This window comes from Mytilus californianus, unplaced genomic scaffold (genome assembly GCF_021869535.1).
Source record: "Mytilus californianus isolate M0D057914Y unplaced genomic scaffold, xbMytCali1.0.p SCAF_11, whole genome shotgun sequence".
Classification (NCBI taxonomy): domain Eukaryota; kingdom Metazoa; phylum Mollusca; class Bivalvia; order Mytilida; family Mytilidae; genus Mytilus; species Mytilus californianus.
This window is the reverse complement of record NW_026262593.1, coordinates 1079223-1181670: the sequence shown is the minus strand read 5'-3', so window position 1 is coordinate 1181670 and position 102448 is coordinate 1079223. Positions and strand designations below refer to the sequence as shown.

The 102448-nt window shown below is 31.9% G+C and overlaps 2 protein-coding genes and 1 long non-coding RNA gene across 9 annotated transcripts; 2 read left to right on the top strand and 1 right to left on the bottom strand.

The window, feature by feature from the left end:
• Positions 1–10709: 10709 nt before the first annotated feature.
• On the top strand, positions 10710–31814 carry LOC127719341 (uncharacterized). Its single transcript, XR_007990230.1, has 2 exons — positions 10710–12509; positions 31653–31814. It is a non-coding gene; the product is annotated as an uncharacterized LOC127719341 (long non-coding RNA).
• Positions 13027–78569, bottom strand: LOC127719335 (centrosomal protein of 104 kDa-like). 7 transcript variants are annotated; one of them, XM_052225398.1, is made up of 26 exons: positions 78473–78569; positions 67570–67716; positions 65040–65131; positions 64452–64533; positions 63273–63411; positions 61624–61689; positions 60639–60703; positions 60001–60110; positions 57814–58025; positions 57376–57533; positions 55624–55698; positions 55004–55050; positions 54362–54447; positions 53458–53625; positions 52881–52942; positions 47001–47073; positions 46102–46167; positions 45032–45156; positions 42932–43166; positions 41551–41646; positions 41313–41363; positions 37629–37670; positions 36877–36962; positions 34794–35041; positions 33546–33692; positions 13027–13258 (listed from the first exon to the last, which is right to left on the bottom strand). In XM_052225398.1, exons 2-26 carry the CDS (start codon positions 67680–67682, stop codon positions 13200–13202), a joined length of 2703 nt encoding a protein of 900 aa, XP_052081358.1. In that variant the 5' UTR covers positions 67683–67716; positions 78473–78569; the 3' UTR covers positions 13027–13199. The 7 variants fall into 7 exon arrangements, with proteins under 7 accessions (XP_052081358.1, XP_052081356.1, XP_052081355.1 ...); XM_052225396.1 differs by lacking the exon at positions 33546–33692 and adding an exon at positions 14397–14543; XM_052225395.1 differs by lacking the exons at positions 33546–33692; positions 34794–35041 and adding exons at positions 14397–14543; positions 15649–15896.
• Positions 78570–80344: 1775 nt separating this feature from the next.
• Positions 80345–92065, top strand: LOC127719339 (DNA fragmentation factor subunit beta-like). The gene is made up of 6 exons (XM_052225407.1): positions 80345–80567; positions 82416–82545; positions 88073–88267; positions 89482–89561; positions 90577–90845; positions 91616–92065. Exons 1-6 carry the CDS (start codon positions 80424–80426, stop codon positions 91809–91811), a joined length of 1014 nt encoding a protein of 337 aa, XP_052081367.1. The 5' UTR covers positions 80345–80423; the 3' UTR covers positions 91812–92065.
• The last annotated feature ends 10383 nt before the right edge of the window (positions 92066–102448 follow it).

The window sequence follows — 102448 nt, the reverse complement described above, 5'->3', positions numbered from 1 at the left end:
GAATCTATACTTAAAGACCATCGTGTATTATTTGTGAAGTTGATACGGAATATTTATCAACAAGGTCTTGGTTCCTTCCGACGAACTTTTTTCGAAAAAGAACGAGACGTTCTTTGAAATACCCCTGGTTCATCAACTTTCTGCTCAGACACTGGTAACGTTTTACAAAGTCTGAGTAGAAACTGCATGCAAGCTCTTGAATACCGAATAAGTTGGGAAATGTATATCCCATATGCATGTGAAGTTGGTATATTGCTATTGCAAACCATTACCTTTTTTTGTACTTTTCTAAGGACTCATCTTCGTTCTGAAAAAATATGAAGATATCTAGTGTTTCAAAAAACACGGGTAGATTCAAATTCAGGTGAATGAAATGAAGCTATTAATATATTAATGCTGCCCTGTGTCAAATTAAGATAGTTACACATTAAATGAAAATACGGATCTCTTTTTTTTAAATCATTTTATATTTCATGACAATTGTTTGACACTTTTGACTCTCAATGATCAAACAATTGTTTTTTCTTTCCTATAAAAAGCAATAGTAGGGTCATATTTTGTCAAGTTCAGAATCAAATATAATCAATATATCCCAATCATGTTTTCTATTAAACAGTCATGACAGTGTTATGAAGCATAGGACCATTCTTACAACTTTTTCGTATTTGTTGTTTACCTCCCAGATAATTTCATAGATGTTAAAATCTTACTTCAACTTTCCCATGTTTACAGAGATTGATGTAAATAAAAAAAAACTCTATTATAACTTCGTTTTGATCTGTTACAAAAACTCATCAAACATATAAAAAATAAACCAAGTACGAAAGAGGCTCATCTCGTCTACACAATACAGTGTTTATAAATCGTGTATTGGTCCGTCGTGTTCTGAATTCGTAACTTTATGTAAGTTTCAATAAAATTGATAATAATGAACAGGAACAGCAATAGTGACACACTGTGCAATATAATATTGTTAATGTCTCTGTGTGGTACGCTTGGCGATAAACAAAGTAATCCTAAATAACAGACTGTTTTACATTTATCTCAGTCACACTACAATAACATGATTAAGTCACCGCAGTTTCGAGGCTACTGAATACAAAACTCAAAGGGAAAATTAATTGTTTATCCTTAAATAATAACATGAAATTTTCCAGCAGCGCCTGCATACGGAGAATATATCTCCAAATTGATACGATGTTCTCGGGCTTGTATTTCCTATCATGATTTCCTTGATAGAAGGTTGCTGCTCACAAGGAATCTTGTTCGTGTTGCTTAGTCTTTAGTTTTCTATGTTGTGTCATCTGTACTATTATTTGTCTGTTTGTCTTTTTATTTTTGGCCATGGCGTTGTCAGTTTATTTTCGATCTATGAGTTTGACTGTCCCTCTGGTATCTTTCGTCCCTCTTTAATAAACCAATAGTTCCAAATGGTGAAATTGAAATCATCCTTTCGTAAATTTTACGGACGCCATCAAGAGTTAGTTGACCGTTATGGAATAACCGTTTCACAAATGATATCGGATATGTTCCTTATGTCGTAACTACAATACCCTTCCCTTTTCACGAATGTGACTTACCGATTAGACTATTTACCGGGTTTGTAATAACATGAGCAACACGACGGATGCCACATATGGAGCAGGATCTGCTTACCCTTCCGGAGCACCTGAGATCACCCCAGTTTTTAGTGAGGTTCGTGTTGCTTAGTCTCTAGTTTTCTATGTTGTGTCTTGTGTACTACTTGTCTGTTTGTCTTTTTCTTTTTTAGCCATGGCGTTGTCAGTTTATTTGGGATCTATGAGTTTGACTGCCCCTCTTTTAGTTCATTTCAAATTTTTTTTTAAGATAAGTGTTTTAGATATATGCCTTCTGTTGCTAGAGGACCATCCTCGTTATGAAATATGAAGATACCGGTTTCTATAAATTGTAGTAGATTGGATTTAAATTTTTTGTATAATGAATCTATTAATATCTTGCCGATTCTCTAATTTTATACACGGGAGGTACATTTAATAATCAAAATGTCATTGTGAGTAACCGTGACTGTATCTTTAACTGAGATAAAAATATGGTATAACTTGACCCGGACGAATTCCTTTCATATCAAAATTGTAATGTATAGAATGATAACAATGTACATGAAACATCACTACCTGCAATAAGATAATTTCAATGTATGTGTGCTTTACGCTCGGCGATTAACATAACAATCATAAATATACTTAGTCACACTACAATAAGTCAGCGCAGTATCGATACATCTAAATACAAATCTCAATATGAAAATACATTGTTTATCCTTAATGTTGATAAACTGTATACTGCAATCTTGGTTTTTAAAATATCAGTTCAAAATAGGTCTAGTCTAGTATAATTCTGCAAATTGTGGGACAGATTGCGATTAAATGGTTAGACTGTTTATTACAATAAAGAAAAAATAAGTGATTCATCGCATTATTTAGACTGATTTATCAAATGCATGTAAATGAGATGTGCCAATGCTTATATAACTGCATACCAAATACAATTGATTTATTATAAGTTATTCCAACTAATCGAACCTAAACCCAAACATTAAACTATGTAAAAGTTTCAGAGTCAATGAACCATGATGAGATGGCTATATGTAAAGGATACTTGCAAATGCATTATTGAATTAACATTAGCAGTTCATCTTAAACTTATCTAATCACAAACTAAAACGTGTAAACTAAGCAAAATTTTAAGTCAATAGACCATGACTTAGTTGACGGAACCAAATATCTCCATGGAAATGAGATATGCCAATACTTATACAACTGCATACCAAATATAATTGACCTACCACCAGTGGTTCCCCATAAACTGACCTAATTACAAACTAATACATGTAAACTAAACAAAAGTTTCAAAGTCAATAGACCATGACTAAGGGGGCAGGACCAAATAATCTCTATGGAAATGAGATGAGCCAATGCTTATACAACTGCATACCAAATATCATTGACCTACCACTTGTGGTTCACCATCAACTAGACCTAATCACAAACTAATACATTGTTGACGCCGGAAACAGCATACCTATGTCTCGCTTTTTGACTCCGTCATGGTGAGACAAAACCTATCAGTTGAAAAAGGCTTAACTCATCAGGTGGATATAATACAAATACTACAAATACAAGTGGACGTGGCCGGGTACTTGTACATCCCAACAACAAAAAGACACTAAGCACAGATCTGAGAGAACTCGCAGTTACTGACAGCTAGTTCAAAGCCACTAACAACTAATAAAAAAATCATGCATCTAAGACTAAATGCATATTTTAAAACAAATTTCTCAAATTCTATCTCATAGATGCAGTTTATGTCCCAAACAGTTTGTTCATGGATAAGCTATGCGAATTTCAGCAGTTTTACACGACTTATAGCTTGAACTAGAGGCTCTCAAGAGCCTGTGTCGCTCGCCTGTATTTACTGATGCTTTGAAAATCATGTAAAATAAGGTTAAAATCACAATTAATAGTATTAGATATTAGATATTATAATGATATCTAAGATAATAACAAATAACTGCAAAATTACCGTAAAATTACTAACTCAGGAGCAGCAACCCAACAACGGGTTGTCGGATTCGTCTGAAAATTTCAGGGCAGATAAATCTAAATCTGATGAACATTTTCCCCACCTGTCAGATTTGCTCTAAATGCTTAAGTTTCAGAAATATAAACCAAAAACTGCATTTTACCCCTATGTTCTATTTTTAACCATGTCGGCCATGATGGTTGGAAGGCGGGGTCATCGGACATATTTTTAAACTAGATACCCTAATAATGATTATGGTCAAGTATGGTTAAATTTGTCTCAGTAGTTTCAGAGAAGAAAATTTTTGTAAAAGATTACAAAAATTTACAAAAAAATGTTAAAAATTGACTATAAAGGGCAATAACTCCTAAAGGGGTCGACTGACAATTTTGCTCATTCGACTTATTTGTAGATCCTACTTTGCTGAACATTATTGCTGTTTACAGTTTATCTCTATCTATAATAATATTAAAGATAATAACCAAAAACTGCAAAATTTCTTTAAAATTACCAGTTCAGGGGCAGCAACCCAACAATTTTACGGGTGGATAGATCTTAACCTGATGAACATTTTTACCCCATGTCAGATTTTCTCTAAATGCTTTAGTTTCAGAGATATAAGCCAAAAACTGCATTTTTTTTAGCCATGTCGGCCATGTTGGTTGGCAGGCGGGGTCATCGGACACATTTTTTTAAACTAGATACCCTAGTGATGATTGTGGTTAAATTTAGGCCATTAGTTTCAGAGAACAAGATTTTTGAAGAAGTTAACAGATGAGAACGACGACGACGACGACGGACGACGACGGACGACGGACGACGACGGACGACGGACGCCAAGTGATGAGAACAGCTCACTTGACCTTTCAGGTCAGGTGAGCTAAAAATAACACGCTGTTAATTGCTTTAGGGTGGATTTAAATTTAGATGATTGTAATGTTCTTTGTTGTTTACTTCCGTGAATTTGTTATTTCAAATTTACAGAAAATGATAGTAAAAACACCAAATAATATACGTACTCTGTTTTGACTTCGTTTTGGATCTGTTACAAAAACTTATCAACTTGTACGAAAGAGGATCTTCTCGTCTGTGGTAATAACTCTACGTATATTGTTCCGTCGTATTTTGAATTCATTTCTATGTAAATTGCCATTGAAATAATAATAATGTACAAAGTTATTAACACAAAATGAATACCTATTTGCACACTATCCCTACGATAGAATAATGTTAAGATGTGTTTATAGCACTCCTGGTGATTAAATCAACAACCTTTAAATAATTGACTATTTATCTACTCTGTCACACTATAAGTCCGCGCAGTTTCGTAGGCAACTAACTACAAATCCTCATGTGAAATCGTAATTCCTTTTAAACATGAAATTAATTCTTTTTACATTTTTAACATGAAGTGATAAGATATACACACCTATATGCCTTCTGTTTCTAAGGAAGCATCCTCGTTATGAAAGATGGAAATACCTGTTTCTATAAATTGTATACGGGTGGATTTAAATTTAGAAGAATGTAATGAATCTATTTATATCTTACTTATTTCCTGTGTCAAATTTAGATTGCAATATATTCGGTTGATAACCCGGGTGTAAATAACACCCCACTCTTGTTAATCTGCAATAGTAGTACTAGTATACCGCTGTTCAAAAGTCATAAATCGATTGAGAGAAAACAAATCCGGTTTATAAACTAAAATCGAGGGAAACACATCAACTACAAGAGGAAAACAAAGGACAAACAGGAACACTGAAGTGCAACAAAAACAAACGCCAACATACATAGAAACGAACTATTTAATAACGACTGCCATATTCCTGACTTGGTACAGGACAATTGAAGATAAAATGGTTGGTTGCACCTGGTTTTATGGCTAGCCAAACATCTCTCTTATAAAGCAATGTTACAAATATCGCTTAATGACAACACTTAACTCCACAGAAATACGGAACAAACACATGCAAGAAAACTCATCACAGAGAAACGCACTAACAAATAATACAACCGTTGACACAACAAGCAAACCGCAGAACAACAACAAACATCTGCCATCAACGATTAACAGCATAGAACAGCACAATCAGTGACGTACTCATGCCACGAATATGTAATTAATCTTAAACTCGATTTTTATTTTCACATACCATTCCAAACAATTATCATGACAATGACGGCATTGAAAGCAATGCAAATTTACACTCGGGAAACAGTCATAATCAAGAATAGGTCACGTTTGGTCCTTAGCAGACAGACGACGTAGATGTAAAACCACAATCTAGGACATGATAAAATGTCATTCGTTAGTTTAGACACAGACTCATCGTATACTAGTAGAGCAACCAATTCGTGATGGTGTCCATAAAATGTACTGAGTGCCATTTTTTTATCTTTCCTCCTAATAACTCTGTTGGAGCAGTTTCTGCGTAAGGGACACACTCCTGTATATGAAGTATGTATAGTGTGAACAAATACCGGCGTTAAATTCTGTACACCCCTGATTACAATAAGATAACTATTGTACATATTAAATGTTTATATCTTAAATCATTGTCTTAGTATAGATCAGTATAGATCTTATTAAATAAAACTTTTTTAAACGTATATTTATGCATAAAAGCAAATCAAATGAAACATGCTTGTAGTTATAAATAGCAGGTATATATAAAAATGAATATCTGGTCAATCAATTTGTATAAAAAAGGTCCCCGTAAATATGCCATACATGACACTTTTATTGTTTATTTATATGTGCTGTATATATGTTGAATACAATTTTTTCTTCAAAACTTAAATTTAAGGTAAAACTCCATATGGAGGTTCTCCTAATTAAACATGTTAAAGGAGGCTTATACTAAAAAGAAAAGTTCGCCATGCCTAGCTTTCATATCAAAATTGTAATGTATAGAACTTTTAGTACAAAACTTTACAAGAGAGGGGCGAAAGATACCAGAGGAACATTCACACTGATAGATTGGAAATAAACTGACAACGCCATGGCTAAACAAGAAAAGGACAGAGAGACAAATAATATGACATAAGAAACGACATAGAAAACTAAAGACTAAGCAACACGAACCCCACCAAAAACTGGGGGTGATCTTGTGTCATTCACTCTACTAATATATATAGCTACCTATATAAACTACCTTGTTGATCTTTATGTATTTAAACTTTTCCATAACTATATGATGTGCCACAATCTAACTGGGGTATTCTTGCCTAGGAATGGAAAGTTAAAACACTTTGTGAACAGTAAATATACATACTAAAACCGAAATGATTTTCACGTCAGCTTCTTTTGCAAATTTTCTGGTAATATTCTCGGCAACAAAATGTTCACCAGCTTTTGAATCGACCCAGTGGTTATAAAAGTCTTCATAAGTGAATTAGTTTTTTGTATCAAAAATCAGTCATCGCCTGAATATTGAATATCTATCTCATAGTTTATACGTTATTCGAGAGTTTCCTATCATGGTATACGTGATAGAGGTTGCAACTAGTAATAAATTAGTTCAGTCGAAAATATCTTCTTATTTTAAAGATCGGTCTATACCAATAATTTCTTATACCTATACCAAACCAATTGCAACTAAAATTTTCAATTACAAACACGTTTTGCAGGATCTCAACATTGACGACTTCAAGTCTAAACCTCCTGATTGCATCTGTGCTAGTTCCCAAATCACATATAATCCGGCTGGCCATGTTATTACCGGAGACCTCAACATTGTCAATAACACTTCCCTGTGAAATTTTTTATCCAAAGGTCAGAAGTATCGTGAGCCTAAACTTCAAAATACTGATGGATTCAGTCGAGGATTATGCCAGGTAATGGGCTAAACGGTCTATCCATACCCACGCTACGTCAATTTTTAAAGACCCAAATGTTGCAAAACACTTGTCCTACCTCCATGACAAATATGTTGTTGTCCCCGCAGATAAAGCCCCAAACAACATCGTTTTTGTATGTAAATATCATTACATAAACTGCTTGATAAATGAATTAGGTATTGACAATTCATTTGGAAACTCAACATATACCCTCACGACACTTACCAAAGAGGAAATCCTGGATAATCATAGGTCTGTTCTATGTTCCTTTGGAATTTCAACCAAAGATGAAGAACTGGATCTTCCATCACTGTATTGGATACCTTAACTACATAAATGTCCTTACAAACAACGGTATATTGCTGGGTTTTCCAAGTGCTCCACGAAACCTCTTTCTAAATTATTAACATCTATTTTATCAGCAATCAAAGCCGGGCTCCAAAACTGTTGTGAAACTGCCTATTCTAGAGGTGGCGTGAATCAGATGTGGATACTAAAAAATTCCAAAGATCTTTCAGAGTACATACAATCTAAGACTCTCTGATCTTGCAATAGTATTAAAACATTTGACTTTTCTACACTTTACACAAGTATTCCCCATTCTAAACTAAAACAAATTGAAAGAGTTGGTATTACTTCATTAAAAAGAATGGCGAACGTAGATACAAATATCTTGTCTTGAGGAGGGATAAATCCTACTTTGTAAAGAATCACTCTGATTCAAACCAAAAATTCTCTGAAACTGACATTATCAAGATGCTTGATTTCTTGATTGACAACATATTTGTTACGTTTGGAGGACGTGTTTTTCAACAGACTGTCGGAATTCCAATGGGAACCAATTGTGCCCCTCTTCTTGCCGACTTGTTTCTTTATTATTATGAGGCTTACTTCATACAGGAACTTCTTAGGAAGAAAGATAAGAAGTTAGCAATATCCTTTAACTTTACGTTGCGTTATATAGATGATGTTCTCTCACTAAATAATACAAAATTTGGTGACTATGTTGAACGAATCTATCCCATCGAACTAGAGATAAAGGATACTACATATACAGTTAAGTCTGCCTCATATCTCGACTTACATCTAGAAATTGACAATGAGGGTCGGTTGAAAACAAAACTTTACGACAAAAGAGATGATTTCAGCTTCCCAATTGTGAACTTTCCATTTCTATGTAGCAACATTCCAGCAGCGCCTGCATACGGAGTATATATCTCCAAATTGATACGATATTCCCGGGCTTGTATTTGCTATCATGATTTCCTTGATAGAGGATTGCTGCTCACAAGGAAGCTATTAAACCAAGAGTTCCAAATGATGAAGTTGAAATCATCCCTTCGTAAATTTTACGGACGCCATCACGAGTTGGTTTTTACCGTTATGGAATAACCGTTTCACAGATGATATCGGATATGTTCCTTATGTCGTAACTACAATACCCTTCCCTTTTCACGAATGTGACCTACCGAATTAGACTATTTACCGGATTTGTAATAACATAAGCAACACGACGGGTGCCACATGTGGAGCAGGATCTGCTTACCCTTCCAGAGCACCTGAGATCACCCCATTTTTTGGTGGGGTTCGTGTTGCTTATTCTTTAGTTTTGTATGTTGTGTCATCTGTACTATTATTTGTCTGTTTGTCTTTTTATTTTTGGCCATGGCGTTCTCAGTTTGTTTTCGATCTGTGAGTTTGACTGTCCTTCTGGTATCTTTCGTCCCTTTTCTAGTACATGGAAGCTTTTGAACCAATGGTTTTTAAATGTTAAAAATGAATTAATTCTTAGGAAATTGTCTGGACCTATCATGAATCGGTTACCGTTATGGAATATCTGAGTCACAAATAACCAGGAATATGTTCCAAAGTCGAAACAAAATCCCGTTTTTTTTTTTCGATTATGACATCCTCGAACTGGTACTGACCATGATCAACACGATGTGTACAACATGTGAAGCAGAATCTGCTAACCCTTCCAAGAGCACCTAAGATTACTCCCAGTTTTTTGTTGCTGTCTTGAGTTTTCTATAGCTATGTAGGAATATAGAATGAAACTTTATGTCTTTTTCGGTAAATATGAGGTTTAATTGAGCTTCGAAAACACAAATTTGCTTTGGCCATTGGCATCAGTGAATGTCAGTTTTTTAAAAGTCAATAAAACCACATAGAGAGTAATTTATAATATTCATAAAGAGAAATGAATGCGTATGGTCACAGTATGAAATCAATATCATAAGTTTCATTTTTGGATACTGTACTGACCAACATACAGTCACAACACTCACAATGACAACATTTAAAATGAAAAAGGATGCAACTTGATCGTAATAAGTAGTCCTTATCACTGGATACATCAAAGTTTACCCTGTATGTGGTAAAAGTAAAATAACAAAAATACTGAACTCCGAGGAAAATTCAAAATGGAAAGTCCCTAATCAAAAGGCAAAATCAAAAGCTCAAACACATCAAACAAATTGATAACAACTGTCATATTCCTTACTTAGAACAGGCATTTTCTTATGTAGAAAATGGTGGATTGAACCTGGTTTTATAGCATCAAATTCCATTATATTGACAACAATGCGTGAACAAAACAAACAGACATAATGGGTAAAAATGTCAAAATTAGGGGTACATCAGTCAGGAGTAACATTTCAATGTTTTGGAAAAGTTACATAACTGTGTCACACGTATAATATGATCAGTAGATTTTGATATTTCTTATGATAATCTTCTATGAAGTGATCTCTATATTCATAGTAATGGTTTACTTTATTGGTAAATCAGTTGCATCACAGAATAAACGTTTTAATAATTGATACCATAGGAATGATGCAACAACATTTCAGTATAACTTTAGAATGAAGAACAGAAATACAGCAAAAAAGTGTAAATCTTTTTCCTTTGTCAAGCGTGTGTAGGGATTGTGTGTCATACATTAAAACATCATATGATTTATTTTCCTTTGGTTATGTTCATATTGATCCATTCATTTCAGAAAAGAATATTTTTTTTCTAACTGAACTCTGAATGACATCATATTGTTTCATCAGGCTCATGCATCATATTTCTGAATAATGACAATTTTTATACAGCCATTTTATGAGAAGTGTCTGAATGATGGCAAACTTGTATACAGCCAATCTTGCAATATTTTAAATAATCGTAGTTTTTCATAAGGTCCATAAGTTCATGATGCCTGAATGATTATAATTTTCCATAATACCCATCTATACAATATGACCATAGTTCATAAGGACCAAGTATGCAAGAGGTGAAACTAAGAGTCATTATTTGATATGAAGAGATTCTTTATTCTATAATATGTTACTCAATAGTTATACATAAATAAATCTTAACAATACATCTATTGGCACCAGATGAATTCATCTTGGAGGGCAAGTTTTCTTTTTAAAACTCATATAAGCTATTGTATAATATTCCAGATATAAATATGGAGTGTATCGAAACATCACCTACTGCATTAAAAATTAAAACTTCATAGTTCATTGCAACATCTGTAATTTTACAAACTTTTTTTGTGTGAGTCTTCAAAAATGAATTAAATTCAAGAAGAACATCATTATTCCATAAAAATACATAACCTGTTACCTTGTAAAATCTTGTTTACAAAAAATCTAGCATATCAACTCAATTTAATGTTGGACAGAAATTAAAATTAAAAAAATTACTTAGTAATTTGTTATTGGATGAAATAAGAATTTCCTATGATTCAGCTAGGTTAGGATTTCATATTCAAATTGATATTTTCATATCTCGACTCTTGTGTAGTTGTAAAATAATTCAATCTGTATTTAACTTTAAAAAATATTATAACTGTTACATAAGTAATGTTTTAATAATAAAATCAGATTTTCTTTTACATTTTATCTTTTATATTGAGTCATTGAACATTTGACCATTCCTTTATCTTTATAAAAATCAGCCCCCCTCCCAACCAAAGAAAACTTAACTATGAATGAACTTTAAAAAAACATACTAATATGTTAAGAAGGGCAGAATAGGGAACTGTATACCTGGATAACAGTCTGATGAAAAATACATTAATGTAACTTACTTCCTTATAAACATAAATAAAATGTAAATTGAAGAATTAAAACAGAGGACAGTTCACCTCCCTACTCCAGTTAAATCTTATTTGACACATCTAATATTTTTTAAAAACAATAAGAACAACTTTGGTTGCTGAAGAAAACGAATTTAATGTCTTTTATATTAATAACTGTTGGTCCCATGATGTTAACAACTCCCTTTTATTACAGCATTTTACATTACAGTCTTTATAATTAACTTTAAGTCCCCATGGCCAAGGCCATTAAAAATATTGTTGGGATAACATTTTCCTAAAAAGATGCTTTTCAAGCAATACAATTTTCTTTTTAAATATAAGTAGAAATTGATGACACATAATACTTATAAATATTATGAAATCCATATTATAGCTATTTTGTGTATTTTTCCTTTGATATGTTTTTGTGATAATTTTTCATATCATGCTACTTGCTTGAAATAAAAAATTATTGATAGAAACCAAGGAAATTGTGCCACTGTCAACGACATCATAGACCAAATAACGATAAACATATTATCAATGGTCTTTCAAACTCGAGGAAGTTGTATGCCACATCTCATCTTAGGTTTGTCGCCTTTCGATGAGATTGTATCTGAGAAAATCCTCTGGTTTGAAAAACCATAGATAATCTATAACTATGCAATACTCATACAAATTAAATACTCTTTACAAAAAAATCTTAAATTCACTGAAGACATAATGTAATTTTTTTCTAGTACAAAATTTCCTAACTGGTGTAGTCTTTATCCTTTAATTTCTAAAATAAGTATAAAGAGTTACTTCTGATTTGATATCCACTGTAAATATGGTAAAATGTATATAAATATAAACAGAGTCCGATTAATGTGAATCATAAACAGTAGTTACAGGTTCCAGTGCACATTTCTGTGATCAACTTATCACGAATCATCATTGCTGATAGATATCAATAAAAGGATATACCAATAAAAGGATGAGTGTGATAAATCAATGAGACATCAATCAGCAGACACAAAGACATCTGAAGGTCAAAATACAGTATTCAACAATAAACAATACTGTACCATACATATCACAGATAAAACATTTTCCTGTATGAAGCTTATTTGCAGAACTTACATTTATCAGGAATTTTAGGAGAGCTGATAGTTTACAAAGATGCATTATAACATGTTGCATAGAAACAAAACCACAGTCGTTCAAGGTTCCATGTGCAGGAAAGGGATGTTTGCCATTAGTGTCAGTCACTGTTGATTCTGTTAAACCAACCTGTATGAAAACATGTCTTGTTCTAAAATCTGACCATCAGAGGCAGATAAGGGTAACTGATGAACAAATCAGGATGGGTGACATCAGTGCAAGAACCTGACCAGAAGACCCTGAATAGCATCTCAGAAACTCATCTAAGATGTAATCCCAGATCTGTGAACCAAACCAAAATATTCCACTCAAAGCCAGATCTAAATTCCTGGGCCATATCTATGACTCCAAACTAGATGTATCACTCAGAGCTAATGCTCTCACATAAATCTTAATCTTGGATATTTCTCTTTCTAAGAATTTAATTTCAAATAGAAACTAAGAAAATTATCCCTGCTAAAGATTTGTCAGTGATCACTGTCTCAATATTGTACAATAGTGTCATATAGTCTAACTATATATCATAATAATATTCTCCTATAAATTATAGCACTATAAATTGTCTAGTCTTAGAAAGTTATCTTGGAGTCTTCTTATTCTTTCCTGTGGCTTTTGGTTTATTCTTTGATGTTCCACCTGAAATATTAAATACAGTGTTATCTGAAACTTTTACACCAAGCAGAATCAAAATACTTTAAAAAACATTTAGTTTCAAAGGTACTAAAAAGTTAAATCACAAAAATACTGAACTCCGAGGAAAATTCAAATTGGAAAGTCCCCAATCAAATGACAAAATCAAAAGCACAAACACATCAAACGAATGGACAACAACTGTCATATTCCTGACTTGGTACAGGCATTTTCTTATGTAGAAAATGGTGGATTGAACCTGGTTTAATAGCGCTAAACCTCTCACTTGTATGACAGTCGCATCAAATTCCATTATATTGACAACGATGCGTGAATAAAACAAACAGACATAAAGGGTAAAAATGTCAAAATAGGGGTACAGCAGTCAACACCGTGTCACAATCTTAATCACAACAAAAACAAACAAATATTTAACAAAGAAGCACAAAGAAGCATATATCACATTTAACAACCTCCTTCATTGCTAACTTAATTTTGTATTTTATTTATGTATGCAAAATTAACCCATAAAGGATCGAGGGATTTTAAGCACTGGGACCGAATTGTAACCTTAACATTAACTCTGGCGTAGAATCGCGTGTTTGACGTAAGAATGAAAACGTCACACAGGTAGAGATATAAAATAATTTTGTCGTTCAAAAGAGGAACAGAGGAAAAATATAAGTTTTTTGAAGGTGAGTAAGTAAGAGTTATACATAATGCATATAAATAAACATGAATACCATCAAATAGTGTGATTTAAAAAAAAATAATTTAAAAAAGAGGAAAAATTTTACTTTGTTAAGCATAGGAATCAATTTACTAGTTATTCTAAAAAAGACTTAACTAAAGGAGTCTGGCACTTTGTCAATATTTTAAATAAGATTCCTGGTGAAATTATTTCAGAAAAGAGAAAAAGAAGTGATAATGAAACAGATAATTGAAATTTCACTTTTGTATGAAATCTATAAATTATGCATAGCCATAACCATTATTGTAAATGTAATTTATGTGTATCAACCTGTTTGCAGAACTTAACTGTATTAAAGGATGTGTGTTTACCTGTTTGCAGACCTTAACTGTATTAAAGGATGTGTGTTTATCTGTTTGCAGACCTTAACTCTATGAAAGGATGTGTATTTACCTGTTGGTGGATTTTTATTAAGTGAGAGGAGACGACGAGGATTCTGTTTGCAGCCATCTTTGCCCATAAGATGGTTTTTCCAGCCGTCTTCACCAGACGAGACATTCTGGTGACATAGTGGACAGTGGTTTGATGAACTTTTGGCAGCTGAAAAAAAAATGGCAGAGTTCATATCTGATGTATAATGTGGAATATTAACAGTAGGATATCAAACTACCTTCAAACTTCAATCAGAAAGTTTTGTGACAAATCCTGATGTAAGCCTTACTGGGCTTACAGTCTACTTTATTAAAAGTGTTCAAACATGTATCTATAAGTTATTGGGAAGATCCTTCTATTCTTTGGTTAATCACAGAAGACTCTGAATGACATTATTATAAAAGTCTTTCAAGTGATTAATGATGATATTTTCTTATGTTTGTGCCCTTGCATGAAGAAATATATCTTGCATCACACTGCACAGAGTGTGATACGAAAACTGCGTGAATTTGATTGGCATATCCAGCATCATGAGACGATATTTCAACATTCCATTGGCTATTCGTTAGGTCATTGATAACTTTCAAATTTGTACAATTTGTCCATGGCAAAGGACATATGTGATTTCAATTATATACAAAACACTCACACTTTTCACCTTGAAATCTTCTTTTTGTCAAATTTTATTACATTCTCAAGCGTACAAATTTTTTTAAAATGTCTGATTTTAAAGTTTGAAGCCGGAAAAGGACATATGACGTCACTCATGGCATGTGCAAGACTAGATCAACGATTCGAGGAATTTTTAATTTAACACAAAAAGAGAAATAGGTTTAACAACTCCTGAGAGTTGGATATCACTTGATATCAACTCTCGCTATTTAATCTAAATAGTAATAATATACTCGCCGAAGGCACGTGTATTATTATATTGAAATTAAATATCTCGAGTTGATATCAAGCGATATCCAATCCTCACTTGTTATGAAACCTATAAATAAAAAACAGGAATAAACTGCAGAAATGATTGGAAAACAAATCTAAAAAGTAAAGCAGAAACCAAGACAAATAGTTGGCATCCATAATAAATTCAAAACAGTTATGGAAACTACTATTGTTTGGCCTCAATTTGTTTTTCATGACTGACTTACCATAAAAACTTTATGTCCAATGCATGCAGTTCATATTAACACATTTAAGAACTTTACTACATCTGCTTTAACGAGAAAGTTATGTCATACTTGTTCAACAAAAGATCACCATGGTAACTTACCGTTACAACTTTTTTCAGACACGTGTTGATCATATTCTGACTTTGGAATGGCTTCAGTACATCGGTTACATTTTGAGTAATCATTTTTCGCCTCACACTCGTTCAGTAAATGATCGGTATAAGTTGCTATTTCTACCACTTGCTTACAGTTTGTGCAACGTTTTAACATTGGACAATGTTTCCAATAATGTAAATCAAGTCCTTCTTCTGTAAAACTTTCATTCCTTTCGCCACAGAATATACAAATACTGAAAACAATACACCAAAATATTTAAATGAAGGATTGATGGGTTGATTTTAAACATTCATGTCAACAATTTCAATTGAATATACAATAAAATGAAAGACTGTGTCTGAGGACACAAATGCCCCATCTCAAGCATGCATATAATATGTAAAAATACTTTTTGAGAGCATTTGATGTCACTGCTAGTTTTTAAAAAGTTCTATGGTTCTAGTCTTAGGAATTTTTGTGCTATGTTATTTTCAAATTTTCACTGTTTTTTTTTTATTACTTATGTAAAAAGTTATGTTGTGTCCAGTAAATTTCTGAGAAAAGAAAAAACAATTTTCCAAGTTATAAAGGGGCATAACTCTAGAAGTGTAAGTGACTCGCTGCCCAAATTATAACTCTGCAAGTTTTTGTTCTTAGCATTGTGTATGAGTTTCATAAAATTTGCATGAGGCAAGCTTAAGTTAAGAGTGCAGAAACAAAAAATTCTCAATTTCTAATTTATAACTCTAGAGTTGAGTTTCATAAAATTTGGATGAGGACTTCCTATGCTCATTTTATACTAAATGATGTTTCATTACAATCTGTGAAGGCATGAAATCTAGATGAAGCATCCTCAATCTTAAGCAGAGGTGATTTGAATATATGACTAAAAGGAAAATTACTTATTGGTATAAACCTTAGTTGCAGTATATAAACAAGATGTGTTTCGGTTTTTTATGTTGTTAGGTATATATCTCATTGCTGTATAGCCCACATGCCCTTTAACTGTAAACCAACTTATTTTCACGGATACTTTATTTAGCGTTTAGCCCTTTCTAGCCCATTTCGCGGTGATTTAATTTCGCGATTCTCAATTTACTTGATGTAGTTAAGTATGGAAAAATCCAAGTTTTACATATTGCGACGATTTATATTCGCGAAATTTATCTACTCGCGAAAATCGCAAAAATAAATCACTCACGAAAATTAGTTGGTTTACAGTATTCATAATGATATGACAAATTTTCGCTAAGAACTAATATTTTACAAAAATTCTATTCCATTATAGCTAACTTCATTACTTAAGAACGTTTCAGTAAAGACAATCACCAATTCTGATTTAATAGTTAAAATCTTTATCTAATGTACTTTGGAAAAGGTAATTTTCACGAGTCAAACATTTACTATGTTATACTCATGTGGTTCTGGTTTTTATTTAGTCTTCAAAATCAAAGAAGCATTGGCGATTCCTGAAAAATTTACTTTTTTTTAGTAATAAAAATCATTTCAGTTTTAAACCTTTGCGTTCTTAAATGTTTGTAGAAAACCAGTAAGAAACTTCATGAAGTAAATGCTATGAAACAGTCAATACAGGTTCGTTGATGCTATGAGTCTAGTGTGAATATTTTCAACAATTTAAAAATAAGACCTGAATTTTTAAGTCATCTCAAATAGACATCATCCTCCCTTTTGTCAAGGGAAATAAGTTGGACCATTTTTTCTTGACCATACCAGGAAGGGATTAGTTTAACTTACTTATCCATATTGTAAACAGAAGTGTCATCATCCCCCTCCCTTTTGTCAAGGGAGATAAGTTGGACCATTCTTTCTTGACTCTATCAGGAAGGGGTTACTTTAACTTACTTATCGATATTGTAAACAGAAGTGTCATCATCCCCCTCCCTTTTGTCAAGGGAGATAATTTGGACCATTCTTTCTTGACTCTATCAGGAAGGGATTACTTTAACTTACTTATCCATATTGTAAACAGAAGTGTCATCATCATCAGCAGCTGTTTTCTTATTAATTATTTTAGACTTCTTTCGTGGCTCATTTTTCTGTAATTTGATAAGAGGATGTCATTTCAATTCACACATTTGTTTATAGGTAAGAAACAATGATTAAGACTATTATAAGATTGTAGCAGTATATAAACCTCTATAAAAACTGTCCTATGGACTTTCCCATTTCTCAGAAAAAAGAAATTTCATACTTGTGATATTTTACTAAAATTTTTATAAATGATTACTGGTAGATACAATTGTCACGGAATTTTCTAAGAAAGTTTTTGAACATTATTTATTCAAAGAGTAATGCTTTTAATTTTTCATTCCATTTAAAAATAGTACTGCTATTGAAGTCGTCATGGGGAAAAGTTGGTAGATTCAATCTTTTGAAAATGGAGACTGAAATGGAAAGTAAAAAAATGTATAGCTGAATAACATTCAGTCATTATGTGAAATATGTAAAGTTCTTCAAAAATCTAAAATAAAATTTGTACTTAGAAATAATTTCATTCCGATATATAAAACAGCAGAAAACCAAACGAGATAAAAATTAAGTGCATGCTATCAGTATGTGATTTACAGCTATATACAAATATTTCAATGTTTTTAAAAGAAAAAGCAATTTATTGTAGTCTCATTATAATAGTGTTTACCTGCTACTGATGCATCATGATAATTGTTATATTATCTGTTTTGTTTGTTGCTGTTGTTATTCGTATAGTATGTTTCTCTTTGTTGCAATATGGTATTTTATGTTCTATCATACTATAGAGACGTTAATCAAGTGACTTGTTTTAAATTCTGATAGGTCGAGTTATCATTAGACTTCAAAATGTTGAATTGGTTGAATTATACGGCTAATTGTAATTTTAAACTCAGTGATGTGCAATTTGATAAGTTATTCAATAGATTACACTCGTGTCACAGGATATCGATGTATACCCTAGGTGGTCATTCAGGTTCAATAAACAAGGATGTTGTTGATTAATTCATCTGTTGAAACAACAGACCAATCCGCATTATTTTCCTGGACTCGCACGCAGTACTAGTTATCTCTCATACCTCAACATACAGAACGCATCAGCATTATGAGGGTCTTGATGGGGTTTACAGAATCAATGAATAATATATTTCAATGTGAAAATAAATTTTGAAAAATGAATTTTACTCTTGTTTTCCTATTTGTTTCTCTCATTTATCATATATTTTTTTTTCTCCATAATCACAAAAACGGACTATCCTTAAATAAAATTGAGAATGGAAATGGGGAATATGTCAAAAGAGACAACAACCCGACCAATGAGCAGACAACAGCCGATGGTATTTAAGTATTAATCCCATCAGAGACATAAAATAATGTATTATATGTCTCTGATACCATGGAACAATTCTTAACCCATTTCTCTGACGTCAGTCTATTGTTCTGACTGTAGATTATTTTTCAAGAATCCACTGACCATAGTATTAACTTTAGAGAACTTATATTATAACTTTAACCTTTTAACTTACGATCTTTTATCCTCTCAAAAACGAGTGGCATGTGTAGGATTCGAACCCGCGCGTATTTTCTTCGTAATCAATACAGTCTTCAGTCTATGCATGCTACCACTAGACCACGATGGCTGACATCAATCGTTATATAAATAGTACTCTTAAAGCGCTTACTTGTCAAAACATGTCATTTAACTGTATTTCTGTCTCATTGTAATCTAATGAAATATATATATCTTGGTTTGTTCATGTTTATTGAATTTGTTTTATTTTGGGTGTTATTTTTTTTTAAGAAATGGGTTAAAACTACTTCTTTGACCATAAAAACAGAAACAAAATCATCGCCATTATATGAAAATGAAATATATGATACTTCTACATGTTCTAGGATTAAAACAATATTTTGGTCCTGAAAAAAAAATTACAATGAAAAAAATTCATTCCGGGTACAAGGTTCGAACATTGCACTGTTAATATCACCGTTATGACATTCGTTATAAACGACTAGACGATCACGGTAATGAACAGCTTGATGGTAAGTTTATGAAATCAACATAATTATTCATTGTACATCCGTAGCAAGAGCAATTCTGATGTGGATTCAGAATGCGTACCACAGATAAAACTATTTTACTGACCGGTGAACGATATATGCCAAATGTAATAACCCTAAAATAATCTTAACTTAAATGAAACGGAAACAGTTTAAACAAAATTTAAATATAATTGTTCAATTTAAATCGTAAGCACATAATTTTAATACTTTAAACAGCAATATGAATTATGAAATGGCAGATTTATAGCATATACGCTAATAATATTTAATTGACTAAGAACGACATAATGGTGTTACGATTTCATTATACCAAATCACGTTGCTAAATATTATATATATAAATTTTGAAGATTCTAAATTTTGTTAATTAAAATTTTTTAACTTTTCAAAACAAGATAAATAAATTCTGTATATCAATATATGTCTTTTTGAATAAATTAAATATACCAAAATCTATTTAATTTAAATAATTTGTAATGATTAAAGATTAAATGAAATATGTATATACAAAAATAAAATCTGGTATTAAAAAGGGGAGCTAACACCCCATTTAAGTTATATTAAACTTATGTTAACTTGTCAAATGTCTAAATATAGATGCGAACCGTGTGGATATATTCATTTCCAGCTATTATAGAATAAAAAAGACAAAATACCAAACTTTTTTTATGAAATATTGTTGATTCATTGTCAAAACGTAAAACAGACAGTCGTTTTACTAGAAATGGGTTAAGCTAGAGAATTGATAAGAAGTAGTGGATTCGGAAACGATAATCAACTTGCGACTAAAGTCGCTCGTTGATTATCGTTTACGAATCCACTACTTCTTATCAATTCTCTACTACAGAAACAACTCAAAAACATCGTTGAACATGATGTATAATTAATTCTATTTTATTCAAAACACTGTTCTCATAACATTATAGTCATAAGCAATAAGGATAATCCAATCAATTTTGTTGATTGTATCATGGAAGTATTATGAAAGAAAAAGCCATGGGAAGATAGAGAACTAGCTGATGTAAAGAAAACTGTATCAAATCTAGCCAAATTATTACGAATAAATCCTTATAACCTCAATTTAAGAAATAATTTTCTTGGTCACTGTAAACTATGTAAAAAATTAATAAAAAGAAAGAAAAATCATTTTAAAAAGGAAATATTTAGTAAGCTTTCAGCCCTTAGAGATAAAGACCCTAAACAATATTGGAAATGATTAAAATCATTAAAATATGAGAACACTAATAATAAAATTGAGCTTCAAGCTGGTTTTCCAGAAATTATTGATCATTTTAAGCATCAAGGAGAGACTGTAAACTATGATAAAGAATTTAAAACTAAAATTGAAACCGATATATTAAATGAAACTGATGCACTTTTATTCAATGAGGTAACTGATAAACCTTTTACTATCAATGAAGTAAATAAATGTATACAAAAATGAAAACTGGGAAAAGCTCAGGTCCAGATCAAATTTCTAATGAAATTATTAAATATAGTTGTGTTGTTACTTGTAAAGCTATTACTAAGCTTTTTAATTTAATTCTTGATTCTGGTAAATATCCATCAAACTGGAGAAAATCTTTTACCATACTTATTCATAAAGCTGGAGACAAGCTAGATATTAATAACTATAGGGGAATTTCCCTTCAAAATTGTATTGCTAAACTTTTTAGTGCTGTTATTAATTCTAGAGTTGTAACTTATTATGAACAAAAGTTTTCAGTTCATCAATTTGGATTTAGAAATAATCATAGGACAGCAGATAGTATTTTTATTCTAAAAACTTTAATAATAAAATATTTGACAAAAAAGAAGAGTAAAATTTACTCTTGCTTTGTTGATTTGCGTCGTGCATTTGACACCGTTTGGCATGCTGGTCTCTTATACAAATTAAAAAAGGATGATGTTGGAAAGAAAATATTTGAAGTAATTAAAGATATATATATAAGTGTTGTGAATCTTCAGTTAAAATAGATAATAAACAATCTCAATTTTTTGAAATAAATAAAGGGGTCAAACAAGGGGACAGTTTGAGCCCCACATTGTTTAATTGTTTTATTAATGATCTCCATTCAATTTTTGATGGGACATGTCATCCTGTGTCCTTAGATAAAACATCAATAAGTAGTCTTAGTTTTGCTGATGATCTTTTAATATTATCAGAATCACAAAACGGTTTACAATCTGCTTTGAATAAACTGGAAAAATATTGCTACAAATGGCAACTGACTGTAAATACAAATAAAACAAAAATTATGATTTTTCATTCTAGAAATTCTTTTGAGTCAAAATTTTTTTATAAACAAAATCAGTTAACTGAAGTTAAAGAGTATAATTTTCTTGGGAACATTATTGATAATAAAGGAAAATTTTAGAGATCTACACATGAACTATCCAAGAAAGCGCTTAAAGCGTTATTTTCATTAAAAAAATATATGTCTAATTTTCATCATGTTCCTGTTGATTTATCATGTAAATTATTTGATTCACTAATTAAACCCATAATTTTATATAATAGCGAGATCTGGTTTATGGAAGATTATTACTCAATTTTTAGAGCCATAAATAGAGCCACTTTGCATGGAACTAACTGTGATATTTTATCATTGGCAGATAGATTCAGCTTTGAGAAAGTGCATCATAAATTTTGTAAAACTGTTCTTGGAATTAAAAAAACCTCATGTAATATAGCTGCAAAGTCTGAGTTAGGACGATTTCCGCTTGACTCCTTTATTAAAACTCAAGTTTTATTATATTTTTGTAGAATAAACTGCCATGAAATAAACCCTCTTGTTAGAGAAGCTTTTGCAGTAAATAAGTCTATGTCTGAAGATGGAATATATACTTGGTATACTTTTGCCAAGCATATTTTTAAAGAATTTAATATTGATGAAGAAGAATATGTTGATTTTGATAAACCTTTTAAACTTATAAAAAACTCACTCAAAAAAACTTTTAAACATATTGTGAAGGAAAAGTATAATAACATCACTCAAAAAAACTTTCAAATATTGATAATAGTTCAAAACTTTATTTTTATAGTAAACTTAAAAATGAAATTAAATTGGAGGACTACTTGCACAATCTAAACAATTTTAATAGTCGTCAACTTTTAACAAAATTACGTGTAAGTGATCATAATTTGGAAATTGAATTAGGACGTTATAAAAAAATTCAAAGAGAACACAGACTGTGCAAAGTTTGTAAAATTTTAGATGATGAGGAACACTTTTTCCTTCATTGCCAAATTAACAGTAATGTAAGACATTCCCTTATAAATGCAATTAAAACCCATTATCCTAATTTTAACCAGCTTGACTCAAACTCTAAACTTAAAACTATTCTAGATCCCAATAAAGATATTTTGTCTAGTGTTGTAGACTATATAAAGCAATCTATGGAATTGCGAAAATAGGGTCCACATTGGTCAATTATTATATATATATATATATATATATATATTATTAATATCAACTTGACTTGTTTAAAACATTTATCATGTATTATGTTTCTTGTCACTTGTGTATACAATGTACTATGTTTGCATTTTAACCCGCCAGGGTTTCATGTTTTGCAATAAATAAAGTTATTATATTGATATAAGATAAGATAAGATAAATTTTATTTCCAATAGAGGACCCATTATAGGCATAGTCAGTACATTGATTTTTTATATCACACAATTGCAATATACAATACACAAGAAAAGAAAAAAAGAAAAAAAGAAATACAACTGAAAAAAAAAACATGAAATAATAGTTAATAATACATGTAGTCACGTAAACCAGCATGTTTAGTGTTTATTGACCATGCACCAGAAGCAGCATCACATCCATTATAAAAAAAGCTTTTGAGTCAAGTCCTTCCTCGTGGCTGATGCATATGAACAATTAGTATATATATAATACTTCCATGATTGTATAATTCACGGCTGAGTAGTTGTGTAATCGTGCTCGCATTATCTTATGAAAATAACGAATATCTCTCTAAGAGCGCATTTCTTTCAAACACAGACGAGACAAACGGTTCAGCGAGCACACGTTTAGATCATTTGTTTCTAACATACGTTTGAAAAGTTTGCATAAATTTTGACCAATTATACACTCGCTGCAAATGCGTCTATAGTTTGTCTTTCGTCGTTTGTTAGTACAAACGATGAATTTCTTTCTAACTTTAACATTTAATCAATTACCTAAACATATTTTTCGCACTAGAAAAGATGTATGTTCTTGCTTGTCATAACTCGAAACAATGTCTAAAATTACTCAAATTTAGGTATTACCATCCTTTCTTTCATTTCTGTTATCTCCAATAAAAAGGCTTATCATCACTATCTTCATACATTCATCTGCTGAGGATGAAGAACTGCCAAAAAAATTAAATATGCATAGAGGAGCGATGTCCTCTGTGTCTATAACATCTTATACGGAGGCTATTTTCCACGCGTAATTAGTTCAAATACCAACACTAGTGTCAAGCTATCCAGCAATTCTCATCCTGCAATTCTCTTTATGAAAAGCTATCCTGCAATTCGTCATCCTGCAATTGCGTTTGGAAAACTACATGAGCGACAATTTTATTTTTCTTTAAAATCATAGTTTTTGACATTTTTGTTCGAAAACAAGATTTATATAGAAAATCAAAGATTTTTATATCCCATTAATAAAATGCTAAATTTACTTTGCAAATTGTTTTCACAGTTCAAACATGGTCAGTAAACACTGATTAAACGATGAATTTGTTTCTTCTTTTGTAACGTTTAACAAACTATAACAAACGGCACACAACGTTTACCAAACTTTGGTTAGAATGAAATGCACACTAAGTTCGTTTTTAAAATCTAAAAAATAACCTCAGGGACTCGGTTTGCAGTTTAAAATTTTGTTTATTTTTGTTTTTTTATATATTTTTTCGTATTTCCTGTCTATTTTACATGATTCACGTTTTAAACGTTGGCATCAATATTTCTTTGTTTTTCTAGCAATGTGCAGTTTACTATCCATATCCGTATACTGAAAAATCCTAGGAAATATTTTAAGATCTTTCTATTATATATTCGAACAATTGTCAACACATTATTTGTGACTTTTTGTCCTGTTACTTTTTGTCCTATCAAATTTGTGACTTTATGTCCTGTGACTTTGTTTGAATATATAAGAGAAAGATCTTGAAATATTTTCTTTTTATTACATATATTCATTTTTAGTTTAGGAAATTGTTCATAAGACTTGATAAATGAAAATTTATTCAATTTGAATTGTGCAAAGGATATATTTTTTGGCACAATGAAGCCATTTAAGTACCAAGCCACTTTGACATTTTGTTTTCACAACAATTATTTGATCATTATTGATATTTATTGAATATATTTTAATTACAAAGTTGCTTCATATATAATAGTTCAAGAAAAAACAAAAATTTTATTTTCTAAATAAGTGTTTTCTTATTTATAGAAAAATAATCTCAAAACTCAATTGTGACTTTTTGTCCTGTGACTTTTTGTCCGTGACTTTTTGTCCTGTGACTTTCTGTCCTGCATTCTTTTTCTAGTAAAATAGTCCCAGTTTTTACTTAGTATTAAATCGATTTAAAAATACGGCTTGTTCACTAAATACTGTAGCCCATATTAATGAGTATTCTATGAAATAACAAAAAGAATTTTGTTCCTGGATGTATATTTATTAGTGATATAAGTTGGGAGAAACAATGTAATCAAAATTTAAATCTTTACCCCCCCCCCCCCCCCTTTCCCTTGATCCCTCCTAAATAATGAATGTTAATGCTTTACGAATTTCTTTGATATGGTACATTCTGTATATCTATATAGGTAGTGATGTTCCTTGACATTTCCAGGTATTACAGATCAACATGTATATTACCTGAAAATGACAAGCGTGACTGTCCTATGTATACAGGTTCATGCCGGCGTTTTAAGTTTCCGCATTAAAATTCCTACTTTTCCGCATTTTTATAGTACTCTATTTCACGAAAATGCGGAAACGTGAAACTGGATTTTTGCTAAAAATGCGGAAACGTAATATGCCCGTTCATGTTTTAGAATGGCGTTCAATACCTTTCTCTGATATAATTACATTTTATATCATTCACATTTCACATTTTATTTTCATTATTGGTCATTTAAACCAAACAAGAAATACATGTTCACCTTAATTACAATCATTCAATACACTAAATATAGTTGCTTATAGTTTCATAAAAACAGACTTAACCAAGAAAACTAAACATTGACCAATGAACCATGAAAATGAGGTCAAGGTCAGATGGACCATGCCAGGCATGTACAACTTTCAATCCTTCCATACAAAAATAGTTGACCTATTGCTTATAGTTTAAAAATGGACCAAAACATAAGAGCAATGAACCGTGAAAATGAGGTCAATGTCAAATAAAACCTGCAAGACTGACATGTACATCATAAAATATTTCCATACACCAAATTTAGTTGGCCTATTGCATATAGTATTAGAAAAAAAGACCAAAACTCAAAAAATTTAACTTTCACCAATTAACCATGAAAATGAGGTCAAGGTCAGATGACACCTGCCAGTTGGACATGTACACCTTACAATCATTCCATACACCAAATATAGTAGACATATTGCATACAGTATAAGAAAAATAGACCAAAACACAAAAACTTAACTATAACCACTGAACCATGAAAATAAGGTCAGGTTCAGATAACACCTGCCAGTTGGACATGTACACCTTACAATCCTTCCATACACCAAATATACTAGACCTATTGCTTATAGAATCTGAGATATGGACTTGACCACCAAAACTTAACCTTGTTCACTCATCCATGAAATGAGGTCGAGGTCAAGTGAAAACTGTCTGACAGGCATGAGGACCTTGCAAGGTATGCACATAACTAATATAATTATCCTATTACTCATCTTAAGAGAGAAATTAACATTACAAAAAATCTTTACTTATTTTCAAGTAGTCACTGAACCATGAAAATGAGGTCAAGGACAATGGACATGTGACAGACGGAAACTTCGTAACACAAGGCATCTAAATACAAAGTATGACTTATCCAGGTCTTCCACCTTCTTAAATATAAAGCTTTTAAGAAGTTAGTTAACGCCGCCGGATCACTATCCTTATGTCGAGCTTTCAGCGACTAAAGTCGCAAGCTCGACAAAAAATCATGTATCTAAGACTAAATTATCAATCAGTACACATCGAACATCCAATGGATTTAGTGTAAAGTTGTCATAAACAGGCAGAGAAAAACATGACCTTGTGCAATGCCAAGATACTAGTATCGACAGATTGTAGATCAATGAATGTATATATGTATATGACAAAAAAAATTTGTTTTCTTTTCATTTACCGATAACAAAATCAATATTAATACCAATAAAACAATATTTAATCATCTAATTACAGTGTTGAATTGGTAACCTTTAAGAATAAGTTTATTTAAAGGATCAATAAGTTGACCAGAGTCGAAACACAATCCTGTTCTCTCTTTCCCGATTATGACATCCTCGAGCTGGTTCTGACCATGATCAGTACGATGTGTACAATATGTGGAGCAGGATCTGCTTGCCCTACCAGGATCACATAGGATTACCTCCATTTTTTTGTTGCTGTCTTTAAATTAGTTTTCTATGTAGGAATATAGAATGAAACATTTTGTCTTTTTTTCGGTAAATATGAAGTATAATTGAGCTTCGAAAAACTTAAATTTGCTTCGGCCATTGGCATCAGTGAATAAGTTTTTTAAAAGTCAAAAAAACCACTCAAGGTGGTATGGGTGTCTTTAGCCATATTGGATTGTAAAAAAACACAGAACATAAGGTCCAGAATTCAATCAAGTTTGCAAAATTTGATGCAGGAATGCAGATATCTAATATAATTTTCATTTAAAAGTACAAATTTATAGTTATAAATTTTAATATTTTAAGTGTAGATTATTTGTCCTTAATTTTTAATTTTTTTTAAATTGCCATTTTAAGGGGAGGTAACTCTGAAATAGTGCATTTTCTGAAGGAATCTACATGGAATTTTGCTTTTTTGAATTTAGGCCGGAAAAAATGTACGGTGACCCGATCTTTTCTTTTAATTTTCTCAAAGCATTTTCAAAAAGCTATCTTCTCGTATTTTATTTTACAATTCTATCATTCAATTTAAATTCTAATCACATAATGATTAAAGTTTTTTCCTGTATAATCCATTCAAAATGTGTCATTTTGTCACAACCTGTAGCTTGAGGAAATGCTCTGTGACCTATAATTTTTATTATATTTTTGAAATATCAATATATACTACGTTTTGGCAAAGTATGAACAAATTCTATCATTTTTAATTTAGACTAGACTCCCATACCACCTTAAAGAGAGTAATTGTATAATATTCATAAAAAGAAATGAATGGTTATATTCACGGTATGAAATCAATATCATAAATTTCAATTCTGGATACTGTACTGACCAACATACAGTCACAACACTCACCATGATAACATTTCAAATGAAAAAGGATGCAACTTGATCGCAATAGGTAATCCCTATCATTGGATACGGCAAAGTTTACTCTGTATGTGGTAAAGTAACATTTCAAGGTTTTGGAACAGTTAGATAACTGTGTCACATGTAAAATATGACAGATGGATTTTGTACCAAGTCAGGAATCTGGCAGTTGTTATCTAATAGTTCGTTTCTATGTATGTTGCATTGTCGTTTGTTTTGTTGAACTTCAGTGTTCTGTTGATTCATTGTTTTCCTCTTATAATTGATGTGTTTCCCTCGGTTTAAGTTTGTAACCAGAATTTGTTTTCTCTCAATAGATATATGACTTTTGAACAGAGCTATACTACTGTTGCCTTTATTGATATTTCTAATAACCATCTTCTATGAAGTTTAAACTCTATCCTTTATTTGAAGCAATGGTTTAGTTTATTGGTAAATCAGTTGCATCACGGAATAAACGTTTTAATTATTGATAGTGTAAGAATGATGCAAAACCATTTCTCAGTAACGTTAGAATAAAGAACAGAAATACAGCAAAAAATCTTTTTTTGCTATTGTCAACCCTGTAGAGATTGTGTGTCATACATTAAAACACCATGATTTATTTTCCTTTGGTTATATTTCTGATTTGACAATTGTTATACAGCCATTTTATGAGAAGTGTCTGAATTATGGAAAATTTGTATACAGCCAATCTTGCAATATTTTAAATGATGGTACTTTTTCATAAGGTCCATATGAGCATGATGCCTGAATGATTATAATTTTGCATAACGCCCATCTATGCAAGATGGCCATAGTTCATAACAGACCAAGTATGCAAGAGGTGAAACTAAGAGTCATTATTTGATATGAAAGAGATTCTTTATTCTATAATATGTTACTCAATAGTTATACATAAATAAATCTTAACAATACATCTATTGGCACCAGAGGAATTTATCTTGGAGGGCAAGTTTTCTTTTTATAACTGAAATAAGCTATTGTATAATATTCATGGTATATATATCTTAAACTAATAAACAAATGCAAAAAAAATGGTTGTCTCAAGACTTTTATCTACAGTATTTCGTGAAACACTTACATAGTTAATTACAGCATCTGTAATTTTATCATCTGTTTTGGTTTGAGTCTTTATAATTGCAGAAAACTCATGAAATAAACGTCACTATTCCATAGAAAGACATAACATATGATACCTTGTTATGTCTTGTTTACTAAATCTAGCAAATCAGCACAATTTAATTTTTGATAGAAGTTAAAATAAAAAAACTTACTTAGTAAATTTTTTATTGGATGAAATAAGAATTTCCTATGATTCATCTAGTTTAGGACTTCATATTCAAATTGATAGTTTCATACCTCGACTCTTAAAATGTAAAATAATTCAATCTGTATTAAAAACATTAAAAAATATTATGACGGTTACATAAGTAATGTTTTAATAATAAAATCAGTGTTTTTAAATTTTCTTTTTCTTTTACATTTTATCTTTTATATTGAGTGGTTGAACATTTGACCATTCCTTTATCTTTATAAAAATCAGCCTCCCCTCCCCCCCTAAAGAAAACTTAACTATGAATGAACTTTAAAAAAACATACCAAACCTTTAAACAGACTTATTTGGAAAGGATATAGTTACGATACTGTTGTCAAGTCATTAAGGATTGCATATTTTGGTACCAATATTGATTCACTCATAGGGTCTTTGCATCGGAAATAAACACATTTATTCTAAAACCAGTTGTTGGCATGATACGGGTTATGTTCTTCTCATATATTTTATGATGGTATGATACTAAACCCCTAACGGGAGGGATTGTACTTGATTTTCATATGATGAAGACATAATCTTTCAATCAGTTTAATTGAGGTTTGGAGCTGGCATGTCAGTAACTGCTAGTAGTCCTTTGTTCATTTATGTATCATTGTCATTTTGCTTAGTTTCTTTTGTTACCTATTCTGACAACGGATTCAGACTTCTTTTAACTGAGTTTTACTGTGCATATTGCTATGTGTTTCTTTTTTCTACATAGGGGGAGGGTTGAGATCTCACAAAACATGTTTAACCCCGCCGCATTTTTGCACCTGTCCCAAGTCAGGAGCCTCTGGCCTTTGTTAGTCTTGTATGTTTTTTAATTTTAGTTCATCTATATGTTTTGGAGTTTAGTGTGACGTCCATTTTCACTGAACTAGCACACAATTTTATTTAGGGGCCAGCTGAGGACCACCTCCGGTTGCGGAATTTTCTCGCTGCGTTTAAGAATCATTGGTAGCCTTCGGCTGTTGTCTGCTCTTTGGTCGGGTTGTTGTCTCTTTGACATATTCCCCATTTCCATTCTCAATTTTATACTCATATGTTAAGAAGGGCAGAATAGGGAACTGTTTACCTGGAAAACAGTCTGATGAAAAATACATTAATGTAACTTACTTCCTTATAAACATAAATAAAATGTAAATGGAAGAATTAAAACAGAGGACAGTTCACCTCCCTACTCCAGTAAAATCTTATTTGACACATCTAATATTTTTTAAAAACAATAAGAACAACTTTGGTAAGATATATAATTGCTTTAGAAAACGAATTTAATGTCTTTTTATATTAATAACTGTTGGTCCCATGATGTTAACAACTCCCTTTTATTACAGCATTTTACATTACAGTCTTTATAATTAACCCTAAGCCTTATAGCCCAGGCCATTAAAAATATTGTTGGGATAACATTTTCCTAAAAAGATGCTTTTTAAGCAATACAATACTTTTTTAAATATAAGTAGAAACTGATGAGACATAATATAACTATTATGAAATCCATATTATAGCTATTTTGTGTATTTTTCTTTTGATCTTTTTTTGTGATAATTTTTCTTATCATGCTTCTTGCTTGAGATAGAAAATTATCGATAGAAACCAAGGAACTTGTGCCACTGTCAACGACATCATCGACAAAATAGCGATAAACATGTGGTCTTTCAAACTCGAGGAAGTTGTATGCCACATCTCATCTTAGGTTTGTCGCCTTTCGATGAGATTGTATCTGAGAAAATCCTCTGGTTTGAAAAACCATAGATAATCTATAACTATGCAATACTCAGACAAATTAAATACTCTTTACAAAAAAATCTTAAATTCACTGAAGACATAATGTAATTTTTTTCTAGTACAAAATTTCCTAACTGATGTAGTCTTTATCCTTTAATTTCTAAAATAAGTATAAAGAGTTACTTCTGATTTGATATCCACTGTAAATATGGTAAAATGTAAATAAATATCAGAGTCCGATTAATGTGAATCATAAACAGTAGTTTCAGGTTCCAGTGCACATTTCTGTGATCAACTTATCATGAATCATTATTGCTGATAGATATCAATAAAAGGATATACCAATTAAAGGATGAGTGTGATAAATCAATGAGACAGCAATCAGATGACACAAAGACATCTGAAGGTCAAAATATGGTCTTCAACAATAAACAGTACTGTAGCATATATATCACAGATAAAACATCTTCCTGTATGAAGCTTATTTGCAGAACTCACATTTATCAGGAATTTTAGGAGAGCTGATAGTTTACAAAGATGCATTATAACATGTGGCATAGAAACAAAACCACAGTCGTTCAAGGTTCCATGTGCAGGAAAGGGATGTTTGCCATTAGTGTCAGTCACTGTTGATTCTGTTAAACCAACCTGTATGAAAACATGTCTTGTTCTAAAATCTGACCATCAGAGGCAGATAAGGGTAACTGATGAACAAATCAGGATGGGTGACATCAGTGCAAGAACCTGACCAGAAGACCCTGAATAGCATCTCAGAAACTCATCTAAGATGTAATCCCAGATCTGTGAACCAAACCAAAATATTCCACTCAAAGCCAGATCTAAATTCCTGGGCCATATCTATGACTCCAAACTAGATGTATCACTCAGAGCTAATGCTCTCGCATAAATCTTAATCTTGGATATTTCTCTTTCTAAGAATTTAATTTCAAATAGAAACTAAGAAAATTATCCCTGCTAAAGATTTGTCAGTGATCACTGTCTCAATATTGTACAATAGTGTCATATAGTCTAACTATATATCATAATAATATTCTCCTATAAATTATAGCACTATAAATTGTCTAGTCTTCGAAAGTTATCTTGGAGTCTTCTTATTCTTTCCTGTGGCTTTTGGTTTATTCTTTGATGTTCCACCTGAAATATTAAATACAGTGTTATCTGAAACTTTTACACCAAGCAGAATCAGAATACTTTAAAAAAAACATTTAGTTTCAAAGGTACTAAAAAGTTAAATCACAAAAATACTGAACTCCGAGGAAAATTCAAATTGGAAAGTCCCCAATCAAATGACAAAATCAAAAGCACAAACACATCAAACGAATGGACAACAACTGTCATATTCCTGACTTGGTACAGACATTTTCTTATGTAGAAAATGGTGGATTGAACCTGGTTTTATAGCGCTAAACCTCTCACTTGTATGACAGTCGCATCAAATTCCATTATATTGACAACGATGCGTGAATAAAACAAACAGACATAAAGGGTAAAAGTGTCAAAATAGGGGTACAGCAGTCAACACCGTGTCACAATCTTAATCACAACAAAAACAAACAAATATTTAACAAAGAAGCACAAAGAAGCATATATCACATTTAACAACCTCCTTCATTGCTAACTTAATTTTGTATTTTATTTACGTATGCAAAATTAACCCATAAAGGATCGAGGGATTTTAAGCACTGGGACCGAATTGTAATTTTAACATTAACTCTGGCGTAGAATCGCGTGTTTGACGTAAGAATGAAAACGTCACACAGGTAGAGATATAAAATAATTTTGTCGTTCAAAAGAGGAACAGAGGAAAAATACAAGTTTTTTTAAGGTGAGTAAGTAAGAGTTATACATAATGCATATAAATAAACATGAATACTATCAAATAGTGTGATTTAAAAAAAAATAATTTAGTCAAAAAAGAGGAAAAATTTTACTTTGTTTAGCATAGGAATTAATTTACTAGTTATTCTAAAAAAGACTTAACTAAAGGAGTCTGGCACTTTGTCAATATTTTAAATAAGATTCCTGGTGAAATTATTTCAGAAAAGAGAAAAAGAAGTGATAATAAAACAGATAATTGAAATTTCACTTTTGTATGAAATCTATAAATTATGCATAGCCATAACCATTATTGTAAATGTAATTTATGTGTATCAACCTGTTTGCAGAACTTAACTGTATTAAAGGATGTGTGTTTACCTGTTTGCAGACCTTAACTGTATTAAAGGATTTGTGTTTACCTGTTTGCAGACCTTAACTGTATGAAAGGATGTGTATTTACCTGTTGGTGGATTTTTATTAAGTGAGAGGAGACGACGAGGATTCTGTTTGCAGCCATCTTTGCCCATTAGATGGTTTTTCCAGCCGTCTTCACCAGACGAGACATTCTGATGACATAGTGGACAGTGGTTTGATGAACTTTTGGCAGCTGAAAAAAAATTGACAAAGTTCATATCTGATGTATAATGTGGAATATTAACAGTAGGATGTCAAACTACCTTCAAACTTCAATCAGAAAGTTTGTGACAAATCCTGATTAAGGCTTACCATCTACTTTATCAAAAGTGTTCAAACAACTATCTATAATTGGGAAGATCCTTCTATTCTTTGGTTAATCACAGAAAACTCTCAATGACATTGTAAAAAAAGTCATTCAAGTGATTAATGATGATATTCTCTTATGTTTGTGGCCTGTTATCTATTTCTTGCATGAAGAAATACATCTTGTATCACACTGCACAGAGTGTGATACGAAAACTGCGTTAATTTGATTGGCTTATCCAGCATCATGAGACAATATTTCGATATTTCCATTGGCTTTTGTTAGGTCATTGATAACTTTCAAAGGTTAAGACGATGTACATTTCGTCCATGGCAACAGACATACATGTGATTATTCAATAATATACAAAACACTCACACTTTTCAACTTGAAATCTTCTTTTTGTCAAATTTTATTACATTCTCAAGCGTACAAAAAGTTTTAAAATGTCTGATTTTAAAGTTTGAAGCTGGAAAAGGACATATGACGTCACGGCATGTGCAAAAGACTAGACCAACGAATCACAGAATTTTTAATTTAACACAAAAAGAGAGTTGACCATAAGAGAAATAGGTTAAACAACTCGTGAGAGTTGAATATCGCTTGATGTCAACTCTCTTCATTCAATTTAAATAGTAATAATATACTCCCCAAAGGCTCGTGTATTATTATATTGAAATTAAACATATCGTTATGAAACCTATAAATATAACACAGGAATAAACTGCAGAAATGATTGGAAAACAAATCTAAATAACAAAGCAGAAAACAAGACAAATAGTTGTCATCCATGATAAATTCAAAACAATTATGGAAACTACTATTTTGGTTTTATTTTTCAATTTGTTTTGATGACTGACTTACCATAAAAACTTTATTTCCGATGCATGCAGTTCATATAAGTACATTTAAGAACCTTTACTATATCTGCTTTAACATTCAAATTATGTCATACTTGTCCAGCAAAAGATCACCATGGTAACTTACCGTTACAACTTTTTTCAGACACATGTTGATCATATTCAGACTTTGGAATGGCTTCAGTACATCGGTTACATTTTGAGTAATTATTTTTCGCCTCACACTCATTCAGTAAATGATCTGTGTATGTTGCTATTTCTACCACTTGTTTACAGTTTGTGCAACGTTTTAACATTGGACAATGTTTCCAGTAATGTAAATCAAGTCCTTCTTCTGTAAAACTTTCATTCCTTTCACCACAGAATATACAAATACTGAAAACAATACACCAAAATATTTAAATGAAGGATTGATGGGTTGATTTTAAACATTCATGTCAACAATTTCAACTGAATATACAATAAAATGAAAGACTGTGTCCGAGGACACAAATGCCCCATCTCAAGCATGCATATAATACGTAAATATACTTTTTGAGAACATTTGATGTCACTGCTAGTTTTTAAAAAGTTCTATGGTTCTAGTCTTAGGTATCTTGTGCTATGTTATTTTCAAAGTTGTTTTTTTATTATTTATGTAAAAAGTTTTCTGATAAGTTATGTTGTGTCCAGTAAATTTCTCAGAAAGAAAATATAGCAATTTTCCAAGTTATAAAGGGGCATAACACTAGAAGTGTAAGTGACTCGCTGCCCAAATTCAAACTCTGTCTGCAAGTTTTTGTTTTTAGCATTGTGTATGAGTTTCATAAAATTTGCATGAGGCAAGCTTAAGTTAAGAGTGCAGAGACAAAAAATTCTCAATTTCTAATTTATAACTCTAGAGTTGAGTTTCATAAAATTTGGATGAGGACTTCCTATGCTCATTTTATACTAAAAGATGTTTCATTACAATCTGTGAAGGCATGAAATCTAGATGAATCATCCTCAATCTTAAGCAGAGGTGATTTGAATATATGACTAAAAGGAAAATTACTTATTGGTATAAACCTTAGTTGCAGTATATAAACAAGATGTGTTTTGGTTTTTTATGTTGTTAGGTATATATCTCATTGCTGTATAGCCCACATGCCCTTTAACTGTAAACCAACTTATTTTCACGGATACTTTATTTAGCGTTTAGCCCTTTCTAGCCCATTTCACGGTGATTTAATTTCGCGATTCTCAATTTACTTGATGTAGTTAAGTATGGAAAAATCCAAGTTTTACATATTCGCGACGATTTATATTCGCGAAATTTATCTACTCGCGAAAATCGCAAAAATAAATCACTCACGAAAATTAGTTGGTTTACAGTATTCATAATGATATGACAAATTTTCGCTAAGAACTAATATTTTACAAAAATTCTATTCCATTATAGCTAACTTCATTACTTAAGAACGTTTCAGTAAAGACAATCACCAATTCTGATTTAATAGTTAAAATCTTTATCTAATGTACTTTGGAAAAGGTAATTTTCACGAGTCAAACATTTACTATGTTATACTCATGTGGTTCTGGTTTTTATTTAGTCTTCAAAATCAAAGAAGCATTGGCGATTCCTGAGAAATTTACTTTTTTTTAGTAATAAAAATCATTTCAGTTTTAAACCTTTGCGTTCTTAAATGTTTTAGAAAACCAGTAAGAAACTTCATGAAGTAAATGCTATGAAACAGTCAATACAGGTTCGTTGATGCCATGAGTCTAGTGTGAATATTTTCAACAATTTAATAATAAGACCTGAATTTTTAAGTCATCTCAAATTGACATCCTCCTCCCTTTTGTCAAGGGAAATAAGTTGGACCATTCTTTCTTGACCATACCAGGAAGGGATTAGTTTAACTTTCTTATCCATATTGTAAACAGAAGTGTCATCATCCCCGTCCCTTTTGTCAAGGGAGATAAGTTGGACCATTCTTTCTTGACTCTATCTGGAAGGGGTTACTTTAACTTACTTATCGATATTGTAAACAGAAGTGTCATCATCCCCCTCCCTTTTGTCAAGGGAGATAATTTGGACCATTCTTTCTTGACTCTATCAGGAAGGGATTACTTTAACTTACTTATCCATATTGTAAACAGAAGTGTCATCATCCCCTTCCCTTTTGTCAAGGGAGATAATTTAGACCATTCTTTCTTGACTCTATCAGAAAGGGATTACTTAAACTTACTTATCCATATTGTAAACAGAAGTGTCATCATCATCAGCAGCTGGTTTCTTATTAATTATTTTAGACTTCTTTGGTGGCTCATTTTTCTGTAATGTGATAAGAGGATGTCATTTCAATTCACACATTTGTTTATAGGTAAGAAACAATGATTAAGACTATTATAAGATTGTAGCAGTATATAAACCTCTATAAAAACTGTCCTATGGACTTTCCCATTTTTCAGAAAAAAGAAATTTCATTCTTGTGATATTTTACTAAAATTTTTATAAATGATTACTGGTAGATACAATTGTCACGGAATTTTCTAAGAAAGTTTTTGAACATTATTTATTCGAAGAGTAATGCTTTTAATTTTTCATTCCATTTAAAAATAGTATTGCTATTGAAGTCGTCATGGGGAAAAGTTGGTAGATTCAATCTTTTGAAAATGGAGACTGAAATGGAAAGTAAAAAAATGTATAGCTGAATAACATTCAGACATTATGTGAAATATGTTAAGTTCTTCAAAAATCTTTAAAAGTAAAATTATTTTTGCTCTTTGATATTCAAAGTCCACTCAGTTTTATCAATTATAAATTTTCACCCCTTAAGTGAAATAAATTTATGGGAAATATGCCACATCTCTTGATGAGATTCTATCTTTATCTAGAAGGAGAATATATAGTTTGTATACTTTGACCTTTGACATGGATGTGGAAAAGGTCAAAGATTAGATACCTAAATATTTGAGTGCTATTATGATACCGACTTACCTTTTTATTCTTATCTGCCTTCAGAAGGTTTTCATCTACAGGCTAAAAATAGACACAAAGATTTACAGGCTAAAAATAGACACAAAGACTATTAATGATAATTTGCAAAAGATAAGTATGAAAATCTAACATTGACCTATAACTAATATCAATAAATGCAAAGGGGCATAACAACAGCTAGGAAAACTGTTATTGTCATGACATTTTTTAAGGGTCAAAACTAGGTCAATTGGAACAACAATTTACAAGTTATCTGTAATTAATTATTATACAAAGTTTAAAATAATATAAGCTTAATATTAATAGAAAAAGTCATGAAAAAGTATCTTTTTATCTCATTTTCCCATATGTTCTATTCTTGGTAACTGTGTGGTTCATCTGCAAAAACCCTGGATAAACGTTCGAAACGAAATACTCATAGGAGCAATGAAGCCAAATATTTTCAATTTGTAAAATGGTTTTAAAGGTGAAAATTTATGAATTGTCAATAGATGAAGGGATTTAAGATGCCTTATTAAGTTAAATTACAGTTAATACTAGCCCTTAAGGTCATATGAACAAACAAAAAACTAACCGAGCAAAACAGTACAATCAAGCAAAAAAAAACTAAAAAGATCTGTTTACTAAAGTATTCAAAGTGGAAAATAATTTATCCCTCAAATATTTGCAAACACGTACACAGTTATTTAACTTTATAGCAACAATCATCTTTATAGCAACAATCATTTTTTCATTTCAAAAGAATAAAAATAAGTAACTTATATTGGATAGTATTAAAAAACAATGCAAATTCTCATATTCCTTAAAATATAAAAACAGTACAAATTCTCATATTCCTTAAAATATAAAAACAGTATAAATTCTCATATTTCTTAAAATATAAAAACAGTACAAATTATCATATTCCTTAAAATATAAAAACAATGCAAATTCTCATATTCTTTAAAATATAAAAACAGTACAAATTTCATATTCCTTAAATTATGAAAACAGTAAGTTCTCATATTCCTTAAAATGATTCTGAAAACAGTTGTGTTGTTTCGCAACTAATATTTCATAAGGAGATCTAGACCTGATCTTATGCATTGTTCTCACCAAACTTAAAACAAACACAGGATGATGTTTCAGAATTATTGAAGATTGTAAGTGAATACATATGTATGAACATGAGAATGTTAAATGTATAGTGCAAATGTTTGCCCATGTTTGTTTTGAGAAGATGTTCTTGTTAAAACAATTTTTTAGGAATTGTTCGTCACACAAAAACTATTTCCAAGCTTTACTCCAGATAATCTAAACCATAATTAATTGTTTCTGAGCTGTTCTAAAAAATGAAAATGTTCCAATAAACCTTCCATAAATCTTACCAAGTTCGGGACAAATTGTTGTGGTAGCTTGGAGTGTCAAACTAGAGGCTCTAAGTCTTGTAGATCATTTTTGTAATTTAAAGTTTCTCTCTATCTATTATAGTTTTCAAAATTTTAGGCATAAATGCAAGAATTTGATAAAAATTTTCATTAACGTCATTGATTGACAATTTACGCAATGTGCTTGACTTTTTCGTAGATCTTGTCTTGCTGATATTTTTTGCTATTTAAAGATTTTATGTATCTATAATAGATTTCCAGATAAAAAGTAAAAATGCAAATAAATGGTAAAATTATCATTAAAGTGCAAAAACTTTCCAATGAGGAGTCTACTGACAATTTCCATCATTTGAATTTTATGTCAATCTTGTCTTGTTTATCAGTTTTGCAATCTAAAGTGTATCTGTATTCATCATAGTTTTTCTAGATAATAGGCAAAAATTTTTAAAACAATTGTTAAATTTGTGTTTTACAGGGAATAACTCTTATAAGAAGTTTCCTGAAAGTTTTAATGTAAATGGGTAGTACGTAGATTTTAACATCCTGAATATGTCTGCAACTGTCAAATTTTCTCTATCTTGAGCAGTTCTCAAAATAATAGATTGATTGATGGGTGTTTAACACCACTTTCAACACTATTGTGCTTTTTCATGGCGGTCAGTTTTTATTGGTGGAGGAAGCCGGAGTCCCCGGAGAAAACCACCAACCTTTGGTAGGAAAACTGAGAATCCTAGTCAATTAAGATTAGAGTCGAGTGCACCTGCACGAGCGCAGTTTGAACTCACAACCTCAGTGTTGACTGGCTAGTGATTACAGTAGTTGAACTACTTAGACCACTCTGCCACCAAGGCCCCCAAAATAATAGACAAAACTTTTACATTTTACCAATATGTTCTATTTTTAACAATGTCAGCCATGTTGATTGCAGATTGGATCATCAAACCCAATTTTCAAACATTTTTATCTCATAATGATGGGCAAGTTTGGTTCTACTTCAAATTGACACAGTAATTTCAGAACAGATGATTTTTGTAAAAGTTCACAGATAAAGACAGAAGATGATAATGACAACAATGATGAGAATAGCTCACTTGACCTTTTGGGTCAGGTTTGCTAAAAAACCGTTTGTTGTAATATAACATAATCAACATTCAGAAAGAAGTTCTCAAACTGTGTAAAAGTATCTACATAATCTACTGTGAACAACAATTTATTGACATTTCTGTGTTGATCTATGTGCTTCAAAAAATACCATACAATTCTAACGAGAGAGTGATCTGGTTATCTATCTGCAGTGTTACACACAGTTATAATCCTTAGTCAAATATTAATTGCTAGGTGATTGGTTTTTTTTTTTAAATGAAATATTTAGTACACAGACAAAATCTAGGATCTGATGATAAAACTTTCTAATTTATTTATTTATCATCTATGTGTTATAAAATTTTCCATCATATCATACAACAGGGTGAAATTCAGGAAATACTATGGTCTCAACGTTGATAACTTTATTTCATATAAAAATAAGGAGATGAGGTATGATTGCCAATGAGACAACCATCCACCAAAGATCAAATAAAGTGGATGTTTTACTTTAAAATTTTTATTAAGTTTTAACTGAAATCTGTAAGTTTTCTCTTCCTTACTAAAGAGACTTAAACACTATTTCCCAAAATAAAAATAAGGAGATGTGGTATGATTGCAAATGAGACAACTATCCACAAAGTTGAAATGAAGTGGATATAAGCAATTGAAGTGGATGTAAGCCAAGGTAAAAATGAAGTGGATGTAAACATAAGTTTACATCTTCTTTACAAATGTTTCATACACATAAATCTTACAAGTTTATAAAGTAGTTATATTTTGTGTATGCCTCAATTATTTGTTTTTCAGGTTTTCTGTCTTTGGACTGCTGTGTCATTGAAAATTTCCCACATTTTCTTTAATTCATATCGAAATAAATTTGGTAAACTTTATATTATATTACATTATTATTACATTACTGGTGTGAGGATTCTAACTTTTAATCATTAAATACCAATCTACAGTGGAAGTACTTTCTTCATGGATATCACTTTTTTGTAAAAAATAATGTTGGTTCGTAGGATTTTATAATTTATACAATCAGATTGAATAGATAATAATTACTTTCTTGGATATTTAATTTCATGGTTGGTGGGAGAAAAAGAAAAAGAAAATTTCGACCCCACAAACAATACTTTCACAGTATATTATCATCACAAAGCAAGCTTCCTATTGTGTTAAGACAAAAACCACACTACAGAAAGCTGTCTACTGGTAGCTGTCTAACTCTAACCTTCTTAGCAACTGGTTTATTGCTTGGCTTTGATTGGTTAGTTTTAGCATCCTGGAAGCCGCATTAAATAATAATTAAAAATGATTTACATTTCATGATTCAAACTTTTTTTCAATCAATTACTTTCCTTAAATCAATAATTCAGAAACATGAATCAGTAACACCATAAAAATCTCCTTCTCCTTCACATCATTAAATTATCAAATTAATTGCTTCTTAAGTTTAAAAATAATGTTACCTGTTTTCCAGATGCCATGTCTTTCAGCGACTGTAACTGTTTCTGTAGAGCCTCTATCTCAGCTTGTTTCTTTGTTTCTTCGTCTGATCTTTGTTTCTATACAATAAAATACATCATTTAAGTATGTAAACATGTTGAACTTGTAATGACATATTCAAATGTTTGAGGTCATGACCACAGATATGACCCTCTTGTTATTGCCCCCATCATGTCCTCGATTAAGACATCATCTATGATGACTTATCAATCAATTTTTACTAACCATATGAACACGGCAGGTTACTCATACTCTTCAGGAACACCAAAGTCCACCCTTGTTTTTAATGGAGGTTTGTTTTCTGTGTAGTGTTTAAATGACTTGTATTTTAATCATTTTTCAACCTCCTTTGTGCTACATGTAGCATGCATGCCTCGAGTGCAGGAGGTCATAGGTTAAATATCTTTTTCTCCAATGAATTGTTTAACATTCTGCCATGCTGATGCCTGTAACATCTCATTAAATTGTATGTTTTGCTCTTTGTTGAAGGCCTATAGGCAGTGACCTATAAATGTCCCTGACCTTTGGTTACTGATCAATAGTCGTCTCATTGACAACCACACTACATCTCATTATTTTTGTATTGTTTCTGAAAGATGGCATTTATTTATCAAATGTTCACTGGTTTTTCACTGGAAGATAACATATACCTATAGAGATAATGCTGTTGGATTGCTGTCTAATTTACGTCTACCCAATGTCTCCTTTTATTCTTTTAAAGATGAGAATGTTACAAACTCTGATGCCGTACTTTGACCTATAATGGTTTACATTTTACACATTGTGACTTGGATAGAGAGTTGTCTTATTGGCACTCATACCACATCTTATATTTATTTGCTGCATATAAAATGTTTCACTGAGTCACTTACATTTCCTTTAATACACCTCATGGCTATTTATTCAAATCCGGATAAGTTCTAAAATTACACAACCTTTTCATCCAGTTGAAGCTATCTGGGCCCTGTTTAAACAATGTATTATGCATAAAACTTTTCTAGGAGAAATGTTTAAACCATCGTAAACACTTCAAACAATGCATTTTTATTACTTTAATTTGTGATTAAAAAAAGGGAATCATGGTTTCAAAATGTTTGCTTTCTAAACTTTTTCCTCCCTTAGCTTGTTACTGATGATCTTTGTTTTTGCAACACTTGACCAAAACAGGAAGTTTTTAAGTGACTGTTTTTTCTAGACTAAATAGCAATAAGGTGTATTCATACAAAATGAAACTATGGTAATAAACCCTGACATCAGCTTTTCTGGGTTTGGATAGTGTTGCGAGGTTGTTGTCTCACTGACATATACTTTATATCTCCTTTAATCAGAAAGAATATAACAAACCCTGACGTCAGCTTTGCTGGGTTTCCCATCAACCTTATCAAAGTACTCAAACAGCTGTCTATACAGAGTTATCTTCCTTGTTTTATCATCGTCTGCAGGTAGATAATCCTTCACAGCCTGTCGTTCCTCTTTATACAGGGCTTTAATGATTCGTTCTGACACATCCCTAACTTCTCCTGCATGATGACCTAACGCTGCCACACAGAACTGCATCATGTTGTCAATGTTTAAACCACTGCAAAAAATTTAAGAATATGAAGAAAAAAAACATTTTCTTCAAAACAAGAGTAAAAAAAACACTTTTCCATTTTTATTTACTTTTAATTTGTTTTCTTATTTTCTCTCTCTTGGACTGTGCTGCTTGGATTATTTTTCATACACTCAGCATTTTGTATAATTTTTCTAATATTTCACAGAATACTTTGAGGCCACTCCTGTCTGCTATAAGTGAAGTAGGTCTCCATTCACTTCTGCAACAAGATAAACAAAATGTGCCCTTTCCTTAATTCTCAAATATGAAATATTTTATGAGGGAATTTTCAAATGGTACTGGCATGATTTAAACATAGTACTTTGCCTGTCATACACAATAACATGTAGTTATTCACAATTTTGTAACATTTCAGATCTAATAATAATTCTTTTCTCTAAATAGACTACAATTAGACAATCTAGGGATCACAGATACCCCCACCAGCAGCATAGTCTTGACAGAAAATGTCCACTCTGTCAATATCTTAGTAGTATTTTATGTGTTTCAATCCAAAAAGATTTTGTCAAGTGAAATGTTGATGTCATCAAGAAACAAAAACAAAATATCAAAATTTAAAGAAGTTTTAGGGGCATAACTCTTGATCTGGAAAGGTCAAAGTTGACAACATCAAACTACCCTTGTAGTTTATGGTCTATGGTGTTATGGAAAAATATTTTGTCAACTGGTATCTTGAAACCAACAAAATCCATAGTTTTAGAGATATTGAGGGACATAACTCTTGAATGTTAAAAGTTAAAATCATCAAATCGATATTTACCTGTATTTTATGAATGATGACATTGTGTTAAGGGCATACGATACAGTTACAAGGGAGGTAATGACGTTGCTAAAGTAAAATGTTATTTTTTGCAACGTCAAACTGTGACATATCGGGAAAAGATACATTTTTAGACTGATTTTTATCATTCAGACTGCTTTAACTTGAAAATGAGTTCATGGACCCCTCTTTTTTAAAACGACATTAGGTTTGATTACGTATGAAGATTATTTGTACCAATTTTTATGAAAAAGTCACTGATGCAATTTTTTTAAATTAGATAAATATACAGCCAAAAATGCCATTTTTATTCTAAATTCCTGAAACTTTGATAAAAATCAATTATTTCTAAAGAATTTTTATACAAATTTAGAGCATACTTTAGAGAAGATTTTCCAAATTGTGTTTATCTTTTGAAACAAAAAAGGTGTGTCTATCCAAAGGATAGAAATGTCCAAAATAACGAAATTTTACGTAAATGTCTAAAATTTCGACCCCATTTATCTCGTAAAGTAGCTCATGAAGGTATATTTTTTATTACATATTTGAACTGACTAGGTGAAAAATAGCTTTTATGCAAATTTTCTTAAATGATAAAAGTCAAAACCATCAAAATCATACTTGAACTGTATGTGACGGTCGATGACAAAATCATACTTGAACTGTATGTTATGGTCGATGACAAAATCATACTTGAACTGTATGTGATGGTCGATGACAAAATCATACTTGAACTGTATGTTATGGTCGATGACAAAATCATACTTGAATTGTATGTGATGGTCGATGACAAAATCATACTTGAACTGTATTTTATGGTTGATGACAAAATCATACTTGAACTGTATGTGATGGTCGATGACAAAAGATTTGGTCAAGCTGCTCTTCAATTGTCATCTGGAAACCAACTGTGAAGGATGGACAAAAGGACATGTGCATCACTGTATGCGCCCGTTCTTTGAGGGGAGGGGGGGATAAAAAAAAAGTTTAATCCAAAAGTCAAATACCCATGGTATGTAGTATAACTGACTACAATTCACATCAACTCTGTCCAAGTGTGTTTACATACCTATTTGTTTTGATCCCTAAGTCTTTGTATAACATTTCTACAATTTCACATCGACTTTGTCCAAGTCTTGGTGCAACAGTATTCTTCATAGGTTTCACAGCCTCATGGGGAACACAGTTTGTTGGCTACAAAAATTTAATATAGCAAACTTATAATTTTTTTTTTTAATTTGGACAAAAATTGTTAACAACAAAAAATAGGTCTACTGTGTTGTAGCATTACTTCATGTATTTAAAAGCCAAAAACAAATACTAAAATACCTGGCAGTGAATATCTCAATCCACTTTTTTATCATTTTTTTTCTTTTCTCCATAGAACTGTAGAAACTACTGAACCTTCCAGAGCAGCTGAATTCAACCTTACCTTTTTCAGTAGGGCTACTCAATATAAGTTCTTTGTGTATTGCTTTGTGGACTGTTATTTGTCTTTTCATCTGCCTTCTTTTGATTACTGTGTTCTCCTTTAATTATTTATTATTTCATAGAAGCTGTTTGCCCAGGAGTCAAGAAGAGTCAACACAAACACAAGGAATAGTTTTTTTAACTCCACTGACCCTAAATCAAGTACTCATATGGCCACAATATGGAGGTTATAAGACATGTTTTATATAGTGGACAAATGTAAATAAGTCAAACCAGCCAAAATAGTCACCTAAAATCCGTGGTCATCTTCATCTATTGTAAATTCTAACTCCATTTAGCAGTCACATCTCTCATGCAATAAGCAGTACCATATTTTTCTATGAAATCACTTCTGTCGCCAAATAATGATAATATTCTACAGCTTAGGAAAGTGATGTGATAAGCCATGTCCTGTGATATGGTTTTTATTATATGTATATATAATAGGCGTGCATGTGAGGTATAAAATATATATTATCAAATTTAAACAGACTCAATACTCAATTGTATATTTAATACATGCTACAGTCATTACATGTGTCATGGACACATGATTATCTGACATGACATGCCATTTCATGAACCCATGTGTCTGCTGATTACTAAAACTCCTAAGCAATGTTATATGATCCTATCTAATTATATAACAAACAATTTCTTAAAACTAACCTTCACTTCAGGATATCTTGCCATTTCTAAAACAAAATTCTTGGCATCATCTCTATTTCTCACAGCCTGAAATACGGAAAGATCATGAATGTTATCCAACAGAATTCATATTAAAAAAAGAGGCAACATAGTCAAAATAGGATTCCAGAGCTAGTTCCTAAATTTCAATTCTCTTGAAACTTTTGCTGAATGCTAGAATGGACTTTAATCTATGTTAATTCACTTAAAAATTTCCAGTGTGTTTAGCAGTTTTTCCTTTTTTTATATTAGAAGTTTCAATTGATTTAAATTTGACAAGAGTTAGACACAATATTTTCCTTGAGAATTGCCACTTCAATGTCAAAGATGTAGCATGACCTGATAAGTTTATTATTTTGTTGTATTTTCTATACCGATTTTTGAGTTAATTGATCTCCTTTTTTTATTAATGACTTAAAGCATTAATCAACAATCATCCTGTTGTTTCTTGTAATTTTTCTTTTGCCAGACAGAAAATTTTACATCAAAAGATATCTGAAAGTCAACAAACAGTCTTCAATAGATAGGTGTTTAAAATTTTAAGTATCAAATGGCCCCAGTTCCAGAAAAAGTTGTGCATAATTTAAAAGACTATCAAAGATCTTCCTACACCAATAATACAAAATTCCTTAACATTTGATGTAACACAACCACTGACCAGGCTCCTGACTCGAGACTGGCAACAAAAAAAACGTAGGATGGGATTTTGGAGCACTCAACCATTCCCCTATTAAAATTGATCAATAGAATAACAAAAGATACATAGAAGATACAAAAAGTACAGTAAAATAAGTTAACTCCATTATACATTCTGATTCCAATTATGAGTGAGGGGAGATAACTACTGTTTAGCCTATAACTATGGAGAGATAATTACTTACTGTATCACCAGATTTATGTAGTAAGTTTTGCATAGATCTCTCCACAGCCCAAACAGTATCTTGTTTCGGTATTCTGTAAAAAAAACCATAAAATTCATGACCGAACCTTCAGTTGATGTTCAAGGTTATATTAGTAACCTTGAAACAGACTTTTAATGCTAGTATTCTCTAGATTTGTCTTTTTTCAATGTCTTACAAGAATTCCACTGAAATAGTTCATACAATTAACATTTTTTTTCCGGTTTAGATGATTGTTTTGGTTAGAATACCTTCCCTATTGCAAGACTAGAACCAGACATTAACCTATGTCTTTTAAAGTTTTTTCCCATGTTTAACTTGTTTACAAGTAAATAATTTTGACAACGAAAAAAAAGTGTTCTCATTGGTTATCTTGATTGGCTTGAATGCCTTTCATATTATCAATTTCAAAAGAGATTAAACTAAAGGCTCTAAAGAGCCTGTGTCACACACCTTGGTTTATTTGCATATTCAACAAAGGACACTCTTTAACATTGTAGACGAGAATAGAATTCATGATAAAAATCTGTTTTGTTGATCTTGTATTGCTGATCATTACGTCTGTTAAATTTCTCACTTTCTTCTTTAGTTTTTGCTCAAAACACAAAACAGGATAAAAAAAAATCCCATTTAAGGGCAATCACTCTTATAAAGAGCGACAGCCTACTAACTATATTGGCAAAATTTGACTTGTTAGTAGATCTTGCCTTGCTGATCATTTTTGTTATTTAAAGTGTCTATTTGTCTATTATAATTTTTATCATTTAAGGCTAAACACAAAAAAAATGGTAAAAATGGTCATTAAAGGGCAATAACTCCAATAAGGAGTCGTCAGAAGATTTCCTCCATATTGTCTTAATTATAGATCTTATCTTGCTGATTATTTTTGCTTATTTAGGTTTCTATCTATTTATCATAATTTTAAAGTTATAAGGTAAAAACACAAAAAAAAAGGAAAAAATCGACGATTTTGATCATGATATACATATTTGTAGAACTTGTCTTGCTGATCATTTTTTCAATTTAATGTTTCTCTCTATCAATTATAGTTTTCAAGATAATAGGCAAAAATGAAAAAAATTTAAAGAGCTAGGGCAATAACTCCTATTAGAATTTGTCTGACAGTTTTGACGTACATAGACTATTGGTAGAGCTCAACATTCTCAACATTTCTGCCCTTGTCAAGATTTTCTCTATTTATAACCGTTTTCGAAATAATAGACAAAACATGCATTTTACCCTATGTTCTATCTCAGCCATGTTGGCAATCTTGGTTGGCAGGCGGGGTCATTGGACACATTTTTAAACTAGATACCCTAATGATGATTGAGGCCAATTTAGGCCCAGTAGTTTCAGAGGAGAAGATTTTTGTAAAAGTTAACAGATGACGATGACGACGGACGACAGAACGACAAGTGATGAGAAAAGCTCACTTGGCCCTGTTGGCCAGGTGAGCTTAAAAAGGAGTGAAAAAGCCCGACTGGTTTAATAACCTTAAAAGCCAGCCTTGAAATATTGTTTATATGTTATATCACAGACAGACTGGAACCTTTCTACATTCATGGAAATCCAAAAATTAAATGAAACCTAACTACAGCAGCTGGAATGACTAAAACTAACTAAGAGAGACAGACTAAGTTTGACGAGACATACATTAGACTTAAAGGTATCTGGAAGGACAGATATCAAACAGATGCATGAAAGTGTTTTATTACATAAAAAGGTTAATCACTGACTTGTGTTTGGCTGCATACAAGTATAAAGTTTCAATTTTAACAACCAACTTACTTGTGTTTGGCTGCATACAAGTATACAGTTTCAATTTTAACAACCAACTTACTTGTGTTTGGCTGCATACAAGTATACAGTTTCAATTTTAACAACCGACTTACTTGTGTTTAGCTGCATACAAGTATACAGTTTCAATTTTAACAACCAACTTACTTGTGTTTAGCTGCATACAAGTATACAGTTTCAATTTTAACAACCAACTTACTTGTGTTTGGTTGCATGTAAGTATAAAGTTTCAATTTTAACAACCAACTTACTTGTGTTTGGCTGCATACAAGTATACAGTTTCAATTTTAACAACCAACTTACTTGTGTTTGGTTGCATGTAAGTATAAAGTTTCAATTTTAACAACCAACTTACTTGTGTTTGGTTGCATGTAAGTATACAGTTTCAATTTTAACAACCAACTTACTTGTGTTTGGTTGCATGTAAGTATAAAGTTTCAATTCTAACAACCAACTTACTTGTGTTTGGCTGCATACAAGTATACAGTTTCAATTTTAACAACCAACTTACTTGTGTTTGGTTGCATGTAAGTATAAAGTTTCAATTTTAACAACCAACTTACTTGTGTTTGGTTGCATGTAAGTATAAAGTTTCAATTCTAACAACCAACTTACTTGTGTTTGGCTGCATACAAGTATACAGTTTCAATTTTAACAACCAACTTACTTGTGTTTGGTTGCATGTAAGTATAAAGTTTCAATTCTAACAACCAACTTACTTGTGTTTGGCTGCATACAAGTATACAGTTTCAATTTTAACAACCAACTTACTTGTGTTTGGTTGCATGTAAGTATAAAGTTTCAATTTTAACAACCAACTTACTTGTGTTTGGTTGCATGTAAGTATAAAGTTTCAATTCTAACAACCAACTTACTTGTGTTTGGCTGCATACAAGTATACAGTTTCAATTTTAACAACCAACTTACTTGTGTTTGGCTGCATACAAGTATACAGTTTCAATTTTAACAACCAACTTACTTGTGTTTGGTTGCATGTAAGTATAAAGTTTCAATTCTAACAACCAACTTACTTGTGTTTGGCTGCATACAAGTATACAGTTTCAATTTTAACAACCAACTTACTTGTGTTTGGTTGCATGTAAGTATAAAGTTTCAATTTTAACAACCAACTTACTTGTGTTTGGTTGCATGTAAGTATAAAGTTTCAATTCTAACAACCAACTTACTTGTGTTTGGCTGCATACAAGTATACAGTTTCAATTTTAACAACAAACTTACTTGTGTTTGGCTGCATACAAGTATACAGTTTCAATTTTAACAACCAACTTACTTGTGTTTGGTTGCATGTAAGTATAAAGTTTCAATTTTAACAACCAACTTACTTGTGTTTGGCTGCATACAAGTATACAGTTTCAATTTTAACAACCAACTTACTTGTGTTTGGTTGCATGTAAGTATAAAGTTTCAATTTTAACAACCAACTTACTTGTGTTTGGTTGCATGTAAGTATACAGTTTCAATTTTAACAACCAACTTACTTGTGTTTGGTTGCATGTAAGTATAAAGTTTCAATTCTAACAACCAACTTACTTGTGTTTGGCTGCATACAAGTATACAGTTTCAATTTTAACAACCAACTTACTTGTGTTTGGTTGCATGTAAGTATACAGTTTCAATTTTAACAACCAACTTACTTGTGTTTGGTTGCATGTAAGTATAAAGTTTCAATTCTAACAACCAACTTACTTGTGTTTGGCTGCATACAAGTATACAGTTTCTATTTTAACAACCAACTTACTTGTGTTTGGTTGCATGTAAGTATAAAGTTTCAATTTTAACAACCAACTTACTTGTGTTTGGTTGCATGTAAGTATAAAGTTTCAATTCTAACAACCAACTTACTTGTGTTTGGCTGCATACAAGTATACAGTTTCAATTTTAACAACCAACTTACTTGTGTTTGGCTGCATGCAAGTATACAGTTTCAATTTTAACAACCAACTTACTTGTGTTTGGCTGCATGCAAGTATACAGTTTCAATTTTAACAACCAACTTACTTGTGTTTGGTTGCATGTAAGTATAAAGTTTCAATTCTAACAACCAACTTACTTGTGTTTGGCTGCATACAAGTATACAGTTTCAATTTTAACAACCAACTTACTTGTGTTTGGTTGCATGTAAGTATAAAGTTTCAATTTTAACAACCAACTTACTTGTGTTTGGTTGCATGTAAGTATAAAGTTTCAATTCTAACAACCAACTTACTTGTGTTTGGCTGCATACAAGTATACAGTTTCAATTTTAACAACCAACTTACTTGTGTTTGGTTGCATGTAAGTATAAAGTTTCAATTTTAACAACCAACTTAATTCTAACAACCAACTTACTTGTGTTTGGCTGCATACAAGTATACAGTTTCAATTTTAACAACCAACTTACTTGTGTTTGGCTGCATGCAAGTATACATTTTCAATTTTAACAACCAACTTACTTGTGTTTGGCTGCATGTAAGTATACAGTTTCAATTTTAACAACCAACTTACTTGTGTTTGGTTGCATGTAAGTATACAGTTTCAATTTTAACAACCAACTTACTTGTGTTTGGTTGCATGTAAGTATAAAGTTTCAATTTTAACAACCAACTTACTTGTGTTTGGCTGCATGCAAGTATAAAGTTTCAATTTTAACAACCAACTTACTTGTGTTTGGCTGCATGCAAGTATAAAGTTTCAATTTTAACAACCAACTTACTTGTGTTTGGCTGCATACAAGTATAAAGTTTCAATTTTAACAACCAACTTACTTGTGTTTGGTTGCATGTAAGTATAAAGTTTCAATTTTAACAACCAACTTACTTGTGTTTGGCTGCATGCAAGTATAAAGTTTCAATTTTAACAACCAACTTACTTGTGTTTGGCTGCATGCAAGTATAAAGTTTCAATTTTAACAACCAACTTACTTGTGTTTGGCTGCATACAAGTATAAAGTTTCAATTTTAACAACCAACTTACTTGTGTTTGGTTGCATGTAAGTATAAAGTTTCAATTTTAACAACCAACTTACTTGTGTTTGGTTGCATGCAAGTATAAAGTTTCAATTTTAACAACCAACTTACTTGTGTTTGGCTGCATACAAGTATAAAGTTTCAATTTTAACAACCAACTTACTTGTGTTTGGTTGCATGTAAGTATAAAGTTTCAATTTTAACAACCAACTTACTTGTGTTTGGTTGCATGTAAGTATAAAGTTTCAATTTTAACAACCAACTTACTTGTGTTTGGTTGCATGTAAGTATAAAGTTTCAATTTTAACAACCAACTTACTTGTGTTTGGCTGCATACAAGTATAAAGTTTCAATTTTAACAACCAACTTACTTGTGTTTGGCTGCATACAAGTATACAGTTTCAATTTTAACAACCACCTTACTTGTGTTTGGCTGCATACAAGTATACCGTTTCAATTTTAACAACCAACTTACTTGTGTTTGGCTGCATACAAGTATACAGTTTCAATTTTAACAACCAACTTACTTGTGTTTGGTTGCATGTAAGTATAAAGTTTCAATTTTAACAACCAACTTACTTGTGTTTGGTTGCATGTAAGTATACAGTTTCAATTTTAACAACCAACTTACTTGTGTTTGGCTGCATACAAGTATAAAGTTTCAATTTTAACAACCAACTTACTTGTGTTTGGCTGCATGCAAGTATACAGTTTCAATTTTAACAACCAACTTACTTGTGTTTGGCTGCATACAAGTATACAGTTTCAATTTTAACAACCAACTTACTTGTGTTTGGCTGCATACAAGTATACAGTTTCAATTTTAACAACCAACTTACTTGTGTTTGGCTGCATACAAGTATAAAGTTTCAATTTTAACAACCAACTTACTTGTGTTTGGCTGCATGCAAGTATACAGTTTCAATTTTAACAACCAACTTACTTGTGTTTGGCTGCATACAAGTATACAGTTTCAATTTTAACAACCAACTTACTTGTGTTTGGCTGCATACAAGTATACAGTTTCAATTTTAACAACCAACTTACTTGTGTTTGGTTGCATGTAAGTATACAGTTTCAATTTTAACAACCAACTTACTTGTGTTTAGGTACATATTCTGTTAGTATCATCTTCAACAAGTGTAGACCTGCCTTGAACACCTGAAATAACAGAAAATGTCAGCTTTAATTATCCTACAAACAAAGAAATCAAACAAGAAAAAATATAATATCAATTTAATTATTATGGAAACATTTCCTCTTGTCAAGATAAATGATAAAGAAAATTCTACATGTATGAAAGCTCCTTGGAGGCAAAGGGACTGGTTCCCCCTTCTAACCACTTATACATTGTGAATAAAATGAAAGTGATTGAATAAACACTTGTGATGGAAAAACACACATTCTGTTCAAATAATGCAAGGTAGTATGACATGTAAATTCACAACAGAAATTATTCATGTAAATACATATCAATATTATTAATTCATTGTATTTATAGAGATTTATCCATATATAAAGTTCATTTCCTTACATTGTGCAATAATAAGTTTCTGTTGTCCTTAAAAAGAAAAACATCCAGTTGGTGCCTCATTGATGTGTAATCTACATCTATTGTTCATATGAAAAAGGACTATATGAAGTTATATAAATTGTAATATAAATCAATAACATACTGCATAAACTTTATCATCTATTGCTTTTTTGACAAGGAATATAGATGCTCTCAACATGGACTTAGCTTCATCTTTTGGTGCCGTGGCCGGGAGATCCTGCATCTGTTTATAAACAGCTAGCAAGGCATCTTCTCTATATGACCAAGTTTTACTGTAAGCTTTGGACACCTGTAAATAAAAATTATATAATTTTAAAAATAAAATTTTCCTTAATCCACTTCTAATGTTTTAATGCTGAAAAATATTTCAATAGGCAATTTTACACTTAATTATTTGTAAATATTAACATTTACTTCCCCTTACATACAGAGTCTTCTCTAGTTTTTTCTTAGAGATTTTCCGAAAAGTAGTCATTGCATTAATATATTGTAAATAGCTACCTTCAAGCTGTTCATTTTTATGTGGGTTCATGACATGTATTTTACATTAATATAAAACTTGCTATTTTCCTTAATTAATTCACAAAGTACTGTTTCACTGGTGCCAACAAAATATTGGTAGATATATCTCTATACATTGAGCTGAGTGACAGGTAAGACTTGTTGAATAAACCGTATCACTGTTTGTTCCTATGTGCTCATCATCAGAAAATTACTTTGGATTTATGTATTTTTGTGGGTACCAAATTTAGTTGATTGAAAAATAGGTACTTTCGTGGATACTTTTATAAAATTTCATAGTTTTTACAAATTCTACATAAAAGCCTTTAGAAAAATTTGTATTGAATAGTTAAAGTTTATGACACATGTTCCTATGAAGTCCATGAAAATAAATATGCCACAAAAATTAATGCATTGACTGTAGATAAAACATGGAAAATAAGGGAGATAATCACACAATGAATAGAGGCTACTATTTACAATTCACCCAAGTTTTGAGGTAAGGGAGATAATCACATACATACCAGCTGTTCACCAAACACATCAATGGCTGCTGATGCTTCCCTCAAATCCTTCTCTGTCAATGGTTCAGGTTCACCAGTTATTCCCCCTTAAAATATACAGAAAATTCTACATGAATGAAAGTTTCTTGGAGGTTACAGGAACAGATACTTCCAAGTCAATAGTTCTGGTTCAACAGTTATACCTACTGAAATGATAAAGAAAATTCTACATGTATGAAAGCTCCTTGGAGGCAAAGGGACTGATTCCCCCTTCTGTGCTACAAGACATATCAAAAATTATACCAAGCAGAAAATTCAACAATAAAATTTCAAGTCTTTGACCTCACTGATTCAGATATCAATAAAGGTCTTGCAAGACCATCTCTGGGATTTTAAAGTCTTGTATTCTAATTATCCTAGTCAATTATGATTCTTTTTCTGCGACACTAAACATTTAAATTCTATATAAAAATAGAGAAGAAAGGGGGTAAAAGACGTCTTGTCATCGAGCTAAAGGAATATATACATCAATAGCAACCAACTGAATTGCTATGGACAGCTGTTGTTAGATTCTTTAAATCTTGGATTCGACAAGCTGAGGACAGTCATATCTATAGGGGGAAAACTCAAAGTAACAATATTTTGTTTGTCCTAAATACTGACCTGCAGTTTCTGCTGGTTCTGGCTCTTCATCAGGAACAGCAGGTGGTCTGTAAAAAAAAAGGAGAAAATCATAATACATTCTAAGAAAGAGGTAATATTTTTTTATACTTTCACACTAAGATTGAAAATTTGATTTGTTGACTGATAGTTGATTGCAAGAACTCTATGTCATGCCTATGAATAAAAAATGTGATATATACATCAGTCTGACAGCAAAATAAGAACAACACAAAAATTTATTTTTATGTTAACACAATAACTGTCTATAACATCTGTTAAGCTCTAACATAAATTCACAGAATCAGGAAAAGATTTAACAAACTTCCAAAAGACATATTATAAATTTTACTCATTCAAGAAAGGTCAAAGTACTAAATCTGCTTCTTTAAAAATTGTGCATAATGTTTATTTCATGATCTCGTTCTGTTCAGATCTGCTTAATAAGTCCTATTAAGACAAGAACACCCCAAAACAAGGTATAACTGAGATATTTCCATTGAATTACTTACAAACTAACTACTTGTATCTTTTTTATATATTTATTTATAGGATAAGCAAAAACATCACATCTTTCCTGGCACACATAGAGTTATCAGAATAAGCTCATATAGTTTACTTACTTGACAGGTAGAGGGCGCTCATCATAAGATGTCCTTTGTGGTGGTGTAGATGGTAATTCTCTAGGTGTTTCCTTACTACAGAATAAAATCTATCTACTGTGACAGTTAGAAAGCAAAAGAGTCGTAAGTACTAGGCAGGGACTGGATTTTACATTCAAAGTGCTTTTGTATTGTAACTATAATTAATATCTGTGAAGGACTTCTAAGGCAAGGTCTGACACTTACACTAAATCCTTATGTACAGTAACTATCAATTTTTAGAAATTCATATACATTAATTATTTTTTAAAAGTGAAAAATAATTTCTGAAAATTACATTTAAAGTTTCATTAACATCCAGTTTCAAGATATTATTTGTAAAAAAAAATGCCCAAAAAAAATAAGTCATTTGTATCGTTTTTACTTTTTTGCTGATTAATTCCTATTGAAAATTATTGTAAGTTAATCAATATAAATTTTTTTTTACAGAAAATGGAAAAAATAATAACAGACCAAGAAATTCAAGCTCTCCGTATCTCTTAAACTAGCAAGCGAGAAGTGTCAAACCCTGGTAATATGTTTGTCTGACTATAAAACCCTGGTGATAGATAGGCAGTACTCTTGTCTGATAACAGTAACTATAAGGATATCATGTAATAATAAGATAAATGTCTAAGATTTTTTTCTCTGTAACTATTAAAGATGGAAAAATATTCAGTTAAAATTTTGCTTTAATTGTTTTTCACATCCACCAGAAATTCTTTTGATATCATTAAAGCACTGTAATACAATTCTGGTCACTACATAAGATAATATTTTGTGTGGTCATATATAAAATATAAATCATTATCATAGTATATTTATATTTATAGGTGTGAGTATAAATAGTGCATTGTGTATTTTCATGGTCTTTCTTACTTCATGTGCAGTTTTTAAAAGCATTTTTGATTGTAAAAAAATATGTATAAACCCAGGTATCAAAATAAAAAGTAATCTGAGTAGACTGGTGATATTACTTGAAATGATGGAAAGTTTTTTTCACGGAAAAATGTTAAGAAATTTATTACAGCTTTTCCCCGATTATATGCAACAAACAAATTAAAGAAAATTATCAATTAGAATTTCATGTTCCTTTGGTTAGGACACGTTCATAAATTTAGGGAATTGCATGACAAGGAATTATTTTATTTTAATAAGTGCTTGTCCAAGAGAGGACTGAGACTGTGAATTAAGCCCATTCTTTAACAAGTTTTATAATGAAAGTGACCAGTTTATATGTTACAATTGATTTTATTTTAGATCTATACTGAAGTAGTGCATTTTTGTAGTACCATATTGTATAAATCTTGCTTTTATTGGTAGTGGTTGGTTGGTATGTTGTACTACCTAATAGTTTTGCTAATTTCTCTTAAGGCTGTTCCAATTAACCATAAATGGTACCAAGAGAAAGATCTTTGATAATAGAGTAACCACTCAAAGAAGAAATTTCAGAGACCTGCAAACATTTCAATTGCAGTGTTTCACACCATAGCATAGTGTTAAATTCAAAGTTGCCTTCCGAGGTCACATGTATGATCTTATGGAACAGTCCTTTTCCTCTTTTTTTCTGTTTAATCATTAAAAAATCACTGACTATAATATGCAGTATTCACAAAGGGTGAAGGAATTCTGGTCTATTCTAAAAAATGTTAGTATCTCTTTTTTCTGCATATAAAACTAATAAAACTTGTAAAAAGATATAAAAAAAATGTTTGCTATTCTAGTGTATAATACCTTTTCAAAGCAGGCAGAGGTCGTTCATCATATGGTGTCCTAGGAGGAGGTGTTCTTGGAGGTGACCTTTGAATAGGTGACCTTGGGGTCAACTCCAGTAATCTGGGAGGTGTGGCTTGTCGTATTGGCTCTAAATCTATAACTTGGGGATGGCGAGACTGTAAAAATTCATAGAAATTAAGATTTTAAATAATTTGTTATTTTAGGATATCTGTTAGATTAAGTAAAATTACAGAGTTAAATTCATACAATTTTAGACTAATTTTCTGTCTCTGCAAGTTTTAAATGTGCTGCAGTTCCATATGATGTATTACTAGCTGCAGAAGAATAAGCATTGGTGTACGGAGCATTAACTATGTGATCTTCAAATAAAATAGTTTAATAATTTCAGTTGTTATAATCTAATAAACTGTTGACACAGAGATATGTCTTTCCTACCCCAGTAGTTTCCAGTAAATCAGCCAAGTTTAAGTCCCTATACACTTGTAATCTATATTCATCCATTTGTACTTTCTTCAGCTTTGCTTTGTCGTAATCTTCATTCTCCACAGCCTGACGTTTCTCTACTTCATACTTTCCCAACTTCTCTCCAACCTTCTGTAATTCTGTTATTGCCGACTTTAATCTCTTTGCATAATCAAATCTTTCTTCTATAATGAAATTTTCATATGTTTTTTAGAATTCATATATGTTGTTATGCTCACAATAGAATTAAAACATGATTCACATTGTTAATATTTGATTTCTTAAAGGGAATCAATACAGTTTCACATTGTATTGTAAATTTTTGTTATTTTGAGATAAGTTATGAAAGTTTTCAAGAAAAATTTGTAAGGGTTCCGAGGAACCCAGTGTCTCGCCTACTTTTGCTGTTAATTGCAGGCTCAACAAAAATGAGGAAAAAAATTAATAAAAATATTCCTCTCTATACTATCTTTTGATTGTAAGTAGCTTCTGTCCAAGTTTGGTAAAAATCCAGGATAGTTTATGAATCTAATAAATGTTTTAAAAACTTAAACTGCAGACTGTATGTAATGTAAACTGGAAGAAAAACTAAGTCCATTTATAAGTAAAATACGGAAAAAATGGAACAAAATTTTAACAAAATTTCCTTCTAGATACTAGCTTTTAATCATAAACAAGCTTCTGTCCAAGTTTGGTACAAATCCAGGTTAGTTTAAGAAAGTTATTAAAATTTGAAAAACTTTAACCACAGAGTGAATGTAATATTAACTGGCAGAAAAACTAAGTCCATTTATAAGTAAAATACGGAAAAAATGGATTTTTTTTTTACAAAATTTACTTCTGGATACTATCTTATGATCATAAACAAGCTTCTTTCCAAGTTTGGTAGAAATCCAGGATAGTCTAAGAAAGTTATTAAAATTTCAAAAACTTTAACCACAGAGTGAATGTAATGTTTCCTGGCAGAAAAACTAAGTCCATTTATAAGTAAAATACAGAAAAAATGGAATTTTTTTTTTACAAAATTTACTTTTGAATATTGTCTAATGATCATAAACAAGCTTCTGTCCAAGTTTGGTAGAAATACAGGATAGTTTAAGAAAGTTATTAAAATTTCAAAAACTTTAACCACATATTTGTGGATGCCGCCATCGACAACGCCAACATCACTATGTCTCGCTTTTTCGACAAAAGTCGAAGGATCGACAAAAATGAGGTTCAAAATTGGGAATTTTTGTAACTTTGGTGAATTTTTTAGTGACAAATTAGCCAAATTGGTTTTATTCAAAAGCTATGATAAATGTACCAAAAAAGTAAACTACATGTCAGGAGTTTTGTCTCATTTCAAAACTGAAGTGAATTTTATGTTTTACATGCCAAATTAAAATAAGTTAAATTTACAGACTTTTTCTGAGCAAATTTACAAGTTTATTGCAGTGCCATTTTCTAGCATTTTTATTTGAGTCAGGTTGGGTTGTGAATTTTGAAAAAAATACATAAAAAGGATGAATTACAATGCTTATTTTAGAGAAAACTTTAAAAATTGTTCCTAAGAGTATATTTCCCAAATTTGCCTCATATTTTGCAGTAAAATCAATTTATGAAGATCAAAAAAGTTTAAAGCAACTCCTGCTAAATTCCAAATGTAGTGCAAAATAACCAACAAATATTTTTAAACAAACGTGCCCTTTAAGTATGTTGGGTTCGAGGGAATTTTTATAGTCCCTTCCTGCCTCCTTTAAGTATGTTTGGTTTTGGGGGTTCTTTATAGTCCCTTCTAACTCTCCCATATCCATTTTATTAATGAAATAAACCCAAACTTAAGATCCTTTGAAATCAAAATGCTCTGCGATCAATTTCACAAAATATCCTACGAGAAAACAAAAAAGCTTGCAAGTCTTAACATTCAGTTTAACTCACAAACAATTTAGTTGTAAGATTTTTTTCTGAAAAGAATTATAGATTTTCTACTATGGCAGTTTGCTTAATTTGAAGGCAATTGGCATTTTTTTTTAAATTCTTTATATAGTGATTTTACAGCTCATCCCCAAGCAAAAAAGACATAAATTTGTTGGTTTTTTTTGGGTTTTTTTGACAGGCCTCAGAATCGCTTTACCCTACTTGTCATAGAATGTGATATACAGAATTATGAAAGCTTACGTAGAACAGCTTCTTGTTTTTTCTTCTCCAGTTTTCTGATGATTCCAGCTATCTCAGGATCTTGGTACATGTCAAATGCTAAGTCGTCTAAAGGAGATATATAGTCTGGTCTGAAATAAAGTGAGATAAAGTCAGTTAACAACGCCTAGACAACCTCTCAGGATCTTGGTACAAGATTTTGGTACATGTCGAATGCTAAGTCGTCAAATGAAGATATAAAGTCTGATCTGTAATAAAGTGAGATAAAGTCAGTTAACAACGGCTAGACAACCTCTCAGGATCTTGGAACATGTCAAATGCTAAGTTGTCTTAACGGAGATATATAGTCTGGTCTGTAATAAAGTAAGATAAAGTCAATTAACAATATCTACATCATTTAATCTCTGGTTGATTGTTTTCCCATTTGCAATTATATCACATTAGATCACCTTATTCTATATTTTTTGTATAATTAGCTAAATAAACTCTGAAATTAAACTGTGACTTCAGAAAATATCATACAACAATACATAAGATTATATTTTATCATGTTGAGTCATAATCATTAAAATTAATGATATATTTATCCTGTTAAACTTATTCACAATAAATAAAACATAGAATTAACAGCAGTGTCCAACCAATAATATATAACTTACTTATTGTATGTATCTAATCCTAAGTCATCAAGTTGTCCTTTTCTATCTGGGTCAAGGTAATATTCCTGCAATAAAATATGAGATATAAAGATGTCCTTTTTTATGTGGGTCAAAATAATATTTCAGCAATGATATATAAAACTAACAATTTTTATTTAAATGTTGATTTAATTCTGCAATCAGGAAAAGATTAATATTATCAAAAACATATATCAAGAAATGTATTTATCCAATGAGAAATCAGATTTCTTTATATAAGTTAAACTGATAATCCTGTAGCTTATGTGGTTGGAACACTGATATGAAGAAATGACCTTAGTCAAAATCTTTTAAAACTACAGTTTGACATTTTTTCACTAAATATGTTTACGATTCTATCTTGAAATTGTTTTTTAAAATTGTTTAAAAATTGATAAATGGGGAAAAGTTAACAAGATTAATGAACCATTGACACAGAGATATGTCTCGCCTGTCTGCAGAAAATTCGAAAAAAGACAATATGATGGACAGCAACATTGCAACAAATCAAAGTTGCTGGACCATGACCTAGGGGGCAGGGCCTTGAAATAGTCATCAAACTTATTCATACTGTTAGTAATGCAACTTTATACAAAACATCATTGATCTATCACCAGTAGTTCCTATCAAAATGACTTAAGCAGAAAACTGAACATTGAAAATTGATAATTAATTCAAAGTCACTGGACCTTCACCTAGGGGGTAGGGCCTTGAAATAGCCATCAAACTGATATGTTCTAATAGTAATGTGACTTAATACAAAATATCATTGATCTATCACAAGAAGTTCCTATCAAACTAACTCAAGCAGAAAACTTAACAATTGTTGATGCATCCTCCTCTGCCGTTACCTCAGCTGCCAGAAAAGCAATACCTAGGTCTCGTGTTCATCAACTTCTGTCGCTGGCAAGACAAAAACTAATCATACGAATGAGAATCTAAGTTCTGAATTCTATTCTATACTCACAGGGTCCATAAAATCTGACGGTCCTTTCAGTGTTTCTCCTATCACATTTATTGCTATAATTCCAACCTGAAAAGTAGAAGTACATTTCATATTGAAGGCCTAAAACTCAATATCAATCTTATTTGTAAATATCAATCTTAATTGTAAACATCAATCTTATTTGTAAATATCAATCTTAATTGTCAACATCAATCTTAATTGTTAATATCGATCTTAATTGTCAACATCAATCTTAATTGTTAATATCAATCTTAATTGTAAATATCAATCTTAATTGTAAACATCAATCTTAATTGTTAATATTGATCTTAATTGTAAATAGCAATCGTAATTGTAAATAAGGTCCATAATAAAATATACCTCTGTTTTTTTAACCAATTAGTAATGTACAATAACATTCACCTTAAACCATTCATTCTAATTTTCATTTTCAACGGTTCATCAACTATTCACTATGATAACAAATAAAACAAACTTTTAATATTATATACATTTTTGTTCAAGCATCCGTCAATGCGAGTGCTTGTGTTTTTCTTTTGTCTTGTAAGGTGTCTGTGTCATTCTGACTTTACTCTTGAAAACAAAAAAGGACAGTAGACATGTATTGTTTGCATTATGGTTCAAGGTTCACAATGAGGTCAAATGAATACTGGAGATAACATTGTCTAATCTCAAATACAAAAAATATTCTTTATGCACTAATAAATATTGTATTAGTTGAAGAGTTTTCCATTCTAAATAAAGTTCTGTATCTTATAATATCATAAGTTGCCCTGAGTTTTAAGTATAATTAGCGCCATACAAAATTGCAAATTTATTATAAATTGTTATTATGATTGTTGATTTCCATACCTTATAAAGTATATATGTGGATATCATTTTTATTCCACATTTGGAGCAGGATCTACCCAGTTTTCCAAAGCACCAGAAAATGACCCCCAGATTTTTTGGGGTGGAGGTCGTGTTGCTTTAGTTTTCTATGTAATGTGTTGTAGACTGCTATCTTGTTTTTGTATTTTGTCATGATTTTTGTTGAGCCTGCAACTTTTGTCGCAAAAGCGAGACATAGCGATCCTACATTCCGTCCGCGGCGGCGTCCACAAATATTCACTCTGTGGTTCAAGTTTTTGAAATTTTAATAACTTTCTTAAACTATCCTGGATTTCTACCAAACTTGGACAGAAGCTTGTTTATGATAAAAAGCTAGTATCTAGAAGCAAATTTTGTAAAAATAAAATCCTATTTATCCGTATTTTACTTATAAATGGACTTGGTTTTTTTTCCAGTTAACATTACATTCACTCTGTGGTTAAAGTTTTTAAAACATTTATTAGATTCATAAACCATCCTGGATTTTTACCAAACTTGAATAGAAGCTTCTTACAATCAAAAGATAGTATCTAGAGGAATTTTTAAAAATTTTTCCCCATTTTTGTTGAGGCTGCGACTAACAGCAAAAGTAGGAGAGACACTGGTTTCAGCGGAACCCTTACAAATTTTTTTTTGTTTTTTGTCAGGTTCTCTTTTCACTTTGATATGAGTTTTCATTGTCCCTTTGGTATATTTCACCTCCATTTTATTGTAAGATAACAAACCTGATTATAGATATTACATTTGTTGATATGTTTTTAATTAGGTTAATAACTTACCTGATTATAAATATTATATTTGTTGATATGGTTTTTATGGATGTTGAGTTTCAAGTACAGGCCTACAGCATCCACATGGACAGACTTGAGTTCTCTGGCCTTAAATCCTGTCTTTTCATTGTCTGATAATGACACATATCTGTGGGAAAGAGAGAAGATGTGAAGATAACAAAGACACCATATTAGTTATATAAAATAAGGAGATGTGATATGATTGCAATGAGGCAACTTTCTACCAAAGTTCAAATGATGTGGAATTGATAAGCAATTATAGGTCACTATACGTACTTCAACAATGAGAAAACCCCATACCCAATAGTCAGCTAAGAAAGGCCCGACATGAAAAATGTGAAACAATTCAAACAGGAACACAAATGTCTAATTCATAACAATACAATTTTACAAAAAACAAATAAGACAGACAAGAAAAACAACAACACTGAATTAAAGGGTCCAGACTTGGGAGGGCACATACAGAATGAGGCAGGGTTAATAAAAAAATAAGAAGATGTGGTATGACTGCTAATGAGACAACTCTCAACCAAAGACCAAAAGACATAGAAGTTAACAACCATAGGTCAACATACAGCCTTCAACAATGAGCAAAACCCATATCACATAGTCAGCTATAAAAGGCCCGAAAATGGCAAATGTGAAACAATTCAAACAAGAAAACTAACCGCCTGATTTTTGTACAAAACAATGAACGAAAAACAAATATGATATACAGCAACAAACGACAACCACTGAATTACAGATTTTAATTTACTCATAACAAAATCAATATTTATACCAATAAAAACAATATTCAAAGATCTAATTACAGTGTTGAATTGGTAACCTTTTAGAATAAGTGTATGAACATGTTTGTGAGCATAAACTAGTAAACATACTAAGTTAGGAGCCATTTTCGTTCTATAAATCCTTGGTAACAGGCTGTGTTCTGATAGTTGTCCCTCTTGCCACAGAGTCAAAAGAATACAGTCAAAAGTAAATTTTCAATTTCAAATTAAATGCATCTCAGTCTAGGAATCATTCCTCCCTATTATATCCAACCCTCAGATAATGCCTCTAGCTCAAATGGGAAATGAGATGCATAAATCTCAACATGATATAGGTGATTACACAGCAGTAATGTTGTCTGTATGCATTAAGAAGGGGAAGTAATTCCGTACTTACCCAAGTCTTGTATATCTGGCATTTTCCAGATTAGGTGACATATCCTCTGGGACATCACCCACAAAAAATTCTATCTTGGTTGCTGAAAAGATATTCAATTAATATATATATCACTTAAAAATCTATGTGCTCCTCCGAACTCTAAGAGTTGACTTGGTTGGGTTTTTGCCCACATGGATAGGTGGAAAAAGCAAAAATCCACAGAGATTTAAAAGTATTTTATAGTACAATACAGTTAAAGATCGCTTTTTTGAGTACAATGTTAAAATATTTTTTCAAAATCATCATGCCTACGTCAAATCTATTAGTCCTCCAACATATTTAATCCTACGAAACATAAAATCAAGACAGCAGAAATTATTTTGCTATACACATGAATATACATGAGTTTTCATATATTGCCTATTTTTGGTTAGAGAGAAAATATCAACCCTGGTCCCAGGAATGATGATTAATGGATTGTTGGATGCTTAACATCCAGTGGCAAATATTTCATGCATGTTCAGGACGATCCCAGGTATGAGTAGAAGGCTATAACTATAAACATGTTTTCATTTGATGAAGATATACAATGATTTGAAGACTCACCTATGAGATACTGGTGAGAGAGAATTTGTATTTTCCGTAAACGACATCGTTGGTCCAACTGTAACACAATGTCTTGTGGGTACAAACAATATCTGAAACAATTAAGATAATTAAAACTTCTTATTACATTGATTGCAATGAATTACCGTGATTTCCCAGTGAAATGAAAACCAATAATTTCACATGTGAAATGAATTTGATAATTTCAAACCTCTTACGTCATACAATAATAGGTGTTGTCATGTCGTTGTCGATGATATTGCATTAATACGCGCATTTGTGAATTAATGTGTTGTTGAATATTTTTCGATATTTGAATTCTTCGATTAGTTATTCTATAAAGATAGGCCTATTGAAAAAAGTTGAACTGGGAGCTACTGCTCACTTATGATAAGCCCCCTGTAAGTATTCAGTTAACAGGAGGATAGAAAGTGGAAAACCATAACAAGTTCAAGCATGCTCACACAAAGCTTGATCATGTTGATACCAATATGAAAGTAGCAGTGATCCATAGTTCTTAGAAAATGGGACATAAATTTCACACATGAATGTTATGTTAAGAATATATTTATAATTATTTGGTAAACAGGAAGTTGATGAGTGATGAACATGAAAATGCATCAGAAGGTATAATGTGCTCACATGAATCTTGATACAAAATGTCAGGAAGCTGTGATCTGTAGTTACTGAGAAAAGTGAGACGAAAATTTCAATGGACTGACAGAGGTAAACCAGTTTACCTCCCTCCTTTTGGAGTGGGGTATTATTATTGTAAAAAGGGGCGGGGAGGTCAAATTTTGTTTTAACATAAATCATCATTATGATCATTCAACATATTTATGAAAACAGACAAAAACTTCATGAAGAGGCAAATCAAATAGCATTAAAACTAGATAGACTTAATTAGTGTCTTCCCGATTGTCCCACTTTTTAAAATTACAGGTAAAAAAGTAATGAAATTTTGTGGGACAATCGGGAATATGTTTGTGGGACAATTGGGAAGCTTAAATGTGGGACAATCGGGAATTGTTTTGATAGTGATTAATTTGTTTGTATAGGGTGTAGAAGGAATAGTTACAGGTAAACAATCAGTGTACAATTGAAGTATCATCAATCATAGAATATAATATTAAGTAAAAAAACATCACATATCAATTTTTCATCCTGTCTTGTGCAAAGTCATTTATTTTCAGTTAATACTAGGCCAAGTTATTCATTTTCAAAATCCTCCTCCCCTCCCCCTTTCGAAATCAAATGGTCGTCCCCTTATTGAAAGCTAATGTAAGGACGTCATCAATAGTCTTAGAAAAGTATGATCATAAACATCGTTACCGTAAAAACTAGGATTCTACTATTACAGCATGTTTTACTAACTTACTGTATTTTGTAGAAAGTCTTTGAAAAAAGGATTATACATTCTGTATATGCCTGTCCCAAGTCAGTATCGTGCCGGTATTTGAGTGGTTGTCGTTGGTTCATGTTTGTCATAATTTTTTTGGTAAATTGTTTAGTTATTTTGGCTGTTAGTTTTCTCAAATGAATTATATAAAATTTTCCATATCGGGGCATTTTATAGCCGACCATACTGTATGGGCTTTCTCATTGTTGAAGCCATACGGTTGCCTATAAATGCTTACTTCCACATCTCCTTATTTTTATATTATACAACTAGTACTACATAAAATTAACATTATCAATGTTCCATGTAAATGAGGTAAGGTCAGATTAACTCTGTCACAAAGACATGTACACCCTGCTACCATTCCATACACCAAAAGTATTTGACCCACTACTTATAGCATCTGAGATATGGCCTTGGCCATTGAAACTTAACCTTGTTCATAGATCCACAATGGATCTATATACAAAATATGAGCCATCCGATTCCTCTACCTCCTGAAATATAAAGCTTTACAAATAGTTAACGGTGTTGCCGTCACCACCATCAGATTGTATTCTGTATGATAAAGAATCTTGTGTAAATGGCATCTGACTTCACTGGTAAAAGTGCAAAGACTAGTGGAAACATCTCTCCATCAACTAGTGCGTGTATAGTGAACAGCGTAATTAAGTTTTAAGTTACACTTTTCTTTAAATTGCATGGATTATATCTTAATTCATTTTAAAAACTTTCGAAAAAAAATTTAAATTAAAATCACAGTATTGATATTTGTTTTATATAAATAAACGTAAGCTTATAAATATAACTCATAAATGTTATATTATTTACTCAAAAGTGCATTAATCTGATGATATACCAAAAAAAATCATATCTTATGCTTTTATAAAATTTATATTAAATAAAAGTTTGAACATGCAATAATTAATTCTTGTTTATCTAGCAAAACAAACAATATATACCTTGTTTATTTAAGAACATTTTACTTCATAAAATAATGTGGGACAATCAGAACTTTTCATGTGGGACAATCAGAACTTTTCATGTGGGACAATCAGAACTCTAAAATTTTAAAAAGTGGGACAATCGGGAATAAACCACTTAATTAAAACATTTGTAAATGTCAATTACCTTGATGCCTGCCATCCCTTGGTTAAAGGACTATGGTAATTAAGTTCTGAGGCTCTGTAACTTTCGTCCTGCCCTGAGGCATGAATCACTCTAAATGGTAACTTTCTAGGCATATTGTTTCATTCCATTAACAAAAATATATCAAGTCTGAAAATTAAACATAAATATTGACAAATATATCATAATATATATATAATACAGTAATTAATTTGTTTCCAATCTATGATTAGGTTTCATTTCATGTAGTTAAGTATATTTTTGGGCAATTGTCTAAAGTTTAGTCTTTAATTAGATTAGTAATTAGTTTTGTAAATCAAATGAAAAAGATTAGTGAACTACATTGTAGATAATATTTAAAAATAATATGCTGTGTGTGAACTGCTGACTCGACACAATCATAATAAATTACAATTACAAACCTTGTTTACAGAATCATGACCAACATAGTCAAACATTTTACATGTACCACTGTGTCAGTCAAATGTAAGTCGTAATGTTCACAAATACTTTTCTCAAACTCAGGGATGTTGAATTGTAATGTTTGCAATTATATTTATCCTCAAACTCAATTCGTTGAAGCAATAAAATCCTTGAAGTCTTGAATTTGTCTTATAAATGTTTAATGAACATGATGAACTGACTTTAAAGTGATACAATAAAATTTGAATTATTTATCATTCTATGTTAATTTGAGAAGAAATAAAGTCATTCCATGCATGGAAAAAGCTTATTCCAGAAATGACTTAACAGGACATGTCTGAGGATACTTGATTAAAAGTTTCATTTTTGTAGTAACAGGTCATGCAGGTGTAATAGTTATAGCATCATAAGATTAGTTAGAATCAATTAGAAAGTTGAGGATCTGTATGATTTCAATCATTATCAGTTATAATTGGAGTCATTTAAAAAATATATACCTGATACATGAGACAAACTTCTAGGAACTTTTCCTTTGTTTTAAACAAATCCTTACAAAACCTATTTAAAATTCCTATGTGACCTTGTCCATTGATTGTACATTATTGTATATTAATATTTTATGATCTCAGTGAAGTTGTTCATAGAATCAATAAATCACTTTAAATGTTTCAAGCAACTGTCGTTACTGTTCTTATGTATAAACCCTTTACACCTTAAAGCCTTTCAATGGTACAAATTATATATCATCTTTCATTATTTCAATTCACTAATTCATGACCTTTATGAATTCAACCTACATGTATATAAAATCATAAGAAATAGGTTAGAGACCCATAAATCAAATACTCATCAAGATCTAGCAATGTGCAAGTAAATCCTGTCCATTGCTATAAGTACATGTAATGCATCTTATGAAAGGGGCAGGGTAATTTTTTCTCAGGGGGCACTCTTAGCTCTATGGTCTACACATCAAGGGCAGCCTAGGTGTGGAGGACTACATGTTAAGGACATACCCTTTACATAGATATAAAGGCACTGTTATGGATAGGGATTCAATCAAATTATACCATTGTTTCATATTTACTATTAAGTACTGCAAACCATGTTGAGTTGAGGATATAATTTGCTTTCAGATTTTAGTTAGAGGCTCATAAGAGCCTGTGTCGCTTACCTAGGTCTATGTGAATCTTCATCAATGGACTTTCCTCAACATTTAAGACTAGAATATAATTTATGAGTAAAATCGCTTTTTTGCTGATCTTGGATCATTTTTTTCTGTTTGCTATTCCTCTATATCTTCAATAGTTTTTGCCCAAAACACAAAAAAGGGAAAATATTGTTTTTTAAGGGCAAAAACTCCTAGAAAATAACACCTGACAATTACATCTTGGCTGACCTATTTGTAGATCTTGTCTTGCTGATCATTTTTTATTTTTAAGGTTTCTATCAATCTATAAGATTTCAAGATAAGAGGTAAAACGGCAAAACAAAATGATAATAAACTGTTGACACAGATATATATGTCCCGCCTGTCGGCAGGGCCTCAAAATAGTCTTCAAACTGATATGCACTGATAGCACTGATAGCAATGCCACTTTATAGAAAATACTATTGATCATTCACAAGTAGTTCCTAACAAACTGACTTCCCGGTAAGAAGAAAATTTATTATTAAAAATTGGTAAAATTTGTCATTAAAAGGGCCATAACTCCTATAAGCCTTCTGACAGTTTCATGCAATGTCTGTCACTTTATTTGAACTAAGGACAAAAGAGTTGTACATGTGACTGCTTGAAGTAAATTAAAAAAATATATTTTCCAATCAAAGGGGGTGTATGCCCTCTTCACCCAACCTCTGAATACCCCATTGTTACTGTGTTAATACATTAATTGGATAAAACCTGAAGCCTGAGTGAAGAAATCAAAAAAAAAATTACATCATATTACCATATGTTTACCTATAAATAAAGTTGTCAAAGAAGTGAAATATAAGTTATCTAATGATTGCAAGCCAATGTATTTCAATTCATTATAGACATAATTACATAATGAACCACAATCATTTCAATGTCATCTGATGACAATGGAAACAATATCAGCAATTATAAGTGAATAAGCAATTATTTCTAGTTTGATGAATTTGACAAGGTAAAACCATAGATATGACATGTATGATAAAAGATTTTTTTTCAAATAGTGTATACAGTATGTATATATATATATAACAAGTCTGAAAGGGTACAACATCACCAAAAAATAATAATCAAAGCACTGTAAGCGCTGTAGGCAGTTAACCAAAAACAAAGGCAAACGTAATTATGAAAACTGTGGCAGTGTTGCTTCAATTTTTTTTTAAAGATTTGAAAGAACAAACATTAAAAATTCGTATATTGTACATTTATGTTCATTAAATGAATTGATTATTAAGGCAAATCAATTAATATTTCATCAAGGTTTTCAAAAGCAACTCATATATCAATGTAAATGACCCCCATCTTCACCCCCATATGCATGATGTTACTCCATACCAAGTTTGGAATAAAATGACAGGTGATCATAAAACAGTTGGTCAAACATTCTCGGGCTTTACACTGCTTGAAAAATTTATATGTTTTCTTTAAAATGAGCCATAAATGAAAATTATTATAGGCCCATAAATTATTTTATAAATAATTAAAGTAAATTCAATTAACCTAGACTCATTTTTTGCATCAATAAAATTTTATAATAAACAAGAAATAATTGAAACAGGATGCCGTTACGAAGTCTCCCAAACAAAGCCCCCATAATTCGTCATTCCCATGGTCTTCTGACCGTTGGCAAAGTCCAGTTCATATTGGTTTGGTCTAGTAAAGTGATATGCATATGTGACACCTAGGAGATTGACCCTGTATGTCATACAAATCTTTTTGAAATGATGAACAGGAATAAATATGGTTTAGGTGTGGGTATCTCGACCGTTTACAAGTTATCAAACAGGAGGGGTGGGGTGACCCCAGGGACTCCCCCTATATTTCATTTGATTTGTTATATTGTCCCATACATGAATATATATGGTTTAGGGGTGGGGATCTTGACTGTTTACAAGTTCTCAAACAAGAGGGGGTGGGGTGTCCCCATGGACTCCCCCTTTATTTCATTTGATTTGTTTTATTGTCCCATACATGACAAGAAATAATTGTAACAGGATGCTGTTACGAAGTCTCCCAAACAAAGCTCCAATAATTCGTCATTCCCATGGTCGCTTGACATTGGGCAAAGTCCAGTACAAATTGGTTTGTGATATGCATAAGTGACGCCTATGGATTAACCCTGTATGTCATTCAAATCTTCTTGAAATGACGAACAGGAATATATATGGTTTAGGGGTGGTGATCTCGACCGTTTACCAGATAAAACCACATTCTCAAATTGAAAGGGGTGGGGTAAGAATATAAGGGAGGAGGGTGATCCCCAGAGGACTCGCCCTTTATTTCATATTTGTTTTTTTTGTCCCATACAAGAATATATATGGTTTAGGGGTGGGGATCTCGACCGTTTACAAGTTTTTAAACAGGAGGGGGGTAGGGGTGACCCAAGGGGACTCGCCTTTTATTTCATTTGATTTGTTTTATTGTCCATACAAGAATATATATGGTTTAGGGGTGGGGATCTTGACCGTTTACAAGTTTTCAAAAAGAAGGGGGGTGGGGGTTACCCCAGGGGATTTCCCCTTAATTTCATTTGATTTGTTTTATTGTCCCATACAAGAATATATATGGTTTCCCCCCGTGGACTTCCCCTATATTTCATTTGATTTGTTTTATTGTCCCATACAAGAATATATATGGTTTAGGAGTGGGGATCTCAACCGTTTACAAGTTCTCAAACAGGAGGGGGTGGGGGTGACCCCAGGGGCTCGTCTTTTATTTCATTTGATTTGTTTTATTGTCCCATACAAGAATATATATGGTTTCGGGATGGGGATCTTGACCGTTTACAAGTTCTAAAAAAGAAGGGGGGTGGAGCTGACCCCCTGGACTTCCCCTATATTTCATTTGATTTGTTTTATTGTCCCATACAAGAATATATATGGTTTAGGGATGGGGATCTTGACCGTTTACAAGTTCTAAAAAAGAAGGGGGGTGGAGCTGACCCCCTGGACTTCCCCTATATTTCATTTGATTTGTAGTATTGTCCCATACAAGAATATGTATGGTTTAGGGGTGGGGATCTCGACCGTTTACAAGATAATAGCACATTCTCAAATTGAAGGGGGTGGGGTGACCCCAGGCACTCACCCTATATTTCATCTGATTTGTTTTATTGTTCTGTGATCATTTCTGAAGACTGTGTGTGTCTATCACTTACAATTTTCAAGTTAAAGTCATTTGAAAATTAAAAAAAATAAAATCTCATAGGTTTCTATAGTAAACCCCTCCCTTCTTTATGCCCCTTAAAATACCCCTTAATAGACCCCAATGCACAAACGATTGGTTGATGGCTCCCCTAGACATGTTAATCTAACATTTTATGATGTCTTGGAGAACCGCTGCGGACAAGTTCATCTTTAAAGTGGCGGAAAAAGAAAAAGAAAAAGAAGAAGAAGAATAATAAAAATCAGAAGAACTGAGCATTAAGTTTCCAAACTTTGTTTGGGAGACTTAAATTTATATGGTTTAGGGGTGGGGATCTCGACAATTTCCAAGTTCTCAAACAGGAGGGGGTGGGGTGACCCGAGGAACTCCCAATATATTTCATTTGATTTGTAATATTGTCCCATACATGAATATATATGGTTTAGGGGTGGGGATCTTGACTGTTTACAAGTTCTCAAACAGGAGGGGGTGAGTGTCCCCAGGGACTCCCCCTATATTTCATTTGATTAGTTTTATTGTCCCATACATGAATGTATATGGTTTAGGGGTGGGGATCTCAACCATTTCCAAGTTTTCAAACAGGAGGGGTTGGGGTGACCCCAGGGACTCCCCATATATTTCATTTGATTTGTTATATTGTCCCATATATGAATATATATGCTTTGGGGTTGGGGATCTCGACCGTTTACAAATTCTCAAACAAGAGGGGGTGGGGTGACCCCAGGGACTCCCCTATATTTCATTTGATTTGTTTTATTGTCCCATACATGAATATATATGGTTTAGGGGTGGGGATCTCAACCATTTCCAAGTTCTCAAACAGGAGGGGGTGGGACGACAACCGGGACTCCCTCAAATTATTTTCATTTAATTTCTTTTATTGTCCCTTACAAGTATATATATTGTTTAGGGTATGGGGATCGCGACGGTTTACAAGATAAAAGTACATTTTCAAATTGAAGGGGGTTGGGATGACCCCCAGGGACTCACCCTATATTCTGGTTGATTTTTTTTATTATCCTGTTCTCATTACTGAAGACTGCATGTGTCTTTCACTTACTGTTTTAGAGAAATAGTCATTTGAAAATTTTAAATTTTAAAAAATAAAATCCCATAGGGTTCTAAAGTAAACCCATCCCTTCTTCAGGCCCCTCCAAATAGCCCTAAATAGACCCCAATGCACAAGCAAAAGATTAATGGCTCCGCTAGACATGTTTGTCTAATATTTTATGAAACCCTAAGTAAATCTGACAAACGGTCAAAGTTGTCTTCTTAGACGGTTTGAGTGGATTCGGTCCGACTTGTCTCGGGGACGAGTTGTCCACATTACTTAAAACATCCCATCAACGTCGATTTCCGCATCTGTTTCATGGCCTCGTTTCATTCATAAAATAACAACAACCATATTTGGTAAGATAAGTTAAAAATTACCGCCCACTTATATAACTTTATTTCCTCTATCATAGAGATTTGTTGTACATGAACAATATTCCTGCGCATTTTGCCATTTGGGAAATATAAACGACTTGTAATTACCGATTTTCGGCAATGAAATATTTCATACAATTGTTCTTTGACATCGTAGCCAAAAGCACAGGGGATAATAAACTACGTACGGATTTCTATTGAGCACTACTTCCTATGTGCAACTTCAAAAGTTTTGGGTAGTTCGACGATCATTTAAGGTTTTTCTGGTCATATTGTTTGTATTCCAGAAATAAAAGTATTAAAAAAATGTCCAATTAGCTATAAATAACATAATAGCCAGCTAGATAATAACAATGGCACGTATTTCAGCATTTATTGGGTAGAACACAAATCTAGGGTGCTCGCATAAGGCAGCTTAACTGCCTAATAAAATGAACAAATGTTAAATATTTCAGATAACAGATTATCCTTCATCAGTATGATCACGATGTAAAATGAATCATATCAATCTAGTCTGATTATAAAACTATAACAATCTTGAAATTTATACAATAAAACAGTCAAAACTGAACATCATAGAGACGCTTGTACAATTCTAAAATTTTTAAACATGACGTAGGTTATGTAGCTATTTACAACAGAGACTGCAAAGATATGCTCCAAATAAAAAATAGTAATGTGCGATATGAACTGGTACAACTCTAAAATTTCAAAGGTGGCGACATTTAAGATGTTACAACAACGATTGCATGGAAATACATTCCCCATAAACAGCACTGACCGATCCAAGCTAGTATAATACATTGTATTTCAAATTTGACAACTGTAGAGTAATTAAAACAGAGGCTGCATATTTAAACATCCCAAATAGATAGCAGTTTGATGATTAAAAAAATAATAATAAGTTTTGACTAAGGTATATATAAACAAGTCTAACTTGAAAACAATGTTCAAACCTATGATTGCGTTTGATAAAACCGCAATTCTTATACGTGTGCATTCAAAACAAATTTCTTGGTAGAGGGGTCTAAATACAGCACAAACAACATTTTCCAAAAGACCAAAAAAGTGAAAAAGTATATTTCAACAAAACGCATTTGACTAGCAGGTCGAACAACGGATGTTCTTAAACCCTGCTGACTGACATGGCGATTGCCAAATAAAAGGATCACCAGATGTAACAAAATGGATCTTAATTATTAATTCAATACCAAACAGAAAACAATAAACTTGCGGAAAAGATGGTATACTGCAAACATGAGGTGCAAAAATTGGTACACCATATCCAGATTTCGACAATTACTGTCTCTTCAGTGATGTTAGGAATTGAAACGGTATTTGGAAGGCCATATAATTTACCTCAATTTAGGATAGACTCTTGAATTTTGAAGTGTTGAAATAGGATGAACGGATTATATAAACCTGAAGGCAAATATAATACAAGCCCAAACGAAAAAATATAAACAAGTCTAAATTGAAAACAACGTTGAATATATATATAAAGATATTCTTATTTAATTTCCTCTCATACCTGTGGATAAAATGTTGGAAACACAGAGAATCTCAAAGAAATTCAAGGAAGTTGCAATATTTTAATTTACATTGAATGTATACAAAACTGAAGTACTTGTATTTTGACTGCTGTTTTGTATTCTGATTATTTTTTATTAATAAAGCTATGGAATTTTAAACAATTGCACTTATTACCAAATATATAAAGAGATAACCGACATTAACAACAATATTTACATGGGCAATCCCGACCCCAACACAAAGGGAGTACTAGGACACCCGGAAGTCTGTTATTATGGTGGAAGAAGCTGAATTATTATACTCGGAGAGAACCACTGGGTGGCTCGGTAGAAGAGATATCAGCAGATTGATCTCCAGGTCAGAATCAAACATGGGACCACAAAACCACAAACACCTATACATGTACATGTCACCATAGGTATCAGGTCCATTCGCCCTACTAACATGTTCGACCTGGGTTTGTTCGCCTGTAGAGTCCGCTTGCTCTACTTTTATCAAAAGCTATTAAATATTAATTAATATAATGGTATAAAGGTTTTATAAACTTATTCAGATATCTATATATATGGTAAATATTAAAGAAATTAATGGCTTGTTTTGCAGCATTAATTGGCTTCATTTAAGGAATGACTGTAATATTTTTTCTGTCTATGAAGAAATAACATCAAAAATGTGGTGCACACTGAATAACCCCCATAGCAGGTTATTTTAAAGTGCACCACATTTTTGAGATTATCTTGAAAAGACAGAAAAAATATAACAGTCATTCCTTATAATTTAATTCTAAATTCCATTTTTAAGGAGTTAATCATGAAAAAACGTTGATGATGTCATGCATGGTCTCATGACAAAATTATGTCTATGAGCTGATAGAAAATAAACTTTCAGCCAATCAGAAGACATGTTACAGCCAAAATTAAATTATTGTTTAAAGAACAGAAGGATTTGTAATTTAGAATGCTGATAAGGTATAATTATGATGTCCTTGATCTCATTAATTGTCTTTGGTGGATTAATAACGAAATTTAAAAGTTTTTTTTTTTTTTAAATGTTAAATAAACTAGTCAACTTGGAATGAGTGAAAACACTGATGTACAAATTAAAGACAGGAAAGGGATTTTTTTCACAGCTTGGCTTCTTTGATCTCGTTTGTTTGATTTAGTAAATCATGGTGTAGGAATGTAGATGCTGTGTGATTGTGTCTTTTTAATACTTTGTTTTTTTATAGAATATTTCAATTTAGTGATCTTTAAAATAAGAGTGTTAGGACATATAACTGGTGTGTGATGCGAATGAGCAAGTTTGAGTTACTGGTTTAAATTTTTATCAACGAATAATTGTATTTTTAAAAATTGTTATCAAGAACAGGTACGGAATCATTGTAATAACAGAAATAGTTGGATTCATCAGCTGAAGTATTTATTGTTTAATCTGGGTCTGAATGACTTCTGGTATAAGTAAGATAATTTAATTAGTTGTAAATGACACTCTTTAATATTTTATCAACGATTCCACGTTGTTAATAGATCTATCAGCAAAATTGCACTCTCTGTACTTTAAATACAACAGAAGACGAGTTTCATTTCATTTTACAGTGTGATTGGTATAATGCAATAAGGAGACAGTACATCAAGCCATATTATTATAGGCGTCCATCGTAATTTAAGCTTACATGTACAGTTGTTGAGCATAGAAAATGTAAAAGACATATGTAACCTTTGTAAATTTCTTTTCCATGCATTTAAACGTAGAACAGACTTGTTAGTATCTTTTATAAATTTTGACTTGGATGGAGAGTTGTCTCATTGGCACTCATACCACATCTTCTTATATCTATTGTTAGTATCCAATACTTTATATAGGTCATTTACTTCAGAAATTATTATTCTTCTCGGATGTATTCATTTATCAGTTATCATGAGGTATTATATTTGCATATATTATAACATGTCATTGTGCTGATGAGCATTATTTGCTAAAAGTAATAAAAGAATTGAATTGAGTTGGATCCTGTTATAACTGTTAATGATTGTTTCAAAATTGTTAAAATGTATAAATAAAGATAACTTGAACTTCAGTTGTTTAATATTAAATATCTTGTATTCCTATACTCTTCATGGCAAACCAAAGAAAAATATTTTTGGTAGCAGCATTACAACCTAAATTTTAAATTACTAAATATTCAGCCAAATTTTCATGAAAATTTAACATATATGACATGTATGATATATTTAAATAATTTACATTATACAATAAGTCAACAAAATAAAATAAAAATCATGGCAAACGGGTAGTAGGGCTCATGTGAATCAGGGTGAATGGACCCGGATTTGTCACCATATGTATGTATGTATGTACGTAAATTCCTCCGATATGCGAAGCACCCCTCGAAAGCTGTGAATGTACAGTGGAATCCGTGTACACTCCCTATAAGGGTTAATGGAGATGTGTCACTAACTTATATACAACCCACCACCACGGACCATTCCCAACCCAAGGGAGTGTTAGGACACCGGGAAGTCTGTTATTATGGTGGAGGAAGCCAAGGTACTCAGATAGAACCACCTGTCTTCTCAGCGGAAACAGACAAACCGAAGAGATATCTACAGATTGATCTCCAGGTCAAAGCCGGGGGCCACTTTGACCACCTGAGGCCCCCAATGTACCCATTCTAGTTTAAACTCCGGTCTGGGTACCAGAGATGTGTGTGGGAGGGTGAAAATCACCCTACTTACATACTGAAATTTCCAGCGCCCAGAGTCTGGATCGAACCCAGGACCTTCAGCACTGTAGCCATCGGTCTTAACCACTAGGCCACAAACCCACACTGAAACCATAAAACCTTCAAAATTGCAAAAAAGGGATGTAGTTAAATTGACCATGTATATATATATTTGTATTTGGCAAAGAGATAAAAAGTTTGATAGCGTTTGGAAAAAAAAAATATTCAAGGAAGCCCAATTAGCACTAGCAGTATAAAAACACACACACCTCTTAAATCATCATACTAAATGCCTAAAATGGGCAGTAGTCAGTACATTTTGATAATTTTGGCAAATTTGGAGTCATTACTGACACAATTGAATTCACTCAATTGTGTCGTTAGTAAATGTCAGAAAAGAACCATTATCACGATGAATTTGCGTAAGTTATAATGCTCTTTACCTTTTAGTTTTAAGGTTAAAATTTTAAAATATTTTGGTAGGTCAACCACTTGGCAACGAAATTTGTGTACATCTTTCAAAATGGCGACAGTTCCCGTTGTAACGTTATATAACAAATGTTTATTTTGAATTTCTTAACTTTCATTTTAGATTTATTTAAAATTCGTGGAATTGTTTCATACTTTGCATATTATTTACATGAACAGAAAAGATCAGAAATTAAAATTTCAGTTGCAAAAATTGAGACATTCTAAATACAGGAAAACAATTACGGGATCACATTTAACATTCGTTTTATTCCGCCTATCAACGACGGCTTTATTAGGAAAAATCGATTATGGGAGTGATTAAATTATTTGGGGTTAGTCTTTTTTCGAACTTCGTTTAGGCTTTTAACTTTTTATTCAATTCAAACGCAACTCATGTTTCTAATTGATTGATTGATTGATTGATTGATTGATTGATTGATTGATTGATTGATTGATTGATTGATTGATTGATTGATTGATTGATTGATTGATTGATTGATTGATTGATTGATTGATTGATTGATTGATTGATTGATTGATTGATTGATTGATTGATTGATAACATTAACTATGGTCATTGTGTAAAAAGACAGAACAACTTTGTTGTTGCAGAAAAATATTGTTATTTTTTTCATTTTATCAATACAGTAATTATCAAATTCCCTTTTTTGAATATATTCAATTAGATGTTTTTAACGATTTCTTTTTTATTAATATAGACAATAGACAATAGCCAATATTTTATTGGCACAAACGCATTTACAATAAATGGTAATGACCGAATGGATAAACAATTTACATGGTAGTAAAATACAAACAATTATATATTTGTGAATAAAAAATTAAAGGTATAATGAAAATCTATTGCAATAGATTACTTCTTGCATTTAAACAATTTGTTACGAAAGAGGAAGATAGTTTTAGTGCCGTATAAGATTTATTATTAAGTATAAGATTTATTTTATTTTTATCGCACAATGTGATTATATTTTTTCCTGTAATTTTGAACATTTTTAATACAAAAGTCTTTTTAATACTGGAGTAACCTCTGCAGTGTAGCAGCATGTGCTGTTCATTTTCAATTTCGTCACTTTTACAGATTTCACAAATTCTTTGATCTCTGGGCACTTTTAAATATCTTCCTCTTTCAATGGCAAGGTTATGAGCACTAACTCTTAATTTACACAATGATGATCCATCTGATCTATATCGTAAAGCATCAACATAACCTGCTCGTTCACTCATTTTGTAAACACTCTGGAAAAATGTTAATTTTAGGGATGCTGAAATATTTGGATGTTGTTCCTGAAAACCCTGATCAATTAGTCTTTGTTTTATAAAACCAAAAAGGGATTTAATAGTAAGGTTAAAGTTTGACAAATATGATAAACCTAAATTTTGAATAATAATATTTAACCTTTTAACCCATGGGTTGCTTTTTTTGTAGCATTATATATTTGGTGAACTAAACTTCCTTCTGAAGTGATTAAATGATCCCAGAATTTAATACTAGATAACATTATCCTATTTTTCAATGACAGTCTTGCAAGTTCGGAAAGACATGCATCATTCGAGGCCTTACAGTGTACTCCCAAGACTTTATATGAAGAGAGTCTAAAGATTGGCTTGAATAATTCTTTAAAGGAGACCTGACACGATTTTTAAAATAAACAAAAAACAAAAAAATTAAAAAGATGAGAATGAGTTGCAAAAATATTTCATTTAAAATTTTATGTCAGTAGAGTTTTGGTTTGAATTTTCTGGCGAAAATTTATTCCAATTTATATAAATTTCAATATGCATTGTGATGATCGGACGTGTGTACTATGTTGTAGCTAAAAGAATTCCGGAAGCGGGAAAAAGAAAAGTAAACAATGCACAAATCAGTAAGTGCATTCTATAAATGCTGTTTGAAATAGTTTAATGTCCATACTTAGTCGATTTTTATCATTATTTAATGGTGGAATGAGAGCATACAAAATTCAAGATTCGCAAAGATTACGTAGAATCGGTGTCACAGCTAAAAACTTACAAGAACTTTTAGCCAAAGGATGTGAAAAACTCCAGGTATATTTAATTTTATTTCATACCAACATGATGATTTTTAACAACTGCGCCTTTTTGCAACCGAATTCATCAGATTTTTAACCCTCTTGCTGGCAGAGGGATACATACATGTGTCTAAATTTCTGCAATTTCTTGTTCTAAGAAGAAACTCTAAAATCATTTAGAATCTTCTTTTTCGGGGTTAGGGCATCCTCTATGGCTTTGAATGCCTCAATTCCAATGTTGTCCAGATTCTAGTTTAGCTCCTCGAATTTGGTCCATTCATTGTAGCTTCATCAATGCTGCTCTGTTCAACTGTTGCTGCACGTTGTTTCCCTTTGGCTTTGTTGTACATGTTGTAATTCTGACTTATGTCCCTTTGTTGTCATGTTGTAGTTCTGACTTATGCCCCGTTGTTGTACATGTTGTAGTTCTGACTTATGTCTCTTTGTTGTACATGTTGTAATTCTAACTTATGTCTCTTTGTTGTACATGTTGTAATTCTGACTTAAATGTCTCTTTGTTGTACATGTTGTAGTTCTGACTTATGTCCCTTTGTTGTACATGTTGTAGTTCTGACTTATGTCCCTTTCTTGTACATGTTGTAATTCTGACTTAAATGTCATGAATGTCTCTTTGTTGTACATGTTGTAATTCTGACTTATGTCCATTTCTTGTACATGTTGTAATTCTGAATTATGTCCCTTTATTGTACATGTTGTCATTCTGACTTACATGTATGTCCCTTTGTTGTCATGTTGTAGTTCATACTTATGTCCCTTTCTTATACATGTTGTAATTCTGACTTATATCCCTTTGTTCTACAAGTTCTAGTTCTGACTTATGTCCCTTTGTTGTCATGTTGTAGTTTATACTGATGCCCCTTTCTTATACATGTTGTAATTCTGACATATGTCTCTTTGTTGTACATGCTGTAATTCTGACTTAAATGTCTCTTTGTTGTACTTGTTGTAGTTCTGACTTTTGTCCCTTTGTTGTACATGTTGTAGTTCATACTTATGTCCCTTTCTTATACATGTTGTAATTCTGACTTATGTCCCTTTGTTCTACAAGTTGTAGTTCTGACTTACATGTATGTCCCTTTGTTGTCATGTTGAACTTGTAGTTCATACTGATGTCCCTTTCTTATACATGTTGTAATTCTGACTTATGTCCCTTTGTTGTACATGTTGTAGTTCTGACTTATGTCCCTTTGTTGTACATGTTGTAGTTCTGACTTATGTCCCTTTCTTGTACATGTTGTAATTCTGACTTATGTTCCTTTGTTGTACATGTTGTAATTCTGACTTATGTCCCTTTTGTTTTACATTATGTAGTTCATACTTATGTCACTTTCTTATACATGTTGTGGTTCTGACTTATGTCCCTTTGTTGTCATGCTGTAGTTCATACTGATGTCCCTTTCTTATACATGTTGTAATTCTGACTTATGTCCCTTTGTTGTACATGTTGTAGTTCTAACTTATGTCACTTTGTTGTACAAGTTGTAATTCTGACTTATGTCCCTTTGTTGTCATGTTGTAGTTCATACTGATGTCCCTTTCTTTACATGTTGTAATTCTGACTTATGCCCTTTTGTTGTACATGTTGTAGTTCTGATTTATGTCTCTTTGTTGTGCATGTTGTAATTCTGACTTATGTCCCTTTGTTGTACATGTTGTAATTCTGACTTATGTCCCTTTGTTGTACATGTTGTAGTTCTGACTTAAACATTGTTAAATGTCTCTTTGTTGTACATGTTGTAGTTCTGACTTATTTCTCTTTGTTGTACAATGTTGTACATGTTGTAGTTCTGACTTATGTCCCTTTGTTGTGTTGTAGTTCTGACTTGTCTCCCTTTTGTTGTAGATAAATGAATCAGAAGTGACAGTGGTTATAGAGGATGATGGCACAGTTGTTGATGATGAAAAGTTTTTCAGAAAACTTCCAGCTCAGACTGTTTTTGTGTTTTTGAAGAAAGGAGAGAACTGGCGTGGAGGTAAGATTAAACTCATTTTTAAAGTGTAAATTTTGTATTTCTATTCATGGTTCTTTTTAACAAATTTTTATGATTAAGTTTGGTTCTCATATATACCATATAAGCAATAGTTAAACTGTATTAGGTGTATAGAAAAGAAAAAACTCATCGAAGATACCAGGCTGATAATTTTATACACCAGATTCGTGTTTTGTCTACAAAAGACTCTTTAGTGACACCCAAAAAAAAAAGGTAAAAGGCCAAATCAAATACAAAGTTTTTATGATTGTAAGGTGTATATGTTTGTCTCTAATGGTAAACTATTGTAGCTTCTAATTCATATGTTTGTCTCTTATGGTAAACTACTGTAGCTTCTAATTCATATGTCTGTCTCTTATGGTAAACTATTGTAGCTTCTAATTCATATGTTTGTCTCTTATGGTAAACTATTGTAGCTTCTAATTCATATGTTTGTCTCTTATGGTAAACTATTGTAGCTTCTAATTCATATGTTTGTCTCTTATGGTAAACTACTGTAGCTTCTAATTCATATGTTTGTCTCTTATGGTAAACTATTGTAGCTTCTAATTCATATGTTTGTCTCTTATGGTAAACTACTGTAGCTTCGAATTCTAATTCATATGTCTGTCTCTTATGGTAAACTACTGTGGTAAACTATTGTAGCTTCTAATTCATATATTTGTCTCTTATGGTAAACTACTGTAGCTTCTAATTCATATGTCTGTCTCTTATGGTAAACAACTGTAGCTTCTAATTCATATGTCTGTCTCTTATGGTAAACTATTGTAGTTTCTAATTCATATGTCTGTCTCTTATGGTAAACTATTGTAGCTTCTAATTCATATGTTTGTCTCTTATGGTAAACTATTGTAGCTTCTAATTCATATGTCTGTCTCTTATGGTAAACAACTGTAGCTTCTAATTCATATGTTTGTCTCTTATGGTAAACTTTGTAGCTTCTAATTCATATGTCTGTCTCTTATCAATGCTTATGGTAAACTATTGTAGCTTCTAATTCATATGTTTGTCTCTTATGGTAAACTATTGTAGCTTTTAATTCATATGTCTGTCTCTTATGGTAAACTATTGTAGCTTCTAATTCATATGTTTGTCTCTTATGGTAAACTATTGTAGCTTCTAATTCATATGTCTGTCTCTTATGGTAAACAACTGTAGCTTCTAATTCATATGTTTGTCTCTTATGGTAAACTATTGTAGCTTCTAATTCATATGTCTGTCTCTTATGGTAAACTATTGTAGCTTCTAATTCATATGTTTGTCTCTTATGGTAAACTACTGTAGCTTCTAATTCATATGTTTGTCTCTTATGGTAAACAACTGTAGCTTCTAATTCATATGTTTGTCTCTTATGGTAAACAACTGTAGCTTTTAATTCATATGTCTGTCTCTTATGGTAAACTATTGTAGCTTCTAATTCATATGTTTGTCTCTTATGGTAAACTACTGTAGCTTCTAATTCATATGTTTGTCTCTTATGGTAAACAACTGTAGCTTCTAATTCATATGTTTGTCTCTTATGGTAAACAACTGTAGCTTCTAATTCATATGTTTGTCTCTTATGGTAAACTACTGTAGCTTCTAATTCATATGTTTGTCTCTTATGGTAAACTACTGTAGCTTCTAATTCATATGTTTGTCTCTTATGGTAAACTATTGTAGCTTCTAATTCATATGTTTGTCTCTAATGGTAAACTATTGTAGCTTCTAATTCATATGTCTGTCTCTTATGGTAAACAACTGTAGCTTCTAATTCATATGTTTGTCTCTTATGGTAAACAACTGTAGCTTCTAATTCATATGTCTGTCTCTTATGGTAAACTACTGTAGCTTCTAATTCATATGTCTGTCTCTTATGGTAAACTATTGTAGCTTCTAATTCATATGTTTGTCTCTTATGGTAAACTTTGTAGCTTCTAATTCATATGTCTGTCTCTTATCAATGCTTATGGTAAACTATTGTAGCTTCTAATTCATATGTTTGTCTCTTATGGTAAACTATTGTAGCTTTTAATTCATATGTTTGTCTCTTATGGTAAACTATTGTAGCTTTTAATTCATATGTTTGTCTCTAATGGTAAACTATTGTAGCTTCTAATTCATATGTTTGTCTCTTATGGTAAACTACTGTAGCTTCTAATTCATATGTCTGTCTCTTATGGTAAACTATTGTAGCTTCTAATTCATATGTTTGTTTCTTATGGTAAACTATTGTAGCTTCTAATTCATATGTTTGTCTCTTATGGTTAACTATTGTAGCTTCTAATTCATATGTTTGTCTCTTATGGTAAACTACTGTAGCTTCTAATTCATATGTTTGTCTCTTATGGTAAACTACTGTAGCTTCTAATTCATATGTCTGTCTCTTATGGTAAACTATTGTAGCTTTTAATTCATATGTTTGTCTCTTATGGTAAACTATTGTAGCTTTTAATTCATATGTCTGTCTCTTATGGTAAACTATTGTAGCTTTTAATTCATATGTTTGTCTCTAATGGTAAACTATTGTAGCTTCTAATTCATATGTTTGTCTCTTATGGTAAACTACTGTAGCTTCTAATTCATATGTCTGTCTCTTATGGTAAACTATTGTAGCTTCTAATTCATATGTTTGTCTCTTATGGTAAACTATTGTAGCTTCTAATTCATATGTTTGTCTCTTATGGTAAACTATTGTAGCTTCTAATTCATATGTTTGTCTCTTATGGTAAACTACTGTAGCTTCTAATTCATATGTTTGCCTCTTATGGTAAACTATTGTAGCTTCTAATTCATATGTTTGTCTCTTATGGTAAACTACTGTAGCTTCGAATTCTAATTCATATGTCTGTCTCTTATGGTAAACTACTGTGGTAAACTATTGTAGCTTCTAATTCATATATTTGTCTCTTATGGTAAACTACTGTAGCTTCTAATTCATATGTCTATCTCTTATGGTAAACAACTGTAGCTTCTAATTCATATGTCTGTCTCTTATGGTAAACTATTGTAGTTTCTAATTCATATGTCTGTCTCTTATGGTAAACTATTGTAGCTTCTAATTCATATGTTTGTCTCTTATGGTAAACTATTGTAGCTTCTAATTCATATGTCTGTCTCTTATGGTAAACAACTGTAGCTTCTAATTCATATGTTTGTCTCTTATGGTAAACTTTGTAGCTTCTAATTCATATGTCTGTCTCTTATCAATGCTTATGGTAAACTATTGTAGCTTCTAATTCATATGTTTGTCTCTTATGGTAAACTATTGTAGCTTTTAATTCATATGTCTGTCTCTTATGGTAAACTATTGTAGCTTCTAATTCATATGTTTGTCTCTTATGGTAAACTATTGTAGCTTCTAATTCATATGTTTGTCTCTTATGGTAAACTATTGTAGTTTCTAATTCATATGTCTGTCTCTTATGGTAAACTACTGTAGCTTCTAATTCATATGTTTGTCTCTTATGGTAAACAACTGTAGCTTCTAATTCATATGTTTGTCTCTTATGGTAAACAACTGTAGCTTTTAATTCATATGTCTGTCTCTTATGGTAAACTACTGTAGCTTCTAATTCATATGTTTGTCTCTTATGGTAAACTATTGTAGCTTCTAATTCATATGTTTGTCTCTTATGGTAAACTATTGTAGCTTCTAATTCATATGTATGTCTCTTATGGTAAACAACTGTAGCTTCTAATTCATATGTTTGTCTCTTATGGTAAACAACTGTAGCTTCTAATTCATATGTTTGTCTCTTATGGTAAACTATTGTAGCTTCTAATTCATATGTTTGTCTCTTATGGTAAACTATTGTAGCTTCTAATTCATATGTTTGTCTCTTATGGTAAACTACTGTAGCTTCTAATTCATATGTTTGTCTCTAATGGTAAACTATTGTAGCTTCTAATTCATATGTTTGTCTCTTATGGTAAACAACTGTAGCTTCTAATTCATATGTTTGTCTCTTATGGTAAACAACTGTAGCTTCTAATTCATATGTCTGTCTCTTATGGTAAACTACTGTAGCTTTTAATCTCTTATGGTAAACTACTGTAGCTTCTAATTCATATGTCTGTCTCTTATGGTAAACTACTGTAGCTTTTAATCTCTTATGGTAAACTACTGTAGCTTCTAATTCATATGTTTGTCTCTTATGGTAAACAACTGTAGCTTTTAATTCATATGTCTGTCTCTTATGGTAAACTATTGTAGCTTCTAATTCAAATGTCTGTCTCTTATGGTAAACTAAGTCAGTGCTGTCTGTTACTATTAAAAGCACTATTATTGCCCTATGTCTGATTGACAAAGTTCTGATACTCATCTTACTCTTAAGATCACTTTTATTGCCCTATGTATGATTGACATAGGTCTGTTACTCATCTTACTCTTAATATCACTTTTATTGCCCTATGTCTGATTGACATAGGCCTGTTACTCATCTTACTATTACGATCACTATTATTGCCGTATGTCTGATTGCCTTATATCTTTAACTCATCTTACTCATAAGATCATCTTTATTGCCCTATGTCTGATTGACATATGCCTGTTACTCATCTTACTCTTAAGATCACTTGTATTGCACTATGTCTGATTGACATAGGCCTGTTACTCATCTTCTCTTAAGATCACTTTAATTGCCCTATGTCTGATTGACATACATCTGTTACTCATCTTACTCTTAATATCACTTTTAATGCCCTATGTCTGATTGACATATATCTGTTACTCTTCTTACTCTTAAAATCACTTTTATTGCCCTATGTCTGATTGACATGTATATGTCTGTTACTCATCTTACTCTTAAGATCACTTTTATTGCTCTATGTCTGATTGACATATATGTCTGTTACTCATCTTACTCTTAAGATCACTTTTATTGCCCTATGTCTGATTGACATAGGTCTGTTACTCATCTTAGTCTTAAAATCACTTTTATTGCCCTATGTCTGATTGCCATATGTCTGATAGATGTGTTACTCATCTTACTCTAAAGATAACTTGTATTGCCCTATGTCTGATTGACATATGCCTGTTGCTCATCTTGCTCTTAAGATCACTTTTATTGTTCTATGTCTGATTGACCTTTTTGTGATCAAGTAAGTCTTTTATATAATATTGTTACTTTGAACATGTTGAATACTAGCTTGAAGTTATTTTTTTATAACAAGAGTTCAAATGATGTGAATATAAGCGTGATAAGCAACTATAGGTGATGGTATGGCTTTAACAATGAGAAAAACACATATCATATTGTCTGCACTAAAAAGCCCTGGCATGAAAAATGTGAATCAATTCAAAAGAGGAAAGGTCAGCTTTTCTCTACCCAATCAGGAGTCATCTTTTACAAGGTCAGACCTTCTCTATTTAATTAGGTTTTCCTCTGTTACAAGGTCAGCTTTTCTCTATCCAATCAGATGTCCTCTTTTACAAGGTCAGACCTTCTCTATTTTTTCAGGTCTCCTCTCTGACAAGGTCAACTTTTCCATAACCAATCATATTTTACTTCATTGATGTATTTTCTAGCTGGTGCCCTTATCCATGATGCTCTTAGTAAGTTGTACTGTGCCAGTAGGAAGAATGAGATAGCCAATCAGATTAGAGACCTGTTGACTGCTGAGGATGCACCAGAGAAGATACATATAATATCACAGTACCTGGAGATGTTAGAGACAAATGTTGATTCTGAAGACCGAGCCAAACATGAGGATTGGTTCGAAGGTAAGAAGTTCATTAGACCAATGTTGATTCTAAAGACCGAGCCAAACATGAGGATTGGTTCGAAGGTAAGAAGTTCATAAGACAAATGTTGATTCTGAAGACCGAGCCAAACATGAGGATTGGTTCGAAGGTAAGAAGGTCATAAGACAAATGTTGATTCTGAAGACTGAGCCAAACATGAGGATTGGTTTGAAGGTAAGAAGGTCATAAGACAAATGTTGATTCTGAAGACCGAGCCAAACATGAGGATTGGTTCAAAGGTAAGAAGGTCATAAGACAAATGTTGATTCTGAAGACCGAGCCAAACATGAGGATTGGTTCAAAGGTAAGAAGGTCATAAGACAAATGTTGATTCTGAAGACCGAGCCAAACATGAGGATTCGCTCATTTCCTTTGAGATTATATGGCCAGGCCCTTAAGACAGGGTTCATTGACTTTGAAACTTTTGGAAAGTTTACATGGTAAAGTTTGTGTTTAGGTCAGTTTAAAGGGAACCACTTATGATACATTTTTTTGTTTTGTAAGTAAACAGTATTTGGTATGCAGTTGTATTAGCATTTGTATTCTCATTTCCACAGAGATTGTTTGTCCTTTTACCTTCAGCCATCAGGTCCATGGCTCATTGACTTTGAATGTTTTGTATAGTTGACATGTTACAGTATTGCCATTTTAATTACATTATTTGCATTTTATTATCAAAGTAACATAAAGGCAAGACATATCTATGTATCATCAGTTTATCAATTATAATCTTGCAGTTAGTTCCAGTTTTGTTTAGTCAAGTAATATAACGCCAAAGTTTGGGTTTGAATTCATGAAATATGGAGTGCATTGGCTACCAGTAGCAATAATAGCAACTGTTTAAAGATAAGACAAATTAATATAAGCACTTGCTTGTTTCTGAATCTGAATTGTCACTATGTGAATTTATGTTGTATTAGATATATTGTTTTCATTTCATAATTTAAATATTGTTTACACTAACAGTTTATAGAGAAAGTTATAAAAATTATGAAAGTGACTTGCCACTAGAGATGGTATAATATGTGTGTTTGTGTATTTGCTCTTTTGACTGTGTTTTGTATAAATTTCTTAATGTACCTTGCAGATAGAGGTGATATATTTGTGTATCCATATATCCTGTACACACATGGATTCCCCTTGCAGAAATTGACATCTTAACTAAATATTTGTAAAATATAAATGTTTTTTAGGATTAAATAAGAAATACAAGACAAAGAGTGAAGTGATGAGACACAGTGCCCAAACCAGAGTTAGGAGTTATTTCATTACGGTAAGTCACAAACACAGACCAGAGTTAGGAGTTATTTCATTACAGTGAGTCACAAACACAGTCTTTTGTAATGCTATGAAAAAACTGCAGAGGATGTCCTTGCAGAGAAACAAAAGCAACATTTAGTCTGCTTCAAACTATAATTTAGCAAATACAAGATACCAAATGCATTGATTGAAAAACTTCAGTATGATGATAACTTTAGTCAATAAGTTTATTGAGTCAGGTAAAAGAAAAGTTTGAGGAACCATTCTATACTTGTTAGCTTTATGAATGATATTACAATTAAACATGTGTGTGAAAAACCACCTTCTATTAAATTCCTACAGATGGAATCATACACCTTCAATATATCTAAGTTTTCCTAGCTAAGGTCAGTGGTTTTCTCCAGGCACTCTGTCTTCCTCCACCAATAAAAACTGACCGCCACAAAATAGCACAATATTTAGTTTTGACCAATTTATGATATCTGTATCCTTGATGTAAAACTTTAAGTAATCAAAATATTTCATTCATTGAAATCAAAGACAGCACTTCAATCGAACTATTGAACAAACTTGGATATGCACAAAACAAATGTTACAATTTTAGGTGTTGAAAAAATATTTTTTATGTTTTAAAAATAAATACTGATTGTTATTACAAAATGACTGTATCTCAAGATTCTTCAGATATTGGGCTTAACCTCACAACCACGAACAAGAATTGGGGTTTAATAAGCATTAAGTTCCACATGAAAGGTTGCATATTTATAACAAATCTCAGTACATCATAAAGTAAAACTTGTAAAAACAATCAGAAAAAGAAAGGATGTTACTAACACATAATCCCACCACAGTTTGCTTGATCTTGGTGCAGCTACGACCCTGATGAATTGACTCTCCCAACTTAACTGATGTCATTCTCCAAACTTTTCCTTTGAACTAAGCTTTTAGTTCTTCTAGGTAAAACTTTGTCTGGACAGACTGTTTTCATCACTTCTTCAGTTTTTGTGATAATCTTGTTTTTTCTTTAGGCAAAAGAACAGATAGAAAAAGAATCTGATAGTGACCATAAGAACTCGCTGATCTCTGTCATGGATGACATTAATAACCTTTTAAAGAAGAATGACTTCCATGCTTTTTTTTTTGATCGTACATCGAGGGGAATGATGTGTGATAAGAAAGGCTGGTTTACATGTGAAGGACCATTCGACAGTAAAAACTGTGATAAATTCCACACAATAAATCCGTACGCTTCACGTGGATACAGACAGCTGTTTGGACTGTGGAACTTGGATCATATGTAAGGCATAATCTTGTATACTGTATTTATATTTTTGATAGATAATTAACTGAAACGGCCGTTCTGATCGGAACTGATCTTGGAAGAAAGCAATGAATCCATATATCCTATAGATATGGTGGCACATGCTTCAAAACACATGACACATGATATGAAAGTTTGTGTATGTTTTAGTTGGTAGAAGAACAAAGGTTATGTAAAATGCAGAGCTATTGTTTATATAAGTCTTTACTTCCTTCAATCAAATGGTAATATGAATGGTGCCTAATGTGGGGAGAACAGCCTCAAGGTTTTGGTTAACATACACACCGTGCCTGTAGCTGGTCCCAAGTTTGGTCCCTAGCATGGGGAAACTTAAGACGTAAAAATTGTTATTGCTGCTTCTCCGCTGAGCTTGCATCAGTTAAGAGTAAGAACAGACTGGTTTGCTCTGAGCCGGAATAATGTGTCAAAGTAGGGTGACGTCTTCCTGCGGAGAAAATTTTGCCTACTGTGTTAGTCTACTACAAAGCAGGATATGTTTTCATTTCACATTAACATGTTTTCATCTTGATATGCATGTAATATTTGCCATTCAACCTTAAATATCGATCTATTCATTGCTCTAAATGTTGAGATTCTTTCCCTATTTACAGATTGCAAACTGTTGTAGAAAGTTACATATATTATCCTTTTTTATATATTTATTTTTTTATTTGCAGCATTTATTTATCTAAATTAAGTAAAGATATGTAATAATGTTTTTTTTTTTTTTTTTTTTTTTTTTTCAGAATAGAAAAATCAAGGGAGGTAATTCCTTGTCTGATTGAAGCTTCAAAGAATTTACCTAAAGGGAAAGAACTGAATACAGACCTTCTGTATAAACTGTTGTTTACCACCGAAAATCTTAAACTTGTACAGATTGGATGTCACAAGAAAGCTGCAAGGCCGTCAGGAAATATCACATGGAAAGATTTCTGTGTCTGACAAGTATCAATAGAGACAGTGTATTATCAGTATTTACCAAGTAACAATTTGTAACTGGATCAATGCTGTAGATCTGTGATTAAAGAAGCAGGATTTTTCATACAACTTGAATGCTTAATTTTGTATAATTTCTATTACAGTAGTCTTATAACTGATACAGCACAAAACAATCCAGCCTTTTAAGTTCCTCACCCTTGTGGATGATTCAGAATCTCTTTAGTAGTATTCTTCTATTTTTACTTATACAGCTACAGAGCTCCAGATAAGCTGCGTATTTGCGTGATCACGCAATAAAAATAATTAAAAACCCAATGCAATTGCCCATTGCAGGGTTCAATAACCCAATTAATTCAAAGGAAAACCCAATTATATGCCAAAAACATGGGTTCTTAACGCTTTTATTCGCTATCGTTTGCGTTATTTACCCTTACTTGATAACAGTCGTCGCGTAAATCTATTTTTATAATATTTATAATTGGAAATGTCCTTTCGTTCTAAAAATAGAGCCCTGCATCAAGTAGCTGTAATGGGTCCCTGTTGGAATTTTCCGTTGCTCAAAAGGTACACGTGTTTATGAAAACATTTCGATCTTCTCGGCGTTTATCAAATTAGCGTGTGACATGCTGTCATATTTTTTCGAATTGCTCGGGCATTATCATAACATACAATGAATTAAAACGAAAGTAAATGTCCGGTAAAAATATTGAATAGAAGCATGTTTTCGGCTTCTTTTTGATAGCTGAGGGAAAGTTATGATGATAACAAGACTCAGCTAGTGATTTTAGGAAGCGGCAATTGAACGCACGGGCGTGTTTGCGTACCATAACGAGAACATTGCTAGAGCGATAAACACGGGGTTCCGTCAAAAAAAGAAATCAGTTGGAAAAAGTGAAAGGCCAAATCAATTATGACATGATATGTAGTTTGAAAGCATCGGAAACCACAAGTTCTGATAAGGGACAACTTAACCCAGATTTATGTAAATTGAATTAAACGAAAACAGTTTATATATTATTTTTTTCATTTTAGTTGATGAGGGAATACACATATCCGTTTTTTACGTCAATGCAGCTTGACACTTTCTTTGTTTTTGGTCTAATTGTTCTAGATGCTTAAGATAGTTGTCTTATTGGCAAGTGCAGTATAACATTGTCATTTATTTACTTGATGTTGCAGAATTATTTGTAAATTTAAGTTGAATGTGGTCTCCGTCATTATTAACCACCCAATAAACCTCAAGGTTTTGGGGGTATATCTTAAATCTGGAAACTACTTTTTATTTTTATTAAAAAGTAGATCTGGCAAATAGGTGAAAGGACTGGCAAAACTTTCTTACAGCACCTAAATTTCACATATATGACACAAAAATCTAAACACTTAGCCACACCTACCCCAACTATAATTAAACTGTAGGGTGATCATATGGGATCTAGAAGGCAATTAGTTCCTGTCCAACTAGTGACACCAGCTGCAGTTTACATAAGTTTTGAGAAAATACAAAACTGACAGAACGTTTAAAACGGTACACAAATTAAATGTACAATTGCTCGTCAGTGAATAAACCAAATAAAACAGCTAGCACATATTCTACAAAGAAAGAAACACATTTAAGATGGAAACACATCTGAGGTTGATATAATGTGATTATAACATGCCTAAATATTCAATATTGTGTTGATGAAAAAACCCAATACATTAAGGAGCTTGGTGGTGAAAAACCCAATTTGATATTTGCTTGAGGGGTGAATTGGAATTGATAATGCAATTAAAAAACTTTATCACCCAATTACATAAAAAAATGGTGGGTAAAAACCCCAATTTGTGAATTCTTATCTGGAGCTCTGCAGCTATATTGCACCCATTTATCATATATATCATCGCTTTCTCCATTTGTAAAAAAATCCTGTTATTAAAATCACTTGGCCAGTTATAATCATGTCAGTACTAAAATGATCTTGTCCTTACAGTCGGGAAAGCCTGTGATAAGACATCAAATTTGAACATTAAGGGTTGAAAGCCTTTTGGGTATTACTGTGAGGCGTTTATCATTATCTTCTGAGCAGCAACATTACTACAGCAAAGGATATTCAACTTAATCATGTGTTTTAAACTTTCTTTTATCTATATTGTGTATCAACAATGAAATCAACAAAATCTCATTGGTTTCTGAAGCAGTGAATTATACAAAATTACATTTAAAAATCATGTATAAAAAAGGGGGGAGTACTTCATAGAATGATAGTTGTTTGTTGTATGATCAGTGCAATATCATTGTTATTTACGAAAGGAAGTTAACATTAAATATCATATACATGTTGGTTTATTTTTTTATCTTTATTTGTCCATTTCTTGTGCGCAACAGCAAATAAAAAAAAATATGATTCATGCCTGCAAAACAAATTTGCATAAAACTTTATATGTAATTATAGAAATACTTTAATGGGAAACTAGGTACAATTTTATGTATCTGCTTATAGGTATTGCTTTTCCATCGGCAACAGCAACAGTGACGTCATCAACAATTGTCAAGTTTTCCGCTTAAGTCATCTTGATAGGAACTACTTGTGATAGATCAATGATATTTTCTATAAAGTTGCATCACTATCAGTACATATCAGTTTGATGACTATTGTTAGGCCCTGCCCCCTAGGTCATGTTTCAATGACTTTAAAATAATTCTTAATAATGCTGTCCATCAGATTGTCTTTTTCTGAATTTTCTCCTGACAGGAGAGACATATCTCTGTGTCAACAGTTTATTTTAGCATAATGTCAGAGTTAAGAGTCTACATTCCAAATTACCAGCTACCATTACCAAGTGTAATGATGCATTGATTTGAGAACAACAGCTAACTCCAAAATTTCGTCACTGACCTATACTTTGGTTGTCAGTAACTTTGAGTGAAGTTCAGTTCTCAAATGTATAACAATAAAATAAATTTGGACAATTATGAGAGTGTAACAGCACAAGGTGAACAACAGTCATATATCTCTGCAAAATCATTGAAAAGTCAAGTTTTAGGCCGCGTGAACTTCAATCATACAAGATAGTATTAAGATACATCTTAGAAATTACAACAGCCCGATATTAAGGTGGTACCCAACACCTTGACTATTATTAATTTGGCTTGTTTAATTTTCATAAAATTTTGACAAAATGTTAACTTTGACCCTTTGACAAAAATATAAAAATTTCAAAAAATTTGAACCAACCACTTTATCAGAAAAATTTCATTGGTTATATAACAGTTTGACAAACACTAATTTTGATCGTTGAGAAGCTTACTCTTGAGAAGAGTGGTGCAAAATGAATAACATGTTCATTAATGCAAATAAAACAAAATGTTTGGTTACTGGAACAAAGCAGAAACTATCAATTCAGACTTATCAACCAAACTTAATAATAGATTCAAAAGTATTACAAAATTCTTCATGTGAAAAATTATTAGGTGTTAAAATTGACAGCACACTTAACTGGAGAAATCAAATTGACCAAGTTTGTGCTAATATATCATCCAGAATATACCTTCTTTCTAAAATAAAGAAATTTTTAGATATAAATGCAAGGAAAACATATTACAATGGATATATTCTGCCCCTGATTGACTACTGCTGTATTATTTGGGGTGAATGTAAAAATGAAGGGATAGCAAGAATTTTAAAACTCCAAAAAAGGGCAGCAAGATTAATTCTATATGCAGATCCTTTATCCCCCTCAGCCCCCTTATTTAAAAAACTTGGGTGGATGACAGTTGACAATAGAATAAAATACCACAAATATTTACTTCTATATAAATGTATGCATATGGAAGCACCAATGTACCTAGTTCAAAAGTTTAAACTGAAATCAGATAATAATCCTTACTCCCTGAGAGGCGTCACTCAAGGTAATCTGATAGTTCCTAAGCCAAAAGCTGAGCTATTTAAGAAATCTTTTGTTTATTCTGGATCAGTGTTATGGAATGGACTACCACACAAAATGCGTAAAGCTCAAAACACTTATACTTTTAAACAAAGTATCAAGAAGTACTTAACACAGTCCTGATAAGATTATATTTTCTACAATGTATTTGTATATTCTTTTATTTTTATTTGTATTTGATTTTTTGACTACATGTACATCTTGAACAGCCTTATATCTTATCATGTTAGTAATATTACATTGAACTAATTGACTGTAAATTAACTTTGTGTAAATATCTGTTTTTGATTGTATTGTAATTTGTATGTGAGGGCCTCAGGGAAGATTAGTTTATTGTAACTAACTGAGTTTACCCTCTTTAAATAAAGAATTTATTATTATTATTATTATTATTAATATTTCATTAACAATACAATGTAATTAAAACGTTTAGCTGATTTTTACAGAGTTATCTCCCTGTAGTGTTAGGTACCACCTTAAAATAAAACTAGCCTACATTTCATCCTTTCCTCATCAGTTTTCCTTTTGTTATAACACACTTTGAACACAGTTGTTTCCCTTAAACAGTTGTAGACTGGTTCTATACAGAACAATAAGGCTGTTGCTCATGTTAAGTATGATAAGTTGAAAGTGATATATTCACATTTTCACCAACTTTTAATAAAAATAAATATTGATTTAAAAAGTTTTTAGGTTTACAAAAGATTACTGTGGATTCATTATTATTCCTTGGGTACTAATTTTCGTGGGTACAGGGAAACCGCGAATTTAAATGTTCAACGAATTAAAAATTTGCTGTATGATTATATGCAGGTTTTTTTAAAACCACGAAATCAAATATCCACGAAAATGCAAGTTTTCCTCCATCCACGAAAATAAATGAATCCACAGTAAATGTGATTAAAATATTTGAAAAACTAAAGATTACACATGCACATAACACACAGATTAATTTGTTCTTTCCTTGAGCTCTTCATTGTGAATGAAAATTGATGTCCTTTCAAAGGAAAACTACTCATACAAATGGATATCTGAGATAAGATTCAAGATCTGCTATGAACAGCAAAATTACACAATGGTAAAAATCCATTTCGATGAGATAGCAATAATCACTGGTGTATGTGTTTCTCCTGCATGTTGACTACGTCTCTTAGGCAATGTCTATATTTTTTGGTGTCAGCCAGCCAGCTAAAAACACAGAAAAATGCATCTTTGCTCTTGTCAATGAAAACACATAATACTGCAAATACATTCTGTTCTATAAATTTATCTTATAAAATTAGGGAGTTGTGGTATGTTTTCAAACGAGACTAACATTCACATAAGACCAAAGGATGTGAAAGACTTCAGGTCACCGTAACCTACAAAACCAATTCACAAAGAGTTAAAAATCCAACTGCCTGATTTATTATTTAGCATTGAACAAAAAACAAAACATGACATGCACACAGTGACCAACGACTACCTTCCTTTCTTTAGACAGGCACAGTATAATGTGGCAGGATTAAATATGAGCTCAGACAATCGGACAGCGACCAACGACAACCTTCCTTTCTTTAGACAGGCACAGTATAATGTGACAGGATTAAATATGAGCTCAGACAATCAGACAGCTACCAACGACAACCTTCCTTTCTTTAGACATGCACAGTATAATGTGGCAGGATTAAATATGAGCTCAGACAATCAGACAGCTACCAACGACAACCTTCCTTTCTTTAGACAGGCACAGTATAATGTGGCAGGATTAAATATGAGCTCAGCCATTCCCCTGAAATGGGACATTGCTGTATTGATTGAGTGTTTGCTTTACGTCCAATGGCAAGTATTACATCCATGTTGAGGACGAGAACAAATTATCAATAAATATATTAGGCAATTATCAATAAATATATTAGGCAATTATCAATAAATATATTAGGCAATTATCCATAAATATATTAGGCAATTATCAATAAGTATATAAGCCAATTATCAATAAATATATTAGGCAGGTCCTGCAATAATTGATCCACAGGGATGATAAGCGTTGGAATGACATTGTTAACTACAAAGAAGTGACTATAAAAGTATTTGGAGTTTTAAGAAAACACAAAAAGACATTCAAAGGTCAAATGGAAAGTAAGATGTTTTAACAATAAAGTGAATGACTCAGAAGATGATATGCTTAAAAACAAGATTGATAGCAATTATGAATATGCATATACACGAAATGCTCTACGTTCATTAACTTGAGAATAAAGTACACTTGGGTCACATCAAGCATGCAACAAGCATCAGAAAGACAGTGAAAAGATGTGATATCAAGTAAACATATATCACAAGATATATTTACATTTAAACTGCATGTCATTAGTATCGATGAGTTAAATGTTCGGTGCATGTTCATTGTGGACAACAATCCAAAAACATATCTACTAAATTGTCTATTCTACTTACTAGTACACTTGGTACAATCAAAAACCTGATAATAAATTGTTCAAATAAGGCCTTTGAAAATAGTGGAATTAATTACTTTTGGAGTGTCAAAAACTCGTTGGAAGTACTTGATAAATTGCATGCATATATTGGTGATTTTGAATCTGTTCAAAGTTTTGATTTTTCTACCCTATATACCACTTTGCCTCATATTCTTATTAAGAAAAAATTCACACACCTAATTAGATGGGCATTTAAAAAGTCGGAATGCGAATACATATGTTCAAACTCTTTTAGGTCATTTTTTAGTAGCAACAAACAAAAGAACTATGTCAACTGGACATGCTTTGATACGATATCTGCCCTTGAATTTTTACTTGATAACATTTTTGTGCGCTTTGGAGATTCCGTATATCGTCAAGTTATCAGAATTCCAATGGGGACTAACTGTGCACCACTTATTGCTGACCTGTTTTTGTATTGTTATGAGTTACAATTTATGACTAAAATCAGCAAAGACCCATCGAAACAACATCTGATAAAAAAATTTAACAATACTTTTAGATATTTGGATGATATATTGGCTCTCAATAATGACGACTTCAGTATGTATGTAACACTCAGAAACGTTTCCTTCCCCCCAAACGTGTCCGATTCCCCCAAACGTGTCCACATGACGTCACTGAACTGCAAAACATGTCTAAATGTAAAAGGGCGGCAAAACGTGTCATTTGTCTAAACGCCCAAACGTGTCCATTCCCCCAACCGTTTCCATATCAAGCTTATTTTTTTTTTCTTTTACTGGAACTATCATTCGTGTCCATATTATAAATACGTAGGTTATTTGGTTATTTTTTTTCATTAACGTATACTCATTTTACTATTTCATTAAAAACTAGAAATAAATTACTTTAGGTCTTTTTTAAACCGGCATAACCTGGTTAAAAATGGGGGCGTCCGTTCGGCTATGTTGGATGTAAATGTAAGCAGCCATGTTCAATTAAAATGTAGATATTAAATCAGAAACCTCGTGTAGGGAGAATGTCCCATTATCTGCGCATTAAAACCTTTGTAGCAATTCACTCTTTCATGGTGCCATCAGTTGTATTTTGGAAGGCAACATGTTTTAAAAATTTCCGCAACTTTTATTTAAAACGGCCTCTATTACTAAACGGAGATTGCAGTAGTTGCTTACCGAAGTCATAAATAAATCCGTCTTCACTCGCTCTTATTTTTTTTAGATTAAAATCCCAATTAGTGTTAATCCCGAATAACCGTCAAAATTTAGGCCCAATCCTAAATTCCCGGTATGATAATAGAACCTATATACAGTATTTATTGTTAACATGATGTCGTTAAAATAATGCATGAAATATTTGGCACTGGACGTTATTTCTCTTGTTCGTGTGTCTTTAGTGATGCTCGAAACTTAAAATTTATTAAAAAACCTGAAAACCAGTTTATGATTTGAAGAAATTTTAAAATATGAAATTTATCCTGTTGAACTTACTTTAAATAAAGCTAATACTAACAATGACCACTGTCCTTTCCTCGATCTTGATATCTATATCATTAACGGGAAGCTTAATACAAAAATTTATGATAAAAGAGATGATATTTCATTTCCTATCGTTAATTATCCATTTTTAGATGGTGACGTTCCCTTGTCACCATCTTATGGTGTTTATGTATCTCAACTTGTACGATTCACTCGTGTATGTAACAACGTATTAGATTTTAGCGAGAGAAATTTATGTATTACTGAAAAATTATTACACCAGGGTTTTCGATATCATAAACTAGTCAAAACATTTACTAAATTTTATCATCGGTATAAGGACATCATTCGTAAATATAACTCAACATGCAGACATCTTATACGTTCGGGTATTTCACATCCAATCTTTTATGGTAATATTCTTTACAAAGCACAAAAATGTCAGTATTCACCTCAAAATCTAACAAAACCTTTAGACAGACTTAATAAGAAGGGATATAGTTACGATACTGTTGTCAGGTCATTAAAGATTGCATATTTTGGCTTTAATATTGATTCACTTATAGGGTCTTTGCATCGGAATTAAACACATTTATTTTAAAACCAGTTGTTGGCATGACACGGGTTGTGTTCTTCTCATATAATTTATGACGGTATAATACTAAACCCCTAACAGTAGGGATTATGCCTGATATTTATATGATGAAGACATAATCTTTCAATCAGTTTAATTGAGGTCTGGAGCTGGCATGTCAGTAACTGCTAGTAGTCTGTTGTTATTTATGTATTATTGTCATTTTGTTTATTTTCTTTTGTTTCCCATTCTGACATCGGACTCGGACTTCTCTTATACTGAGTTTTACTGTGCGTACTGTTGTGCGTTTGTTTTTTCTACATTGGCTAGAGGTATAGGGGGAGGGTTGAGATCTCAAAAAACATGTTTAACCCCGCCGCATTTTTGCGTCTGTCCCAAGTCAGGAGCCTCTGGCCTTTGTTAGTCTTGTATCATTTTTAATTTTAGTTTCCTGTGTATAATTTGGAGTTTAGTATGACGTCCATTATCACTAGTATACGTATTAGTTTAGGGGCCAGCTGAAGGACGCCTCCGGGTGCGGAATTTTCTCGCTGCATTGAAGACCCATTGGTGGCCTTCGGCTGTTGTCTGCTCTTTGGTCGGGTTGTTGTCTCTTTGACACATTTCCCATTTCCATTCTCAATTTTATATCAAATACAGAACATAAGGAAAACGTTCCATTTGTCATCCCCACGGAATAAAATTAATGTGTCAATGTTTTTTACGTAGGGTTTTAGTCACATGGAACTCTTGCCGAAAATACGTCAACGGTTAAACATAAGGTCAAGTGTTCATACCATGTGTTTAACAACAAACCCCCGAGTCTTGATATGTGAATGCATACAAATGTTTTGTTTTGATGGTCTTTTTGTTGTTGTAACTGACTCTTTGACATAGACCCATCCAGATGCGGATCCAGGATTTTGAAAAAAGGTGCCCGGGGCCCCAAACTAGACAACGTTTTGAGTGGAACAGGTAAAAGGTCTGCATTAACCATAAATGTAGCTCTATAGGGGGCCCGACACCCTCCGCCCCAAATCCCCTTTGCGGCATCATACCCTTTTATTCATAACTTATTTGTATGGCAAAATTATATTCCAGATCGAAAATCACCTAACATAAAAATAAGAAGACGTGGTATGATTAATAATTTACTATACCCCTTCCTTTTACTATCAATTGACGTTCTATTATAGTGTTTTGTTTTGATGTTCCACTGATCAAAATCAAGAGGGGGAAGGGGTGGGGTGAAATCTCAAAATACAATTTTATTCCCGCAACATGTTCAGCTGTCTTTCCAAAGTCTGCCGGTAACTTCGTCTATTGTTGTCGTTTGTCTTATCTTGATCCAGATGTATATGTTTCATTTTTTTAAAAGTTTTTCAATAGTTTTTGTTACATTCATTCTTACTTTTTAGAGTCAAGGCCATTTATATCTGACCTGCCTTTTGTTTAGATGTGACTTGGTTTATTGTGTCGTTGAATCGCTTTCTCATTGGAGCTTATGTTTATGTAATTTATTGAATATCGACTTTAAATAAAACTTTGAATTGAATTGAATTGAATTGGCGTATTCCCATTCGACTAAACACAGATCTTGAGCATCAATTTGAAACTAGGTTCAACTACTATTTGATTATTTTTCAGACAGTTTTACCCTGGTCTTCGATGAAATATCTTGTTCTCATCTGCAGATGATAAAGATAATATTACGGATACCTGTACTCGGTTGCGTAGTATTTGACGTTCTAGTTATTAGTCTGACCATCTAATTATGTGGAAGCACGTCTTTAAACTTGCATCAGATATTTTCTCTAATCATATAACCTTGTACATCATAATATGTTATAGTGTATAGCAATCCTCTAGGAAACGATGACCACAAAAGGTAAATGGGCATTTTTCATGATCATTTAATCTACTCTCTGCCTCTGTGTGTCTCTCTACCATATATATCACCTATTGTAAGTTACTGAACATGAAGAGATATGGCCAACTTCCCCTGTATTTGCTTCACTCAGAGGATTAAATCTAAAAGTATTCAAAACCCACTGGAAATTGCATATTGACGAGTCTATATTATGGTGATACAAAATGGCAATACATGTTTTTATCAATTTTGCATCGAAAGACATCTCTAACCGAAATGAATTTAATTTAATGCATACCCGAAACACAATATAATTATATAGTTTTACTTATATAAGAATTTTGGATAACGATGTC

What these genes read in the sequence shown, in the direction of transcription:
- LOC127719339 (XM_052225407.1), top strand. Translation starts at nt 80,424, where the DNA reads ATGTCCATACTTAGTCGATTTTTATCATTATTTAATGGTGGAATGAGA. An exon ending in AGGAGAGAACTGGCGTGGAG is followed by an intron (nt 82,546 to 88,072) that starts GTAAGATTAAAC and finishes TGTATTTTCTAG; the next exon opens with CTGGTGCCCTTATCCATGAT. An exon ending in TTAGGAGTTATTTCATTACG is followed by an intron (nt 89,562 to 90,576) that starts GTAAGTCACAAA and finishes TTTTTTCTTTAG; the next exon opens with GCAAAAGAACAGATAGAAAA.
- LOC127719335 (XM_052225398.1), bottom strand. Translation starts at nt 67,682, where the DNA reads ATGCCTAGAAAGTTACCATTTAGAGTGATTCATGCCTCAGGGCAGGAC. An exon ending in TACATAAATCTGGTGATACA is followed by an intron (nt 46,168 to 47,000) that starts GTAAGTAATTAT and finishes TCCGTATTTCAG; the next exon opens with GCTGTGAGAAATAGAGATGA. An exon ending in CAAGATATCCTGAAGTGAAG is followed by an intron (nt 45,157 to 46,101) that starts GTTAGTTTTAAG and finishes AAATTTTTGTAG; the next exon opens with CCAACAAACTGTGTTCCCCA.